Below are 121,896 nucleotides of genomic sequence, written 5' to 3' on the forward strand. Positions count from 1 at the left end.
TTTGGTGGTCTCCGGCATAAGCTGGCCTCTCCTCATCGCACAAGACTTGTAGCGAAGATATTCATGAACAGTCCTTCGAATTCTGCTTCTGAAACACCCAGGTCTTTTGCGATGGACCTCATTGACTTTTGGGGGCTCTCTTCAACGATATTCTGAACTTGATGAATAAATTCAGGTGTTCTAGTCGTGCCTGACCGTTGCTTGTGCTATTTACGTTTAGCAGCTTAATTACAATCACCATCATTTTCTTCTAACTCCTTGCGAACATTAAAAACAAAAGATCGGGCGACTTTAAAAAGTTGTTCGATTTGTAAATCGGTACGCTCTGCCTTTAATGCTACACTTACAGCATGTCTTTTCATTTCTTGTGTTTGTTTATTATCTATCATTTTTAACTATCTGCAAAAAACAAAAAAATTAATGTAACATAAAGAAATGATGGCATTACGCGATGTTCTCAAATAGCAAATGCACCTGTGTTGTTTTTCATCAACAGGACCACATAGATTTGCTGTTAAACTATTGGATGCAGCTAGTGATTGGAACTTAATTCAGTTTTATCTTTTATGCCCATTACAAAGTATTCTTTAGTACTTTTCAGTATGAGTTTTTGCTTGTAAAGCTCCATCTATTAGTTATTATTGAGTTCCAACAGTATTTTAGGAACCTCTCTTAACATGTATAGCAGCAGCATATGTCTCTAGGTGAACCCAGCCTCGCTGAAATGTGTATTATAAATATCCCCATTGTGAAAAAAGTAAATTTATATCATGAAAATATATACAGGGACTGGTCTTGCCAAACAAAGCATCATATCTTGGTACTGTGAGGAGGGAAAACTAAAATAAAAACGACGATCGATAGAAAAACATACACAAGATGATTCACCAACTCTTCACATAAATAAGTGATAAAGCGTTAGAAGAAAAGTTAAATACAACTGTGGAAAAACGTAAACACGAAGATGCGTAAATGATAAAGCGATAATAAGAAAAGCTAAAAACAACGATCGGAATAGACACATACAAGATGACTCGTCCACTCTTCACATAAATAAATGATAAAGCAAAAAGAATTAAGTTAAAAACAACAACTGAGAAAAGATGTAAACGTGGAGACTCGTAAACGATAAAGCGACAATTAGAAAAGTCAAAAACAACGATCAGAAAAGACGTATACACGATGATTCATCAATCTATCACGTAAGTAGACGATAAAACGGAAAGAAGAAAAGTTAAACACAACTGAGAAAAGACGTAAAGATGAAGACTCATCAACCTGCCATATAAATAAATGAAAAGATATCACAACAGGAAAACAAGCAAAAACTATAAAAGCTCAAAAAAGAGAGAATCTGACAGTTTTTGGGAGAAGAGAAAGAGTTTTTGAAGAAGAGATTTAAAAGAAGATTTTTATGAGAAAAGAGTTTTAAGAGATTTAAAGAGGATTTTAAAGAAGAAAAAGAATTTTGTGGTAAGAAGAGTATTTTGATGAATAAACAGTTTAATAAGCAGTTGAATAAAAGAAGAAAAGAAGATTTTAATATTGATTGTAGGAGAATAACCAGAAGATTTAATTAAAGAAGAGATATTTGTAATAAAAGAAGATATAAAAGAAAGAGGAGTAATTGAAATAAACAGTATTGAACACTGCAAGAAGCGTAAGAGAATATTATTTGTATTATATAAAAGTTATAAGAGTAAGAGTGCTACCATTACACTTTAGTAGAACATTTGTTGAGTTTTATTATACTATAGAATATACTAAGGACGGCAATTATAAGTTTAGTCCTTTTAGATGAAACCTTTCCCATTCCTAACCAAACTATCCCTAAACCTCGCCTCTTACCTAACCAAGCACTTCCAAGACCACTAACCTCGTTCCCAACCTCCATATACCTAATCCAAACAAACCTTAACCCAAACCTTCCCCTTACCTTCATCAGCTAAACTAAATAACAAACTAAACGTTAAACGTTAAACAAACATTAAAATAAAATTAAATAAATAAGCAGAAATATAAAAAAAAAACACCACCCTCACAGTGCCTACATGGCTTCGCATTTTTAAAACAAAACTAATAGCTTCATCTGTTGAAATAGTTACATTATTGTAACATGTAAATTGCAGGGGTGTATTTAAAACATTAATCAACTTGTATAAAATTTTGATGATAAGCACCCTTAGGGCTTTGTCCTGATAGGTCGTCCATATTAAATCTTGGGTAACTGTAATAAGGATAGTTTAGGTTCACATCATAAAATTAATAACAAAATCGGTTCACGTCATAAAGTATTTAAGGTCAATACATTGATGAGCGGTTAGTTGCAACATCTTTTTTTCATTTAATTCTTACTATCGCTGGATAAGTTTTATATCAACGATGGATTTATGTCACTAAAAGATCTTTATTATTAATTTAATTTTTATTTCTTTTATTATTAAACTGAAAAAATTTTTTTTTTTTGATTTTAGTGAAATATTGGCAAAAAATATTTTTGAGGAACTCGAAAAAATATCTAAGCTCCAAATCAAACAACTTTATATACTTTGGGCATTTATGAATGTTTGAATTTGATAACTTGTATAGCAACGGTTGTTGAGAGACATTTTTCTTGTATTACTTTAAATTAGTTTGCTGGAATTTAAACTAACTTGCTGCAAATGAATAACTTTGGTCTGATGGCTAGTATGACCAATTATAGAATAACTTTAGTATGATTGAACACTTCCCAAAAGATATTTTTTGCTTTTGATTTATAAAAGTAATACATTAAAGTTTAAGTATATTTATGCAATCAAAAAAGCAGTTGGGGCTTCGTTATTTCCCTTTTCAGAAAAGGTTACTGAATGAGAACGTCATAAATTTTCTCCTCGTACGAAAGATAGCTGCTGCAAATGGCAATTTGAAAAAGTGACAGGCAAATAAAACAAATACTTCAAAGCTCACACCACCTGCTGCTGTAAGGGATGAAATTTAATAAGGGAAGAAATAAGTCAAGATGCTTTACTTGATAAATGCTTAAATGGTTTGACTCAATATGCCAATATATAGCTATATCCTTTTTGGTCTCGTTCTCCAAAGAGAATTTATTGCAGTAGAATAATTTTACAAACTGGTGTAAGTTCTACCATTACCAACTTTAATAATGGATATAATGGATTGACAAAAGTTTTTAGTCATTTAAATATTCCATCAGGTTATATGTTTAATAAAGGATAAAGGCTTGGCAAAAAAAGTAATTATCTAAGTATTCTGAAATGTAAACAGATTATAAAGAAATTTAAATGTCGACGTAAGCATTTTTAAGGGATAAAAGCAAAGGTTTCGTTAATGTTAATAAACTACTTGAAGGTGGTTGTAGCTGCAAAACTGGATCTTTTTACTGCATTTGAGTAATATTTTACGTTATTTGCATTTTTTGAAAAACTGAAAAATTCCTTTTTTATGCTCATCGTTTCACAAAATTCTCAAGATGTCATCGACAAAGCGTTTTAATATTTTCCCAGAAGTTTTAGAATGAGTGTAACTACAACCTTAATCAGATATTTACATTTAGTAAAATCTATTTTTGGGAGGTAATCTTAGGTCATCTTTGAAGACCTAAAATGTGACTCTTATCATAAATGCTTTTTAACTGAACGCAGGATTAGTGTCCTACTTTGGTTCACATTGCTTTTTTTTTATTTTATTATTGTACCATGACAATTTCATTTAAAATTTCCTGAGTATTTTAGGAAACAGAACTGGTTGTTTTAAAATCTTTTTTGACCATTATCTCATTAATTCGGCGCATGCGCAATGAATTTGATAGTTTTTCTCGCTTTACTGTTAATTATTTTCAATCACTTGAAAAATTTTGTATTAGATACAATCGGTTAATGAAATTTTTAAATTTAATGGTAAAAAGTACCTTACATTGTGTTGCAACTTCCCCCGGTCTTCCTTACACATAATTATTTGCATAAATTATATTTCACATTCGGCATTTATAAATAGAAATACTTGTTGTTTACGATTAATATTTATAACTGGATGAAAAATCTTTTAACAAAATACACAATATACAAAAGAATTGAACAACTTTTACAAACAAAAAAAGTGAATTTAAAAAACCACTGCAAGATTACATTGATTTTTCTCTATGCCTGATGATAAAACGTTCGAAATCGTTGTTTTATACGAAAGTAAGATTATATATCTTCATCACTTCAATATTATATTTCGGTGCCGACCTATCGAGTAAGATAAAATTTTCACTGGATAAAATAAATCTGTAGATATGGAGAAAAATTGATGTATATTTGTTGCGTTTTTCTAATTACTTATTATTTCTTTATCATTTGTAGCTTACATGTTAAATAGATAAAACTCAAAAGATAAGAGTTTTTATTATCATAATTTAAAGTTTTTTTTAAGCAAAAATTTGATAGTCATAAGTTTACCGAAGAGTTGAAACAAGAAATCTTTTCAGCGCACCAATCAAGGAAATTCTAAACAAGCAAATCCTAAATACAAGAAGTAACACTGAATGATAAGATCAACTCCTTTTTGATCAAATCCAAAAATCTCAAGCATCTCATTTGTAAAATATAGGAGTCTGGAAAGAGCTTTGCTTCCAGAAGTATTGAATTTGTTGGTGATTTAAGTTGTGAAAAGCATTTAATTCATTGTACTTTGTCAAATTTTGTATTGCAGTACATTTTTTACGCATTAAAGACATATGTCTTTAATACAACTTAAGATAATTAGATAATATTAATTAAATACAAGTAAGATAATACAATTTAAGACAATTAATAACGCGTCTGAGTCTCCTTTAGCATATACTCGCGATTTTAGCGCACATGTGAGCGTTCGTGTATTAATATAACGATAATATATTCAAAATAGTATTTACAATGATTAAAGCCCCCTAACGCGCGCTCGAGTACGTACATGTGCATTGCGCGTACTTTGCATGTGAAAACAATTTTTGTTACAAAATTTAATTCCTTGAAAAAAATCTTCAAAAAATTCTTTAAAAGGGGTCAATCCTAAAGTACTTTACAGAACTGTGTTTGTAGGTTTCTGTACTGTTTTACAGAACATTCGTAAAAGTGGAAATTACGAAAATTGTAAATATGTAAATGCAGTGATGCTTTACAGAAGTTTTTTACAGACTTCATTTGGCTTGTAACTCTGTATTTACATAGCCGCCATTGAAAAAAGTAAAATCTGATGTGATGGTATCAGGGGCACCACAGACTTAAAAGTTAGGATAAGTTCCATATTAGCTAATGTTGCTGCAGTTTACCATTTCCACTTACACTCCTGAATTTGTGGATATAGGACACAGACATGAATAAAAAAAACTTAAGCAAACTTTTTAACGTTCATAATCTAAAACTCTTCAAATAAAATTGTTTCCATTTTAGTTTTATGCTTCATGGGATTAATTTAGGAAACTATTACAAATATTTTAACTTAATGGTAGGGGAGGGGCGGGTAGCCCTGGACACTTAAGAATAACAGAGATATTACTCATATGCAAACGGAAAATAAAGTTAAAAAAAAGATTTTAATGAAAGTAGAAACATTTATTGAAATAAATACAAATAAACAATGATAGGGTACTTAATAAAAGCACAAAACTTAAAATAAATTATAAGAAACTCAACATCTTTCAAAATTGGAGGGGAGCCCCGGAACAACCTTTATACATAACTTCAATTCTTTTTTTTTACCAATGGGCATATATTTCATTCATAACTTAAATTATATGTCACACAGACATTTTGTGTGCCTAATTTCTTAGGATTATGGGATTATTTTCAGATTAAGGGTTGTGGGATGATAAAAGTTATGAATATGCGAAACATTTTTGTAAAAATAGTTTTAAGTTTTCATAATGTAAAAAATTCGTAAATTTTCATTATGTGAAAAGTTGTCCGGAGGTACCCTCCAAACATGTATCCGGTACCACCCTGATCATACCTCATTTACAAATAACTGTTTAAGTAAAAATATTTAAAAAATAACGAAAATATTTTTTTTAAGAAACATTGTAAATTAAATTTGATCACAAATTGATAAAAAATTAATATATATAAATAAAACTAGATACAGCAATAAGTAAATCAAATATTATGATACGTCGTTCTTCTGATGGTACTAAAAAATAATTCGCACTCCCAACCGATTGCTTTGACGTATTAGAACAAATGTTTTCCATATGCCACAGTTTTATTAGACGTATGTTTTTGTGGTACTTAAGATTAAATAAATTCTTTAGTTTCAGCTATGTGTTAAGTGTCCGGGGTTACCCGCCGTCTTGCGCTACCCGCCTCTCACCTATGTAGATAACGTTGTTAACCGTTGTTTCGTACTTTTTTTGCTTTTGATTGTTCGAATTCATAACTGTGAGTATTTACTTTAAAAATTTACCCAAGTAGTTTTTTTTCACCCAACGCACAAAATACAGAAAATTGGTCTGTATTCTGAAATTACAGAGAGTATTTACATACTATTGGATTAAATTTGTACAGGTCTGGATTTACAGCGCTGTAAAATACAGTGTGTATTTACTATATCCTTGATATGTGACTGGCTGGGGGAAAAGGACTAAAAGTGCAGGATGTAGTTAAGAGTGTCATACATGTTTACTGTAGTCATTGGCGTTAATGTAAAAGAATTTACTGTGATATTCCTACAAATTCCTCAGATATTAAATTTACAAAAATTACAATTTGAACATGCATTTTTTGAAAAAACGGGTTTGAAAATGTAGAAAAATATAATCAGCCACAACTTCAAACGCAATAGATAGTTATAAGTTAAAATTTGCCTAAAAAATTGTGCAAAACATTTTTCAGAGTTCATACAAAGCAAAAACATCAAAGAATGAAAAAAGCTAGAACTTGATCTCAAGTTGTATTTTGCTGATTGTTTCGTTATTTAGTGACCGCACTTATGGTATCTTTTCTCTAAGCCGGTCACAGATGTTTATTTGATTGACGCAAGGTCTAAAGTTCTAAATATCTTATTAACTTTCATCTCGTTTTAACTGTCTTTTTTTGTTAACCCCCAGCTACACTATAATGTTTTTATCTCTCTTGTGGACAGTTCCGCTAAAGACACACGGCAATTAAAAAATGCATCTTTAAAACGGGGCGTTCACAGTGGTCACTATCCCGCCGGTTGTTAAACTTTATTAACCCTATGTAATGATGTAAATTTTGTGTGAGAGAGTTAAGTTTGAGCCTATTTAGTTAATAAAAGTAAAATTTAAAAAATTTTTTTTTTTTTAAGGATTTCTTATTGACATACATATTAGGTAATTGCAGGTAGGTAGGTAGAATCCATATTACCGGGCATACTTGCAAAAAAGTACTAGCCAAACAACTGTTTTTGCTTTTTCCCCTTTTTTTCAGACTGTCTGTCTGGTATTTATATATTCTCAATGTGGTTTTACTTATCTTCACAAACACAACCGAATGAATCTCACAGATCTAGTAGCTCATTGGCTCAAAAATCGCCTACTACTTCACAAGCTACAGATATTGATGTAGCAAGTCTTTTAAAAGAATGTAGTGGCAAATTAAAAGTAAAGGTTTTGCACGGTCGTAAATTAGTCAACAAGGAGACGCTTCAAACCAGTGATCCTTATTGTATGATAGAAATAGCTGGAAAGCAGCAGAAAACTAAACATTTCACCAATAGCTTAAATCCTGACTGGAACGAAGTATTTGTGTTTGATGTGCCATCTGGTTATGACACTCTTGCAATATCAATATGGGATAAAAATATGCTTAAAAAAGATGTTTTTATGGGACATGGATTTGTCTCCATAGATGATTGTAAGAAAAATCAAGAAACATTGAAGGTCAGTATTTTTATACATAAGTTTTGATAATTGTATGATATGCTTTTATGGTATACGCATCTTTTTAATTATGCTGTAGTTCCTTACTTCACTTGCGACATCAGAACACAAGTCCTTGAGTTTTAACTCATGAATTAAAATTTCAAACTTGTGTTACAATGTTGCATTACTTGCAATTTAAATATTTTAGGCGTTCAATTTTAATATCATGTTAAAAAGTGCTCATAGCACTTTATATTAGTTTTGGGTTTGGCAATTAATGTGATGTTATTAAGTTTTAGTTATTAACAAAAAAAATTAATTTTGAATTCGGAAAGTGTCTCTAAATTTAAAAAGTTTAAATTAAAATAAAAATTTTAAAAAGATGTAAGAATTCATTTAATTTTTAACTTTTAGTTCTTTAATAAATGAAGCAATAATATTTTAGTAAAACTTAACTAAGTATGATATTACCAGGGCTGTGGAGTCGGTAAGCTGCTGTTCCGACTCCAGCTCCTTGATTTTACCATGGACCAACTCCAACTCCCGACTCCGACTCCTTCATAAGTAACCAATTTGTAACAACAAATATACTGTAGTAAAATGTTAACATTGGCTATTTCATCATTATGATACAAATAATCCAACCACTTAGTGCTTTAAACAATATTTATTAGAAAACAATTTCTGAACAAACAACTTTTTTGAACTCTTGTTATGCAATAAACTCTTATGCAGTCGCTAATAACATTATGAATTTGTCAAAATCATTTTTGAAATATCGTCAGTCGGACAGAAAGAATTTGTTCTTCTTTAAGTTCATATTCATAAAGAATCTTTTCTACTAAGACCTGGAGAAATTCGCTGGTGTGATTAGCTTTGGTGTCTTTTACTGCCAATGTCTTGGTAACTGCTTCAGTTTTTTCAAAAAAGAATTAACCATTGATAGCAAAATAGTTCACTCTGTTAAGAAACACAAAGCATCCCTTGAGAGGTTCATAAAGTTCTTCTTTTTGTTTAACAGTTTCTTCAATCACTAATTTTCTTATACTCTCTCTCTCCAGAGAAACAAAGTTAATTGAATACTTACAGTCTTTCTGTTTGAGGAGCAACTCTTTGATGCTTGGTGGTGGCACGCCTATTTTCTACTAAAAATATGTAGCACAGTGCCAGACAATTTAAATTGGGAGTTGGGGGATCATGAAGTTATATAGTTTAAGGGAAGGTAGAGGAGAGTGCAAGGGAGGTGATTTATGATTCTCAGTGATAAGCAGCAAAATACCCTATTGCTTATCACTGTTTTAAAGGCCTAAAAATAACATGTCAAACTCCTTGTCCTCCAGTTGTTGCAAACTACAATTCCCATTGTGTCTGGATATCCTACAATATTCAGAGCATCCTGGGACTTGTAGTTTTGTAACAATTGGAGGGCTAGAGTTTGATACTTGTGCTTTAGACTGAAGAACATAAAATATTTCAATGAATAACATCTATAAAATTCTTATGAAAATTATGAAACTTTGAAAGATTTTTTTTTAACCGGAGTCGGAGTCGGTACAAATTTTCCGACTCCAACTCCAGCCAAAATGAGCTCCGACTCCACAGCCCTGGATGTTACTATAATTTTTTATTTAAGCATTTATTTTCTCATATCTAATGTAGGCTAATGACAAGATTTGTTATTTTCAGATTTAAGAAAAGTATTTAATATTTTTTTTTGTGAATCTGTAATTAATGTTTTTAGAGCTTTTTAGTGCATCTCAGGAATTATTTATCTTTTTTGCTATTTCTCTGTTGTTGATCCTGGAGTCATCTTTCACTTTATTGCTTACTGCTTTTTAATCTGTTTCAATGCATTTTAACTTTTAGATCATCTCATATTCTCTAAAAAAAACTTAAAATGTAACTGTTCATCACTGTCAATATTATGCAACTTGTTTTAGGAAATGATCAAAATAACATTAATCCAATAGTTATAAATAACAGTTGGTTTGAGAAGAAAATAAAACAGAAATCGCTTAAGGACTTTGTGCACCGATTTTCTTTTACAACATTTTCTGGTATGTTTTTTTACATGCACTTGATAAAATTAAAATGAATAACTAAATAAATAAAAATACAATAAATAAAAATAAAAAAAATAAAAATAAAATAAATTAAAATAAGATAAATAAAAATAAAATTAAAATAAAATGAATAAAAATAAAATAAAAACAAAATAAATAAAAATAAAATAAAAACAAAATAAATAAAAATAAAGTAAATAAAAATAAAATAAATAAAAATAAAATAGATAAAAATAAAAAAAATAAATTAACAAAAATTAAAAATAAAAAAAAAACTTAAATCAACTTATACTTAACTATGGTAAATCTTTTATGGTTTCTGTAAGAGTTCCTTATATTTTTTGATTTAGAAATATTCATTCTTTTAGTTAAGATATTTTAAGCAACAGTTGTGTTTATTTCAGAGAATTGATTTGCTTGGAGGTTGCAGTGGCACAGTAAGTCTTATTATTACTCCTGATTTTGAGACAAAAGGTTCTAAAATTGATCAAATAGGTAATGAAATACTTAAAGCCAGAGCTGATAGTAAAAAAAGTCAAGATGAAATCAACATTTTAAACAAACAAATCCAAAAAATATCTGCTGAAAACGATAAGTTCTTCACAAATAATAAGAAGTTAGAAGCTGAAAACAAGAGATTTGAAGAAAGCAATTTAAAACTAGAAGCATCTGTCAGCAAACTGGAAGTAGAAAATAAAAAATTTGAAGAGAATAACAAAAGGTTAGAGGGCACTGTCATGAAGCTGGAAGGTGAAAATAAAAAATTTGAAGATAATAATAAAAGGTTAGAGAGCTCTGTCATGACATTGGAAGTTGAAAATAGAAAGTTTGAAGAAAACAATAGAATGCTGGCTTTTTCAGTGAATAAACTGGAAAGTGAAAATAAAAATTTTGAAGAGAATAATAGAATGTTGGAGGCCTGGGTACAGAAGCTAGATACTGAAAACAAAAAGTTTGAAGAAAGTAACAGGAAGTTAGAGGCATCAGTGAATACCCTCAAAACTGAAAATAAGCAGTTTGAAGAAAATAATAAAAACTTGAAGAATCATGTGAGTCGAGTTGAAGAAAGCAACATTAAATTAGAAAGCATGATAACTTCACTTGAAGAAAATAAAAAGAGATTGGAATCTTCCGTGAAAAACCTTGAAGAAGAAACTAAAAAATTCAAGGAGAGCAATGAAAAATTGAAGGAGGAAAATCAACATTTTCGAGAAAATAATGAAAAGTTGATAACAGAAGTTCGTCAACTTAACGGAGAAATTAACCAATTGGAAGTGGAAAACAGTGAGTTCTCCAAAAGTAACAAATCTCTCACAGCTGAACTGACTATCTTGCAAAATGACATTAAAAAGATTTCTGGTTTGAATAAAGATTTTGAAGTCAGTAATAAGAAGTACTCAGACAATGTGAAGAAATTGGAATTAGATTTAAAAAAACTGGAAGAATTAAACAAAACAATTGCAGCCGCGAATAAAAAACTTGAGCAACAAGTTGGTCAGTTAACAGTAAGCATAACTTTTTTTTTTTTTTAAAGATATATCATTATTAGGTCATATTTGCATTTTCTAGGTCATTGATAGTAAAATGTCTATGTATAATACATATAGCAAATTTGTTTTGTATTTATTACAAATGTATTTTTTATTTTTATTTTTATTGTAATTTAATACCAAGGTAAATAAAAATATTTTAAATTTTAAAGATTTTTTTATCTCTAATAAAATATTTTTATTTACAATCTACTTTCATCTTCAGAATGACGTGAAGAAGATTTCAGAAGAAAGAGAAAAATTTTCAAAGAATAACGATGCGTTAAGTAAAAATTTATCACAGTTGTCAGATGAAAATCAGAAAATTTCTCAAAATAATAAAGACTTAATGTATGAAATTGGAACCTTAAAATCAGAAATGGATAAAGTTGTGATAGAAAACAAAAAATTTGCTGAAACTGTTGAAAAACTCAAGAAAGAGGTGAAAAGTTGAAATTGATAAAAATAATTTGATATTAAATTTAAATGTTTCATCTTTCATTTTATCAATCCATTGTCTTTGTTTGGTGTCTCAATGTCTTTGTTTGGTGTCTCAATTAGGCAGAAAATCTCAGTATTGAGAATAAAAAGTTTTTGGAGAACAATGAATCTCTCAAGCATCAAAATGATATTTACCAAGAAAAGATCAAAGATCTTTCATCGAATATTAGTGATCTCAAGGAACAAGCACAAAAGTTTAAAGAACTCTATCAAAAGTTGCTCCGTGAAAACGAAAAGTTAGCTAAAGTGAGAGATGATCTTCAAGAGCAGCTTGGTGTATGTGATTTTAACTTTTCTTGTTTTTTTTTAAATGGGTTTTTTTATGTGAGACTTGAAATCTTATGACATCATCTTAAATATGACATCATCTTAAATAGTTTAATGTTGTTAAATTCAATAAAGATTGTTGATAGAGTCAGTAAAAAACAAAAAAAAATTTTTCTAATGATTTTCACAGGCTGCTAGTGATTGGCACTAGCTAAATAAATAGATTTCAGTTTGTGTGGCTTCTTTTGTAGGGATTCCAAAAACTTCAAGAAATGATATTTTCTCAGTTGAATGAGAAAATGAAAGCGATGGATAGATCTTTACTTGAGAAAATTGCTCTAGATATTGAAATGTTGGATGGAAATCAAGGTATTTTATGCTTTATGTATTTGTAATTCTTGATAAAATGTTTTGGAATAATGTGCAAAAATGACCCTATTATTTTATTGAAAGGGTTATCACGAAATGAGTTTGAGCGATTTATGAACCGTGTTCCCACTCACTTGAAAGAAAAGTTTGTCAAAATAGCTCATGATTTCCAAAAGTTCGACAAGAATAAGGATAATGTTATTGAGTCTGATGAATTTGGTGCCATGCTTGACCAAGTCATGGAAGATGAAGGTATGAAGAAGAAATAGATGCATTCTGAAAATCTTCTTAATTTTGAAAATATTTATATTTAAAACTATTTATTGTATTTTAATTTCTTTTAATGGTTTTATAATTTAGTTTTGAACATGATTTTTCTATTTATATATTTATGTATATACACCCTGTTAAACAATCTTGACTATTTTGTGAAATAATTGTTAAACATCGTTTTTTACTTTTATTTTTTATACTTTCGTTATTACGCTAAATGTTCCTTGTATTCTTTTTTCGTGAGGTTACTGGTGTAGTTCGAAATTATTCAAGTTAGCAACTATTAAAAGCTTCTCATGGACTGGGACTGAGTGTTGTATGCGTTAAAAACTCAAACACTCGTTGTAGGCTTTCAAACATTTCTTTCATGCTTTTGTTATTCTTCTAATAAGTTACGATATGAAAACGGCTGAAGTCAATCCGCTGCTATCGGTCTTTCATAAGTGGAATAAACATTAAAGTCTGATTTTTTTTTTTTAGTCCCCTTCACTGGACACATTAAGCATGCTTTAAGAAGTATACTTTGCTTACTCGTTTTTTACACGGATGACATGTGATGAAGTGTTGGGTTTTTTGTTTTTGCTTTTTTTTCCGTAACCTTTAAGTGTTTTGACCAATAAGCGCAACATTTTTCAAAAAGTGTTGGGTTTCTGTTTGACTGCAATTTAGCAAGCTTCTAAAGAAGAAAAAAAATCTAGTTCAATGGAAATTTCCATTCATTTAAAATAAAGAAGACAGAACCATTTCTCATTTTAAAAAGCAGTTTGAAAATTACAAACCATACCGTAAGACGGGGAGGGGGGAGAAATTCTTCGTTTTTGAGTATCTCCAAGGTTATTAATCGTTATACATTCTCATTTTGCACTTCATGTTGTCAAGGTAACAATTTGACATATTAGGGAAAATAAATCTCTCATCATACCACCACATCAGGTTAGAAATGAAGTTCTGAGTAAAGATTACTTAGGATCCGATTCAATAGAGTGTGAATATAATAACGAATCATCCAATATCGTCGGCAGTTACCATGTTAATTAGGAAAAACAGTTGTGCAAAGTCAACCCATGTACGCTGTTTTTTTACAAAATATTATTTAAAAGCAAACAGAAAACCACCACATCTTTTTAAGAAACTAATTTTAAAAGCCAAGGTATTTGGCCAATAAAATTGTTCAATTACATACAAAAAAGATGCTTTCAATATCAAAGCGTGAATAGGTTTGACAGTTAAAAGACCTGTTTTCTTAGACATCTTTAATCGGCTGTTAAAATGATGTCTAAATCTTGAAATCAACATATTCTTATTTATCATCGACAAATTATTTATCAATCAAAAATAAACAAAAAATTATCAACAAAGATACCGTGAAAGCAGCACATGTTTCCGTAAGTAAATCTCTTCTGTGTAAACTTACCCTTATGTTACGGCAGTTTGTACGAACATTTTTCTCTCGTCCATAAAAACGGTCGATTTAACTTCATCGTGTATTTCAGCCGAAGGAAATTTGTTCGACAAAAGATTGTAAAATACGCATGTATTTTGGTCTTTTTTTACGTTTAAAAAATTACAAAATGTAATATTTAGATAATTTATCAATTATCTGATAGACGGTCTAAACAACAAACGTCACGAATCATTTTAACGAAATCGATCGTTCATTATCATAGTGCTATTATAAACTTTTAGAAAGAGTAACGACGAAAACAACCGCTAAGAATTTTTTTTCACTTGACAAGAAAAAAAAACAAGTTCTAGTTTCGCATAAAAGCGACATTTAACAAAATAAAATTTAAGTTTTTATCTTTGTTTTAGTTTGAGTACAAAAAAGAGTTTATTCTTGGGAATTAAATTCCACGCGTTTCTTACTTCATTATTTATTCTGTTTCTACGTTGAATTGAATTTTTTTTCTTTTTTTTTTTATTTGTAATAATTCATGTTTTATTAAAGCGATATTTTTTCTATCTGGATGGGGAGCCTTTCTTCTACTATGAAAGTTTATTTCTCTCCTATGGGAATGATTAGCTCTTCAATATGAATTATATCTTCTTCAATATGAATTACATCTTCTTCGATATGAGTTACTTCTTCTTCGATATGGTTTATTATTTCTTCGGTATGAATTATTTCTTCTTCGATGAGAATGACTACTTTTTCTATGTGAATTATTTCTTCTACTATATAAGTTATATCTTCTATGTGAATTATTTCTTCAATATAAACGATATCTTCCTCTATGCAGATTACATCTTCCTCTATGTAAAGAAATTCTTCTTCTGAGCCAATAGCTACATCTTTCTGAACATCTTTCTGGCAATCTCTTTTTATGTAAATGTTTTCTTTTTCGGCATGTGTTGCTTCATTAACTGCTTTTTCATTTTTCGGAAAAATTTCAACTTTAAATAAAGTTTTTGCGTTGTCTAAACCCCCGCTTGTTTCATGTGTAAAAATTATTTTTCCAATTTTTTCAAAGGATTCAAAGATTATCTCTTTTTTGACCGGTTCATCTTCGAAGTGAATCATTCATCGGAGACTTTGACGTATAGTGTGATGTAATTCAAGATTTATTAAAAATGGATTTTGACGACAAACCCAGGGTACTGTAGTGGTTACCGTTTTAACGAAAACGACTTTCATAAATAAAAAAAAACTCACGCAAAGAAAGATTACAATTATTCAGCGAGTTGTATCAAGAGCATCGATGGCAGCTACAGGTATTCATATGGACTATAACAACAACGTGTGTTCATAAAAACCAAACTCACAGAGTGCAACCGTTTAAAAACCAAAAATTGAATCATCAATAAGTAAAGAGTTTTTCTAAATATTTTGAAAACGACAGATATTGCAAACAATAAAACCACAGATAAAAATCCATTAATAATAACAATTATATGTGATCATATGGATATTGAATCAACCGTTGGTTTTTATAAAGAATTCAATAGCTTTAATGGGCTCGCATATTTTGAGCTTCGAAAACAACATAAAGCTTAGATACTTATGTAAAACAATAAAACGCTCCGTACTAAATCGATAGAATGATAATTAATTCAAAAGAATAAATCGATGAAATGTATTGAGTTTAAGCGACCAGTTAGAATTATCAAACTGATAGTTGAGAATCAATATCTTAATTGCAAAGCATGATAAAGGAAATGAAGTGGATGGTGGAAATAAGAAAGTTGGTTAAAATGCTAAAAAAAGAAAACATGAATAGTCAAGACAAAGCATTTTAAGTCTGTTCTTGAAATTTGAATATAAAATCATCGAGCTTGGTGCGGTGAATGAATTGTCTCTCTGATTATTGCTGTGGTTAATTCTGTGGTATAACAATATTAGCCATGGTAATCATCTTTTAAATTACGGAATATCTACTACGACAAAAAACGTAATCACTACTGTTTTACCCGCGGTTTTGCAGAGGTAAAACAACAATAAAACCGCGTTGGGATTTTTATTGGACAAGTAATCAAGCGCTAAAAAAAATTCAGTTTGATTTTTTATTTTAATTTTTTTTAACATTTTATAAATGCAAATTACAGAAGATGTAGAGACAGGTTTTTTTTTTCCCATCAATGCTCCCCAAACCACTTGCAACAATTTATAATCCTCATAACTATTTATTGTAATTTTATATTTTAAAAAACTTATTATCAGTATTTACGATTTAAAAAGATCAGTAATACACGTCAAAAATTGTTGATTTTATTCAGGAATGAGTAAAACTAGTAATCAAAGTTCAAATGCTTTTTTTTTTTTGTAAACAGAGATTTTTGCTTGATTTATTTCAGATTTATTGTAAATAAAAACTTTATGGGGAAGATATTGTATGTTTTTTATTTTTCTAATAAATTAAGAAATGTAGAGCTTCGCACCTGGCTTCTGGACTACTAATCCGTGTTTAATCTTCAATGTCAGATGAATAAATCAGAGGTTTAGCACTTTCTTCAAAAAAAATTCTTCATACTTGTTGAAGTTGTTTTTGCCCTAAAACTGGTCTCGATCACCAGTTTGGTGTTTTCATTCTCATTAAATTGACTCGATGTAAATAAATTTATTTTATGCCGTTTTTGAGAGTTTTATCCCTAACAATAAATGTAACTTGCATAATGTAGAATATTTTTTATCAATTTCTTTCCTATTTTCTCTATTTTACTGAATGCTGATTCACGTTCAGAAAATAACATGAAGTGTTTCGGCTTTAAGAGTCTCGCAGAAAATAACAAGAAGTGCTTCGTATTTTAGGCTTTAAGAGTCTCGTTGATGTTTTATCAATAATGACTCGTTGATAATAGTTCTTGGATAATGACTCGTTTATTGCTACTCATTAAAGTCTCGTTAATAATGCCTTTTTGATAAATCTCGTAAAAAAATATTTCAAAATGTCTTAGCTTTAATTTAAAAATTTGTCAAAGTTTTTTGTTTAGAATGATAATTTCAGTATTTTTAACTAAATCAATATCAATAAAATTTAAAGAAGACTATAAATATGTAAAACAGCCATCAAAATCTACTATGTAAACTTAAATGGGGATCACAAAGTGATTGTTTTTTTTTTTGTTTGGTTTACAAAGTGGATACTTATGTTTCAGTTGGGAAGCATGGTATGCATTCGTAAAGTAATTTACCGATTTCTGGGAAATCACAAAGACCCATGCAAGGATACCGTGGCAATAAAATATGAGCTACCATCTTTTAAACAGCATTTTTGTGTTTAAGACTTTTAATAAGATATAAACTATAATATAAAATATAATATAAAATATAATATAATATAAAATAAACTAAAATATAAAATATAATATAAAATATGATATAAAATAAAGTATAAAATGTAATATAAAATATTATATAAAATATATATTATCAATTATGTAGTAAAAAATGTCTACAATCTGATTTAAATCTTTTAGAATGTTTTTTTCAACAAAAATAAAAATGTAATTTGTAAAATTTATTGTATGATCAAGTATATTTAAATTATTAAAAGTTGAATTAATTTTATTCGAAGGTCAGGGTTAAGATTTGGTTTAGGGCAAAACCAAACCCAAAACTTAACAAACTCCGATAGACATTAAATCTAATTTATGCTAAGTTTAATGTATTATCTTTTTTCTTTATTATAAAGAATTAATCTGCAGATTTATTTAATTCTTATAAACTCTTTTGGTATAAATTTCTTGTTTGAATTAAGGTATAACTTTTATCTTTAAACTAAAGATACAACCTTCCAAATATCCAAATCTTCCAAATCTTCCACGAGATTTATTTACCACCATAGGCGTAGAGTTTTAGTTTTCCCGGATGGGGCATAAACTATTTTGTAGGAGTTGAAAATCTATAATAAGAAATAAAAAGTTTTTTCAATAGGCATAAAAATGTAATTTATTTTCTCAATTAAAATGTGTTCATGCGTATGGAGGCACGCATTATAAACTCATCGATCAAATGATCAAGATCAAGAGTGTAGACAATATCGCGATGGCAATTTAAAATTGCGAGATGATTCAATCGCTCCTGAGACATTGTAGAACGCAAATAAGTCTTTAGCCAACGAAGACAAGAAAAAGAGCGCTCACACGTACATGAGGTGACAGGCATACATAGTAAAATTTTTACCAGTTTCATAAACTCGGGAATCAGTGAAATTAATTGAGAAACGACACCATCACGGTCTACAAGCTTTTTCAAAACTGATTCAAAATTAGTTAGTTGAATATTCTTGAATTTTGCATGATCTATAAATATGTCGCGATGGAGTTGTAGCCTTCTATAATCTTCAAAGTCATCTTTGTAAAAAGCCTCAACGAGTCCAACTTCCAAGCACTGACCAATGAGAAATTTTTCTACATTTGCTAAATGCTAAGTGGTCTCAGTCGGTTTGAAACGGGTTGCAAGTCCCGTTATAACACAATCCAGAGATGCATAGAAAAGCTGGCGGTAATGGTCCTCTGGAGTCGTAGCAAAGTATGAAACTCCACTTCCAGTAAATTTTGATGTAATTTTACATTTCTGTGGCATCTCTGCTACAACGGCTGCATCCCATAAGACTTTGAAGAGAGTATCACTCAGGGCTTCTTTTAACACCTCCTTAAACGTGTTGATGGTATTTTTTGCTTTGCAAAAATTAAGCTGCATGCCAAAAATAATTTTCAATAAAGGTCTAACATTATAATTTGCTTAAAATGATATATTTAAAAAAAGACACTATGAAAAAAAACAATATTTACCTTGGAGTGCTGTATTAGCATCCTCGATTGACGTGAAGATCATGCGCAAAATTTCCAATTTTAAAAATGTTTTAAACTTACAAAAAGATTACAGATAACCCGCTGCTTCTGACTTATTTTTGGCTGAATTATCAAAATGATTTTCAAAATCCTCTAACCTGTTGATAATGGCGGAGTAGTTACTCGTAATAGATATAATGGACGGTTTTCTAAGGATCCATCAAGTGTGGCAAAATGGCCGCAGTGATGTTCCGCTTTCTACATCCTCTACATTTCGAAATTTATTGAAACATGCCAATCGTTTTTGAGATCCACGGGTAACTACGATGAATTATTACACTAAATTCATAATATTCCTGATCTCTGTTTGATTTTCAAAAGAATCTTGTGCTACCAAATTGAGATCATGAGCGCGGTAGTGCACATAAAAAGCCCGCCCTTCTTTCCCACTCATTAAAGTCTGCAATCCATAGATACTTCCAGACATGTTAGACGATCCGTCAAAACATTGGCCCCGACAATTTTGAATCAACAGGCTAAATCGACACAAAACGTCCATTAAACAGTTCTTGATGTTCTCGGTTTGCTAAAATCCCATTAAAAGCTCCTCAATTTTAAATTTTTCATTAACACGCCGATTGCAAATCGAAACTTGTTCTTTCGTGGACATATTCGTTGTTTCATCGGATCAAACTATAGAATTCTGATTCCCTTATACTTTCGCATAGCTTACGAAGCGTTGCATGAGCAAAGTCTTGTAGGATTTCGTTTTCAATATCAGGCGAGAGCCACTTTTGCTTTTCAGGACGATTCAACCATTTCTTCAGTTTCAGAAAATCGTCTGCTCGTAGTTTGAGTAGCATGCGAAAGTTTGAATTATTTTCAACCTTTCCACGAATGAAAAGGCCTTGCGTTCCCTAATACATTTAGAAGAAACATTTATTTATCTAGTAAATAAATTTAATGATTGATAGTTAATCTAAATTTTTCTTAAACGAAATTTAGGAATTACCAAATAAAGAAGTGTTGTAATATTTTTGATAAAGCCGTACGATTATCCATCATTTCTTTATTTTGGTGATGATTAAGCTGTTGGATAAATGTTGTTTCCAGTGTTGCTTAGGCGATCATACTAACAGACGCCCTACGGAGTTCAGATCGTTCGTGAGAACCAAAAGTTTGTGACGGTTTCTTCCAATTTTAAAATAAAAGCTTCGTACAAATCTTTTTCTCTTGAACTACGAGGTAAAGGCATTTTCATTTGGGTAGCTTTGATGCAGGTAGAACAAAAAACTTTTTCTTTCTCGCAGTCATGTAAAACCGATTTATGTTTTTCATTCCAGCTTTGTTTAAATTTTCTTCCCTTTTTTGATGGAAAAGATGACTGTCTTGAACAACAAGGTCTAGACTCCTCTGTAAAAGACGGCGACTCAACAACAACGGTTGAATCAGTTGTATCATCTGACTGAACAAATGATAAACTTTCATGAGTATTGTCTTGGAAGTTATTAGCATTTTGAGATTCAGAAAATAATGCAACTGTTTCAATTAAATTTTCTTTTTTTGAAAGGTATTCACTAATCTTCTTCATTCTACAACATCGTACAACTTATTACTTAAAAGTCAATGTACCATTGAACAATTAAAAAATTTCTTCAAAAACTTACCTTTTTTTAATTCAAATGATTTTTAATTCAAAACTTTTAAATAATTAATACAAATAATGCTGCCAAATTTATCAAAGAAAAAAAAATACTAAACGAATGTTTAACTTACGCAACTTTTTAGTTTATGTAGTTCCGTAAATTTGCTTTTTATTACGTTTTTACCGATCTCAAATGAGTCTCAAACTCATCAGAAGCGTGGAATTTCTGAAATTCGAAAAATAATATAAACTTTTGAAAATCACCATAGGTATTTGCGGAAATATTACAATCGTTTTAAATTGTTATATTTGTTAATGTTTAAGTATATAATGGTTTTTATTTTTTAAATATTTTTGAAAACTTGGTGAATTTCCCCGGGTGGGGCAAAGCCCCAGCGACAAATTTCCGGATGGGACTCGAGCCCCCAAGCCCCAGCGAGTTCTTCGCCTGCGTTTACCACCTAATGGAAACTTTCATGAAAAAACACAACAACATGGCGTATAACGGGAAAAGCATAGATAAAATTTTATATGATTGATGACTATGATAGAATTATTTGAATTAAATTACCAACTTTTTTTTGGAGCTGCATGATGAACCGGCATGACGTAAATTCATGTCGTAAATTAAGTTACAATTTGTTTCCGAGCAGAGTTTTATATGCTCAACTTAAAATACATATAGATAAATAAATATAAAAACTTCAAATAAATTAGCTTTCATTACTTCAAAAGCAGGTTAAGAAAAAAAAATCTCTTAATCATGACTTTCTTAACGGTTGAACAGAGTTGATTGTTATTTTAGACCAATGAAAATCAAGGGCAAGCAACTGTTACATATTAGTTGGTCTCTGCATCTGCAAACATTTATGATGAAAATTATCATAACTGGTGCTTTTCTGTTTAACAAGTATTGCACTGAAGACAATACTGGCTGAGCACAAGGACATAAATGATCCAAAAGTAACCGCCACCCGAGCTGCAAATCAAAAGAAAGTTGCGATTAGCGATAAAACATGCTGCAAACAGACTGAAAGTTTCCGCTCATATTATGATAAAAATATTTTTAATAATCAAATTAGTGATTGTTTCAGTTTTTTGATAATTGACGACATTTGGAAATTTTCAATATTTTTGAATAAATCCCAGAATAAAATACGTGCTGGAAAAAATATTATTTCTAGGAAAAATTAAAATTATAAAGATATAAAGAAATATTGCTAAACAAAAGCATTTTAAGCTATACAAAAACGTAAAAAAAGACCCTTGAATTCTTTTTCTAGAAAAATCATTTGTGCCACGGATGTTAGCTTGAACACTGAATTCACTGGCAACTGGAAAATAATTTGAGAAGGGTTTGAGGCATCTAAGACACAAAGCATCCTCTTTTTCATCTTTGCACCAGCCACCAAAGCCAGTCACTAATCTTCCTCTTTCGGCAGATGTGACCTATCTGGGAAAAGCCTCTGTGAGCAATTAACTGCTCACAGAGGCTTTTGATGTCTGCAGTGATCAACTTCAACCTCATTAAAAGATTGCTTAAGTTGTCAAAAACAATTCAACATTATGCTGATTAAAACTTGTGCAGTGGGCTAAACTTTTTATTTAAGGAGAACGAATAGAAATTTAGAACCTCAGACCTCTACTTCATCATAAACCTCAAATCTCTTCATCATAAACCTCAGAACCATTACAAGGGTAAGCTGGCAAAAAAATTCAGCTAAACTTGAAGAAATTATAGTTTTTAATTTTGGAAAAGTCCAGATGATGTGAGTGGGAGCTTAGATACGAAAGCTATTCATCATCTTGATTTTTCTTTCAACAAGAAAAAAGAGACAGAAAATAAAATAAAAGATAAAAGAGATACTGGCCTCTATAAAAGGTTATTAAAATGTTTCCCAAAGCAACAATACAACTCTTACCCTAAATGAGGTTTAAGTATTTATCCATCGAATCTCGCCATGTAAGTAAAACAAACTGGGGACGATCGGCGAGAGGAGGAAAACTTGATGGTAGGTTTTTCAAAAAACACCTGAGAAAGTCAATAAGAACTAGACGCCCTCTCCTGCCATCGGAGCTCAAGATGAGAGAAAAAAGGAAAAAAAAAAAATTGGAAAGTAAAAAATTATTTTATTTGAACGTTCTCTCAAAAACAAGTTTTATAAAACAGTTTTAGTGAATGTCGTTGCTGTATGAAGAAAAATCTCGTTAGATACTTCTTTTCAGGAGACTTAAGTTTGTTAAAAACATTTTTTTAGCAAAAGCTACGCTTCTAACGGGTTACTTACGCTACTGACAGTTCACCTTATTAAGAGGTTTCATTGAAGTTCTTAAGCTACGGAAAGTAAAAAGTGTAAACTGTTTTTATTTAGAAACATAGAAAAAACATCACGTTTTATTAGCGTTTTTTTAACCAAAAACTTATTTAGTTTTTCGAAGATTTGATAGCTCTTCGATTTCTTTCTTCAATTTCCCCGTTGTTGTTTAACTCGTTGCAACGTCGTTTGTAATAAAAAAAAAAAAATTCATTGCGTTTTTTTTTATCGTCGTGAAATTATTTATTCTTTTGTACGTTGTCTGGAAAGATGACAATGAATGGAATTTATAAACAACTAAGAAAATGAAAATGTTTTCCATGCAAATTTTTTACAATAAGAAAGAGAATTTTCCATTCTTTACCAATTTTAATTTATTTTTCATGGTAAATATTGTGATGTGGAAAGCCGTACTTGTTTGCAAAGAGAAACCTTTGACATGAAGCTTCGTCAGTTATTAAGAAAATAAATTTTTATTTTTAATTTTCCAGAAAAATAAATAAATACATTAATGCGAAGCTACTATTTTTAAAAATAAACTTCAGCTTCTCATTTGATAGACATTCTTGCTTTAGGTTGAAAAATAATCACTAAATGGGTTTGGTTTTTTTCAGGTGTTTTCTTCCAGATCAATCAGGTATATCAAAGTTTATTTTTTTTTTTTTTTTTTTTTTCTTTACATAATAAATGTTATTTAAACCATACATACCTACGAGTATATATGAACTTTGAAGATATAAATCTTCAAAATTCATAGATACCGTACAAAAGACATCTATAAATATACATAATTCTAATTAAGCAATGAATATCAAAGACCAAAAGTTATTTGGGTATTGGTACAAAATAACATGTTCTACAATAAAAAGTAGAAAAAATAAGGATGTTGCATGACGAACTGAAGCTTGATTTTAAAAGCTGAACTGAAATTTAAAACCTGTTTAATTTGCTTCGTTAAATAAAGTACACGTATATTTATATATATTTAGTAAGAAAAATCGTATATAAAACCCTTTTAGAATAAAATAAATGAAAAAGTTGGCTGTCAAACGAGATCTTTTTTCTCTTTCTTTGTTTGTTTTGTTAAGAACTCTAATATTGTGAAGATTAAAAATATTCAAATTATTTCATTGATACTGCTTTTATGCCATATATTTAAGCTAATTGTGGTGGGTTGCGAGCGTCAGAGTCAAGAAATAGACTTCAAACACCTAGTGTAGATAGAGATAATCAGAAGACCAACAGTTTACACCCTTTGAGGAAATCGTTCCGTAACTTATTTCGTGAGTAAAAACAACAACATTCAGTTTTCATCACCAACAGCAATTTTATTTCGAAAATTTGATTTTTTAAATTTTTTGAAAAAGTTAAACGAACTTATAACGCTAAAAACTCCATCCCTTCATTTTGACATCATAGACATTTACTTTTTTAGAAGCTTGTTTTCGGCGTTACGTACACGACAATCGGCTTCGAAAATTATCAACCATGAGTGCAATATCAAGTAAGAAAATCCTGTTTGAGATTTCGGGAATTTCCTTAAGCATGTGCGATTGCATTAAGTATTATTTTAGGTTTAGAAAACGTTGAAATCATTGAATTTCCTCCGCTCGGTTTGGAAGGTTTGTTGGAAGAGACTGATTTTACAAAAGAGGAACTACAAAGAATGTACCGGGGCTTTAAAACAGTAAGCCTGTTTCTTTTCTATGTTTGTTTGTGTTTGTATGTGCGTGCATGTGTGTGTGTGTGTGGTGGTGGTGTGGTGTGTATTTTCTCTTCAGTTTTAAAAGTAGTCCACTATTTTACATTTTTTTTTAGGAATGGTCATCAGGATTAATTGACCGTAATACCTTTATATCAATACAATATTTACTTTATCCAGACGGGGGTAAATATTTTTCAAATCAAGTTCAAAATTAATTCCTAACTCCTAAAAGTAATTTTTTAAACTACTTTAAAAAAATCACCGATAAAAAGAGATGTAAAAAAGAGTAGAGGTTTGAAAATCGTTTCGAAAAAAATCAAACGGTTACATTTGAAAAAAAGAATTTATCGCGTCATCGTGTAAAAACAAAAAAAATAACTTTGTAAACTTAAGAATGTTGAAAAACTACTGAGAGATAATAACATTTAATTAACGCGTAAAAATATTTTAATTGCTTTAAACCTAATTCCCTTTAGACCCAACAGTGTACGCAGAACGGCTCTTTACTTCGTTCGATAGATCAAATAGAGGAAAGCTCAACTTCGAGGTAATTAAAAGTTTTTTTTTCAGGATCCTTCAAACATTAAATATCAAAAAATTTTATTTGTATGTTACAGATTCGTCTTAATCTCTTCAAATTTATTAAAAATTTACCTTAGGATTTTGTGATTGGCTTATCAAGATGCTTACACGGAACATGTGCAGATAAATTGCGTTGGGCTTTTAGACTTTACGATTTAGACGGAAATGGGTTAATAGGAAGAGATGTAAGCATTATTAAAGTGCAAATTCCCTCCCCCAACCCTTTCTTCTTCCCTTGCCTAGAAAAAGAAATGTTGTACATGTTTCAAAAGTTTTGTTTCAGGAACTGTTTACGGTCGCGTCCGGAATTTACGCTTTACAAAAAAGTAAAAACAATAGCGATGCCGAAGTAAATTTTCACGTTGACGAATTATTCAAGGTAATTTGCAACCATTTGAGCTAATTATAATGCATTATAAGCAGTGTAACTAAAATACATTCTTTCACATTTTTATTTAGATTCTTGATGTGAATAAAGATGGGTTTATCAGTGAGGGGGAGTTTATTGACATCTCTTTAAAAGTAAGTAAAAGCAATCGTTTTTATCTTGAATCATCTGAAATTTTAATCCTTTGATTCAAATTTAAAAAAAAAAATTTTTTGTTATTGTACTATTACAGAACTCAAGTTTTTACTCGAATAATTCAAACAATAAATTTTTACTCGATAATTCAAACAATTGATTTTTACTCGAGTAATACAATAAATTTTTACTCGATAATTCAAACAATAAATTGATCCTTTTGGTTGTGAAACCTTTATGCTAAGGGTCTGCGTATCGTTTCATTTCCATACCGTTATCATTCCGATATGAAATCGGAAAAAAAAGATCATCGGAATGACGAGAGTTCGGTATATACCGAGATTTAAACTAACTACAATACCGGTTAAAATTTTTGTAACGATGTTACGTCGTAATCATTCCGATGACACTTTTTTTTTTCCGATACCATATTGATATGATAACGATATGGAAATGAAGCGATACGCAGACCCTTACTTTATGCTTAAACATCTTCAACAACACTGCGTCTTTTTAAAAAACAGGTTTTACCTAATGAAATCCCTTTATTTTTTTTTTTAATTTGCAGATTTTTTATTTTGTATAATATAAGTAATTTTTCTCATTTATATTTGTTCAGTGTCACAACATTAGTTTTTTTAACACTGCGTTTTCGAAGCACTTAAGCTGAAGGGTGTTGTGAAGTCTCCCTATTTACTTTGATGGATGATTTTTGTCAATTTGAAAATGCTAAATCAAAATCTGAAGACCAAATTGTTACATCACTTAACAGTTTTTCAAAAAGCCCTTCAAAGTTCAAAAAAAATGTTTTTTTGATGTTGTTTGTGGCACTGTTACATCAAACCAATGATACTTTTGGTTAAATCTTTAAACTACCTTTGTCACGTTACAAATCTTTTTTGTCACGTCACAAAACCTTTTTGTCACGTCACAAAACCTTTTTGAATCGAAATACGATATTTGGTTTTTTTATACAACGCATCGTTTTCTCAGAAGTATTTCAAGTTTGTTACGTGAGTTTTCAACTACAGCATTAGCAGATAAGCATTTGGATAATACCATGGATTAAAATCTTTTAAAAAAAAAAAATTGGTTTGGGTGTTTTGTGGAAGGGTGTGATGTGGAAGGGTGTGATGTGGAAGGGTGTGGAAGATTTTATGTGTAAAACTAATCATAACTTCTAAAAAAACTTAAAACTAATTCGGGCTTCAGCAAAAAAAACTGCGACAACAGCAAAATAGCAAAAATTGATGAAATTTTAAAGATTACTTTCCAGATACAAAAACTTTAGATGAAAGTATCTTATTTCAAAAATGAGCTACTTTCATCTTAAGGGTCTGTATCTGGAAAATAATCTTTAAAATGAATATGCAGTCTTAATTAAAAAAAAGAGAAATTAAATTAAAATTATTATTTCATGTTGCTTTTATATTTTCTTAGCCAAATTTTAAACTTAATTTTAAAGTTTTCACCTACTAAAACAGTGTACGGTATAAAAAATCAGATAAATGGATTCAGCATAGCCAAATTAATGAGTGAACTATAATTTTCAACTTTGCCGACCGAAGTGTAATCAATCTATAAATTTCCGGTGTCTTCCGGTGATTAATAAACCTGTTCGCTATTTCAAAGATTTTGCAAGCAGAAGCGTGTTTTATTGACTGTCATGCAGTCTACGTTTAATGCTAAAAATTATTTGAGCATAGGTGGGTGCATCGATGGGTGCAACCAAACGATGATTGAATTTTTTTAAATTTTTGATCTGTTACCTTAGGTCGCCGGTCTACCGCTCTCATGTTACCGCTTGTTTGATAAATGAGAGTTATTTTGATAAAACTTGTACAATTCATCTTTAAGGATATCGAGCTTTGCAATTGTAAAATGAAACAACCAAAAATTTGATTTTATTAAAATTTTCAACAACAACAAAAAATTAACAATATTTAAAAACTTTAAGTTGCAAAACTAAAAAACTTAATTTTTTTACTGACAAATTTTATTTGCGACTCTCGTAAAGGCGTAATTTACGCGCTTTAATCAGAAAAATGAATGTTTGTTATCCAGTACTTCTTGAGATGTAAGCATAAAATACTTTTATTTCAAAACGGTTTTCTTTTTTTTTTTAATGGTTCTCCTGGAAAGGATTGATTTTTAAATGTAAAATTTTGATAGACACCTGAACCTGTTATTTCTATTTTCTATTTCGTTCATGCACCATTTTGAGTATTGCAAGGTGATCAGATCAAAAAACTATAGACAATTTTTAAAAGTTAGTTTTTTAACTCTTACAGAGTTTTCTATTTACATTTTTGTATTTAAGTAAAACTTCATACTCATATTTAATATTTTTATGCGTTTTACAGTTCGAATTTATAAAGAATAATTCATTATGAAAATAATAATTTTGACAGTTTCTGTTACAAACTGGAAGAACGATAGTAAGATTAAGACTTTGATGCCTCCTGTCAACCGATCTGGTATCTATAAAATCTTAAAATGTCACAGAGAAACTGCTCATCCAAAGGCAAGAACCCCCCCCCCCTCCCCTGAATCAAAAACAACCAGCTTATCAAGAACGCTCGAGAAAAAATTAAGAGAAAAAAAAGAGAAGTAATTGGCTTCAGCAGCAAATATCAGGTACAATACAAACCATGCTACAAAATGATCTAAGACTTACAGCATTCAAAAGAGCAGAGCTCAACTACTGTCACAAACCACCAAAGCAAAACGGTTGAGTAAAAGTTGAACAAAAGTTGAGTAGAGGAAGCTTCTTTGGATAAGTTTAAGTATGGCATGCAACCTCCCTTGCTGTGGACAGATGAGAAATTATTTTCAGTGCAAACAATACACCATAATCAGAACAATCGGATTTACGCACAACGAATAGAAGACATCTCAACGAATGAGCAAATAGCTTATCAGCTCCTAAAACCAGCATCTGTAATGGTTCGGGCAGATGTAACCTCAACAGGTGAAAAAAACACCGCTTATCTTTATCGAAGAGGGTTTAAAAATATATCAACATGTTTTACTTGAAACTGAATCAATAGGAAGTCTAAAGAGACTAGTATCACTCTCCAATGACCGACCTAGTCACACCAATGACCGACCGAGTTACACCAACCACCGACCGAGTCATCAAATACCGAGCCTCATCTTATACCACAAATGTAGTTCAAAATTGGTGCAACGACAATATGGCAGGATTCTGGTGAAAGGATTTATGGCCTTCCTTTTCACCAGATTTAAATCCAACGGAGTATTTGGAAAGTAATGCATGTTCATCCTCTCACCAAAGTGTAACATCGCTTAAAGCTTATTTAGGGGATTGCTGAGACAAAATTTCACGAGAAACCATCCGTGCTTCATTTGATCAGGTTTCTGAGAGATTATGGTGAGTGGTAAAAGCTAAAGGAGGTTACATCGAAAAATAATTTTCTTATAAAATAAATTTCTATAGCTATGTACTTTATGTGTGCAAAAAATTAAATCATGTTTCTTTATTTTTGCGAAGCTGTTTGAATAAAAATTTGTCTACACTTGGTCTGATCTGTAAATTCAATTAAGTGAAGAAAAAAAAAATTTTCTTTGGCGATAAAAAAAAATAAACTTTTTTTTTTTAGAAACAAAATAACAAAAAACAGTATAAAAACAATTAGATCACCATCGTATAACATATCTACTGGCGTCGTTTAGAATGAATCGCTGATCGCAGTACTGAGTGAACCTTTTCATTCGACGCATCTCAAAACAGCATATATGACAAGTCAGCACAGCGAAGATCTAAATGAACACATGAGCAGGCTGAGGGTAGGACCAAACTATAACGAGAGGCATCTTATGCGACAAAGAAAGTTTTCTTCAGAAACGACATCGTCGCAACTTTCGGCATCGACAATTTTGTAAATGCTCCCAATCATTTTCGTTCACATTTGTTTTTTGGTACAACTTCTATCGAAGAAGTAAAAATGATTTAAGTGCATCAAAATTTATGTGTAAAAGGGTAAGTCTGGTAAAAACGAATTCAGCGATTTTTGATAATCAATTATTTCAACTAATCTCTTCGGTTACCGTTCGTTTTGTATTTGACAAAATATCACAAGGGCAATTGAGATTGTACAAACCGAAGAGCTGACAAGCGATCTGAACTCTGAGATCGAGTAAACACACTTCTTAACAACCTAAAAATAATTTAGGTAAAATATAAGCGCTATTTTTAACATTTTGTTCTGCTACAAATTTTAGGTGTATCTAAGTAAGGTTGCTTATTCAAAAGATTTTATACATTTTTACAAGGTTTTCCTCTCTTTTCTTCGAAAGCAACTCAACATTTTAGTTGTTAAAAAAAAAAAGAAACAAAAATTGAGATAAAATTCACCACCGCCGGTTTGTTTTCGACGGGTCCGTTTTGCAGGCAAAAAAAATCTTTCTCAAATATTAGGTTGGATAAAATGTATGATTTAATTTAAGAAAAATTATAGAATACCTTTTTTTCGTCGCATTTTCTTCTAACTCACTAGACTTAAGTGCAGCGTTTTTTATAATAGATTCATCTATTCCAGCCAATCTGGCCACATTTAAACCATAACTTCTATTCGCTTCGCCTTTAATTAGCTTGTAGAGAAGTACGATCGCGTTTGATTCCTGTTCGCTGTCCATGAAAGTCATGTGATATAAGTTCAAACAATCAGGATATTTATACTTAAGTTCAGAGAGCGTAGGATAGTGTGTGACAAATAACAAAAAAGATTGAATTTCCTCAATAAAGTATTTGAGTGTTGCGTACGCAATGGCCGTTCCATCGTGTGTGCTTGTTCCTTAAATGCAAGATTTAATATATTTATGTCATCGTCATCGTCATTTTTACATCGTCACCGTTATCGTCATCATAAGTAGAGCATCCCGCCATCGGAAATTGCGTAAATTCCGATGTGAGAAATAGTTTAAAAAGGTGACTCCGATGTGACTCCGATGTGATGCGATGGTGAGGAATGATATCACACCGGAGGTGCGATGTAGTCCGAGGCCGATGGGGAGAATTTCACGCACTCTCCGATATATTTCGAGATTTACGCATTATCGTACGATATTTTCGCGTAATTTTACAATAAATCGTATTTAAAGTGTAAACTCGTAATATTGTGGTATTTCCGATGTATTTATCTATAATTACGAAGTTTTCTCAAAATTACAGCAAAATTTTGCAAGCCACCACTAACCATCGGAAAATATCGGAAAATAAAAAATTTAAATCACCTCGGAGTCACCTTTATAAACTATTTCTCATATCGGAATTTACGCATTTACGCAATTTCCGATGGCAGGATGCTCAAATCATAAGCTTTTTCGTTCTAATTTTGCTCGAAAAAGTTTTATTTTAAAGAAACTTAATTTCTTGCAATTTTTCTGCTAAAAATTTTTTGTCATTCGGCATAATACTTTAAGCAAACAATTTTTCAATATTTTTAACCAAATTTTTCCATTTAATTTGATATTGAAAAATGGTGGAAAGTGTTGCTCATAAAAACCATAGAACATCGATTGAAACAAAACATAATCAGAAGGAACAATCTCTGGAGAATACGGCGAAGGGGCTAAGACACGCTTGTCAATATTTCTTTAATCGGTATAGTAACACGTGGTCAGGCGTTATTGTGCTGGAAAATTACTTTGCCGTGTCTTTTGCCGAAGTGTTTGTCGTCGCCAGTCATCATGCTAAAGCCCCTTTCTTTGCTGTCTTTAGGACATTACGTCATATGGTGCTTTTCAACATCTTTTGAATTCATCTCACGAGGGAAAATTGAAACCATTTCCGTTGCATTTAAACGAACAATAACTCCCGATATGTTATTAACACATTTTAATATATTTTTATGCTTTATTATATAGCTCTAATAAATTATATTTTTCTTACCTCTTCCTAATTCATCAAATATTACAAGTGAGTTGTGGGTAGCATTTTTCATAATGTAACTTGCTTCTTCAAGTTCAACCATAAAGGTACTTTTACCTCCTGCTATTTTATCGCTTGCTCCCATTCTGCAATATATACCATCCAAGATAGATAAGCGTGCAGATGTTGCAGGAACAAAACAACCAATTTGAGCCATTATGCAACATAAAGCAACTTGCTTGACATAAGAACTTTTCCCACCCATGTTTGGTCCAAATATGAGCATGAGTTTTTCTTTTTCATGCAGACATGTATCATTTGATACAAACTGATTGGTTAGAAATGTTTCAATGATTGGGTGTCGCCCATCTTTTATCATTATTGTACTTTCAGTGAACTCTGGTCTCACATAACCCACACCATTAGCTACAATTGCCAAAGAAATTAAACAGTCTAACGTAGATAACAGGAAAACAACATTTCGACATTCGTTGTAAATACCTTTGAACTGTAGGAGTAGATCATCCCATGCTTCATTTGCAGCAATCGATAGTGTCTCACGTAGACAAAGAAGTTTTTGAAAATTTTCTTCTATGAAAGGTGTTCGAATCCTTGAAAACTGTTTTGTGGCAGACACTTTAATCCAGTCTTCAGGTATATTGTTAGCATCGGCATTTCGAACTTCAATCACATACTCAACTCCTGATATTGTTTTGTATTCAAGCATTCTATTACCCAAAACACGCTTGACATCAGTTGACAAGTGTAAAGCAAGTACATTCTCAATGTTTTTAATTTCTTGTACACATTTGTGTAGACGAGGATAGTTTATTGTATTTGTAAAGACTCCCACTTTAGTCCCGTTTATAATTTCATGTTTGTTAAGTTTTTTCAAGAATTCAGAAATTTTTTTGCCAAGAAGATCTGGCACTTTACTACATATATCCAAAATTAATTCCGATTTAAAGTTTGACGTAAACTCTTCTTTAAAATTCACAAACAATATTCGAGTGTTCTCCAAATTTTCACAAATATTCAAGAACTGCTTTGGTGCACATCTTTGGTTGTAAATTAGAGATAAACCTTTTTCAAGATCTACACTCATGTGAAGTGTTTTACAAATATCATGTATACATTTCAAATGCAAAGCATTTTTGAGTTCATTTACTGCCTCAAGGCGTTTGTTAATTTCTTTGACATCTGTTAAAGGTTCACGTAACCAATTTTTTAACAATCTATTCCCAAAAGCTGATTTTGTGTGATCGATTACAGAGAACAAAGAACCATCAATTTTATTATTCCAGTTATTTTTAAACAGTTCTAAATTTTGAATGCATGTACAATCAAGCTTCATAGAAGACTTATTTGAATAAAAAGATCTGTAACCAGTTGAAAAAGCTAAAATTTTCTCCAACTGAAACTGAGATAAGTAGGTATACATTAAGCAAACACAATCTTTTAGAGAAGGATCAACTTTTAAACTATCAAAGAACACATTTAAAGAGTCAGAATTGTTGTAACATAACCTCTCTATTCTTAGAATGGTCTTGTCTGCTTTATAGCTATTTATTATCTCTTCAGCAGCCTTTTTTAAGCCACATGTTTGAGTCACAACTTCACATGGTTTTAAAACATGGAAGATTGAATTAAGACTATTAGTGTCCATGTTCATATTATATATAAGATCACATGTAGCTGGATTCACCAATAGCGCACTGAAAAAGCCTCTATCCTCACTTATACTGCAAATAAAATCTCCAGTATCTTTTTTTGTCATAATATTGCCTTCTAAAGGAAAAACGAAGTATACATAAACGCTCTATACACAACAAATTTTGAGATTTTAACTTATAAAAAATCTGTTGATCACCTTGAACGTTGAAAAATGTTGCTTTTGTATAGACGTGTGTAAGTTGTCTACTAAAAGGTGCATTCTTATTATTACCCATAGCTTTTAATGCTGAGGTCTCAGTTTGCGTAACTACACCAACTTTGTGTCCACTCTCCAACAATCTAGAATAAAAAATCCAAAAGTTGCTAAAGTTATGAAGTATTTTTAAGATGATTTATTTAGCTGTTTGTTTTCTCACTTGTTCATTAATCCAATTACTTATACCAGTTGATTTAAAATCTAATATTTTTATTTCACGGCTAAAGTTAGATATAATAAACTTGAACCTTTTCAATAAAAATGTATTACCTACTCATATGAATGTGAAGTCGGTGAACAGGGATACTTGCTGTCAAGAAATTATGGTCAATATTTTTACATATGTTAAGCTCTTCTGCTGCTATCTGAAAGGAGCAAAACTCTCCTTATAAACCATAAAAATGATTAACTTCATTTAAGAGTAGAATAATCAAATAATAATTAAAAAAAAAAAATACTTCTGCATCCTTTCCAAAAAATCTGTACTTATATCCACACTCCACAAAAAGTAGTAAATCTGGATGGTCTGCTTTAATTTTCAAAACTTGAGCTTCTAGAGGTGTGTAGATTATACGAGAAAGCTGCTGAAAGTTAGTGAAATCATCATAATTATGGTTTGAGTTTGTTGGTGTTGCAAGACATGGTAATTTTTTATCACTATCTAAACTCTCTGATACTTTACTATTTCCATAGAGTTTCGAGTCTACCATAGTGTTTGTATAAGTTGCATTTCCAGATTCAGCATGAAAGATTTGCAATTTTTGAACACATTTTTTTACAGCTATTCCAACTGTGTTAGGTTTTTTGAAATCTTTTTTACTGCTTGTCTGCCCTTTTGAAGGTTCATCAGAGTCATCGAAAGATTTATCAAGAGTATTAATGTCATCTACTCCAATAACTGCCTATTAAATCAATAATAAGATGCAAACAAAAACTTCAATGATAATACTCATGTGATCAAGAAAAAGGTGTCAGTGCAGTATGGACGGCATAAAGGTTTATTAATGCAATAATTATCATATATCAATTATCAATAATAATCATTTATCAGCTATCAATAATGATTTTTTGCCTCAATCGATAAATGTTCATAGATGAAAGCTGCAAATCGTTATCTACCATGTAAGCAACAATACTGATGGGTTGCAAAGAATGTTAGGATACAAGCATCAAAAACGTCAGATCAAAAAAGTGAAATAAACATATTGAATTGAGATAACTGAGCTAAACCTAGATAGCTATTTAGCATTTGAGCTAACTGTGATAGTTATTAGTTTTTTGAAATGAAATATGCACCTCATATATTTAGTAAAAAAAATATTTTCTGACATTCTCTGTTCAACATTTTTGTTTAATTCAACGCTGGATAAAAACATCAAAAAATTCTTAAATGTTTATGAGAGGAGATAAACATTATATTATGAGGCGTTGAGGGAAATGAGGGAAAAGCAAATGTATGGCTGTATGGTGGTATGTAAATTTAATTTGTATGAAAATTTGGAAATCTCATTACTGTTTAAAATAAATTTATGTTGCAAAAGATACAACGTTAAATCAGATTTATATATGAGAATAAAATTAGAATACCAACAAAAGTTATAAGCAATTCTGGGCCAGCAGAGCTTCAGTAAAAAGCATACTGTGTGAGTTATGTCAGTATTAATATAACAAGAAGTTAATGTAAAGGAAGGTATGGTTGGATTCAGAGGGTATTGTGCACTATCTCAGAGGGTAATTTAACAGAATACCAGGTTTATCAGGATTATTCAAAAATGTTAATGTTCCGAATAAAAAGTAATAGTTAATAAATCTGCTGTCTTTGTGATACCATTTTTAGAAATAAAAATTTAATTTGGATGAAGAACAAACACTATTAATTTGAAAACAAATCATATTGTAACTGAACATATAGTTTTGCATTTTATGCCTGGCAATCAACACCAAAGCAAAAATAAATTTTAATCTATTTTTTTTTAGTTTGTATGCTAACTGGTTAAACCTTATAAAAAATAAATTGTTATGTAATTATCTAAATCTATCTTAAAGTTTCCACACTATCTAATCTTACTCTGATATCACAAAAAAACTTACAATTTTTCTTTTTTTCAAGTTTTCTGCTTTGAAAAACTTTGAAATTTGATGGCTGACAACTTTTCTTTTTTTATTCATCTGAAAGAAAAACGAACAAACTTAATGAATCATCTATAAATACTAAAAAAATTCACTGAAACATCTATAAGTATGCTTTTCAAATGCATTTGGTTTAACAGGTGTTAATGGGAATTAAAGTCAGCGGACAGTCTTTTTAAAAAATGTAGCAATTAAAAATCACACTTAAAATTATCAATCAACAAGTCTTTCAAGCATATATGACTTTTGAGTTTCAGCTAAAGAAATATATATTTTAGTGTCAAGACTTGCATTAGTATTTTCAATCAATATTTATAAACTTTTTCATACTTTTACTCTTTTAGTTAACTATTGATTACTAACTTTAGTAACTATTGGTTACTAAAGCGCTTCTCTTCAGAGAAAATTTTTTTGACTTAAAAAAAAAAAAATAAAAACAGCAACAAAAACAGATTTTTAAACTCAAAGCTAAGAAAAAGAAATTCAATTGAATTTATTTTGTAACATAACTACAAGTTTCACTTACTATAAAGGAGGATAATTTGTTACATAAATGGTATATAATTTGTTATATAAATTTGGTTTATAAAAAATATATATAGTTACTATCAATGGTTAACACATACGCCACATATTGAAAACATGGGAAGTTTCAAATTGTTTTTTTCAAATTCACACCATTAAAAAAAAACAAAAAACAAGAAACAAAATCATAGAAAAGATTCTTTTCATTCTTTCAACAGAATTCACTTTTTTTTTTTTTTTGAAATAAGAACAATTTTTTTGATTACCAACTTTATTTCGGGATAACTTTATATGGATTTAGGATTCCCTGAAAAAAAAAAAAAAAAAAAAATGTAGATATTTAAAAAAAAAACCTTTTCCAAGGAAACTTTTAATTACTTTTGAATCTGTTAAATTTAAAAAAATTACTTTGGGATCCATTAAATTTTTCAAATTGCGCATCAAAGTGATAGCTTCATTTGATCGTGAATAATGCATATGTTTAGGCTTTTTGAACCCAATTCCATGCTCTGCACTGATGCTTCCTTTGTGTAAAGCTGTAATGTAGTAATATACCATAAAGGGCTAAGGAATATTTCACATCATTTGTATTAATTTTTGGATTTAGTTTATCAAAATAATTTTTGTCAGAATTATAAAATTATATATTAAAACTAATAACTAACCTGTATATTCAAAAATGATTGGTTCAATTTTTGACAGTAACTCTTTATCATATGTAGGTGCCACAACATTCAAATGGAGATTTCCTATATATGCAAAACATACTATAAGTAATAAATAGAAGCATATAATAGAAATATACATACATAAAACACAAACCATATAAAGTATAGATAAAACCTATAGCATATGAAAAAAATATGTTCTGCATTTAATTTGTTTGCCCAAAAACTAGTTTGATTGCCAGTTTAATTTTGTGTAAATTTTATTCATAAATTTTTAGTAAGTGTTTTGAAATAATAAAATAAAAAAACCCATGAAATCATCTCACCATCTCCAAAATGACCATAGCCTACAATTCTGTTTGTGCGATCTTGAAACTTTTCTTTCAGAATATTTACTATGTCATACATATACTTTACTGGAAGAGATATATCATACTGAAAGAAAAGTGAAAATACAAAAATTTCTGTTTCAGACAGATATTTAGAGCCAAAAAAAAGTAAATAATTTAGAATACTTTAAAGCAACCATCCCCATCATGCAGCAAAGCTGTGGCAATATTCTCCCGAATTGTCCAAATTTCTTTAATCTAAAGTGATTTGTTAAAATGATAAAAGACAGTTAGATGTAACTTGTCATTATAAAAAACAACAGTTTTCACCTTTGAAGGTTCAGTAGCTAATGTTCCATCCATAGCAATATTTTCTTCCATGATATGCTCCAAGAACGCACTTAATTTCTAATTTAATAAAAGAATTTACAAGTATATTATGTTGAATGTGAAATTATAGGAATATACAAGTATATTATGTTGAATGTGAAATTATATGAATATACAAGTATATGAAGTTGGTATATTGAATATACCAACTTAAAGGTTATTTTTCCTTTTCTCCAGCCAAATGCAAGACAGACGACCTGATCTAGATCATCTTTCATGCATTTTTATCTAGATCTGTTTTTAAGATTACTAAAAAAAGGATAAAAACACCAACCTCTGTATCATGTTCAACATTTGAACCTGAGGTTTCCACAAGGACATAGAAAGGGTGCTCTGATATTGGAGTCCTGAATTTAAGATTTTCATGAACAGCCTGTGCACATGATTGGTCAAAAAACTCAAAAGCTAAAATAGATTTTAAGAATTTTATTTTCATTTCTAAAATGTTTGACCACAGCTTTTCTTGAATTGTCACAAATAGTACAAATTTCTCACAATCACCTGAAAGTATTTCTCCCAACATTGACTTAGCATTAAGATAAACTTTTTGAATATCTTCAAAGGAATTAATACCCAGCAAGGCAAGGTTAACAGACTTGAAAATAAAAACCAACTTGTTTTACTATATCAAAAACAATTTAACAACAACTCACAAAATCAAAAAAATACAGCAGAATGTAAAATTCTTAACCATAAACTTTATACCTTAGGTCTGGGCGGACAGGCAAATGAGACACCAGTAACCAACCCTAGTGTACCCTCTGATCCGATAAACAACTGCTTAAGGTCATACCCTGAGTGTAAAAGTAATACCAGTAAGATGTATGAAAAATTAAGACCAAGTAATATTTAAACACTTCATAATGAAAAAAAAAATTTTGATGAATTAGCATAGAGAAGAATACGTAGGAAATAGAAAAGAGTATATAGGAAATATACTATCTGTTTGGGAGAATCATATCATTAAGGTTCCAAAAAAAATTTTTTTTCTTTGTTAATTTTCAATTTTAATTTTCTCAAATTTTGCCAGCAGATAAGAAGAAGGTTGCCACTAATCCAATCTTTTTCTTCTTCCTCTTTCTTAGAAAAAACTTTTTTGCATCAGTCAAATTTTTACAAAAAGTAAACATGAAATTTTAATCTAAAATGAGAGTTATGTAAAAGAAACTGAGAAATTTGAGTTTTGAGCCAGAGATTTGAGATACCAGTGTTATCACTAGAAACAATGTTATACAAAATGTTTTACCAGTGTTATCACTAGAAACAATGAGATACAAGTGTTATCACAAGAAACAAGTGTTATCATATATATATATATACATATATGATAATAAATGTATATATATATGAACATATACATAATGTTTTACCAGTGTTATCTTTTTTGAGAGTAGATAAACAATCAAGAATTGTTCCATCAGCCAGCACCTAAGTATTTTGAAAAAGAAAATGTCTAAAATCATATTCCTGATTTGCTTGTATTTAAAGAAAGGTTTTGGAAAAAAATTATATACAGCTTCAACTCCTAGGACAGTTGAATGAAGTGAACCATATCTTAAAAATCGAAGACCCCCAGCATTTGTTGATACATTGCCGCCAACATGGCAGCTAAAAGGAAAAAAAAAAGGAAAAAAAAAATTACAAAGAAATTTTATAATATGAATGTTACTAAATATATGTTATCTCTTATGAATTTTTTTTTGTTTAGAGGGCTACATAACACACACCTCTGGAAACAATCTTTTAATAAATGACCTGAGGCTACAACTGAGATCATACTTGTGTAACATAAACACATATATTTATTACAATTGTTAGAAAAATTTTTACAGAATATTACATTCAAGAACATTACCCCATCACTACAAGTGTTAAAGAATTTTTTTGTTTCATGATTTTTAGAGTTCACTTTAAAGTATTAAAGCTCTTATGCATGTATGTATGAATATATATATATATATATATACATATACATATGCATATATACATATATATACATATATATATGTGTGTATATATATACATATATACATATGTATATATACATATATATGTGTGTGTGTATATATATATATATATATATATATATATATATATATATATATATATATATATATATATATATATATAGACACACACACACACTTAACAGCAAAATTAATGCACCACTTACAAATTCCGACTTATTTTAAAAAATATTATGCATTTCTCAGATTTATTAATTACATGATAATGTTTGTTACACCTTTTTTAGGTTTTATTCTGTTTCCCTTATCTAATTTTGAAATTATAGCAACTTCTCATAAGTAACATGTTTTACCTCACTTCTAAAAGAAAAACCTCACTTCTAAAAGAAAAGTATGTATTGGTTTTAAATTGTTTTAACAGTAGAAAAGATAACTGTCATTTGAGTAACATATCTGTTTGCAATGCAGCATTCTAGACGAAATTTAAGTCATGATGAATGTGTTGTAATTGTTACTTTGTCCAATGAAGGATTAACAAATCGCCAACTTGGTAGAAGATTTGGAGTGTCTCATATAAAAGTCTAGCATGACCAATGATCATGCTAGATGAATTGGCCAAGACAGACTACAAGGTACCAATGCCTTGGAGGACCGATCTCTATTGCTTCGAACACTGAGAGAATGGTTCAATACTGTACGAAGTCTCCAAATACAACTGCTGAGGTTCATGGAACTGCTGTTAGTCAAGATACCATAAGAAGAAGACTTCATGCTTTAAATTTATGACCACAGGCAGCAGCTACTAGTCCCAGATTATCTGTAAATCACTGAAGAAACATACTGACTTTGGCAAGGAGGCATATGAATTGGGAAATATATGATTGGGGACAGGTCTTATTAACAGATTCAAGGTTTTGTCATGTATGTTCTGATTGCTGCTCAAGAGTGTACAGAAGACCAAGTGAAAGATATTTCGCTTGTAACATTCGAGAAACCAGTTTATATAGAGGCGGCTCATTGATGGTATGGGGCGGAATATATTTAACAGCTCACGCAGAACTTTTTATTATTGATGGTGGATGTCTGACTTCTCAACGATACCTAGCAGATATTTTAGAACCTTTTGTGGTACGTTTTGTACTGTACATTGGAGATGGGTTCCTTCTTATGCAGGATAATTCTAGACCACATACTGCACATAGTTACTGAATACTGGAGTGGCCAGCTTGCAGTCCAGATATGAACCCAATAGAGTAACTTTGGCAATGGGACACTGTTTTAGAAGCCAATATTCACCACCTAACAACCTATATGAGCTGCAATAAAGTCTTATCTGCGTGTGGGAAGATATCCCTCAAGAAATATTAGATCTCTAATTGAAAGTATGTCACAGTGCTAACAGGCTGTAATAACATCAAGAGGTGGTAACACAAGTTATTGATAAGTCAAAAATGTTTCAATTTAAGCCATATTAGTGTGCATAACAATAATAATCATTTTACTTTATTTTGTTAAACAAACATTATTTTTGGTTTTTCTTTTGTAGTTCTAAGAGCATCAATAATATATGCCTCTATTACATGTTCAGCATAGAAGTGAATACTTTTCTCATTGATTGAGCAGAACAGAGCAACAATTTAAAATGTAACAGTCAAACCAAAGTCCTCAACTTAAGTTATATATCGAGTTTTAAATTTAAAAAATTCAGAGATTTGAACTTTGACTTCTTTCTTTTGCCTTAACAGTCATAGTTAAGAATGTACCACTTGATGATAATTTCAGACCATCACATATCTAATAATTTCTATTACTGTTGCAATCTGGTTGTTAACTTTAGAATTTAACAAAAATCATCATCATCATCATCATCATCATCATCATCATCATCATCATCATCATCATCATCATCATCATCATCATCATCATCATCATCATCATCATCATCATCATCATCATCATCATCATCATCATCATCATCATCATCATCATCATCATCATCATCATCATCATCATCATCATCATCATCATCATCATCATCATCATCATCATCATCATCATCATCATCATCATCATCATCATCATCATCATCATCATCATCATCATCATCATCATCATCATCATCATCATCATCATCATCATCATCATCATCATCATCATCATCATCATCATCATCATCATCATCATCATCATCATCATCATCATCATCATCATCATCATCATCATCATCATCATCATCATCATCATCATCATCATCATCATCATCATCATCATCATCATCATCATCATCATCATCATCATCATCATCATCATCATCATCATCATCATCATCATCATCATCATCATCATCATCATCATCATCATCATCATCATCATCATCATCATCATCATCATCATCATCATCATCATCATCATCATCATCATCATCATCATCATCATCATCATCATCATCATCATCATCATCATCATCATCATCATCATCATCATCATCATCATCATCATCATCATCATCATCATCATCATCATCATCATCATCATCATCATCATCATCATCATCATCATCATCATCATCATCATCATCATCATCATCATCATCATCATCATCATCATCATCATCATCATCATCATCATCATCATCATCATCATCATCATCATCATCATCATCATCATCATCATCATCATCATCATCATCATCATCATCATCATCATCATCATCATCATCATCATCATCATCATCATCATCATCATCATCATCATCATCATCATCATCATCATCATCATCATCATCATCATCATCATCATCATCATCATCATCATCATCATCATCATCATCATCATCATCATCATCATCATCATCATCATCATCATCATCATCATCATCATCATCATCATCATCATCATCATCATCATCATCATCATCATCATCATCATCATCATCATCATCATCATCATCATCATCATCATCATCATCATCATCATCATCATCATCATCATCATCAATATATACATATACATATACATACATACATATATATATATATATACATATATACATATATATATATATATATATATATATATATATATATATATACATACATATATATATATATATATATATATATATATATATATACATACATATATATATATATATATATATATATATATATATATATATATATATATATATATATATATATATATATATATATATATATATATAAGCTCATGAATTTCATATCTCAAGATAATTTTATAGTCAATACTAAGTGTTATTGCTTGAACTAATAAAATGATGCCTTTAAACATTTGGGTGAAGTGTAAAAGCAATTAACTGCTTTCAAATGATGAAAACAGTTTAATTTGTCTTTTAAGAGCTTTTAGCTTTTTTTCTTAATCATTTTTTTTCAATTCATAATTAAAAAAATTGTTAGCAAAAGTAGTAGCTTAAAAGAAAAAATTACCTCCCTTTTGCACCAAGATCTAAAGGAATCATCAATCCATGTTCATATAAGCAGTTATCAAGGTGTTCAAGGACTACTCCAGACTGACAGACAACAGTACCTTGATAGCAAAGGAGAAAGTTCCTCAATATTGACAAACACAAAAATATTGACAAATAAAAATTTTCTTTAGTTGTAAAATAAATTATTAGTTTGAAGAAAATGAAATTGTAAAATAATGTATTAGTTTCTGCAGCTACATTTGAGGTGGCAAAAATATTATGAAAATAAAAACCATTCCAATTATTATATGTAAACCATATACAACCACATTTTATAAAACCATATTGAAGTTTCAACTTTTAACATACTATAAAGAATAAAATAAGCAAATAGTATTTTATGTAAATTCATTTTCAAAAAACAACCTGAAACTGCATCAATACTCTTAATTTGATTCATGAGAGAAAAAGACAAAATAATTTCATCAAATACAGGAACACTTCCACCTAAAAAATGGTAATGACATTTTAAATTCTCAAAAACTATTTATTTTCTTTGAGATTTTAAAAGTTAAAAAAAAAGATTTAAAATTAAGAAAAAATGTTCTGGGAAAATAACTTCCACAACTTTTGCTACCATTTTAAATGTTTAAATTAAACAAAAAAAAAAGGTTTCTTTTATTTACCAACGAGCCCTGTGTTTCCACCCTGGGGACACAACGCAAGCCTAAAAATGATTTTTACAGAGGTAAAAATGAAGAAAAGCAAAGATATTAAAACAGACTTTCAATAAGCCTTTTTTTTTTTTTTTTTTTTGACTAACAACCACTTTTCTAGTCTTCCGTCTGACAACACATTAACGTCATGAATATATCTTGATTTATCTTTCAACTATATATACAGTCTTCCATCTGACACTTTTAAGCCATTAACTTTATTAAAAATTCTTGATTTACAATACAACCAAAATAGCTTGCACACTGCTGTTAATTAGTTCAAAAATTTTAAAAAACTAAAAAGTTAAGCTTTTTATTACATAAAAAAAATATTTCACTTTAGAGCACTCATTTGTAAAGGGTGAGGATTGGTACATTGAAATCAGGAAGCATGGGTGCAGATTTTTTAATATCTGTTAATTTGTCAAACTTTTAAAATGTCAAATGGAATAATAGATATTTGATTACTAATTAAAATCAAGAAAATATAATAAATTTAATGACTGGAATAAGTTAAATGGAAGTCTGGATTTTTTTTGGAATGACAATTGATGAACTGACAATGAAGTTATTAAAAAAATATTTTAAAAAATAGTAAAACAGAATTATTTTATATCAAAGGACTTTGGTTAACCCTTTCATGCGCTGGGTTGTTTTATAACAACAAATTAAACTAAGCTTCCCCAATTCAAATGGTACATTCTAACTGATTGAAAACAATATTTTTTTAAAAATGAGAGTTGAAAAAGGCTGTAGAAAAAGTCTGCTTTAACATTTCATAGTATCGCTGTCATTTTGTAAATGGTTTTTTATGGGTTATGTTAGTTATGGAAAAATAATTGGTGCATGAAAGGGTTAAAACTCAGGGGGATTTAGTAGAAAAAAAACCTTAACAGAATTCTTTATTTTTAAGTAATTTTGATTTTCCTTTTTTTTTTTTTTAATAATTTGTTTTTGTTAATTTTTTAATGGAATTTAAAAATTCAGAGTCAGAAATTGACTTGATACTAACTTTATGATAAAAATCAAATAAATAGAAAAAAGAAAAAATAAATAGAAAAATAAATAGAAAAAAGATTAAAAAAAAAAAATCTTAAAACTTTTAAAAGCAATATCATAAGAGTTGACCAAGAAATACTTACATATGCTCATTGCAGTATTTAACAATATGAGAGACTTCCGCCGTAGTTTTTGGTTTCAGTAAAACTTTACTCATTCCTCTGAAAAATATTAAATATTAAAATAAGTTTAGCTGATGATGCACATTTTACTTTATAATCTTGAAAATCTGATAAAACTGATGAAAAAATGTAACAAAATATAAAGATAAATATATATTTTATGTCTTTTAAATAACTCATCATTGTTTTTATTTTTTTCAATTAATTTTTTAAGTATTAAAGCTGAATTGTAGGATAGTATAGTAATGTCAATTGAAAAGGTTTTTTTACATTAAAGTTATATTTGCAATTAATTTAGGAATTCGGTTGTAAATCTTACAACTATATGAAAAAATTATTGATTTAAAAAATTAGATTACAAAAAAAAGTGGCCAGCTTTATATTCAGTGGTCACACTGCAGCAGATCTTTTTAAAGATTAAAATAAAAGTATTAAAAACTTTAACATTATAAAAAAGAAAATTCTTTAAAAAAACAGATGAAAGGCAACCCACCTAACTAGTTTTAGCCAATCAGTATTGTATATCTCTAACTCATTTTCATCTGTGATTACTCTACCAGGTAATAAATTTTTGAAAAAGGAGACATCTGCTTCAGACACCTGAGATAAAATAAACAATGTAAATAATCAAACTTTAAAGCCAGACAAACATAGTAACTGTCATGGTGATTGATCGCCACTGTCATGGTGGGCAGCAACAATAAATAAGTGTCATGGTGGGCCACAACAATAAATCCTACGCATAAACATGGCAGTAAATGAGTATTTTTATTTGAAAGTGAAAGTAGACAACTAACAGATCTTTAATGCGCTAACTTAATTTTTAAAGTATTTGATACTAAAGATCTCTATTCTAATATGTTAAATACATATTAATGTAAATGATAAAAATTATAAAGTATTAAATAATAAATTCTTTTGATTAAATTTATCAGATTTTCTTCATATTACATAATTTACTTAGCATTTTATTCTTAATCAATAGCATTATTTAAGGTTTGTAATATTTAAAGGGTCAAAGTGCCGCCACAAAAATAAATTTCTAATAAAAAACTTTAATGTTATACCAGACACTCCATAGCATTTTTTTTTTTTTTTTTTTTTTTTTTTGCCATTACATTTTTCATGGTTTATAACATTTGATGATCGCTATTACATGAAGTTTTGGCTTATGATAAAGGATGACATTTAATGGGTCAGTATTTTTAATGAGTTAGTCAGTATTTTGTCATTCTTAATTTTCAGTATTTTATTGTAATGGTCAGTTTTTTAATTAAATGGTCAGTATTATATATTAGCTGTCAGTTATTTAGTTATCAGTTTTTTAATTAAATGGTCAGTAAGTTAACCAAGTGGTCAGTTATTTGATTAAAATGATGTGTATTTTAGATTAAGTGATCTGCATTTTAAATAAATTGATCTGTATTTTAAATTAAAATATAATGATCTATAGCTTAAGTAAAATGATCTGTAATTTAAATGAAATACTATAAACTTTGACCAAAATAATTAAGTAATATTTACAAATAAGACCGCCATTTCTATCTGTGCACTGAACAAAAGAAAGTTTAAAAAAATGGAAAAAATTTGTTCCAGAATAGAAGTCCTATAGTGAAAAAGAAAATAAGACAATAGAGGACCATCATTGAAATCAAGGAAACAGAAATGAAAACATGAGTGGATAAGACATAAAACATACCCAAACAAAAAAAAAAATGCAAATCCAGGTAAACTATTTTTAGGTCTCAGACATATAGGTCCCTAACAGCTAGGTCAACAAACTTTTAGGTCTGAGAGCCATTTAGGTCTGCATTTATTTAGATCCATTGCACATTTTTTTGGAGAGAAAGAAGAGAGAGAGAGGAGGAGGAGATGTTTGCTCTCCTCTAACTATCTCTTTTTCTTTCTCTTTTCTTCTCTCTCTCTCTCTCTTTCCCTCCTCTTTTTATTCATTTCTTCCCAAATTTTTTTCAGCAGAAGATCAATGGAGTTATCATTAATCCAATTATACTAGCAATGAAAAAAAAATCATATTATAGATGTAAAACCATTCAAAGACACAAAGAGCAATGTGATGCTGCAGTGACGCAATGTAATCATTTACAGAACTGAAAATGGCCATGAACATGATAGTAACAACATGTCTAAAGAATCCATCCCAGTTTTTTTAAAAACTGGAATCAACAACTTGTGTGACTTGCTTATGAAACAAATAAGAATTTTAAAAACCCTTGTAGATAATGGCAAATCCAAATCCAAACAAAATAACTATAAAACTATGCAACTGTCTACAAAAAGAAAAAATGTTGCAGTACATCCATTTCTTTTGGTGAATTAGAACAATTGTGCATAGAAATGGTGCGTCAGAATGTTAATAAAAAGGCTGAGGCTTTGGTTAACAGACACCATCAAGATGAAATTATTGAGGATATAGAAACATTGTAAAAAAGTCAGAATAAACAGATTTTTAAAAGAGCTTCAAGGTTGTTTTTGAAAAAATGGAAAACAGCAGAACCAGAATTTTCAGGGTACTTTGAAGCAGAATGGTTGAATTTTCATCAAACTTGGTATGAAGGCTTTAGACATTTCACACCAAGTACTAATAATGCTCTTGAATCATATAACAGAGTGGTGATCCATTCTCAAGATATAAAGAGAATGCGTTAAAGATGGTTGCAAGATGGTCAAATGAATGTTCAACAAACATGAAAAAATACAGCCATGGTACATAGAAACATGCTCTAAGACCTTGCAACACATCCCCAGAAATTTTTTTTTTTGGTTATCATTAGAAAACATTTCCTCATTCAAAAAATGTAAACGACAACTTTTTTTAGTGGGGGCCTGGCAAGAAATCACATATTTTAGGGGAGTGCCCAGGAGTTTTATTATTCAAGATAGGTAACTAAGAAGCATGGAGCATACTCAAATTTCTAGTTTTTTGTTACTGGTGTTGAATGAGGATGGCTTGCAAAAAATTAGGGTAATTGGAGCTCAACCAACCCCGACCTGACCCCTAACTGCCCCCTTCCTAGAACTACGTCTCATTTAGTTGTAAAAAACTTTTTTTTGTTCTATCATAAACTAGATCAAAATTCATTGACAGATTTCAAATTTCTTCAAAAAATCTCTTTTTGTTTAAGATTTATAACCATGCAAAGCTTAAAATTACCTCCAATTTTACCCCCTGAAATAACTTTAAATGGTCTAACTTTTAAACAAAAAAAAATTTTTTTGATGTAGTTTAAAATCTGTTAATGAATTTTGATCTAGTTTAATATAAAACAAGCAAAAAATTGAAAAGGGTTTTTAGGAATCATAACCTAGGGGAGGAGTATCAGGGGTCGAGTAGAATTTGCTACAATTATTTACTACAGTAAAAAAAAATTTCTGGTCTTTATGGTTAGATTATGATTGATATTTTACATTTCAAAATCATACTAAACGTTTGTTCATAGGAGGTTTAATATTTTACTTTTTACAAACTACATCCCTGCAAATAGAGAGTTACTTTAAAAGTGCTTGTTGTTGTAAGCAACAACCATGTTTTTTAGCGCCTCTATATAATTTGGGCTGTGCTCTCCAACTTTTCTCATTTGCCAAAATTGATTAAAATCCTGATGAATGGATTCAAGAGCTTGTTTGGTCCAGTAACCTAAGCCTATAGAATATAAGAAGTACAAAAGAGATGAAAGTTTATTTAATAAATATTTGTCATAATTTATACAAGTTTTACTGTTGAAATAGAGTATTTAATTACTAAGATTATAAATTATTTTTTATCAAGTTTAAAAGTTATTTATTATACCGAAGACTCCACCTTTCATGTCGATGAATTCGATAATATGTTGCTCAACTATGTGTACCTTCAAAGGAATTGTAGCCCTTAGATTTCTATGCAATACCGACAAGGGTACTTTGGTGTTGCAGTTTGTTTTCCAACCAATTGAAGCAAAACCTTTAAATCTTCAGATACTGTGTAATCTAAGGATGAAATGTTCAACTTATCCAAAATTAACCGCAAATTATGGTATTTTTCTTTCAATAAAGGCAAAATGGGCAATATAATAGTTTTATGGACACTTGAATCTTTAAAAACTTTGCACACATATCTATCACACTTGCTCAGTTTCTATGGAATTTTATTATTTTTTAACTCTGGTTTTAGGGTTACTGAGGATGTAGCTTTAGAGAATCCCTGCCCTCCATTTACACCTAATTTGATATCAACATCATTTGGTTCTTGACTTCTGTGATGAAGTACCATTGCTAATAATTTTCAAATATACCTGCAGAAAGACTAATTTTGACAAATTAGTCTTTCTGCAGGTTTATTTGAAACATATTCAGTGCTTTGATAAACAAGTTTTGCCAACACACATTCAACCATAGGGGCCAATATTTTTTCCATTTTTGATTTGCGCCCATTCTCACAAATAAAAAATTCACATTATCTCCCTCTGATAACTCTGGTATTCAGGTCTAAATTTTATAGCATATGTATAGCAATTATAATAACTAAAATGATGTAACTAAATTTTAACTAAAGTAAATTAAGCATCAATATAGTTATAATTACCTTCATAATACAGCTGCATAGTGAAGTAAGGATCAGTCCCTGCAAGCTTTTTTCTACATTTTGAGCAAAGCATGGTAGGAAGGTCAGGGTTATCTGCTGAATAATCTTTCCAGAATATAGTTTTGATAAGGTTTGAGTTGTCATTTTTCTTTTTATTTAGATTTTAATAAGTTGTTTCAGCATAATTTATTGGTCTTAAATCCTTGCCTTTCCTGAAGCAGCAAATGCAAAATTTTTAAACAAAATTTGAAAAAAAAAAAACATTTTTTCTTTTGCATGTTTAGGCATTTTAAATGAATGCATCAAATGAAAACTTCTGATATGGATTGATAATATTGACATGATATATTGGTCATATCAATCAAATTTCAATATAATGACCACAAACATGCTTTCAGTTCATATGTCAACATGTGTGAGGAGTTATTATGCAACAATTAGCAACAGCTAGCTTTTACTAATTGTTAATAGTTAAAGGTTGCTTTGCTTTGTTTTTATTTCGATAAAAAAGTAAATAGAAAGTAATGAAAATTACATATCTGTCTGTAAATTTCAATGTTAAACAAACATTTTAAAATGCTTTAAAAAAAATTGATAGATCTATCACAAACATTATTGAAAATCTAAATACAGGGGCATGGGCATGATTTTGTGGTGTTCAAATGATCCCCCGTAGGGTATGGTTCCAAAAAACCCTTTTCAATTTTTTGCTTGTTTTATATTAAACTAGATCAAAATTCATTAACAGATTTTAAACTACATCAAAAAAATTTTTTTTTGTTTAAAAGTTAGACCATTTAAAGTTATTTCAGGGGGTAAAATTGGAGGTAATTTTAAGCTTTGCATGGTTATAAATCTTAAACAAAAAGAGATTTTTTGAAGAAATTTGAAATCTGTCAATGAATTTTGATCTAGTTTATGATAGAACAAAAAAAAGTTTTTTACAACTAAATGAGACGTAGTTCTAGGAAGGGGGCAGTTAGGGGTCAGGTCGGGGTTGGTTGAGCTCCAATTACCCTAATTTTTTGCAAGCCATCCTCATTCAACACCAGTAACAAAAAACTAGAAATTTGAGTATGCTCCATGCTTCTTAGTTACCTATCTTGAATAATAAAACTCCTGGGCACTCCCCTAAAATATGTGATTTCTTGCCAGGCCCCCACTAAAAAAAGTTGTCGTTTACATTTTTTGAATGAGGAAATGTTTTCTAATGATAACCAAAAAAAAAAATTTCTGGGGATGTTTTGCAAGGTCTTAGAGCATGTTTCTATGCACTGTGCAGCCAAGAACCAAGAATTATGATAAATTTGTGGACAAAAGGTTATCAGTGCGCTAAGACCAACAAACCAATTTCATTCAAGCAAATAGGTGAATCAACTGAATACTATTTACCTGCAAATGATGAAATAAGAACTACTCAGACAGAAATAGATTACATCAAACAAATGAAATGGAAGACTTTTGATCGATTCAAACAAAAAGCTTGTAAGGTCTGAACCTTATCTATGATCAACAATGAAGAAAATCAATCACATAGTGTATATAATTGTCCAAATATTTTTAAGAAATTCATGTGCAAACAATTCAAACCAATTATTGTAAACCCCACTGGCAGTAAAGGATATTCCTATTGGTAAAAAAAAATTTGGGAGACCAAAGAAAGCTACTAAAGCATTGCTAAAAGACTGATCACATCACTTCGAATTTGCTATCATTTTCATATTGTTAAATATTTGGAAATCAATTATTTTTGATTTTTTATCAATTGTCTGAGATTTTTCATGAGGTTGCAGCTGGCAACATCTAATTCTAGTTTTAGTTGCAGCAAAGTTAATACCAATACTACCTCATTTCTTGACAGGAATAGCTTTGTTTCTAGATATTGGTGATCAGATAGGTTTTAAAAGTTCTACTCTTGACTCAGCACTAGCATTAAAAGGGAGCTTTGAGTTTTATTGTGCTTAAAAATTGTTGATAGGAGGGAGAAATATCACCTTCTCCAAGCACCCAACCCAAGGGCTCATTTTTGGGGCATGATCAATACTAACCATAGTCATATTTGGCTTTACAAAAAAATTGAAGCAGAGCTATCATAGAAAAAGTAACATAGAGTGAGGCAAAATGTTTTTTTTTTGCGAATTTGTAAATATTAACATTGAGTTGGACCACCTTTAGCTTTTATGACTTCTTCAAGTTGACATGGCATCAATTCAACTAATTTCTTTGTCATATCTGAGTCGATATCAGCCCAAGCTTTTTGGAGCATGATCTTTAGCTCTTCTTTTCTTTTAAGACATCATGTGCCATATTTTTTATCCAGAATAGCCCAGAGATGTTTAATTGGATTGAGATCTGGAGTTTGCACTGGCCATTCAAGTAACTCAATTTGCTTTTGGGTAAAAAACTCTTTTGCTTTCATTGACGTATGTTTAGGATCATTGTCTTGTTGGAAGATAAAATGTGTTTCTAATTGCAGTTTTTTAGTTGAAACCAGAAGATTTTTATTGAGAATGTTAACAAAAACCTCAGATTCCATAATTCCATCAATAAACTTTAGCTTTCCTATTCCGTTCCAAGCCATTAATCCCCATACCATAACATTGCCTCCACTAAATTTTACTATGCTTCGAATACAACTGAGTGTGAATGCTTCACCTTTTTTTCTCCATACTTTTTGAGCTCCATCGGACTTCACAAGATTAAATTTTGACTCATCCATCCACAAAACATTCCTTTAGAATGATACCGCATATTTACCGCATATTAGGAATGGTTTCTTGGGTGGAACTCTTACTTTGAATCCACTTTCTTTCAATCAATTTCAAATAGTACATGAGCTCACTTGTAACCCAAAATCTTTCTCAAGAAAGGTTGAAAATTTTGGTGCTGATAAAAAGCAGTTTTTTTGCACCATCTTGACAATTTATCAATCTATTCTTGATGTTGTTTTACGCTAAACTCCAAATCTTGGCTGATTTTACACATATCCAAACATATTATACTTTTTAAACAGATCGCTGATGGTTCCTAATGCCATTCCAGTCGTTTTATTTATTGACCTAAATGTTTTATCTTGCTTGAACAAGTCAATAACCAAATTGTGCTGAGCTTGGGACCATTCCTTGATTTTAACTCCCATACTTGATGATGTCAATGGTAAATCAAATGAATTTAAAAAAATATCAGTCAATTATTAAAAATTACTCATTATAAAAAAACAATATTTCTAAAACTATTGATTTAAAAACTTTTTTAATAATCAATTTCAAAACTTCATTTACAAAACAACATGTTCGGATAATCGTTAAATTTTAGCAACGCAAGTTAATTACCTTTGATTAATTTTTTGCAACATAAAATCGTGATTAAATTTGCTTTTAGAATAATTATAAAAGTATTTATCAAAAACATATGTTTTTCTGAAAAAAACCTGACAAAGTTTATTATTCACAATAAAATGTTTTGTTTGGATACTTATTTCTATTGCTCTATTGTTATGAAATTCAAACTTATTTAGTTGATTCAAAGATGATATTTAAATAACAATAAGTAATAGTAAGAGAGATTAACAATATCGTGTTTACTGACCTTGGAGAGATCATCTCTTCTAGTAACATCATAGTTTTTCCATGTGTAATCAACTGACAGTAAGCGTTGTAATAATTTGGATTTAAATGAAGTAATCTTGCACTTTTTAAGACTCAACATCTATGATTTTACTTAAATTCCACTTGCAATAAAAAGTAAAGGTAAAAAATTCTTAGAGAATTAATCTAAAGCTAAGTATTTACCAGTAATATTTCGGAACTATTTACTTATTTATATTAGTCTAGTTTACCACACCGATTTATAATTGAAATCAATGATCAGCACATACATAACATTACCTTCGTAGTACCTTTAAAACGAGTTGTTTTGTCACGTGTGTTTACATTTAGTTTAGTTCGCAAGGTTCATTTTTAAAACTGTCTCACCAGCGTCCGTCGGGAAAAAAAGAAAAAAGTGTTTTTGTATGTGAGTAGGGGGAGGGGGGGGGAGGGTGAAGGAAGGAGGTAAAATATTTAAAATATTAAGAGAAATGAAAAAAATTAGTAGCAAATAGTAAAAGACAAAACAAATAAATTTATTTTCAAAGACTAATATCTATAAATGAGATCCTTTTCGGAAGTCTCTTTAACAAACTTAAAAGCTCATCTACTATCAGGGTCGGACTGGCTTGAAAAAATGGCCCGGGAAATTTGGTCATGGCGGCCCACTTCATTGTATGTTGCATATATTTAATATATATATATATATATATATATATATATATATATATATATATATAGGGGCGCTGAGAGCCTTCACGCCGCCCATGACAGCGACTATGATTAACGTCCTTATTTTTCTAAATTTACCTATTTTATATTATATAAAACACTGCTGTAAGTTGGAGTCTAGAAATAGTAGACATAATCGCTATTCAATATTGACTAGTATAGCAACTTTTTCATCGTTTGACTAGTCGATGCCAAGACATCAATTATTGCATCGTTACTAATTCTCGAAAGAAGGTCTTTTTCACAAGATATCAGCATGAAGACTGTAAACTTGACAGGCTCATCAAATTTCTTAATCTGTTCAAAATATATTTCAATTTCAAAAATGACCTTTCACAAACAACTTGTGATGAGGATAATGTCAGCACAAATTTGTAAGCCAGAAACAAATTTGAATACGCAAGACTATACAAGTTAAACTTCAAATGACAAAGTAACAACAAACAATACATTTTTTGCAAGATTTGCATTTATTTCTGTGGCTGTCACTGTTTTCCACTTCTGGGATTGTAAAGACAGTTTCAGGTTCTTCGGATTAATATTGTTGCATGTTGTCCGAGACAGAGTCAGATACTTCCGTGTCAAATATCAAACTACATTCATCTTCAAGAGTTATTTCGAAACTTTCCCATTTTCCTTGCAAAGTCCGATAATTCCGTTTGAAGCTGATCTTTTGTTACACTAGCATCAAACTTTCTGAGCAACCCACTCAGATGCTGTAATGCTGACAAAGTTTTTACGTGCTTAACGTTTTTTAAACTTGCAGTGGTAGCACACTTGCTAACGCTTGTACTAACACCGCCTAAAGATAAAGCGCGCATGCTTAAATTCACTATTAATATAATACTATTTTCGATAAGCTCAAGATGGCCGCCAAAATTTATATAACTAGCGGGCAGATGGCCTTTAATTAGATGTAATTAGAGGCCAAAAAAAAAGTTATTAAATTTTTAGTTAAATTTTAATTTACATTTTATTTGGAAAATAAAATGTACCCTAACTAAAAATATAATATAATTTTTTATGCCAACTGGTCCACCGGGAATCTCCCGGTATCCCGGCGGCCCAGTCCAAGCCTGTCTACAATCTTTGTTTACATTTTTAGTTCATTTCAATTTTTTTCAAATTCTTCGGACGATTTTTTTTTTGTTTATTGTTTTCTTTTGTTTCATCTTTTTTAAACTTTTAATTAAAAATGTGATTAAGATACTGGTCCATTGATTTTGCCGATGAGACGAGCTTGAAAGTTTATGGTTTTTAAATATTGAGAGAACGCCATTGTCATTCTTACTGTATTTTCACCAGTCATTTTCCTGAACTATTTTATAAGTACTCAATTGTACTGTGAGGAAGATTCTAGAGAAATTCCAACATTGGTTGAATTAAAACTATTAAATACTAAACTTTTGCATTCGTAATAATTGCAATCCTTTCGATTTGCTGCATGAGAGGATGCTTATGAGGGTATTGCAGAAAGTTTTGCACAAACTATTCTGCTACGCTGTTATTGCGTCATTCATAATTTTCCTAGGAATTTGAGCCTGAATTGAACTTCTTAACCTCTGCTGGTCTAAAAAACTGCAGATATTTATATTACCAAAAAAGCTGCAAAGTTTGTACTAAAAACTGACGACAGTATTGTGTGCTCAGTTACGAAATGCATATGACAGAATCAGAATTTGAAATTATTTTTTTTTTAGGTACTATCTTAAAATGAAAGCATTTTCATTCCGAAAGTGGAAGTTTACTTGCAGTTTGTCATCACACAACTCGTCAGAAAAATTTTCATGTTGTTTTGAAAATCTCCTGTCAAAAATGATGTTCTTTAAGAAGAAATAAAGAAATAGCACAGAAAAGAGGTTTCACAAACCTCGCAAGCAGAACAAGATAAAAAATGTTTACTATTGATGATTTTTTTTAACAGTAATAAGATTTGGTTTCTTTCACCTGAAGCTCTTCGCTGACTAAATGCAACTCTTGTTACTATGGAATAAACTTTAAAGTTTCCTGTGAACAAATTGAATTAAAGAGTTTTTACAATCCAATTAAGGGTGTGATTTTGTACCTATTTAAAGATATTTATATATGTTAAAGCTTTTTAAATCTGCTGATAAATTTAATATAGCATTCTAAAAAAGCCTTATATATATATATTTTATTTGATTTTACTGTCTAATCTAGAATATTTGTCCAACATTTAAGTTCCATTCATAAAAAGACTGTTAAACAATGAGTTGTTATAGCAAAACTAAATCAAAGAAAACAACTGTGAAAGTATTTGACAATATTATAATCTTATAATCATATGACTTGTGGTGCATGTTTCCTCGTTTTTTATCATAAAGTTAATCACAATGCTGACCTTAAGTGTTAATAAGTAATTAATTCGACAAGTATTTAATTAGTTCATTGATTAGAGAACCTGGTAATTCAAATTAATCAGAGTTTTTCCCTAATTCTAATTAAAAATGTCATTGGAAATATACAATCAGGTATGAAATTAAGAAAAGGAAATAATTAAATCCTAATTTAAAGTTTAAATTATAAAAGTTCAAAAAAGTAAACTTTAACCTTACTTTTGGTTTTTATAGTTTTAATTTTACTTTTCTGGTTTATAAAGGTGGTTTATAAAGGTGGTTTATAAAGCTATTTATAACGTTTTAAAAAGTGATGGATTATAAAGTTACTACAAGTTATTAGTATAAAACTGATTTTCAATATTTATATAATAATAATTATTATATTAATATTTTACTAATGTTGTATTATTATCACAGGGGTTGGGCAAAATAATAGAAACACCAGCTTAAAAAAAGCAAATACTTCAAATGTCTATAAAATCTTCAAAATTTAGAACTTTTTGTGGCTATTAGTTAATTATTCATGCACTTTATCGTGTGGTTCCGGAGAAAGGGAAAGCTTTCAGAAAAGGACCTTTGGACACTAATACGTATTATGAACTGCAGCTCCTAAAATTGCAGCAGAACTCAAAGACCATATTAAAAATCCAGCGTCTACCAAAACTGTGTGCCGTGAGCTACATTAAGCCGGTATTCGTGGAAGGGCTGCCATAAAAAAACTTTTGCTTTCAAGAACGGTCGTTGCAAAGCGTCTGGAGTGGCGAAGAAAGCTTCAAAGCTGATCATCGGAGCAAAGAAAGATTTTCATTTTCTCTGATGAATTTTTAATCTTTAAAATGTGCTCTATTAAAAAAATGAAAATTTATTTTACATATCTTGCATATGATTGATATACATTTTAAATATGGCTGATATATATCTTATTCTAAACTGTTTAAAGCAATTTGTGAGATATATGTTAAATATAAAAGAAATAATATGTAGTATGTAGGTTTTATATGAAAGATAGAGTGTAAATACTAAAGAGTTCATCAAACTCTGTTATGAGCATTCCATCTAAGATTCAATTTCCCTACCAACCTACCTCTGCTATCCCTGCTAAGCATAATATTTGTTCTAGTATAACATTGTACCCAGGGTTAATCACATTGTACCCAGGGTTGTTAAAAAACAAAATCTTTTTCTTCTTCATTGATTTTTTGTTTTAAGATGCTCTCAATAAATATATAAAATTAATATTTAGAGTAAAAAGATATACTATTGAGCAAATTAAAATAATGTTTATGTAAATTAAACAGCACAGCGCCTGTAAATTTATTGAAGTGTGTATTGATGATATGTCTACCATCTTATGATTCAGGTGCGTTTTTGTTTTTTAAGATCACTTTCAGGTTTTTTGTATGTTCATGTTGGTATTGATGATGTTTGGCAAAAAAATAAATTGCAGAACATTAGTTGCATTGGCACATATTTTATAAGTAGTTTTTTTTTTAATTTAAAGTGTTTCCTTTATTTTTTCTACAAAATTTTAATTCCACTGTTGATTTTTCACAATCTATGGAACACGTGGAAAGTAAGAATGTTTTTAACACTAGAAAAGAAAAAATATCTTCCTTAAAATTTTTAGACAAAACAAAGCAAACGGAATAATTTTGTAAGCAAAACAAATAACAGTTTAAACAGGAAGCAAGTGATAATTAATTTTTTTTTTTTTATGTAAAATAATTTTTTGCAGTTCCAAAAACATTTCTTTCACATTTTCAAGCATTAAAAAAAAATTTATCGCCATCTTTTTTAGCGGTAAATCGGTGAAACAATTTCACGGAAATACCGATGAAAAATTGGTAAAAGCTCAACCATAGTTCAAAACAATTGATCATTTTTAATGTTTCACAAAATTTGTTGTAAAATGTCTACTAAAACCGAAGTTAATACTGATTTTAGTGGTGAGAGTTCGTGTTTTTTTTCTGTGTTAATATTCACCAGGAATTCTTTCGAGAATTTTTTAAAATAAATGAAAAGGACATGGTTGTGCATTCTTGCGAAAAATAGTTAAACAAAATTAAATAAGGAACTAAAAAAATGTTTTTCACATAATTTTTTGTCACCATTTTTTGCTTCTCTTGAAAATTTACATTATAAAAAAATGTTACCATTACACATTAAGCAAACTCATTTACTGATTACCTTTAAAAAATGGTTTATTATCTTGAAAAGTTGTGAATTGTCAGAGATATCGTGATTGATCGTGAAAATCGAGAGTACTCGTGATTAATCGTGAAATTGAGAAAATCACGAAACTTTCGACCTAAGTATTACAGGATATATCGAGATTGTTAACGATCATGAAATTCAAGATTAAACATAAAAAATCGTGGATGAATTAAATCACGTCGCATCACTTTACCAGTTTTCACAACCTTCGTGACACCCTTATGTATTATTCTTATGTATTAGTATATACCCTTATATATTAGTGTATGTGTGTATATATATATATATATATATATATATATATATATATATATATATATATATATATATATATATATATATATATATATATATATATATATATATATAAAAACACACACACACACACACACACACATATATATATACACACACAAACCTTAACAACCTTTATAAATTTTATTTTTTTTCATTGAAACTTTCATAAAATAGTAATATCTCTGCATATACCAGCTGTAACAGGAGTTTAGTTTAAACTTTATTTATGGGGTCTTGGCTCTTCATGTTTTTACTAGTCACTCATTTGTTGGAGCCAACATTCCCTTGTCCAGCACAAGAAGTAAGAAGATGCAATTCATATGTGCAACTCAGTATTTGTTTATATTTTTAGCCTACAATAATAAACATCACGGAATAAAGTGCTTATTTCGAAGAATATCCCTGGAAATCAATTACAAACCTTATCTAATGCAATAAAATCACTAATATGGATGTGGCTCGAGTTTAATTACCTGCAAAGAAAATATCTTCTTAAATTCTTTTTAAATGTCACAATTTTTAAGTGTTTTTACCTAATATTTTGATTAGTTTACAATTTTATCACTATAATTGTCTTGTAGTGAAATTAGAACTCTGTTTAATACAAACCCGCAATAAAACCGTTTGTCAGGTTTGGAACAAAACAACGATCGAATAAGATACGGAGAGTTTTTTCATATGTAAAAATATGAATATAAATATAATGCGAAATATATCGGTTTTCTTGATATGGAAGCCACTGATATTTTAGTGTTTAAAATGCAGTATGCATAATTTAATGAAATTCTTCTTTTGCATACTTTTTTAATAAACGGTGTCACGTTAAATTAGTAGACAAGCGAGCTATCTACGCATGCGTCATATTACGGTTACTTCTTTAATGTGAAACGGAACACATTAAAATTCCTTATTTGGGCAGTTTTAATTGAAACAGACAAAGTGTGTTCGAGCCTATGATTTCTGTACAAAAACGACGAAAAAACCAGTAAAGTCGTTGAGTTCGGCGCCGAAAAAAAAGTTACTTTAACAAAAGCCAATTACTTTAACAAAGGCCAATCTAATTAAAAATAAAAATTTCTATAAAAACAAATAAATACATGATAATGAAAGTTAGATATAAATTTGAAATAAAAATTATTTAGAAATTTGTAAAGTTTCAATCACTGAATCCTGTGCGAAACCAAAGTTAAAACACGTTATAAAATCAAAACATGTTTTTGAAATGGAGGTTTTAAAATGTACATTTATTAATAAAAACATTTATGTAACTAGGGAGAAAAAATAAAGTACCCTTTTTTTATTCTCCCCGTGAGTTGTAGGACTAACCGCAATATTAAAAAAAAAAAAAAGAAAATTATTTACAAATTAACAGTATTGTGTTGAGATGCTTTTAAATATTGGCAGAGACTTTTTAAAATTTATTTCAGCTAATAAAATTTCAATCCTCAATATATGCCGATTTGTTTTTTTTTCTTTTTTTTCAAAATATTTCGAAAATAACTTCAAAATATTTCAAACCTTAAAAATATTTCGTAAATATTTTTTTAAATATCTAAAAGCTTCAGGGAAAACCCCCAAGAGAACTCATTCTGTATAATAAATATTTGGACCGAGGAATTTATTCATAAAAATCAATTTATTCAGACTTTATGTTATCTAATTTACACGCCATCAAAGTTATACTTTTAAAAATTAAAGATTTCAGTAAAGCCGTCATTCAATTTGATAAAATTTTTCGCAACAGCATCAAACGTAAAAACAGAACGAAGGGGAAGAACAAAGAGTAAGAACCAATATAACCTTTATATACGCCGACAGTTGTTCGAAACCATATGAAAAATAACTTTAAAACAATTTGTTTTATTAATAAAAATTATAAGTTTATTTAAACAATTTTTTTTAGTTTCAAAAAATTTAACTCTGTATTTTAGGAACATTACGAGTATATTTTTTATATCGTTCACTAACATATTAAGTGAATAGAATAAACTATTTCGAGTAAAAAAAACTTGAATTCAGAAATCTGCCAGGAAATAAAAAAACACAACATCAAATCAAAATAAAGGACGTTGAACTTTCGATATTCGCAGCGCTTAGAAAAATATTTTCAGTGACAAATAAAAATCTTAACCATGATTTCAACGAATTTTATAAGAGATATTTTTTTCTATTTTTCTTTTGTTTTTATTCGTTTATTATTTTATACCCGTAGAGAGACTTAATTAAGCGGCTTAAGAGTTTTATCTCGGATTATGGAAGTTGGGAGAAAATTATTAATTTTAATAAGCAGTGATCACTTTTCAAGGTTTTAGATTATTTTAAAGTAATTTTTCAAAATACGAATTACTTTAAACAAGATTACTACATTAAAAACTAATGTGAAATTTTTTAGGTTTTCAAAAAATTTCAGAAAAAAAATCATAGCAAAAAATAACTTTCTTCCAACGATTGAAATGATAGAAATGATACAATTTTAAGATAAGAAAAAAAATTTTTTTAATTTTTTTTTTTGTTTTAAAGCCAAAGATATGGTATTATTGAGCCAGGACGTAATTCTAACACCATTTTCTTTATAACCACCATTTTTTTACAACAGCGCATGATGCTGTTGAAGTTTGATTTATCCGTCATGTTGAAGAATTATTAGTAATGATTACGTCTTTAGAAATTTTCCTATTTCTTTATAGAATTACAACTTGAAAAATTAAAAAGAAAAAAAGCGGACGAAATTAATTTTTAATGTCCAGAATCAGTTTCGGATGTCTTACGTCATTTCTACTCAAATTTTAGGAACATTACAAAAAGAATAAATACTTAAGAAAAGTACTGGATCTAGCTTGAATCTAAAGTAACTTAAAAAAACAATAAAAACAAATTGTTCACTGTTTAAAACCACATACAACTTTTTGTTAAATTTTAAGATTTCATTTTATTGTCATTTCTACTCAAATTTTAGGAACATTACAAAAAGAATAAATACTTAAAAAAAAAGTATTGGATCTAGCTTGAATTTAAAGTAACTTAAAAATAATAAAGACAAATTGTTCGTTGTTTAAAACCACATAACGGCTCATTGTTAAATTTTAGGATTTCATTTTATTGTTAAATATCTGTTGCTTTTTTTTTTTTTTTTTTTTTTTGCTTTTTGTTTTTGTTGTTATTCTTGTTATTCTTCTTATTTGGAAAGTTAATGTCGCATCGATCTGCATTTCTCACGTAGGTTTTTTACGAAAAACAAAAAGGTAACGTAAAGAAAATGAAAATCCTTTGAAAAAATTTTTGTGATTCCTCTAAATCTTTATTAAAAATAGTTTACATACATGATTTTTTTAACATACATCTTACGACTGTATAAATGGCGAGAGATTGGTGAGGGAGAAAAATAGACAAGCATGTGGGGAGAAATGCTTAACTATTTGTTTACGCAACTAATAAAACAAAAATATTGTATCAAAACAAGTCAAACAAATAAAAAATAAGCAAAACCAATTTATATTTAATGTTTTACTGAATATAATTAATTGAGTGTAAACTGTTTTAATATTTTATATTTTGTTGAATATAACTTGCTTTTTAGACGCTTCAATGTGAATTAAAGTTTTCTGGTGTCGAAATTTGCACGTGTGAAGCTTCACGATTGCTCTAAAAGCATCCTGAAAATGCTTAGAAAAACATCTAAAGAAGTAATGCATGCATTTAAGCAACTACAAAACATTTTGGTCAAGACGTTTATAGGGTTGGTTCATTCCTCCCACCTGTCCATTTCTCCCCACTCTCCCCAGATAATTTCATGCTCGGCTGATCAGTTTAAAGACAGTTGTTAGATTTTCAGAAAAGGTGAAGCATTTACAACTTATGAAAGCTGTAAACGCATTAGATATGTTAAATGCTCAACACTCGGCCTTTTTAAAATTGATCGTTACTGTCGCCAAAGTTTCTCAGGAGGTAGATTCATTTTGCACATACAATTTCAGGTATCCTAAACTATTTTCTTTCTCTGTGTCACTATTTTTGTTAAAAATTCTTACTTCTAGTTTTCTATTTTTCTAATTTCCATTTTGCGTAAGTAAATGCCTCAATTAAACACAAATGCAACAATAGAACAAAAGTGAGTTTCAATAAAGCGAAGAAGCAACAGCATGGTTCCATTTTTTTTTTTTTTTTTTTTTTTTTTTTTTTATTATGAGAAAATACGCAGAAAACATGCCTTTGGTCTGCACATTTTTTAGAAATCATGCATTCTTATAAAGCTATCATGAGAAAAGATAGCTGTTTAAAGGAACAACCCACCAATTTGCGGATAGTAATCTGATGATTGGAGACGTAACCAATTTTTAAGCGATTTTTTTTTAATCAAATGGTTTTAATCAAATGGTTTTTTTGTTTGAGTAATTAGTTTGAACTACCTTAGAGTAGGCTGGTCTACTGACCAATAATTTTCTAAGATTAACTTTATCTCGCCGAAAATGCTATGAGATAAGTGAGCGTAAGAAATGTAATTGTCAGAAGATTTGCACGCTTTTATCAGATGGAGTAGTTAAATAGATTAACATAGAAATTTATTGAACGAAGAAGTTTTTGTAAAACATAATTATGGCCATCGAACACGATTATCGATAATTATTTATGCCTGCTTGACATTAACCCTTTTCATTTTGATTGCTTCTTTAAAAGATGGTTAAGAATGTATAATAGAAGTACTAATGTAAATAACAGCCGTTATAATTGCGATTTATTTCCAGCCGCTGACTAGCGTAATGTAAACGAAAGTAAACAAGCGCTAAACAAAAGATTCTATAAATACACTTATATAAACTCATACAAACCGGTACATTGCATGCAAGTTGTTGTCGTTAAATAGTTTTGTGAGAAAAATTGCTCTAAAGGAATAATAGTTAAGCTACTTGGATTGAGTGCAACCTAATAAAAATACCCAAAAAATTTAAAGCAAAAAAGACATATATAGTGGCTTAAAGAGATAAAGTGCACTATTTTTATTAACATGATTACAATTCCCTATGGAGAGCAATATCGACTTATAGAACATGTGGTCGTTGTATTTTTTCCTTTAAAACGGGCGACTTATCCATAAAAATGCAAACAACTTTATAACTAAAAACCGAAGCAAAAAATATATATTGCACAACACACTATAACAAATGATGAAAGATATTTTTATTATTTTTTGAATTGAATTGATCTCCCAAAATGACTCTTCAATATGTTAATATTAATCTCTAGACTCCCCGTCCAGTTATGACTTTGTCTATTTGGTGAAAAATTATAAAAACGTGCATCTGATGTATATAACAATAACAATAACCGTAATAAAGGTTTCTTAAACTGGCATTTATGCGACGCTACAGGTAGGGGGTACCGCATTAAAGCCGTAAGACAAAAGAAGAAGAATATTTATTTCCTATTTTGTGATTAGCTCTAAGTATACTATTATAATTTAAGACTTACTTCATTTTATTAGAATACAAAACTGATCCAAGAAAACAAATATCGCATATTTGTGTTTCTTGTTAACTTATTGTGCCACTTTCTACTAAACGAGAGGACATTACAGTGTATTTATATTATGATCAAAAGCTAAATAAACAAAAACAAAAAGCCCCGTACTTATAAGTAAAAATAAAAGAAAAAAAGTAATAATTACATATCAAAATAAAAGTTCATTCAAATTATGTAGCGTTCACGAGATGCTTTAATTACCAACAGTTGTACTTAAGACTATTAACTTAATTAATAAAATCTATTGAGTTACTTCAAACGGATGGGTAAAAAAATTATCTTCTAAAGAGACTTATCAAATTAGAACACAATTAAATTTCGAATAGTCCATTCATTAAGAGAAAAGTTATTATTTTTTAAATTCAATCAACTGTTTCATTGAAAGTTGATACAGTGCTCTGTTTTGTATTGTCAAATTAATTTACTAACGTGAAACTAAATAAAAAACAAATAATATTTATAAACAATATCTTTTGTGATTTCATTGTCATACACAAAACTTGCTAATAGATACAATGCCACGCTACACGTGCGTCTTAAAATGGGTGAATAAACTTCGATATCTTAGCAAGTGGCACATTCTCAAATAAGTGGATCGAAGCACGTGGTTGATCAAAAAGATAAAACTTCATGTAAGTTTTCTTCACACAAATAGTACAGAATTTTTAAAAAAGCGTCCATTCATATTAGTTTAATTTTTTTTCTTCCAATCATAGTAATGATTTTCTGATACAATGTAAAATTCAAAAGTACTATTTGTTATCCGTCAACTTGCTCACCTGCAAATCAGTGAGCGGTCATTAAGGAGCAGGAACTAAATATTTATCTAAGCCTTATTTGTGATAAAGTTTATCCGACAAAAAAAATTGACATCAAAGTCAACCATGTTCTTGTAGAAATATATTATAATAGAGGGGAAATTCAAATAGCTTGATTTTTAAAAAAATCCGTTAAATTATTCCAGCTAAAGCAAGCTTAAAACAATAGCAATAATCCAAGTATCACAATTCTCGCCCAGAACGTATATTACTCTAATCTCAAACAATGACATTGATTAAAGCTATTACGAAGTGTTTTTTTTGACTTTTTTGAGACATCAAGTAAAATGCTGCCAAATAAAACTTTCGAGACTAAGAAAAAACCAACGTGATTAAACATGTGGGAAAACCGTTTTAAACGGCTAAGCGATTCAGCTTCTGCAGAGTTATGCACAATAGCTTTGCAGGCATCTCAGCATGCGAGGGAAATGTCGTTGATCGCACGGACTTAAAAATGATTTCGTCTTGTATTTGAACAGATGTATTTTAGAGAAAAAAAACCATGGATAACTTAAAGAAGTAACAAATAGGTAAACTCGTAAAAATAATTTAAAAAAATTAAAGTTTGAGAAAACAAAAGAATAAGAAACCTCACAGATAATTTATAAACTGCCAAAAAAAGTGACTTCAATAACTTCCAATAACGGAATAAACTATATAAAATATGAACTTTTATAGTGCGAACCACTAGGTATATTGCACAAAAAATTTGAGTGTATATAAACAAGTTTTAGACACTCAAAAATAAGCGATTTACAAGAAAAAAAAACAAAACAAAACAAAAAAAAAAAAAAAAAACAATTTTCTTTTCTCCAAACAAAACTTGTTTCTCCCAGAAAGAGACTCTTCAAAGTTAAAAATCACACACAAAAGTTTTCAATAGAATTAGTCCGGATAAATGACAATAAATAAACCTATTTTGACATATGAAATAATTTATAAAGAAAAAGTTGTTTAACAGTTAAAAAAAATCGTGCATAAACTTGCCAGGGCGAGTTACGATTAAAATCTTAAGTTGACAATAGGACAAGTAAATATTTTTATATTGTTTATAATTGGTTTCACAAAAAATGCGCTTGTGAGATGTTGAAAAAAAATAAAGAGAAACGGCTTCAGTGAACTATTTCGTTAATAAAATCCTCATACAGATGCGACTTTTAGCAACATTTCAAAACTTATCCTCAAAACAACTGTAATCAAACGACCCTATGCAACAAACTCACATACTGAAAAAAAAAAAAAAAAAAAAATACACACACACAAAACAGTTTTATTCGCAAAGCCTCTTTCTAAATTTCTTTAAAACAAGAAAAGAGAAAATAAATATAATTCTTAATTCAATACGATTTAGTTTTATTACTTAAACTTACATAAACTAAAAAAGGTTGTTTTCCAAACTCTACATAAATACAATATTTTATATTTCCAACAAATTTCTCTACCTACTTACAATTTTTCTGAATAGCAAAAATATAATTTAGATAGTTGTTATAATACACTATTTAGACTGCTACTACTAGACGAAGTCGAGTTTCGGTCATCGGCGCTGCCGTAACCTGTCTCATCGTCATTTTCAACATCTATAAGTTCCTCTTCGATTGAAGATATAGAAGTTTCAGGGCTTAATATAATAGAGTCAGAAGGAATATCGAAGCTGTTTAGAAGAGCAGCTAATTTTTTACGTAAATGTTGTTGCTCGAGACATAAAGTGCGTTTTATAGATTGTGATTCACGATCGTGGTTTTCTAAGACCTAAAAGGCAATAGAAAAATTGAACTTTCCACGGCCAAGTTACACGAGAAACGTGTTCAAAGATCTTGGGTTTTCCCCTTTGAAATGCTCGAAATTGCATAACAATACAGAGCAATCAAGCGAAAAAATACTCGTGATTGGTTTTAAAAACATAAACAAATATGGAGAATAAAAACCCCGGTGATATTCGAAAGCCGAAAAAATAATGAAGGAAAGAGAAAAAGTCATAGAAACAAAAGACTATAATCAATTAATTGAAATTATAATTTAAAAAAAAAAAAAAAAAAAAAAATAAAAAAATAAAAATAATAATAATAATGGTAATAATAATAAAGATTAGAACTTTAACTTTAAATCATTGTGATAAAATTAAAATAAATTTAAATTTACCTTTATATATTGTTTAGCGCTCTGCAAGAGACTTAAAGTTGTAACTTTAGAAGTATCAGGTGAGTTTGGGACTAAATCTCGCAACGAAACCAAACAATCGCGTAAATGTGCTCGCCTATAATTACACAAACTATAAGATAAAAGTCAACATAAAGACAAAAAAAAAATGTTCAAGGCGGATATGTAATAATTAAATTCAACAAAAATAACAAATACGAACCTATTTTTCTCTAGTTGGTTATGAGTAGCTCTAGAAATAAAAAAAACATTCCTTTAAAACAAAGACAAACAGCTACTATGCTAGAAAATGTGCCTACTAAGTTTTTTTTAAAAAAAAAAAATGAAACACAAAGAAAAATTTTGTCACGTCTTACCTATATGTTTGTGATCTTTTGGCGAATTTTCTATCTTTCCTAAGGCCTATTGTAAATTTGCCTAGAGATAAGAGCGCATGTAAATACATAGAAGGTTAATTAGTAAAACATAAAATTAGGAATAGCCATACTAAAACAATAAAACTATTACCACTTTTTTATATTAAAGCCACTTAAAAACATTAAAACACAAAAACAAAATGTGAGACTAATTTCACACTAAAATAACTTGAAAAATATGCGGAAAATTCTTACCTGCATTTTCTCTTTGTTCAACAACTTTAGCAGCTTCTAGAAGCGTTTCTAAACTCATATTTTTTAAAAGAGAATATGAATTATTTTCTGATCAACCAGAAATTACTACACCACTCAGTTTTCGCTTTGTGTTAATTCCGAGTTCTGATAAAAAAAAAGTTGCTGCTTGAAAACTCCAAAACAACAGTCACGTGCACCTGTCGTCATCACAAATACTTGATTGTGATTGGTTTGTGAAGATTAGCGACCAATCAAAATAATTCGAGTTAAAAAAATGAAAAATGCTCACATGGGCGCCAATAACACGTGGGCATAACTTACAAATAATTTATTGTTGGCATCGTCTTGCTGGGAGGCGAAAAATGATGTACTCGAGCATAAAAAGTCTCAAATAATTTGCCTATTCCCGTAAAAAACAAAATATTTTAACTCGAACGACCTTCCAACTTAAATTAAAAGTCACGTTGCTTCGTTATGTTGGGTGTTCCCATTGCTCTAACAGCTGCTAAAAAATATGTTAAAGATAAAAGCTTAGTTTTTCTTTTGTTTTTATTTTATTTTGTAAACGTATTGAACGTTAAGATTTTACTTATAAAACAGTTCAGATATTATGACTAATAATTCTTTAGAAAAAAAGTGTATATTTTATAACGAAAATGAAAAGAAAATACTTATAATTTCAGCATTCATAATTTATTAAAAGCTTGCATTTCTTAAAACATAAATACATATTAAACATTTACGAAAGAATCGCACATGGTAAAAAGTAGCCATGCAGCACGGAATATTCTTTTGAAAAAATTTCTCAACTCTTATTTCGACACGGAATTTAACATGAACAAACAGGAAACTTAAGAAATGCTTGTCACCCAAAATTTGTTATAATTTTAGTTAGGAGATCGATTTAAGACAGTTTATTAGGTATTTATGAAACGCAACGATTCAATATAATAGTTTGCGTTTATTACACTTGAACAAAATCACCGTCAACTTAAATAAGAGCAGAACGAGTTTCAAGTTTACAATAAACTTGTGGAAAGAACTATCACCGGCTTTCTATGATTTTTTTTGTTTTTTATAAATTAGAAACGTCATCAAAAGAAAGCGCCCTTCTTATTTTTGAAAAGTTATTTTCTGTTCTGACGAGTTTTTTTTTACCTCGCGTGCTCTTATAGCGCACCTTAAAGAAAAGAGAGTCACGACAGTTAAAGAATTAACGGAAAATAATAAAGATTTACAAAGAACACACACGCGCTTTCAATGTAGCAACTTCACTCAACGTAGAAACAACTAAGTATCAACGGTTTTAATCATTTCAACGTTAAGTAAATCCAATCAAGCGAAGTATAGAGAAATCCTTTTGCAAAAGCCAAACAGCCGAAGTATAGAGAAGTCCTTTTTAAAAACTTCAGCTTTTGAAACTTTAGTCGTATAAAATATGCATAAAAGAGAATTGATTCCCGACACCTCAATATAAATGGCTATTCAAATCACTGTTCGTTTATTATAGAAAACCAATTTAGCACAAAAATGAATACTTTACAACGCGTATATGATCTATCTATAAATGCTAACTTAGATAATAATTATCCGGAAATGCTTCAACATATTGCGCACCAGGCCTGCCCATTCTGCCGAAGAAACTATCGTAAAACGCAGCCCAAAAGTTGACTTTTAGAAAACGCCCCAGGTTTTAACTGAGTTGTGAGAACAAATCAGAAATTCCTATTTTCAGAGCATGATTGTCACTTAGCTTACTTGACTAAAACAGCTCTACGTAAACATACACACAAAAAAAAAAAAATGTCAATTCGAAGAATGCTGATTATGTTGGTAATTTATCAACATATATAGAGAACAAGCGGAAAGAACTTTATTATAAAAAACAGTTTGTTATGGTTGTTTTATTTCTAGTAAAGGAAACTTTTAGACGAGATTATCAATATAATATAAAGACATATTAACCGACTATTAAGCACTGAAATATAGAGAGCGCATTATTTTTATTCTATTATCTAAATTGATTGAAGTTATGTAATTGTACAGGACGTTTAGAAACCATGTTATTGAAATAATAATAATGTCAATGCTTTAAGATCGTTTGTAAAATTGTTTAAGACGAATGTCACGTTCACTGCGATTTATTCTTAAACGTCTTCATGAGCAACACAATAATTTAAGTAAAACGTAAGTCATAATTATTAAAAAAAAAAAAAACGGTTTCGTTTCAAATTCGCATAGTGAATAATACTTCCGATAGAAGAATATTTTTCAATACGTCATTAAAGATTTTGTACATTTATAAAGAGTGTCGGAAGTATGAGCTAATCCTTAAAATAGGTTATAACAACATAAATGCGTGTTTCCACCCCAGATCCGCCTATTTGTCAAGAAAAAAAAAATTAAAATAAAATAAAATAGGAAAAACGCACAACTGCGTGGAAACGAAACAAGAATGCGTTTTCGTGAAATCTGCAGTCACATAGGAAATCTTAAAAGCATAAAAGATATGAAAAAAAGAATCAGGAAGAAAGTATTACATCAAAACGTTTTTATAAAGAAATCGTTAAATTTACCGATAAAAAGAAACGTAGATAAAAAGAAAGCGCGAAAAACTTGAAATAAAAAATTCGAAAGTTTTTTATAAATTAACACTTTAATGTCAAGTATACATAAAAGCGGAATACAGTAACAAGAATAAGAGGTCTCGTGCATTTTATTCGTATGAAAATTACTTACATTTACATAACTGATGCCACATGTAAATGTATGCTAAGTTCTTCTAAGGTTGCAAAGAAAGTCGGAAATATATCCTACAAACCAACCAATCACATTTGTCAAATTTCTTTCCCTTTTCCTTCTATCAAAAAAAATGTTTAACATGTTGACGGAGTAAAGTTCCTCTTCCGTGACCTTTTACACGAGAAAGAAATTTGTAAGAAATGCTGTCTCGTTTAACTTAGTTAAAAACTTCATTTTTGTGCCCCTTTAATGGAGCCTGGTATTTCAACACTAGTGTTACGAGGGGGTAGCTATAGCTCAGTGGAAAGTTTTTTAGCTGAGCATAGTCGACGTTACTTTTCACATCACCAAAATTGAACGAATTTTCTCTTTCGCAATTGAAACCATCGTAAATAGAGCAATTAAAATGATTTAAAACTCTCTCCAAATCACTTTTAATGTGCTCTACCGCGACTACAGGTTCCATAGAAAAGCTGTCTGATGCGTTTGATTGAGGCAGTGGAGAACACGCCATGGCTAAAAATCAGTTAAAAAAAAACAAACAAACAACATTTTGTTGAGTTACACAAACGTATATTCGCATTACGTTTTATTTCAAAGAAACTTTGAACTCGAAAAAAAAGATTAAAAAAGAAAAAGAAGAGAGAGATAACTCACGTAAACGTCATTTGAAAATATTTGAAAATAGGTTTTTGTTTTCCTCGCTTCTATTCAAGAAAGTACAAAAAAAAAGTTTAATTGTTTTTCACGCTTCAGATCCGTCCTTACAAGATGCTTCCAAAACGTCGTAATTACGCGCTGGCGAAGACAACCTTAAGTTACGAACCGGTACATAATAACGATTACTATTAGTTCTAACGACACTGGTAGACATAACCGCGTTACATACGTGGCAATAATTGAACCGTGACATTGTTTTGATAACGCGGCATGCTGTATAAAATAGTTCCTAAAGCGTTTTGAATTTGCGATATTTTTCATATTACGTTCAGAGATCTCATTCGAAAAGATTACTTAATCGCCTTTAAACTAGAATCGCAAAGATTCTAGTTTGAAGACAATTAAGTAATCTTTTCGAACGAGATTCAAAAATTCTTTCTAATTCTTGACGAAATGAGGGGCGCTAAGTTGGAGGGTTCAATGTCATATGGCTTTCTAAATGATACTCTTTTAACCTTTTAACCCGGAATAGTGGAGGAGTAGCATTATTAGCACAAGCATTAAAAATTTGATTAAGGATTTGATATAGGGAGTAGTGAATTTGTTTTTCTTATTATTCCTTTCTTCGTAATGTTACTTCAATTTACAGTCGATGTTACACAAGCTTTCATTTTTTGTGTTTCAGCGACATGAAATACTCGTCGAGTAGAATCTGCAGGTCTTCTTTGAGTGTTATTTGCTGATCGTGTGTGAATGTTTTTTCATCACACTAAGGACTAGTAATATAGTATGGACGCTACAAACATGTAAAATCAAGACGACTATGTTTTTCACTAGAGTTCTATGCTTCTCTCACTTTCTCAGCTTTATATACATTTTCCAAATTCATTGTGCACAATGAATTTTGTACAATGAATATGACGCACGCACAATAATGCAACTTTTTACGCTAATTACAACAACTGGATACAACGCCTAATATCGTTTTTATTTATAACGTAATATATTTCTATAATAGACTTCACACGCCTGTAAATATTTTCTCGAAGAACCAAATAGGCAAGCTTTTTTTAGAAACGGGAGAGCGCTGTAATTGTTTAATTGAAGACGTTTATTCACATTTGGAGCGAAAAGGTTTAAGTGATTGAAGAGAAAAGGATGAGCGTTTTGAGTTTCTGATTATTTAACTGTTTAGTAATAATTTTAATGACGTTAAATTATTTGTCAGAAAATATTGAGTAAACTTTAAAAGTTTTTATTTTAATTTGTTAATCAATAGATAAATTTTACAATTGAAATGGAAAGAATTGTTTATAACGTTACCCCCCGTTCAAAAAACTTTGATTTCTGATGTGAAGATATCCAGAATAGAAAACCTACAAGTAATCCAATCTCCATCGCTACATTCAATTTCTTCAAGAACTCCTACGAATGCCGTTGCTTTAATGATGATGCAAATATCGTTATTTAAAAAAGATCGTAGAAAGGGTTTTTTAGTGGGATCACTGGGATCGCCAAACTACTGAAAACGTTCAAAGAAATTTGATTGATTTCTTAACGACCTCTTTGATTTAATTCGCACTGCATTAGTTGAAAACAAGTTAACAAATCCTAAGAAACATTTTTACATTGAAAAGTGCAAAAAAAAAAGATTGGATTCTAAATCAGTGAAGCAAATTAGGAGAGTCTACTAAAGAAAAGCTTAAAATGCAAACATTTGAAATGCAACTTTAACTAACTTTAGATTCCTGTTAAATACTTCGCCTGGTACACAAAAAGATTAAAATCTAAAGATATCAGACGACCAAGGTGGTAGTGGACTACCACACCATAGCTAAAAACAGGAAACAAAAAATGAACATTTTACAAATTCAGAACACCAAGGAATTTATAAATCAAAGTAGTTTAGAAAACCAAAAGTACAAAATAAAAGTTTTTTTTACGAATTTATTAACAAAGTAATAAATCAACAAATAAAGTAATAAGTTAAGAATTTTTTTAAGAAAAAATCGTCGTTTGATTGCAGAAAAAAAAACTTTCCTGTTTTTGAGCACTTAAAAGTTTCAAACAAAAAATATGCATTCAAAGGTTAACTCTGTTGCTCATCTCTACTGTATTCATCATCATCTATTCAATCATTACAATATTCATCATCATCTATTCAATCATTACAATATTCATCATCATCTATTCAATCATTACAATATTCATCATCATCTATTCAATCATTACAATATTCATCATCATCTATTCAATCATTACAATATTCATCATCATCTATTCAATCATTACAATATTCATCATCATCTATTCAATCATTACAATATTCATCATCATCATCATCATCATCATCATCATCATCATCATCATCATCATCATCATCATCATCATCATCATCATCATCATCATCATCATCATCATTATCATCATCATTAGAATATTGGGACTTGGACTCTTATATTTGTTAAGAATGTACTACATGATGATATTTTAACCAGCAGAAAAAAAATGGTAAAACGTAACATGAAAATCCTTCTCCAAAAAATTCTGTTTGAAAAAAGTTTATTACATGCAGCAAAATGTAAAAAGAAAAAAAAAAAAAAAGTATGGACCTACACCTGCGACATTCAACAGCCTAATATAGCATTCAGATAGTGTATTCATGTCGGGTGGTGACAAAAAAATATGACTGAGTTTAAAAGGGCATAACTCCTCTATTTTAAAAGATTTCTTTCAAATTAAAAAAAATATTATGTAGAGAATTTTTCAACATTTAAAAATATTTGTTTATTCATTTTCTATAACTCCATTTCTACGAATCGATTATCGGTTCAAACTTTTACCGATCCCATAAGACTTTGTATGGCAATAAAAGTCGGACTTATCCAAAACAACATTTTATTCTATTGCAAAGTTGATCAATATTTTCTGCTTGCCAGTTGTTCTTGTATACTTCTCCTTTCAATTCAGACCAAAAGTTTTCAATAGACCTGCTTTCAGGTTTCACGTTGAGAGGGTTTTCTTCCTTTTCAACAAAAAATTGACGTTATTTTGTCTGAAATACTGCTCTACAACTTTTTTGCATAATGTTGATGTTGCTAGGTCAGGGATGCGTAATGTGACGTTGCTAGGTCAGGGCAGAATATGTAATTGTCATCTAGATGGATTGCTTTGATGAAATGAAAGCTCTTTTTATGATGGATTCATTCAAGTATAATTCTTGCTCGATTGGTTGCTTACAAGGTACAAAAAAAAAAAGGATTTAGAAATTTAGCTGAGATACAAATAATCCAGATGAACACTTTTTCAATTACTTTACACTTGGTGGTAAAGAAATGTTGCTATAGTTACTAGAGTAGAAATTTTGGCTTTCATTAACAGTGCTGTGCTTTAAAGTGAAATAAGATTCGTCATCAATTATCCAATCGTGATTTCTGCATTTTTCGAATAGGCGACTGCATCTCGTTCTTATTTTGGGTTTTTTGTGACTCCATTCTTAATGGAATCATTGCATTTTTACATTTAAGGTATTGTGTATTTTGAGTCCTCCAGCCGATGCCTTGCAGACTTGCCCGAACCTCTCCAGGGAAGACCCAGAAGCACGTCGACCCTGAGTTTGCCTCCCCTTTGAGAAACGGGCGGAAAAAAAAGAAAAGTATCAGTTTAATACAAGCACGCCGGCCAAGCCAGCTCGCTACACTTGATCTTAGCCATTAGGCCGAGAAGACATTTTTACATTTAATATGTGTTTTTCCAATGTTTTGCAGATAAAAGACTGATTGCACAAGAACTTTCTAGTTGCTTGCCTTTGCGAGACACCATACTTGTGGTCAAACGTAGTTTTCAGCTTAGTAATGTTCTTTTTCGTCATTTTTTTAGCAACCCGACTATTTCCTTTAACTCGTTAAGTTCCAATTCCATTTTCTGCGCGTTCAATTACACGATATATGATTGCTCTTGGTATTTTTTTTTGCATAAAAATGACAGTAAGTGAAGTATTTACCATGTTGTTTATTGTCCTTCTAAAAACCATCCACACGCTACTTACTGGCCGTGTAAAAACCGTCCACACGTTCACGGAGAAGCTCTTGCTTAGATTTGTTTATTTTCATTTTAAATTTTGATTGCTTTTTGTTTTTTTTTTAAACTAGAATAAATTTGCAATCAAATACACACAATATATCTATGCAACTAATAGAATTGGTAATTTAAATTGAACAGTCTCATTTTTTTGTCATCACCCGTTAGATGTGAGGTCTCTTGTGATTAAAACTTGAAAGATTAAGCTATTCTTTCTTGATAAACATTTCTTTCTTGACAAGAAAATAAAATTAATCTCTCAAACTCACTTGTTTCAAACTCACTGTTATTGGTTCAAATCCACCAATGGTAAGTTTATAGTACCTAAACGTTTATTTGAAGTTCTTGATGATTCACGTCCCTCGTTAATAAACAACTTGTATTTTTACTTCTTTTCAAGAATAGAGAACCTTATTGACTGATAATTTGCCTCGTTATTCGTTATGAAGAGCAGCATATTTTTTCTTACTTTAATATTAAAAAATATTTTTCTTTCTTTCTATTCAAATTCCGAAGTTTTATTTGTTCAATAATCCTCCGGTCTGTAAATTGACCATCAGTAGAGGAATGTGGTTGTTTTTTTTTCTATTCTTATATTTTCCAACCTACCAACTTTAGTTTCTGAAATGCTGTCTACCAGGTCTAGTGATTTGCTTCGATTCATTATGCGAGAATTGTATTCTAGTGTGTTTTTAACTTGCATTACAAAAAACGTCATGCTTTGGAACTAATGCAGTCTTGGCATTTTAACAGAAACCAAAGTTTAGATTGTAAATAGTCTAAACTTAATATTTTATGATCAACAATCTACATCGTTTATAATAATTATCGTTTATAATTTTGTGATAAAAACTTTTCACTACTAAATTAGGTTTACTTTATGCCTATGGCATTTAAAAAAAGTTGTATAAATATGTGTCTATCAATTCAACTTAAATATTCAAATTTAATGGTTCAACAATCAAACTTTATTGATAATATTCTATACTAACACCATTATAATAATTAAATTTATATATTAATACTGTATATATTATAAGTATTAAATTAATTTAAATATTATAAACATAATTATAAATATTATATAGGTAGATTTATATAGGTAAATATTATATACTAATAAATATCAATATCCACAAAAAAATATTTTTACTAGTTTTTAGTTTTTACTATTCACAAACAATAAATGGGAATTAAAAAATTATAAACATAAAATTATTATAATGGTATTATACCATTATAATAATTTTTATCACCAATAAATTGTACCAACAATATACCAATCTATGACCGCTATTATCACTTAACTAACATAACACTACAAGTAATAACAGCCATATATATTTCTGTGTTATAGAAAAAAAACACGGTCAAGTTGGTGGATAAGAATTTCATCGGTAATTACAACTATTAAATGGAAAGTTATTCAATCTACGGAGTAATATCAATTATTAAATTAGCTTTGAATGTGTAAAAACAACAAGCATTGATGGAAATTTTTTTTACAGATTTAAAGAAATTCAAAATACAAGAACAAGAAGAAGAAAAAGAGGAGAGAAAACGAATGAGAAAAAAACAAACAACAACAACATTTTTATCACGTAGAGACTTTAAAGTGTGTTTAAAAAAAAAAAATTGTTGCTGAATTATCCGAACTTTCAACAGTAAATCCAAGAAAAATTTAAATCATAAATGTTTGGCTATACCATCAGCATATTGAAACTGGTCAGAATTCTCATAATCATACATGTCCAGGGCAATATCGCAGCTTTCTCGTACAACCCTTTCATCATCTTGCAAATATTTGTTTAATATTTCAAAACATTGTGGAGTTGCTATAGCACCTAGAGCCTCTGCACACTCATGACGTACCATTCCCTCTTCTTGTTTGTTTTCAAGAGTTTCTTTTAAAGAAACTATAGATGTTGGGTGAGCCATCTGACCAAGAACAAAAGCAATTTCATGTCGAAACAAAGCACTTTTGCACTTCAAACCCTTGCAAAGTGCCAACACTTCTGGCTCACCACCTTTGTCTCTCAGTGAAAACATAGCGCTATATCTTTCAAACAATTTCTTTTTTTCATCTAGTAAAATATTTGCCAATTCACATGTAGATTTTTCTTTCATAGGAGGAGCAGGATCAATGGAGTGGTATGGATTTGAAGGTTCATTCTGGTTCTTTTGGCACCAATTAATCCTATCTATTGCAATATCGCAGGTTTCAGCTATTTCAACAATTGAATGATGCCTAAAGTTTTCAAGTAATGGCAACGATGAACTTGAGCCAATAGCACCTAATGCCTCTGCTGCCTCATGACGAACAATAGTTTCCTGGGAATCATCGCTCAGTACTTCAGTAAGAATAGGAACAGCAAGTGCATTCTGCATTTGGCCCAAGCAATATGCTAGTTCATGCTTAAACAAAGCTGATGAATCCTTAAAAGATTTTGCAATTTCATTTATAGCGTCTTCGTTGTTAATGTTTTTAAGTGTAAATAAACTTCTAAAACGATCTTTTAAAGGTTTATTTACATCACGAAGAGACTCTCCAATCTTGAGTAGAGTGGAATGATCTACTTCCAATGATGGCATGATTTTTCACCAACTTTTTTTTTCTTTATCTTAAGAATTATCTAAAAAAGTAAGGAATAACTTTTAAGAATAAAAAAAAATCGAAATTAAAGCTGAATCCAAATGAAACAAAATAAAAATAAAGTTTGCCAAATTTCTTATTTTTTTCCATTTGGATAGAAATTAACATTTCACTACATTGGTCAATTGACAAATTGACCAATCTAAAAATTTTTTATAAAAATATATTTAGAAATATATATTTAGTTTTTCAAAATTTAAATAAGTAAAAAAAAATTTAACAAAGATTTTTCTTTCTCTAAAACACAGCTATTTATCAATTTACAGCACATTTATTTACTTAACAACAAGAAAAAGAACAAACTCTCTTTTGCTGCTTTTAATTTAATAAAAATAAAAACATTTTCAAAAAATGAAAGGGACTGGAAAATGAAATGTACTTAGAATTACATCATCATAGTAATGTGATAAAGAATAAAAGAAATAATAAGATATAAAAGACATACAGATGTAGCTTTTTCTAGAAAATTTGTATCTTTACAATATTTATGCTAACTATATTATTTAAAACAATTTATAACTTTTTATTATTTAAAACAAATAATAGAATAAAAAAATGTAAAGAAAAATATTTTGAAATAAACAATTAGGTAAAAAAAAAAAAAAAAATGCAACTTAAAGTTAAATTTTATTAGTCTAAAAAAATTTTTTTCCTTACAATTTTTTTAGTCTAAAACTATCTTCTTTACAATTTACTTTATCTGCCACTTCAAAGACTTTAATGTTTAATCTGAAGACAAAAAAGTAGCTTTTCTAATTCCTTTTCCATATTTATTGGTAAATGGTTTTGCAGCTAGAGTTTCATCTACTCAGATTCCTGCTCATTTATTCTTCAGAAAAAGTAGATTTAATTGCCAGCATGATCATTAAGCTCACCATTCACAACATTTGAATTGAGGTAATTAACAGCTAGAAAGTATTCAAATACATTTTGAAACATGTGCAAGTATGTAAGCAGCCTTTCAAACATTTATTAATATACAAAATACAAACATATATAATTACTAATAAAACTTTAACAAGAGGTACATAAGTAAGTTACATAGGCTCTTATCACACTTTATCATTCCTTATATTAAATTTATCACACTTTATCATTCCTTATATTAAATTTATCACACTTTATCATTCCTTATATTAAATTTAGAATAAATTTACTTGTACGCAATAGCAAAAATTTCTTGAAGTATTCCATAATCTCCACCGTTTACTCTTCACATCCACATATGTGTGTGAGTGTTTATTTAAACAATCAAAAAATATAATTGTCTGTGTTGAATTTGTACAAATCTCAATCACGACTTGAGTATATCTCAGAATGTATTTTAAAAGAATATTCCTATTTTCAACTACTAAGTCACTATTTTTATGCAATATATACAAATCAAAGTTTAAATTTTTAAAAAGTTTTTAACCAAATTTTTTTATTTTTCATCTTTAATTTAGAATTACACAAGTACACAAGTAAATACTTGTGCAATAGTCACCCTGCATAAATAAAATTTTGTCATAAATCTAATTTTTTTTACCACTATGACTTTCTGGAAACCACATGCCTGTAGAATCATAATAACCAATTGTTGGAGGCCTTTGAAGTATAGCACGTGGGGAAAATTCTCCACTACTATGATTATTTATTTTGTCATTATCACCTCTACCAATAGTACTGTGCAAAGAAACAATATTTGACTCTGGTGCAATAGGTAAGCCATTATTTTGCATAGAAACATTAAACTCAATGTTTTTACTATCCATTTTTAATATAGAAAGTTTATTTTCAATAACAACATCAGTATTTTGCCCACTATTGTGCTCTTGAAAGTCTTCTTTTGGCAAATAAATAATGTCGGATGATTTTTTATCTAAAGGCTGTTCAGATCTTTCTTCATATTGCAAAGTTTCTTGAGAAACATTTTCACACCAAGGCTGAAAAAAAAAATTTTAGTCTCAACTTTAAAAATAAAGAGAAAAACATCAACTCAAAGGTAAACAATAAAACTTAAGTAAACTAAAATGTTTAAAATTAAATTTTGATTTTGATTAATTTAAAACAAAAAACCTCCTCCATCTTTAACGAAAAAAGGAAAAGTGTGTTAAAAGAAACTCATAAAATTCCTGTCAATTAGAGCCAATAAATTAAAATAATTTTCAAAGAATTATGCAACTTACAAAAATATCTTTTGTGAAAGGTATGGTTGTTCGTTTTTTCAAACATAACTGATAATGTTTAATAATAGCCTTAGCTTCCATCAAGCTTATATTTGAATAGCAGTTCATATTCCGATGACGTTGATCAATCATTGGAATGCATGAAAGACTGAGGTAGCTAACATTGAATTTCTCTGTTGGCGAATTTTGACTCAAATTATAATTTTGATTGACATCTACTTTTGCAATACCAATATAAAAGTCTTTCACAGGTTGATCTTGAGCTGTAAATTCTCTCAATATGACATAGACAGAAGTATTTTTGGGAACTTGTCGAAAAATGTCTTTTTTTAACTCAAGTTTTTTTGTTTTGAGTGATGAAAATACACGTTTTTTAGATACAGCACATATGAAAAATTTAATGGTAGCTTGTGATTTCAATAGCTTTGAAATATTCATTAACTCAATTTCTTGCCATGAGTCATGGCGAGGAGTTGTAGAATTGTATAAAAGGTTTTGCAATGGTGGAAGTTTTGAAAGATGAGAGCGTTGTTTAAGTTTATCAGGAGAACTCAAATTTGTCTGGTCAGTTTTAACAAAGTATTCAAGTTTTTCTTCTGAATTTATGGAACTTTTATCAGTTGCTTCAAAATCTGTTTCATTTGAGAAACCAGGTAGCAAATCAAGACTTACTGATTTTGAATTTGTAACTTTTTTTTCATTTAGGTTTGATAGACTGTTAAATTTCTGAATACTACCATCAAATAAGCTTGATTTGGACACACTACAGATTCGATCAAATTTCATTTGTGGTTTACTTTCTTCTGTTTTTTCAGATTCTGAAGAAATACAATTTATCAACACAACTGGAGCAATTGATGAATTTAAAGCAAGAGGAGTTTGATGTTGATCATCATTTTTTACATTTTTAGGTAAAAGATCTTCAGGTGATTTCTTCTAAAGTTAAAGAAGCAATTTTTTAAAAATAACACATATTACAAAACATTTCTAAAAATTAATGTATCTTTCAAAAAAATTTAATTATTTTTTCCAATTAATTCCATTTTTTTTTCTTCTTTAATTTGAATATGAAACAATTACTACCATGCTTATGGTAAGTAAAAATAATCAGTTGGTCTGTATGATTTTAAAAATAAGAAAATATATAATAAAGCAAAAATGTAAAAATAAAATTTATATAAATCTTTGAACCATTTTGAATGGTAATGTTTTTTTGAAAACATTTTAAACTGACAATAATGTAATAAAACTTAAACAGTTAACCATTAAAACTTCTTTACCATGCTCTTTCACTAAAACAGTACAACAATAGACAATTTAAACAGTAAACCAATAAAAAAGCTTCACCTGAACTTCTTTACCATGCTCAATTACTAAAATAATAAAATAATTGACAAATTAGTAAAAAAAAATTAATAAAAATTAGAAAATTTAACATTTTAACTAAAAAAACACACTATGGAACCTTTTTTCATAACTTCATGATTAATCAGCTTGTTGCCAGGGATAGTTCGTAACTCAACATGGTTTTTTTTTTGGTTATAGGGAGAATCAGGTATTTGTTGTGTAGCTGAGCCTTTTATTTCAATCTTAAATACGTGATTATTTGTCAAGTCAGAAAAAATTCGCCGCCCCTTTGGAAAAAAAGATTTAACTCTGACATATATAAAAATTATATTGTAAAAAAAGAGAAAAGTAATATGACAGAGAACCAATGCTCAAATGCATTTGTCTGAAAAATTCCCTAAATATTAGCATTCCAATTACATAAGACATGTAAAATAAGAAAATTAGTCTCCAGTTCTCCAATCTCTAATTCAAAACAAAGACAAAAATGCTTTGTATAGTTAATAGAGTGGCTTTCAAAAATGTAAGGTCATTTTTTAGTAATTACTTAAATTATTTCCAAAAATTTTCTAAAAATTTTTTATTTAGAATAATTTTATAACCAAAATAAAAAAAATAAAAAATCTTATTTTGGTACCAAAATCAATAAAAAAAAAAAAAGAATAAGCTCAAAAAACTATAATAGAAAAAATGCGTCAAAAATATAAGGTCAGTTAACTTAAACTTAATAACTCTTTAACTATATGAAAATCTTGTAAATTACAATTAAATTTGAACAAAAAATCAATTTCTAACCAGTATTTCAAGAAAGATTTCAGTTGGTAAATTCTTGGCACAGCAGAATCAGAAAAATGGGCAACAAATCAGTATAACAAGAAGTCAAATGGCAAATAGTATACCCAAATATATCCATCCAAAGATAATACAAAAAGTCAATGAGAAATAGCAACAATATGTGGTGTTTCACTATGCTGTGTCCGAACAACACTGAAAAATGTTGGCAGGCCATCAAAACTAAATTCTAAGAATCAAAGCTTCTTGTATCATAGGGTAAGGGAAAGTCCTAAAATTAGCTACTGAGAACTGTAAGCAGAGTTTAGTAATAAGACTGGTTACATTAGTATTAGCTACAGTACAGTTAGGTGTCTTAATTAAAAAGGTATTGACTGTTATGTTGCTGCCAGAAATGCGCTTTTTAGGTTGACAAATAGGATTAAAAGATTTAATTGGTAGAAGGAAAGACTTCACTGGTCAGAAGAAGATTGGTCTAAGGTCATTTTTAACAATGAATCAAATTTTGAGGGGTTAAACATAAATCAAGATTTAGCTTCAGAGAAATATAAGGAAAGATTTTATGTACCAAGAGTAAAAGGCAGTGGCAGCTTGATAGGTATATAGGTGAATTTCTCATAAGGGGATAGGATTTCAAAATATTTATACAGGGAGAATAAACCAGTATACTTACAAAAAGACTTTGGAAGTTAAGCTTTAACCTACTGCGAGGTTATTATTACTAATTTAATTATATTCTTAATGTTATTTATATTTGTAAATTCTCCCTAAATAAATATTTTGAAATCCTTTATGAGTAATTTTTTGGAAGGCGTAAAAAATTGGATTCTCCAACAGGACGGTGAAATGGCACATACTAGCAACTTGATGAAAAAGTGGTTTTAAAGGCAATATATTACTCTTCTGCTCTGGCTAGCACAATCACGAGACCTGAACCCCATCTAAAATATTTGGTCATGTATGGACTAGAAATTATTAAGAATGAATGTAGAAAGCTTTGTGCAGTTCAAATTTGTGCTGGAAAAAATTTGGAACAAAATTCCAAAAGAATAGTGTATGCATCTGATTGAATCTATGCAAAAACATATTTGAGTGGTCATGCAAAATACTGAATTAAAGCATAATTTTTTTTGACATTTTTTTAATTATAGTTTTTTGATCTGATTCTCTTTTTTGATTGATTCTGGTACCAAAAGTAATACTTTAAAAAATTTTTAAAAATCTATTTTGGGTATACAATGTATTCCAAATAAAAGTGTAAAAAAATCTCTTCTTTCTTTTATCTTTTTAAAAATCATTGAAATAATTTAAGTAATCGCTAAAAAATCTTAGTGACCTTTTAAAAGCCACTGTATATTAAGTGATAAATTTGACAGTGGTAATAAAAACTTTATCAAAAGAACCATTCAGGTTATAAAAAAGAGCCCAATAAAAACAGCATTTTACCTCACAAGGTATTTTTATATCTTCATTGAAAAGAGTACAGCATAAACTCTGAAAAATATTTTTAATAATGTAATGCAACAAGTTTGTTAAATAAAAAAATTTAACAGAGTATTTTATTAATGTAATGTATCAAAACACATTTTTTTTTTTTTACCTGATATTGATAAATTTGTTGATTTTGGAATTCTTTAGGTAAGAGAAAAAACTGTGTTTCAGCACTAACATCCAGAGCACAACCAAAATCAAGGTATCTCACTGAATACTGGAACATAATGATAAATTGTTAAATACTTTTATAGTTTTATAAGAAAAAAGAGAAATATAAAAATAAAGTTTTAAAATAATTTTGTGTATCACCTTTTTCTCTTTAGTGTTTATCACAATTCCTCTTACGTACATGTTATAGGTGGGGGAGAAATGAAAAATGGGATAATTTAAAGGCACACGATGAAGAACCTCTACAGTTAAGTCTTTAACATGCCACCTGCAAAATTAAAATCAATAACATAAACACTAAACAAGATAAACTAGCACTTCCTACTTATCTACTTTCACATAAATTTATTAGCACCAACAACCATTAAAAGCCATAACTTAGTTTTTATATTTACCATAACTTATTACTAATATCATTTAGCAACTTTTCATTGTAAGTAAAATCCTCAAGTAAACGACACCAAAATGTTCCATTCTCACTGAGATATGTTGACACAGAGACCAATTGACTGGTTGCTTTTGCTTGTTCACCTTTAAAAAGATAATAAACCTTAATTTGAGACCATAAACAGACAAAAAAAATATTAAAACAAAACCATGAAGAGTTTAATGGTTACAAAATAATTAACTGTGTTATTGTTATGTTGTTATTTAAATTTGCAAGAGTTCTTTAACATTTTAGGAAAAATTTTTTATTTGATTGTTATATATATATATATATATTAGATTGTTATATATATATATATATATTCTATTGATATACCCTCTATCATAAATGTTACAAACACTTTTATATATTATACTCTAATTAACTCTCTGTGACACAAAACTCATCTTAGTGTGAGTTGAAGTGTGTGGTCTTTGTGAACTGGAGTAGAGTTTTGAAGTGTGTGGTCTTTGTGAACTGGACTGCCTATTGAGCAGCATAAACCTGATCATTTAATAACTTTTCATTATATGTTTCAAATGCAATTATTAAAATTTTCTTCAATATTGAAAAATTTTCCATCAGAAAACAATAACTTTACAATGGATGTTGTTTGCATACCAAGTAATCAACTATCTAGCTCTGGTCTTCCTGATGCCTGTTAGATTAGTGGGATTAGGTATATATCAGTGAGGATCAAAATATATTTATATACAGTATTTGAAGTTAAAAAATATTTTTTAACTACCACCCAGCCTTTGTTTGAAATACACAACCACAAAGAGAATCAGATCTTGTATTTACTGAGACATAGATTAATTAAAGTCCAAATTTCATATGTATGTATGTATGTATGTATGTATGTATGTATGTATGTATGTATGTATGTATGTATGTATGTATGTATGTATGTATGTATGTATGTATGTATGTATGTATGTATGTATGTATGTATGTATGTATGTATGTATGTATGTATGTATGTCTGTGTGCGTGTGTGTGTGTGTCTGTCTGTCTGTCTGTCTGTATACATGTAAGTAGGGGAAACTGGGACATAATGAGGTACTTAAAGTCATCAAAAAAACTGACAAAAATAATGTAACTTGAAAAAACTTTTTTTTAAGTGACAAAATACAATACAAACTATCTGACCAAGGAAGAAACAAATAGCGTTAAATAAAAAAATATTAAACATTTAACATTTCTTGAAAAAAACAACAACAAAAAATCAAATGACAAAAGTGGAATCAAGCTTAGTATTTAATGAGTGGTAGGCTCAATTGTGAACAACTTTGATATAAAAGATTATTAAATTTCATAAATTTCAATACTAGTTCTACTTCAAAGCCCATTAATGAAATTATAACATATTTTGGAAAGTGTTCAGATTGCTATTATAAGCAGATACTTGGGTGTTAGTAGCCAGTGGATGACTGGTAAACACAGACAGAAAATTGGTAGAAGCACAAAGGTGGTTGGTAATAGTCACAAGTATCAGTAGCAGGGGTTGTTTCACTGAATATAATGTCAGTAGTTCCTGCTGCTAGAAAGTCTGCTTTGGAAAAAACATTTCCATTAACTGGCCATATGCTTGCTTTTTGAAAGCCATTTATTGCATTTGTCAATGTGGCAGCTTCCATGTAGGCTGAGCCAAAAAGTGCAGCTATTTGAAACTGACTAATCACATACCCAGGATTAGTTCTCAACCATTTTCTGTTATTGTAGTCATAGTAATTGCTAAGTGGGTTCATAAAAGCCAAATCCAAAGGCTGCATCTAATGTGTGCAGTGAGGAAGCAGACAGGAATTACACCATTCAAATAGTTAACCTGTTTACCATAATCTACATTATTATCCTATTAAAAGATATAAAAGAAAAATGTATTTACACACACAAATATATATATGGATGATATATGGTATATGGAGTACAAATGTGTTCAGCATATTATTTTTTATTTCTGTGAAAATTTCATATATAACACATTCTCTACCCTACTATACCCCATTGGTGGCATATTGCTAAAAACAGTACCTTACATTGTTATTGTTTCTCCATTATATATATATATATATATATATATATATATATATATATATATATATATATATATATATATATATATATATATATATATATATATATATATATATATATATATATATATATATATACACACACACACAACAACTATGTATGGTACCTAAAGTTTCATGCCTTATGGCTATCATCAGCCATGAAATATACATATACATGCATACATACACATACCATAGAAAAAATACTTACATCGACAGAAAAAGTTTTTTTGAATTTATCTATTTATGAATGCAAATGTATAAATTCATCTATTTATGCATCTAATGATTTTAAAACCCATATTTGAGCTCCTAAAGTTCTTCCAAATTATGTTAAAATTTCATTAATGGACTTTGAAGTAGAACTAGTATTGAAACTTATGAAATTTAATATTCTTTTATATAAAGGTTGTTCACAATTGAGCCTACCACTCATTAAATACTAAACTTGATTCAACTTTTGTCATTATGCTATGATTATAGTAAATGACCGGATTTAAATATCTATATTTATTATACATACCTATCACTTGTGGGATTGGAGAAATACATTTTGTAGATTTAAGACTTTCCAGAAAATAATTATTAGAACAAACATCTGCAAACACGCTACATGCCACTTTTACCTAGGTAATAAAAAATAGAATCAATATTGGAATTGCAGCAAATAAATGAGGTTTTAAATTGAGATTCTTCAGTCTAATTAATGGAAAACTTCAGTCTAATTATTTATACTTAAATTTTTAAAATCTATTTTGATACAGATTTGCACAAAAAAATTATTCATTATAATAAAAAATGGAACTTACTTTTAGTGGAAAAATGACTTGAATTAGAACAATAGGTAGCAATAATTTTGTAAACTAATACATTATAAGTGCAAAGATCAAGGTGGTTGGAAATGGAAATAGTTCAACTACTGTTAATATTTTTTTTTAGATTTAAAAATAAAACTACAGAAAAAAATCACAAAATGGATTATCCTTGTTTTTTTAAAAAAGTTTTTGATTTAATTTTTTTTTTTTAATGTGGATTTAAAGTGCTTTATAATCAGTAGAACTTTAAATTCATAATTAAAGTAGCAGAAAAATTACTATTCAGTTTAATGAAGTTGAACACCAAACAGGTTACAAATAAAATTACAGCAAGAGTGATAAAAATGTGATAAAACTTATGATTCATTATTAAATCTTTTTGCTATGGAACATTTGATTCGCTTACCAATAATTTATATAATAATTATATAATATATAATAATTTGTAAGAATATACCAGTAAAAGTATAATTCAAAAAATTTCCGAAAAACATGATATACAAAAAGCATAACTTATTCTATCACTTCATGTAAACTTATTTGCATTTAATTTGGAATTAGAACGTGAATGTCTAAACTAAGGGAGTATATTTAATATAAAAAGAGGACTAAAGTATTTGATAGTTTACCTGATTTAGAGGCATTAAATGATGAAACAAAAACATCACTGATATATGTAACTGTTGTTTAAAAAAAAAAAGTTCCTTTAGAAAGAGTTGTTCATTTGTAATTTCAAAACTTTGGGACTTATGCAGATTCATTAGAGGTAGACTTAAAGTTTCTTCTGACCACGCATGAGGCCAATGATGATTTGTTGGTTTTATTATGTTTAATAACATAAATGAACATGTTTATGTATGATGAAATTCGAAAGAGAAAATCACAAAGGTTAGATCCTACTGACAAATAAATAATTGAAGGATTTATGATTGGATGATAGATGAACTTTAAATTTAGATTTTTTTATTGCTGAACTTATGAACATTATGTCTGAGAATATAAAAATGACAACCAAAACAAAATATTTCATTTCTTCAGACGGATGTACCAAGCATTTTTAACCAGGAGTCAACTATCAGGAGTGAATTACCTTTTTTTTTCCATGACTACACTTACTCATGATTACAAAATTTACAATAACAAATAAACATTTGTTTTACAACAAATTCTTCTTTACTATTAAATAAAAAACATTTTATTCTTTTGAAATTATGCATCACATTTTACAAAAATTACCTTCATTACAGCTTGTAACAGCTGTTCAACTGATTCCGTTGCTTCCAAAGAACTTTTATGAAGATGCTGTAACAAATAAAAAAAGAATTCAATTTTTTAAGTTTAAATCAAGGTGTTTAAATTACCTAAATCAATTCTGTATTTTTCTCCTTAATCAACAGAAGTTATATAATAGCAACCAAAGTGAAATTAAGTCTCTAATGTTGTTTTTAACTGAATCAGTTTTACTACAATTAAAGACATTAAAATTTATGTAAAATAAAAACATACACCTGCTTCCAAGTAATTTTCAATATAGTTACACAACTTCTTATATTGCTCAAGTTTCAGTAATGATTTTACCTAGTTGACATGGATATTATGTATTTTCTTTAATGAAAAGATCGGAGCTTATTACATTAAGTTACCAGGTCTTGGAAACCCTTATCATTCTAAAAAATTTGCAGATTTCTCTGAGAAATTAGTTATGCAAATCTATAAAATATCAGAATGATATAAGTTATATTTTTAAAAGATGGGTTTGTAAGAATGACAGAAAGTTTCTTTACTTAAGTATCATTCAAGTGATTTTGACTTGAATGCAGTATAGGTATTTTTAGCAGCAGGCTGAGTTAATGACACTCCAATAAGTGCTTAAGCCAGTTAACAAAGAGCATTTACTGTCCAAAAGCATTTAAACAAGTAAGATGTTGATTTTGACAGCTTTAAATAGACAGTTGGACCGTTGTTGGGTTGGTAACCCAATTGTCAAAGACAATATCTTACTCGTATAAATGTTGGACCAATTCTTTTAAAATATCAAATGATCAGAAGAAACAAATAAATAAATTTTATTTACAAAGATGTTTTTTAACTTATGTTGTTTGCTAATGTTCTAATAAAATGAATTTCTGTTAGCATTTTGCAAAATCACATCAGAAGATATTTTGAACATAGTTTTACCAAGAGAAAATTCAAACTTTCATTTGATTAATGACATTTTAAATTGTGTCTTGTTTTGCCTGGCACAACCCTGTCAAGATTCTATAAAGATTATTTACAAACTAAAGTCTAACCAGGAAGTAAACTTTATTATCATGTAATGTAACTTACAAGAAAATCTTAAAAATTTGGGCATTTCTAATTACATTCAAGAAAGAAATCTAAAAATGTTTCAGCTACATAACTTAAATTCTGCTATAAATTACAAAGATTTCAATTTTGAAATACTGACCGGTACCTCAGATATCTTTAACATAGAATCCATGATGACTATCAAAGTATACTTCTAATGATTTTTTCAGCAAAATCCAGCAAAATATCTACACAATTTATACATATCAAAATATATACACTTAAAATTAAAAGTGCATTTGAAAGAAACAGAAACGTTTCTATATTTTAAAAGAGAAAATAGAAAAAATAAAAATGAATTAATGTAAAATAGTCTTTATTTACAAGATTCAAAGTTTATATTTATTTTACTAGATTAATTGAAATAGAAATATTTAACTTTTGATAGGAAGCAAGCAACCTAGTTGGTGATGTGGCATGCATTTCAGTGTTATTTAATTTGAATAATGAAACTAAAGATTACTGTTTCCAGATTAATTAATAAAACGAACGTTTAATCACTAAAAAAACCTCTCAATCTCTTATCTTAGTGAGTATCAAAGAAATGCAATTTCAAAATACCAAATTATTTCATTTGAAAAATTGAAGACACGTGCTTCAGTTTAGGTGGCAATCATTTCCCTTAAAATCAGACATAAATACAACTTCGAAATACAGCTATTCGGCAAATTCGTACACTTTACAGACTAGAGAAATATCAAAATAAAGTCCGTTATCTTTAAAGTATTAATAACAACTAACAATTCTTAATGAATTGGACCTGCGGCATGGGCCTCGCAGCATAGTTTAGGGAGAGCGTAACTATCATTGATCAGTAACGTAAGAAAAATACTAAACCAATACAGTTTAAAGGAAAGACATCACGGGTATAATTCATGGGATAGCGTAATGACCCGATTGTTTCTTCTCTATAGGCCACGGTTAGCGTGGATCACGATAATGCCAACCTAGCTGACCCAAGAACGCTACTTATATGGGGTGATAGCGTACACATCAAGGTACCCTGTGATCAAAATCATTTTATTTTGTCCGCGGAAAATAACTATATTTGAATGTTCAAATTGAGTGAAGTTTTGACTTCATAGTGCGCCAATAAAAACACCTGTAGAATGAGAACCACTCTACATAATTTGATAAAACTTGGTGCAACTGTTGCCTACAACCACACCAAACTTTGGATAAAAATTCAGTCGGATTGGTTCACGGGTTACAGACTTATGGCAGCTTTAGTTTAAAGTTTGTTAGTTTTTTACTACTTATACCTCAAAACGTTACCGATAATTGTGATATTCGGTCACTATTTTCAAAATTATGGTTACATGAGTGTTCTACTATGTAATACCAACAACTTTTATTACAGTTGTTTAATTGCTACATGTACCGTTTTTATTTTATAGACCAAAATATTGGTAACATATTTTTATTGACTCTTGAAATCTTCTTAAAAAGATTTACTTTCAAAATTAAGTGATAAAATAACTATTAAAACACTTTTTTTTATATTATATTTACATTAAATAGCATATGATTAAAATTTAAGAAATGTTTTTTGATTTTCTCCACAAAAATTTATTAATAAATAGCTCAATATACTCTTTTAGTGCAAATACTATTTAAAATGTAAAATCAAAATTCATAATTTTTAAATGAACAGCATTTAAGGATAAAGTTGGTTAAAATGTTCATTACAAACCGCAAGCTAAGATTTTCTGCTCCATAGCTCTAATAACTCAAATCATGCGAGCAGCTCTCTAATGATGATTACTGTTTAGATCAGTTATGTAGCACAACAATTTTTCTTTGTACTCTGTATGATTATTGTTTCACTTATATCTTGACCAATGTTGATAAATATCTTGATGAGCAGTTTCAACAGTTTTTTCACTATAGGGCCCCAGGGGGAATCCTTTATGGCTGATGAAATCCTTGATGTGTTAGAAGACAGTGTGAGTTTTAGGTGTTACGCTTGCACCAGTTATCGTAAACACCTTTTGAAATTTTCAATTCTTTCAGCGAAGTCCGGCTGTAGGATGAATCAAAAGCAAGCTTTGACAACTATATTGAAAATTTTAAATGCTTCAATTACGTGAAAGATATTGGTAACCAAGTTTGTATCAGCAAGTTGCTGCAGCACATCAACATTTTTAAGAAGCTTTCTGCATTCGTTTCCGTCGAACTGCCCCCCATGATATGGGCTAAGTTGATTGTAGAGAGAACCTGGTCACCTAACAGCTTCTATCCAAGCAGTTTTAAGGATCTTGAAAAGATGATTGATAACTCCTAAGAGGAGATGCAATTCCAATGGTGGGATGATTTCCAAAATTAGATAATTGTCAGGTCCGCTGATGATTGACTTTCGAATGACATTGCCGAACAGCTTTGCATTAGCAACATCCCCGCCAGATTGCTGAAAAGACTCGAGGCTAGATTTGATAGAGCACAGTGTTCGCAAATTTCCTGATTCGGCAAGACACTTGGGTTTGACGTCACATCATGTGCAAGGGTGCATACGTGAATGGGTTTGAAGACCACAAACTGTATTTGCAACTTTCATATCACAAGCTGAAATTAGTTTAAACCCATTTTCATTAATTAGGGACCAGATTTGTTCAATATCGGAATGAGTTTCTGGCAAATCTTGTGATACCGTAACAAAAATTTGCCTCTTGACTCCAGTGTCCATCCTTTGAGTGAGAGGCTGTTTTTGTGGCGGTGAGCTGGTTTCATCCCTGAACGCAGTATCGACAATGCTTAGACAAAACTTGAGAAAACCTTTGCCACCATCAATTTCGAGCTTAACAAAATAGCCATCATAAGCTTTGTGAGATTGAATAACATGATACACAAGACTTGATAAATCATTGCAGTGAGCAACAACCCGAATTTTACCAGAATCTCCTTTCCTTCGGTGATTTTTAAGTCACTGCAGGTGAAGAAATCACTGAAGTGTTGCCCTGCTCTTAGGAAATTCTTGTAAAAATTTGGCTCAACCATCTTACTGCTTGATGTTTGGTTTATAGTTTTGACCAGTTCTTTTAATAAGTTTTTTGACAGGCCCGTATTTAATTGTACATTTACAAGAGCTGGAGCGGTCAATTTTGGAGTGCTTGATGGTGACAGGGCACTACTTCGACCTGAAACCAAAACCTGCATATTTTATGTTTATAATAAACTTTGTTTAGAAAGTTTGGTAAAACTTTTAAATTATTCGTTTTTAAAGAGATTAAAAACTTGTCAAAAATATATTTCCTGAAATCTATCTAGTCTCATTTCTTAATCGTCAAGACTTTCTTTCAATATATGCATATAAAAATTATTTAAGTATAAATATTTATCGGAGGTTATTGTAAGTGGAGGCCTGCATAAATGGTTTATCAAGTCGAATAGTTCCTTCCGGGGATAATTCTTTATTAGAAATAACTCGAGATGCAATTTGTTCGGCTGCTTTAGCATCATTTGCTGCTAAAGATTGAAGGTTTTCCCAGTATTTTTTTTGAGAGAGTCACTGATATTGATCTTGGTCTTGTACAGTTGGCATATTCGATCTGGTTGGAAAACAGTAAGCTGTCTTAAACATATTTTCAGACAGAGCAAGTAGACAAACTTTCGATTTTCATCATAAATCTTTTCTTGATTTGGCATTGTGTTAACTCACTAAATCTAACTTTACTAAATCAAACTCTGCCTTTTACAAAATTTAACCTAAATTGATATTGGATAACAATCCACTTAACAAACCTACAATTATTAACATATTTATAATTATTTAAATTAATGATACTTGTTAACAATTATTAATGACACTTATTAACAATTACAATTTTTAACATATAACTATTTAAATCAATGACACTTGTCACACTTAATCACAGATTAGAAGAGATCTGGTTTGATTAGACTGTCCTACGAACGATTTTAACCGCTCTTCAAAGAACTATTCTGTCCTTCATAACATTTCTCTCTTCAAAAATCATTACACTTTTAGAAAAACTTTTGAAGAAAACTTTTGATAGGTTTTCTCTTTTTTGTGCCTCTGCAACTTTTTTTCTAAAAGTTTTACAAATTTTGTTTCAAAACAACCCAAATCTGTAAAGATTGATTTTCCTCAGATTGGCCCTCCGAACATTTTAGCGGTCAGTTATCTTAGTTATCTAAACTTTTTAAGTCAATTAACTTAGTCAATATAACAAATATTTGGTTTTTTTTCACAGTTTTTCTGTTTTAACAGAAATAAATATTTTTTATTTATGTAGGTATCCTCAGAAAAACTTTTCAATTATTTTTTAGCATTTTTATGCAATTTGGCAGTAGTTAACACCTTAGGAAATGCTGAGATTTTCACGCGATGCATAAGCCAAGTCAAACCACGCTTTAAATAGCAAACCAATACCTTGGTCTATAAAATAAAAACGGTACATGTAGCAATTAAACAATTGTAATAAAAGTTGTTGGTATTACATAGTAGAACACTCATGTAACCACAATTTTGAAAATAGTGACCGAATATCACAATTATCGGTAACGTTTTGAGGTATAAGTAGTAAAAAACTAACAAACTTTAAACTAAAGCTGCCATAAGTCTGTAACCCGTGAACCAATCCGACTGAATTTTTATCCAAAGTTTGGTGTGGTTGTAGGCAACAGTTGCACCAAGTTTTATCAAATTATGTAGAGTGGTTCTCATTCTACAGGTGTTTTTATTGGCGCACTATGAAGTCAAAACTTCACTCAATTTGAACATTCAAATATAGTTATTTTCCGCGGACAAAATAAAATGATTTTGATCACAGGGTACCTTGATGTGTACGCTATCACCCCATATAAGTAGCGTTCTTGGGTCAGCTAGGTTGGCATTATCGTGATCCACGCTAACCGTGAGGCATAAGGTTTCAGAGTGAGTACTTTGGTAGTGACTAATTAAAACGCTTTTCTTCATCAAAAGTAGATTTACGATGAATCAACTTTTAACTAGTCCCTTTACTAATCCCGAGTCCCTTACCTAGTTCCGAGTCCATTAAGTAATCCCAAATCATTTAATGCAAGACTTTCTATCTTTTTCACCCTTAATGTGATTTGTCGATAGTGAATCAACGTCACAAAAGTATAATACGAAAAATGACGTCACTACTTCAAAAGACTGCTCATCAAATAAGCGTTCACTTTTATTTTTGATACAGCTCGTAATTCCTTTTTAAAACAAATTTTTAGTGGGACGACATTGTCTAGTTGAGGTAGAGATAATTAAGACAATGTCTATTATAACAATAGCAGAAATGTGCTTCAATTTTGTAAAAAGAAGGTGGCTTTTCATCCTCTTGTTTAAATTGATACAAATTAATAAATTGACACAACTCATCCATATAAAAGGCAAGAGTGGTGTCTCCAAAGGCAGGCATATTGCTTCCTCTCCCTTTTTCTAGCAGAAAAGAGATTGGATGTTCCGAACAACACCGATTATACCGTTTGGGGATTTAGTTGCAATAAATGATTGTTTCGAGAGTTCCTTTTACTTTATTGAGGGGCCATCTTGGGTGAATTAAACCTAATAAAGTTCTCTTTTCTGTTTTAGTTCCTCACAATCCTGGAAAATGTTTAAACAAGTTTAGCAAAATTATTTCGGTTTTAATTATTTGAAGAGTTTTGAAAGGTCACCAAACTTAAACCAATTTAAGGTGCGTTTTGTTTAGCCCCAAGTAAGATGTTCTTTTCACCCCCCCCCCCCCCCTATCAAAGCATAAAATTTTCCTTAGACCTTCTCCAAAAAGAATGCTTTAAGGATTTCATAATGTAATGATGTAATGATTTATTTAAATGGTAATAAGTCTTTATTTTATAGATGAAAGATAACAAAATCATAACTGAAACATTCATCGAATAACCGAATTCACGATATATCCCAATTGACCGATTCGATTCGAAAATCCGCTTCGATTCAGAGTGGGTTAGATTTTAAATCCACGTTGCTATTTTATTGTTCTGTTAATAACATAGGTCGAAAAAAAAGCTATTTCATTAGTTTTGACACTTTATGGCAACAGATTTTTTTCCTTTTTAATAATTTTTTTGTTTTCTTAAAACTTATGTAGTTTACAAGTGTTTACCAAGGTTCTGAAAGAAGATTTGAAAACTCATATGGAATTACTAAAGTTTAAAAAAAAAAAAAACAAACAAAAAAAACAAATAAAAAATGAGTCAAAATGATGTTTAAAACGAACTCTGTTGAGCAAAATGATAAACCTCTCGAAATCTCGAGCTTTTTATAGATTTATATAAAAAAAATGAAACTAAAAGAGATTGAAGATAATATCATTTCCTCGTAAATATTCGGTTGGGTAAAAACTTTTTGCTTGTAACTCTTACGTTAATAAACTTTTATTATGTCTAGATTGATGCTCTAGAATTAGTCTGCCATCACGTAATTTGTCCCAACGACCTTGGTAAAGATATTCAAATGAAATTTTATACTTATAAAAGATGATGAAACGCTTGCAGCATTCTAACAACTAAAGCAGCGTATGGATTTTTGTTTCCTAGAAAAATTTTTACAACTGTCACAAGCAACATCCAAGCCTGCTGCTTCTCTTTGTTAACCTTTATTCTAACAAAACACTTTTCTTTTGAAAAATAGCGAACTTGCGGCCCATCAAAAACTCCTGCCATTTTTTTTTTCTGTTTTGTGATAAAACTCTTGAAACTATATACCGAAACAAAGCTAAATGAAAGCTTTGTTACCTAAGTCTTTAACAAATTGTTTCATTCTGTATCATTTCGTGTAGTTTCGCGGTCTGCCATCTTGAAATTAAATCTTTCATTTTGCGTCAATTTCTTAACGGTTCCACATGCAGAAGAGATTGCATGCAGAAGAGATTACATAGAAACTTCGAAAAAACTTGTTAAATTTTTCTTAAAAAACTTAAAATCAACTACTTTTTTTTGTTTTGTTTTCTGAATTATTGAATTTTTGTATGATCAAAACTCCCATCCCAACCCCACAAATTCTTCGCTGATTTTTATACCTCTCTTTCGCTATACCTTTTGCCGCTAATCTAATTTCATAGCAACCGTCTTTTATCATACGAATATCGATCTTAAGGTTTCATAATTTTACAATTAGTAACTTTTATGAATTTTGCCTGGTTTTTTAATTTCTAGTAGTAAAGAGTATTTGGTAAAGTTTTGTCAGCTGCTGTACGCTATTCTTCGAAATAAGTGATTTTTATAACACAAACGAACTCGATGTTGTTATAATAAATATCAGGTAGTCAACAACTTGATGGTATCGTTTACCTGATTTTTTGTGTTTGACTAAGTTGTAAACGATCACTCAAAACAGAAAACAATGGTCACGTGGGCTGTAAAAAAAAGAGAAATGCTCTGTTGTTTGCCAGATTTTTTTTCTTTCCGTATGAAAAGTTGGAAAGTTGGAATGTAAATGTTCAATTGCAACCAATTGTGAGGGCGGGGTTTTTTGTATTTTTTTTTTTTTGTGTGTGAGAGCGGGGATTTTTCAAATTCATTTTTCTGTGAGGACGGGGTTTTGTTATTTTTCTACTGTATAGTGTTGGTTCTATATGTGTGATGGCGCGGGAATAGAGTGTAATGGTAGCGTGACGCAGATAGTGTACAAAAGCCATGTGAGTGTGAGAGTAGCGCAGATATAGAATGTGATACGGTGAGGTAGGGCTGTCACTGATGTGATAGGAGCGTGGTACGAGCATGTAACTTTTCAAAAACTTTTAGCAATCATAATAATAATAATGATAGTAATAATAAATAATAATAATAATAATAGTAATAATAATAATAATAATAATAATAATAATAATAATAATAATAATAATAATAATAATAATAATAATAATAATAATAATAATAATAATAATAATAATAATAATGATAATAATAATAATAAGAATAAAAATGATAATAATAATAATAATAATAATAATAATAATAATAACAATAATAATAATAATAATAATAATAATAATAATAATAATAATAATAATAATAATAATAATAATAATAATAATAATAATAATAATAATGATAATAATAATAATAATAATAATAATAATAATAATAATAATAATAATAATAATAATAATAATAATAATAAAAATAAAAATAATAATAACTCTTATCATAAAATTCTCTAAAAGTTCTTTTCTTATTAGATTCTCTCATAAGAAGAATTTCTCAAAATCTCTCAAAAATCCAAAAACTAAAAACTTTTTTAAAAACACTTTCTTAATACATTCTCAAAAACTCTCTCTAAAGAACCTCTCTAAAAAAAACTCAAAAACTCCCCCAAAAAAACTCTCAAGATTTTCTTAACCGTTCCTTTTCCATCTGTCCGCAGACTTAGTTGAACATGTAAGTCGACCTGGTTATTTGGTTGTCTCGCTCTTTTCTAAATCGAATGTTACATGTTTGAGTTGAGTAAAAACCTAAAGATGATATTTATAATTTTCTCACTTTCCCTCCTCACACAATTTCCGTTTTTAATTAAAGCTTTTGACATACAGCGATATCTTAAATTTTTCATTGACTGTGCCACAGAACCCTTTGGTTTTACCCCCTCTTACTTTTCAAATTCCTCATCAGAGTTCTTCTCAACGTCAAATTTATCTTTCAAATTCATAATCAAATTTCTGGTTTCACAAGAAATTATACTTAGATAAGATCTTTTAAAAATTCAAATAAGCAATAATTTTAAATTACTTTGACATTTTTTCTTTTACATATCGAAAACTTAAAAAAAAACAAAGCACATTTAAACAAAACTATAAATACATTTAACTTTTCCTAACCTACTGTGCCAACAACGTAAATACATTCAACTTTTCCTGATCTACTCATATTAAAAGAATTACTATCAAATTGTATACATTTATATCCGTTAGGTGATTATCAAAGTGTTTGGTACTTTTTACGAATCTAAAATTTTCTATTTTTGGCCAGCTAATTATTTAATTCCTCCCACTTTAACGGACCTTTTTAATTTTTGCACTGGTCCAGTTTTTTTTAGTGCAGATTGTGATTGTTTTATAAACTGAAAATTTATAGAAACATATTTTTGACTAATAAAGGTGACTAATAAAGTTGAAAATACTCATTTTGAACAAAATAATAAGTGTAAAGATTTAATTGCAAACATTTCTGCATAATTAAATTGTTTTTTGGATTAAGTAAAAAAAATCTTAAAATTTCTATGATTTCATGACCAACACTACTCTCAGCTGTTACCATTGATGTGTTACTAAGGATATTTTTTTATCATTTCTCAGAAATAAAAATCCAGAGAAAGAACAAATATATACAACTTTTTTTTCTTCTTCTCAGGAATCATAGTGACGTCAAAAATGGCACCGAAATGTCGTTTAACAAGACACTTAGTTATCTTAACGTAACGGTAGAGCAGTTTTAAAAGTTGCATTTCATTTATTCCTAATGACACAGACGAGTTTTTTACAAATCTGTAACGAAATTTGGAAGTCCGTATAATACTGTATTAAATCGTTCACAACTTCGCACGGGGTTTTCTGCAGGTCCTTTTTCAACATCGTTTTCGATCTTCTTACAGCTGTGAAGAGAACGCAACAACTCTCCGACAGTGACGCTGCTACTCAGTAGGCCTAAATCGATAAAAGTATAGGTGAATAAGAATATCTAGGACATATCTTGACGTAGAGCGCATTTCTACCGCATAAAACAGTTACCTCCGACAATTGTTTTCAACCTCTTGTGATTCATGGCCAGACTGGTTGTCCTTTGATTTAAAATAACAGTAGCTGCGCCACAAAGAGACAGGATAGCTGATGTATTCACGTGGCTTTCAACCGTTAAATCATCAGATAAACTAAAAAAAAAGATATCTTGAAAGTTGAAATTTTATTTGTCGGCAAAACAACCTTTCAGCAGCGCCAACGGAGTATAAAGCTTAGCTCACTGTTTCTCTGCATCGGTTTGCTGTCTCAAACCATTACTTTTAGCTTGAGCCAAATCAAACAACATCACAACATGAGAACTTGTAAGATTTAGAGGCGCAACAAGGCTAGGTGGAACCAACGAAAAAAATCTCCCAAATCCGTGAAAGATGAAAGAAGCATCGAGAAGCATTTGCATTTCTTTAACATCTTCTGAACCTTTTATTCCCACCCAATGGCTAATCTTTTGCTTTTGCTCTAAAAGTAATTTCTTCCAAATAATAATTCCAGGTGGTCAAGAATTACTGAGAAAAACAACTTTACTACTGAACAATTATTAAAAAGAAGGGAACGAAATGTTAATCTATATAAATATTATTTGTTGATAATTTAACAGTTCATTTTTTATACGAGCAACTAAATTATTGACAAATTTTATATTCAAAAACCTTTGATCATTTGATTAATTGGATCCATCACTCCGACCTCCGCATCAACAAATGGATTAATTAAATCTGTGAAACTTTAAGTCAAATAAATTAACAGAACACAGTCACCGTTGGATTACAACATCAAAAAGTCACGTTTTATTCAAAACGTTGATTAAAAAAACTACACAGTTTGAAAATATGGATACCTAATACTAAATAACTATCTTTAACCCTTTATTGTCTTAACCCTATTGTTTAACCCTTTATTTATTGTCCATGGGATCCATATGGATACCGTCATTTTATATCAAAACTTTACATCACTTTATATCAAAGAAAAAAAGAAGAAAGAAAAAATTAAAGAATAACTCTAGAAAGCACTGTGAAAACTTTCTTCTACCGTAAAACAAAAAATTCTTTACTTTTTTTCAATGGAAACTTTATTCAAACATAATTTTTTGATTCAATACGATAAAACTTTTTTGCTTTTGTAATCAACAAGAGCTAAAGAACTTGATTTGAATAGTCTGGGTGCAAAAGATCTCTTTTGTATTTTCTAAATGTAGCTTAAAATTTGAATGAAGAACTTTTGTTTTGAACCCTGTTTTTTTTTTCATCTTGATGAATTGAGGTTCGTGATAAAATACTGCATGTAATTCTGGTGTGACAGAAATGGAGAGACTGATATAATTTGCTTTGAAATTCAAAATCTTTTCTTCAAAATCAAGATGTTTGAGTGAGCTGCTGAAGTTTGTCTGAGCCTTTCAGAAGCCTTATGAAATCATTTCCATAGAAATGTTTATCATCGTAAGACTGAATAGGAATATGCAGCGCAGCTGGCCAACCATTGATTACTGAGGTTTTTTTAAAAAAAGTTTATCATCCCCAGAAAAAAACAATTTCATAGGTGAAATAGCTTCAAGCACAAGTTTATGGTTGGGAAATTATGGTTGGAGCACAGATAAATGAACAACATTTTTTTGACTTTCTCATGTAAATGAATGAAGTAAATGTGTTGTTTGCTAATGGCACCAAAAGTTCTTGGTTTTCATCAGTTAAGGAAGTTGGAATCAACATTACATAAGTAACATAAATGTTTGCACCAGCAACATGTTGATGTTTACTGCTATGCGATTGAATACCACATAAAATGTTAGCCAAGTTCAAGCTGTTGAAGATTATTAAAGAGTCATTGAAATATTTCTCTTGAACATTTATAAAATCAAAATTGGCTTTGGCATTATGGTGTGTTTCTGGAATGTCTTGAGCAAGTGCTACAAAAAATTGTTGATTGACACTGGTCGTTTTTGATGATACTAATTTGGCAGTCTTCTGATCAGGACTGTGAGCCATTTTGTCCAGTAAAGCAAAATTTTTTTAACAAATCTCATAAATAACAAAAGCTGTTAAAAACTTTCATCAGAAAAAAATTTTTGACTGATAGAAATGCAAAAAAATATTTCTCATGGCCAAAATACTGAAAAAAAGTAAAAATCTTCAAACTGATAAAAATCACATGGATGTTAAGCAAATATTTCAAAATTTGCTTGCTACAAACTTCTATTACCATGTAGTATCACCCCTCAAAAAGAATTTTTTCAGGATATTTTCTTAATACTAGGTATTCCTATTTTCAAACTGTAACGAATGTTTACAAGATAATCATAAGTATTGGGGGCACTTTAAAAAAAATGAACAATTTTTTGTTAAGAAGAAAAGAACATAAGTATCTAAGAGAAATAACAAAATCAATAACTCCACACATCAAAACTAGCCAATGCATTAAAATATTTTATCATATGCATTGAAATGTGTAACCTGTCATTAAAGAAACATAATTAGAAAAGATACATTTAAGAACGGTAAGATCCAGCAAAATCGCTTCTTTTTCTATCTTAAAACAATTTCCAGTGGTCTAAATCAAAGATAATAACTTTTAAAAACAAAATAACAAGTACTAGATGTCTGTAAAAATTTTCAACAAAATAATACTAACATAAATATAACAAGAACTGTAATGACTAAATACTTAGTAACCAAATTAATCCAATTAAAACCATCAATGATCATTAGATTTTTAAAAAATTTAAATGCAGAAGAAATATTACAAGAGGAGGAACAATTATAGTTTTTTATAGGAATAATTAACAATTTTAGACATCATTTTGAAAGACATTTAAAGCATTTGTAAACAAAAAATTAAAAGTTTTCATTCAATTTAACAGTTCAAGTAAAAAGTTGTTCTTTTGTTTAGTAAAGTTTTCTTTTTTTTGTTTTGTTGAAATTCAAAATAAAAAAATCAACAGCCCAAGGCTAATTAACTTAAACTTTTTAACAGTTCAGGGCAGAAACGTGAAAGCGAACCCAATCCAGACTCAAGTGTACAAAAACGCATGTCAAATAGAGAAAAAAACAAGGAAGAATAAAAGAAAGAGAGAATGAAGTGATTGCTTATTGCTACAAGATTTACTTACCTTTTGATCATTGACCTTTTGATCATTGATCTTAACTGGTGATTTTTTGGTTTTGATTTTTGTATCTTGAGTTGACTTCACAACATCTGGTTTAATTTTTTTTTCATCCTCTACAAAATACAAACATGCGCTATTTATACTAAGATTAATTAGTAACTTTTTTTTCCAAAAATACAAGCAGTATGCTTAAAAGTTTCATAAATTAGAATTTAAAGTTGCGTACTTGTGACACGCGGATTTAATCTGTGGTAAAACATTTGAAGTGAAAAATCTCTTGTGACAGATTTAATGTTTTGGTTGTTAAACACACTGATCCCTTCCAAAGGAAATTCCAATAAATCATTATCAGCTAAGATAACAATTACTACATCCTTTTCTTTACATAAGTACTCTTCTAAGCGTGATAAGATATCACCTAAGTATGCTTCTATAACAGCAATGAGATTCTCAAATAAGACTTGCTGTTGTTCTTCAAGTAAAAGTCTTGTATTAGCAACCTCTTCTGAAAGCTATTTAAAATTAAATTACTCTTAGAATAGGTGAAAAACAAATTGGTTTTATGAAACAGGAAACATTTGCTAACACACATGAAATCTTACATTTGCAGAAACACTGGGAGCAACTGATGCCTCTTCTTTAGAGTACTTTCTCATGAACTCTTTATTAAAAGCTAAAAATTCAGCATGCATCTCAACCATACTGTTAAGCACCTCATAACTTGTTTCAGCTCGAGATAAAAAGCCAGGAAATGATTCTTAACAAACATACAAAGAAAAAGAAGCAATTAGCAAAACAAGAAACATTTTGTTGTTTGTAATTTTAAAGTTAAAATTTTAGATTACAACCTGCTAAACTGTCTTTTCTCTTTACTGTTACACCAGCTTCTTTAAAAACACCACCATAGAGGTGCTTGTGGTCTAGGGAGTGTTGAAGAATAAAATACGTAATTTTAAAAGGTATTTCTTTGAAAAGCTGAAAATGGTTCTTTACAATTGAAAGTCGATGCCACCACTAAAAAGAAATACATAGACAAGGGAGAAAAAAAAGAGAATGAAAGTCTAAAATATTAAAGGTGATCATCATGATTTTCTAGATTGATTAATAAACTCAGTGCTACCAGATACTTGTTGTATTGATGAACAACTCAGTGTATCCTGACACAAGTAACAAATTTATAACAAAAACTGTTTTAACAACAGACAATATCTCATAATAACAAGTCATTTACATAAAATACAAACCTCGTGTCTATCTAGGTTGTTTAGGTTGATTTCATTTATAAAATCAAGTGCCCAGTCATCAGTATTTTTTTGATGAGTCTCATGAAGATTGAATGATAAAGCACTTGATGAGCGTGTTGCATCAGCAAAAAAATATTTTAAAACTTTCCTCATGCGGAGAGAGAAACAGGAACTCTAAATATGCAATATAAACATTTATCATCCTTTAAAACATTTCTCTTTAACAATTACAAAAACTTTAGCTGCAACTAATGTGTTATTACATTTAGATTATCACATGCTTTGATCAACACTTTCTTGAGGTTTTTTCCTCAAAAGCACTTCATGCATAACAATCCATTGTACTGAGACTCAAACTAGACACAGACCATTCACAGGATGTTCAGATATTTGTTAAAAAAATTAAAACTTCCAGTGCAAGTAATTTTGACCATACCTGTATATATATATATATATATATATATATATATATATATATATATATATATATATATATATATGTATGTATATATAAATATATTTATTTATATATACACATATATAAACACACCATAATGCCAAAGCCAATTTTGATTTTATAAATGTTCAAGAGAAATATTTCAATGACTCTTTAATAATCTTCAACAGCTTGAACTTGGCTAACATTTTATGTGGTATTCAATCGCATAGCAGTAAACATCAACATGTTGCTGGTGCAAACATTTATGTTACTTATGTAATGTTGATTCCAACTTCCTTAACTGATGAAAACCAAGAACTTTTGGTGCCATTAGCAAACAACACATTTACTTCATTCATTTACATGAGAAAGTCAAAAAAATGTTGTTCATTTATCTGTGCTCCAACCATAATTTCCCAACCATAAACTTGTGCTTGAAGCTATTTCACCTATGAAATTGTTTTTTTCTGGGGATGATAAACTTTTTTTAAAAAAACCTCAGTAATCAATGGTTGGCCAGCTGCGCTGCATATTCCTATTCAGTCTTACGATGATAAACATTTCTATGGAAATGATTTCATAAGGCTTCTGAAAGGCTCAGACAAACTTCAGCAGCTCACTCAAACATCTTGATTTTGAAGAAAAGATTTTGAATTTCAAAGCAAATTATATCAGTCTCTCCATTTCTGTCACACCAGAATTACATGCAGTATTTTATCACGAACCTCAATTCATCAAGATGAAAAAAAAAACAGGGTTCAAAACAAAAGTTCTTCATTCAAATTTTAAGCTACATTTAGAAAATACAAAAGAGATCTTTTGCACCCAGACTATTCAAATCAAGTTCTTTAGCTCTTGTTGATTACAAAAGCAAAAAAGTTTTATCGTATTGAATCAAAAAATTATGTTTGAATAAAGTTTCCATTGAAAAAAAGTAAAGAATTTTTTGTTTTACGGTAGAAGAAAGTTTTCACAGTGCTTTCTAGAGTTATTCTTTAATTTTTTCTTTCTTCTTTTTTTCTTTGATATAAAGTGATGTAAAGTTTTGATATAAAATGACGGTATCCATATGGATCCGTGAACAATAAATAAAGGGTTAAACAATAGGGTCAAGACAATAAAGGGTTAAAGATAATTATTTAGTATTAGGTATCCATATTTTCAAACTGTGTAGTTTTTTTAATCAACGTTTTGAATAAAACGTGACTTTTTGATGTTGTAATCCAACGGTGACTGTGTTCTGTTAACTTATTTGACTTAAAGTTTCACAGATGTAATTAATCCATTTGTTGATGCGGAGGTCGGAGTGATGGATACAATTAATCAAATGATCATTGTACTGAGACTCACAGGATGTTCAGATATTTGTTAAAAAAATTAAAACTTCCAGTGCAAGTAATTTTGACATTACCTGTATAAATATATATATATATATATATATATATATATATATATATATATATATATATATATATATATATATATAAAAATATATTTTACATAATTTGAAGGTTGGTATTACATGAGAGCATATATTATATTTTAAACATACCAAATAATATGCTTTCAGTGCATTTAAAATTTAACTTTTTACTCAATAATGGTTACCAGTATAATTGGCTGAAAAATTATTTGTTGAAAAAGCAAGCAGCAGTGTCTGAAATTAAGTTTTTATGAACTGCCTGTCAAAATTTATTTTGTTATTTTTTAAGAAAATACACCAAGATTTAAAACATTCAAAAGGAACATAAAAGTTGAAGGGAAAAAAAATTGAGAGAAAATTCTGCAGAAATGGTTAATTAAACCTAGTTAATGGAAAATATGTAAAAACTCAATTATAGATGTTATTTTCTACCTTTTTATATAAAAGGAAGCCATTCTGCTGGTGTATCAAAAAATAAATAAACTCTTTAAATAATTTTTCAACTGAAATTTAACATTCAGTTAAATTTGCTGTTTTTGTTTCATGAAATTTCAAGATGTGCACCTGGAGTCAGGAAGAAATCTATTCTGTTTTAAAATTTTAGTTCTTTCTGCTGTTTTTAAAATAATATAAAAAAGTAAAGGAAATAGTCAAAATACAAAATTTAGTAAGGTTTTTCTGCACAGGTAAAAAAAAAAATACTTATTGGCAATTAAATATTTAAAAAAATCTTAATCTTTTTGGTTATCTGTAAACTTTTTTTCCAGTAAAAATTTTTCAACTACCTGATACAAAGCCAACAGTTGAAGGGCTGCACATGAATCTCGGTATCCAATACTTTCTAATAAATGAAATGATGCTTTGTTAACAATTTCAATATAACCTCTCTCTAAACTATGATGAATAGCGCCCATCATGTATTCCATACTTTGTGATGTTATTGAAATATGAAAAGTAGGAGAATATATATTTCTTTGTTTTTCCTAAAACAACAAATGCTTCTAAATTGTAAACTTGTGTAAAAAATAAATGAAAATAAAATGACAACATATCCAAGATCTTTTTTAGTGAAATAGCCTGTATAATACTTGAGTGGACAAATTTATTGCCATCAAGACGCATGAAAATTAAAACTTATGATTGATACACTTAAACTAGAAATTATAAAAAATTTACCTCTTCTAATTCAAAGCTAGAAAAAGAATCTGCATTTTTCACTTTTGAAACATAGGTCAGTAATTTTCCCAGTTCTAAAAGAGCTTTCACATACTGATAAGATACATTTTGGCAAGACACCAATAAAGAATGAGAAAGATTTACAGAAATAGCTGTAATTTCTTGAACAGCATCATGCCATGATTGTTCAAATCGTGAAAGTTCTGGTTCCAAAGCCACATAGTTGTCAATCAACTATTAAACAATTGTTTAACAAATAAACAAATCAGAAAAAAAAGACAAAAAAAAAGACACTTTTGAAATTGCTATATAAATGTTAATACAAACAAAATGGGAGAATTTTCAAACTTTCAAATAACTTTAAGAGTGAACCTTATCAATAGCAGACTTTTTTTCCTCAACCAAACGCTTTTGTGCACTTTCTTTGGAAGCCAATAAAAGTATCAACTGCATAATTGATGTAAATAGCAAATATGCAGAAAAAAGATCATGATGAATTGTTAGGCTGCTTGAAGTTTCAAAACTGGTTACTTTTAGAGTGTTCTTTATATCTTCAATAACACATTTTGCTTGAAGAAAAGTTTCTAAAAGTTCTTCTTTCTTCATTTCTTTTTTAGATTCTATAATTGTTTGAGAAAGCTTTATCAGCAACAGTTGCAACTTTAAACTCTCTTTTTTGTGACCTAGTTGATTAAAAACGGTATAAGACTCTTCATATTTAAGGCGAGCTTGGATAAGAAGATCTATTTTTTGCTGATTTTTACAATCTACAGATTCTTGATACAAAATATCACCTAGCTTTTGTGTTAAACGAGCTCTCATATAATCAAAGTGTTCACACTTTCCACTTTTTAATATTTCATCTTCTTTATCTCTGATCATCTTTTCAGCATTTTGCAAGATGACCTTAGCTCTTGTCACACTTTCTTCACTTAAAATACGCATCCCATCAAATTTGAGTATCAAATCAACAAGTAGTAAAACTCTTTTTAACCATGCATCACTAGGTGAACAGCCTTGATTGCTCAATAAGTTCATGGCTCTAATCAACTCCCCTTGATAATAAAATATTAATGCATAATAATAATCAATTAATGTATTTGCTTCAACATATTCAATAGCAGTAGCAAAAAATTGAGCTTCATGCAGGAAAAATAATGCTTTTGAAAACCGTTGTAATTGAACAAAATGTTCAGCAATCTTGATGTAATAATCCACCTTAAAAATTATAACTTCTGGTAACTTTAAATACTGTTTAAAAGCTTTGTTTATTGAAGCTGGTAACTTTTCATTTTGATTCCACAAATTCAGTTCATCTCGACCTCTGTAAAGAGTTTTTTTTACATTATTGAAATATATTGAAAAGAGTTTACAAAAGAATGAAAAAAATGAAAACTACAAATGTGATAAAAAAAGCACAAATACCTTTTTCTTTCTATTCCTTTAAAACTTTAAAACTATGACTTATAAACCACAAGTCTTTTTTTTAACTTTAAAGTAAGAACTTACTTAACTTGATTACTTTCTGACATTAGATCTGTATTTAAAGCAGCACTAAAATGAAAGTTGCAAGCTGCAGTCATTTCTAATGTGTTATACAATACACAACACTTCAAATGAACCAAAGTTGATAAGATTTGATTTTGTAAAATCTCTTCTGCTATGTAAGTCATTAAAAGTAAAACGTAGGATGAGAGATGAGATAAACAAACAAGCTCAAGATAATCCACCAACTTCTCCAAATACAAAAAGAATTGCATAGGGTTCTCAACTGAATCCTTACTGATAAACAAACCTTCACAATCAGCCTTATAAAATTGTATATGGCTTTCAGGCAACTTATAAATGCTTATCTCATCAATAGTCATGGAAAATAACTCAGCGTCAACATCGATCTCATGGAAGAGTTTCTTTTGTTCTTCACTTAACTTTTCACCTGGTAGAAAACCATTCTTTATCGATTTTTCAACATTTGAATAAGATATCTAAATGTAAATTCCTAATAGCACCATTCCATTTTACTCAGAAAACATGGCTACTTTAACCTAAATATGATAAATAATAAATAAAAGCAATACATACAAACGATAAAATGATAAGCTAGAAAATGTTTTATATAATACCATTTGTGCCATTACACTAATACCTTCCAAATGAGATTCACTAAAAATAAAGCTCCATAAATACATTCTTTAAACATGTTTTTTTTAGGAGTGCTTATCTCTGCAATCATTATCAGTAGAAGGATGAAGATGGTCATTTCTTTAACATTAATCTTTTGCTTCTGAAAATCTATTTGGGTTGACAAGTCTTTAGAAGATGTCACCACATTTTTAACATCTATTGGGATAGAAAAACCATCAGAAGATGTTGACACATTTTTAGATAGCAAAAGACTTATGGCATGAGTAAGACATTCTATTGCTGTTTCAACAGGGTAACTGTTTGAAAATAAGTAGCCTGCTAACTCCATTAATTTATTAACTTTTTTATAAACATTTCTATTTGATAAAACACACACAGAGTTCCTGTAAGCAGAAATTCTATCCAATTTGTTAACAGAGCTTTGGGCAACCTTTAGCCAAACATTTGACAAAAAATCTTCACTTGGTTTTTGAAACCTTGCTATATCAGTTTCAAATGACTTGTTAAGTCGAGCTAGCACACCTATTTTATGCTTAAGTATAAGGGTCAAATGTTGCGACAATTGTATTACTTTTAATGCTTCATCAATTGCCTTAAGACATTCCTCAAACTGCTCCTATAGTTATAAGAAAACCATTTACAAGAATACAAAAAACTCAGCAGATCCTTATTTTCAAAAAAAAAAATAAAAAAATTACAATGGCTTTTTACAATATGCCTAATTTTTTAAAGTGAGAAACTTTTCAAATAAGTTTTAACTTTTATAATAAAAATCTTTTCATTAAAAAAAACAACTGAAAAAATGACAGAAATTCAAAATGATGTACCTGTTCAAAATAAGTCTGAAGTAAAATATCATATAATGCAGCTATGAGCTTTGACTCCTCTTCATTTAATTTCATATCACAATCATCACCTACACCTTCTTTGATATTCCTTTTTTCTTCATTTTTCTATAAAAAAAAGTTTTTCTAAAGTAATCTAACTAAAAAGCAGCATTAATTGTTATGAAAATAAAGTTTTGAATACCAAAACCTATAAACGAGACTTTTAACCAATTTATTTTATAACCAATTTAGACAATTATAACAACTGTAGACAATTATAACAATTGTCTAAGGTGGTTATAACTTTATAACCAATTTAGACAAACCAATTTCCAATTTTGTTAATTTTATGCTTTTTAAGCTCCATATACAACTACATAACATAATACTTTTATTAATTACCATTGTATTTGCAATAAATACAATACAATCCAATACATCTTTTAAACTTTTTTGGATCATAAATCTTTTTGTTGTTGAAGAAAGGAAAGGCTGAATAATATTCCAATAATGCTTTGTTGCATTCATAGCTAAGTTCATACATCTGGCATCTTTAGCATACCTATACAAGAGATATCCAACCTTTTTATCAACATTTTTTTTACTCATAATACTTAAAAACCCAAGTTACGCAGAGCAAATTTTCATCTAATCAATATTCATTCAACTGCCTATCTAAATGTCATTTAATTAAGTTTTGCTTCTTACCATTGGTAGATTATGTAAATTAATGGTCTACAAACTTTATAAAATTATTTGAACCATTAAAAAAACTGCAAATCTTATAAAATTATTTGAATCATGTTTCTTACACACAAGCATCAACAAAAGATTGAAGTGCAGAATGTTGAGTTTGAACCCATCTATTCATCTTGGAAGTATGATAACACTGGCCTTTAATTATGCATGCATAGTGTAGTAGTTGGTGTTTTTTAGAATAACTAAACACAGTTAAAAAAAAAAAAAGTAATATTAAATTATTTTTTAAATATTTAAATTTTAACTTTTTATATATATATATATATATATATATATATATATATATATATATATATATATATATATATATATATATATATATAAAGTATAAAATTATAAAATTTAACAATTTATGAACTATGTTATTTATCTACATTACAATATGTAATTTAAAAGAATTATTTAAAGTAATTTTTAAAAGACTTATCAATTTTTACCAATTTTTTAAAAACCATCTAATTTTTTAATATTTAAAAATATCTAAAAGCAATAATTTTCAGTGCATATGTATCAGGTAACTACCATATGAGCTTCCTATTTTTTGGTTTTGGATCAGTGAATTCTAAGTTGAGTGCATGATTACAACACTCAATAGCTATTTCAATGTTGCTGCAGTTGAATGAATGAAGAGCAAGTTTGACCCAAACTTCAAGTAGGACAAGAGAATCATCCCACTTCACGCTTTTTACACCATCAATTACCTATGATGTAAATGTAGATGTGTTTTTAGTAATTTTTATAAAATCTTTAAAAAATCTACTTAAAGAAATATATAACACATAAGAAAACAACAACTACGATTCTAATTATTCCAAATTGTTAAATCTTAACAAAGTATTTTGCCTCTTGGACAGAAATAACAGGTGAGTAGTCTGCAACTTTATTTGTGTGAAGTATCAAGGCTTCCAGGTGACATATTGCAACTTCTGCACCTTTATCATTTTCAAAGTTTAAGTAATTTTTTGGTTGATTCATCAGGCCTTTACACAACACCCATGATTTTAGAAGAGAAGCACGGACTGATAGAGGTACAGGCTGTTGGCTGGTAAGTTGTAACATATATTCTAAGATGGCATTTGCTTCTTTTAACTCTAGCATATCATCTTTTACAACCATTGAACCTATCATTAGTTAGAATAATCAAGTAATAAAAAAGTTATCATCCTAAAAATACATTATTAGCCTTTTACTATACTTATTACTATTAACTTACACTTTATCATTGTTATTATTGTTATTGTTATTATTACTTTAGTGTTAATATCCTCCTCCTCCTCCTCCTCCTCCTCCTTCTCCTCCTCCTCCTCCTCCTCCTCCTTCTCCTCCTCCTCCTCCTCCTCCTCCTCCTCCTCCTCCTCCTCCTCCTCCTCCTCCTCCTCATCATCATCATCATCATCATCATCATCATCATCATCATCATCATCATCATCATCATCATCTATCATTTTTTTATTTGTGAACAGCCACTTCAAAAATGAGAACAAGAATTACTTTTTGGGGTTATTTTAATGGTAAAGAAAAACCTTTTCTTAAATATAGAAGCAATTATTTTATAATATGAAATTTTGATTGTTTTTGAAGGAGCTTAATAACGTTCTTATGAGATTCAAGTACTCATCTCAACAAGTCTTATCTCAACAAGTCTTATCTCAACAAGTCTTATCTCAACAAGTCTTATCTCAACAAGTCTTATCTCAATAAGTCTTATCTCAACAAGTCTTATCTCAACAACTCTTATCTCAACAAGTCTTATTTTAGCTCAACATTTGATCCATAGAAACTTGAAGTTAGTGTTTTAAACAAAATAGTCTAAATTGGGTTGAACAGAAAGGTAGTTTTGCTTAAATACCTGACTTCTTCACTTTGCTAGGAGATTTCCTTTTTGCATCTTTTGCTTTTTTATTGTTAACGACCAACTTTTCTTCCAAGCTTTCCTCTAAATTATTTGCTGAAGATTTGTAGGACTGGATAAGACCTTGCACTAATACATTACTCAAATCGCATAAAAATATTATTTGCCTTGAATATCTGACAGCTTGTAAAGAAAAAAACAAAGGTTTTAAATATTTTGTCACCAATGAAAATTTTCCTGACGATATAAGATGGCTTGTGTAGTTCCAAATATAAATTGAAGCATTGCATACAATCCAACCTTCATTGAGCTGAACACCAATGTATGCAGCAAGTTGAAAATGTTGTATTGAGTTTTCTGAAACTTCCATTAGCCATTTGCAATAAGCAGACCATTCAAGATCTGCTTCAGATTTATTTCTTATTGGCTCAACACATTTTTTAATTTTTTCAACAGACCCAGTTTTAGTGTTAAGAGGTCCAAGTGGTACTTGTAGAAGTTCTGCTCCTTCAGATTTAATCAATTGAACAAGACACTGCAAATGAAAGAATACTGAATAAACTTATGCAATTTTTCCGATTTTAGTTTAAAAAGCTTAATAGGTAATTTACTACAGAAATAATTGGTCGTTTGTAAAATAGCAACATTTTAAAAACAAGAGTAGTATAAAAACAAGATTAGAATAAAAACAAAAATAGATATTTTGTAGTTAAAACCTCTTTACACACTAACAAAACATTTGCTTCTATCTAATGAAAAGAATTTAAAACTTACTTCAGCATAGATGAAATGCACTTCTGCAACAAGACGCTTTAAATCTTTGGTAGTTGTTTTTACATCAACAGTATCTTGTTCTTTTTCTTCATCAGAAACTTTCAAACTGTCATTCAAATTTTTATCATTGTAAAGAAAACAAAAAATGCAAGATGCACGAGCAATATCCCATAATCCTTGTTTGCGTGCAATTTTAGCTAAATCAGACCATAGGTATATCCTGAAAAATATTTTGAAAAATGTTAAAAAATTATTTAGAAGTAAATACAGTTTCACATTAATTTTATAACAAAATACTCATACAAATCCGTAAGAAATCAGTATTTCATTATAATATCAGTATCAGTTTTTTTTAAAGGGAAGCCTAAAAGTACAAAAAAATATTTTAGCTTTTTCTTATTTAATTTTTTTTTTTAATCTGTATTAGAAAATACTACCTCTTTTTAGTATTTGACCCTGGTGACAATCTTTGAAGATGACCATCAACAGCCATTACGGCTTTCTTATACTTCTCAATTTTTTCTGATAAAAATTTAGAGCTATCCTTTTCTGTAGCAGAACCAATCAAAGCTTTTTCACCTTCAATAACCAAGTTGAAAGCATCAGGAGACAAAAGAGAACCAGCTTTTTTAAGATAAGCATGCATTCTTGTTGGGTCTTTGATATTGATAGAAGAAGCCTGCAGATATAAAAAGAATTTTAGTTGGTTAAGAATCTTAAGCCTTTTCATTACATTAAAAAGTTGTTTTAAACTAAAAACCTTTTCAATAATTGAAGCTGCCTGATCTTCTGAGTTACCAGGCTGTTCATATAACATCATAGAAACATCCAATCTTTGTTTAAAATGATCAATTCGACTTTTGTAAATTCCATCAACATCAAGTGTAGAGGCCTAAAAATAAAATTTTTAAAACTAATAATAGGTGTTAATACTTATTAATAATATTTATTAATTTTTTTCGCTACCAATTACTTAATACAATTGAAATTTTCTTTTTTTATTTAAAATCAGAGAAAAAATAACATTTAAATTGGTTATAACTGAAATAAATTTAAAAAAAATTTTTGTAAATAAACAAACAATATTTATTGCAATTAATCTAAGTATATTTTACCAAAAAAAAACTTAACTAAACAAGGCTCACCTTTATAAGATGGGACTTTGCAGCAGCTTGCTGCAATTTATCAGATTCACATTTTGCCAATTCAAAATGCATTTGGCTTCTCATCAAAACTAAAAGACTAAAAAATGAAAAAAGTTACTTAGGTTTCACTTAGATATTAATAAATATTTTAAAAAATAAAAAACATTTGTTTAAGAGAACCAAAACAAAAATATAAACAAAACTAAAATATAAACAAAACTCATAAAAAACATAAAAATCACCAAAGCTTACAATAAAAGTGGAATAAAAACAAATCAACAAAGAAAAATTTAAAGTTTACACGGATATTTAAAAGAAAAAATTTTTCTACAAAGATTTTTGAAAACTAAAAGTTTTTTTTATATTAAAGCATAAAAAATTCTACAAAAATATCAAAAATTTATAATTTCTGTAATAGTAGTAATGATAACTTTGGTGTTATGCAGTTTCTATCAAAACTGTTAAAAATTGCAAAAAATTACAAAAAAAAAAGCTTAGAACTATAAAATTAAAATTAAGATCTAAAAAGCTATAACATTTTTTTTTAATCCTTTGGGTTCTTCTCCATGGTAACATAGTTAATTTAAAAACATGAATTTTAAATAAAATGTTTCCATGGAGACATACAGTGGATTGTGTATTATATTCTGCAAATGATCTCGCACTTTGTAGAATGCAATAACAGAAGCTTAGGAAACTATGCAGAAAAATTAAACTTAATTAATCAATAGTGCACTTATCATTTTAGTTTAATTATATTTATATCATGGACATTTTTCCTTAACAATTTGTTAATAATGCTCATCTGTATATATTAAAACCTTTTTTTGGATTTTTTTAACTCAAAAAAAAACTAAGTATTTAGTTCAGATTTGTCTAACAACATAAATAATGTCTAATAACGTAAAGGACCACATTTATTAAGAAAAATTAGGAGTAGGGAGAGGTTCAACCTTACGGTCCCAGGTATAGCAACATCAATAATGATAAATAGCTGAAAAAATATACATATCACCTATCAATTTCTTCCAACTTCTGAGATGCCATTTTTAGTGGCTTATAGACATAATGACGCAGGTTATTTTGCAATAAAGGCAAACATGCATTCCACAAAGTTACACAACCAACCTAATTTTTAAGTATTAAAGAAACACAACTTCATATTCATGATAAAAGTAATAACAGTAATAAAAACATAAGCACTGCTTTTAAAAAAATTTTGAAAATTATTTAAAAAGTATATCGAAAAAACCTAAAGAAATTTTTTTTTAATAGCTCACCTGGACCAAACTCTCCTGGCTCATTTGAGATGCAGATGTTATATCATCTTGCAACTCTTCAATTGCATCAAGACGAAGCTAAAAATATTTAATAGAAAAAAAATTACAAAGCTCAAATAAGAAATATATAATCTCTATTAGTAGTTTAAGCAGTCATTTTTAATTTTCAGGTAGTAAAACTTTATATAACAAATTTATATTTACTATTTAAGACATAGCAATAGACATTCCAATAAAATCATCAAACTTTTAAAGATTTTAAACTCTGATGACCTTAGAGTTTATTTTTTACTAGTGTTCAGCTTGTGTTTGCGCAATTCACCAAAAAATTATATTTTATGTGTGCAGCAAAAACTCAAAAATCTTACAAGGAATGAAAGCTCAAAAATTCTTAAAAGAAACTAATACTTACAGTCTAGAAAATAAGCAATACCAAACTGGCAATACCTTGTAGCCCACAGAAAATTCAAAAGTGAGTTTAATTTATTTTAAGTTCAGTCTAAATATTCCTAAAGATGTTTGATCAGATTAAGAGCTGGACTTTAGAGTCACAAATATCCTTTGATTGAAATTTTTTTTTATCAGATTTTGGATTGTGTTTTGGGTCATTATATTGCTAATAAACAATCCTTAAGTATGCAGGCATCACTTCGCATATCCATCGCCACAGTTAATTTTGTGCTTTTTGTGCTTTCTTGAATTGCCTACTGAGATCTTTGTATGATCATGTCTTCTTTCTAGTTCACAAGGTTCTCTCTAGTTCACAAGGTTCTCTCTAGTTCACAAGGTTCTCTCTAGTTCACAAGGTGCTCTCTAGTTCACAAGGTTCTCTCTAGTTCACAAGGTGCTCTCTAGTTCACAAGATTCTCTCTAGTAACCCAAGGTTGTGATGTACTTTTCTTGATTGATACACATTTCCCTCTTTACATTGATTAATAACACAGCATTAAGCTGCTAATAAATTTAACAATAGTTTATTAGTGGCTTAATCTGTGATAATGTCTTGAATAACTTGAATAATTGTTGTTGTACAAGATCCCTTTTACTTTTCCCATTTTGCAGTTTTGCAAATCTTGTTTTTAAATTATTGAAATAAGGTATTCAAATAAGGGTGTAAAAATTGCTTTAATAATACCAAAAAAAAACAAAAAAAAAAAACAACAAAAATTTAAGAATTTTGAAGTATTGCAATAAAAATAAAGCAAGTAATGAGTACAATAGATATGTAGTTTTCTCGCAGCAAACACAATGTTGCAATTCTACATTTTCTCTTCTCCTAAAAAACTCTGCCTCCACATAAGTTTCGCGCTCAATTTATAATTGACAAAATACCTCTAATACATTCATAAAAAAAAAAACTCAAAATTTATTTACAATATTTCAAGGAAACTACGCCAACATCTGCTTGACGTAATTTCTTCAGCGCAACTCAATTATAGATATGTATAAAATACAATATAAATAACCTGTATAGTATATATGATATGTATATATAAATATGTAAATATAATTAGCACTAAAGAAGGATTAAAATAAAATATATAAAAATTAGATTGATTTCAAACAATACATTTGCAAATTTATAAATCAAAGAGCTAATCAAAAGCAGATGATCGCATCTTTTTGACACTGTATTCACACACCTAACATCATGTGTAGCAGTTTTATTTACCTTGATGTTGGACTTGGTGTAAACATCTCCCTTAATGTTTAGAAATTTAAGTTCCTTTTTCAAAATTTGAAGTTCAACTTGAAGGGGGGATCCCTAAAATTCATTAGCAAAAGATATTATTTTTTGTTTATTATTATATAATTATAAATTTATATTGAAATAAAAACATGTATAATAAAATAATGAAATTACTAGAAAAAAACAAAATTAGAGAAAGAATATCCATACAACAGAAGCAAGCCTTGAAAGCTCTTTGATACATTTTTCACCTATCTCTTGATGATTCATTGCAATACAAAGTCTTGTTAGGTCTACAAGAAGTCCAATCCTATGGAATTGAAATAACTTTTGAGTTCTTTTTTTATAAGTAAATTCTTATTCAAAATTTATTCTTGTCATCTTTAAACAATTAAACTTACAAGCAACATATTGTCAACAACAAAAAAACTATTCATACAACGAAAAAGGATAAATTCAGAATAGGAAAAACCTTTGAGGTCTTGTCAGACCATGAGTTGATCTCAAACTCAAAGATTCCCTCTGATTACCATTCTTGTATTCAAGATTGCTTGTTATGCAATCAAACAGATTCATAATCTCTGCGTTTTCAAAAACCAAATTCGAATTTCTAAATCAGAGCAATTAAAAAAATCAATAAAATAATAACGATTATGACAATACATTAAAATAATAATAATAATGACAAACTGAAAAAACTATTTAGAAATATAAAAGAAGAATGCTTCTACTTTTTTAAGCATAATAATTTCCAGTAAATCTTCAGTTCTTCTGAGTCATTTACAACTTCAGAAATCTTTGCATGATCATTCACTTTGCTTTCATACTGAAGAAAAAAACAACAAAAATTAAATAAAGTTTTAAATAAATTCTTCCTTAAAAAAATACAAAGAAAATATACAAAGAGCATGTTTTAAAACCAAAAGTAAATGTTTATATATATATATATATAAACATTTATAATATTTTTAAAGTAAAGAGTTGTTATACATCAAATTAAGAATTAAATAAAGTTTATACAATAAGTACCAGTATATCAAGGATAACTTTTGCATAAGTTAATGAATGCTGTTTTGTAAACTCCATTGCTGACAAACCTACAGAAAGTACCTCCTTTGCTCCAGTCTCTGTGAGGCATTCTAGTAAAAAACTAAAACACAAGTTTCTTAAATAAACTGCTGTCTAATCTGATGATGAAAAGATCATTCAAAATCTGGTTTTACAACCACAATAAAAATCAATTCAGAATAATTCTTACATTAAAAGTTCAGCTCTCCATTCAAATTCTGTATCCTTCACCTCTTCTAAAGAAGATATAATGAGCTGCAAACTATTGGTAAGTAGATGTCGATAACCTTTTTTCATGAATGGCCGAGAAAATGACCAAAAAAGAACAGAAGCATTATAGACCAAGTAGTTGAGACTAATTAAAAAAAGTAAAAAACTCAAATAAATATTTTCTTGTTTTAAATACATTTATAAGTCTGACTATTTCTGTACCTGTCATGGCAATTAGATAAGTCTGGTTAAAGTCATTTGCTTAATCATTAAATTAGTTACCCTATTTAATCATCTCACACTCAGTTGTTAATGCTGTATGTATGTATATATATATATATATATATATATATATATATATATATATATATATATATATATATATATATATATATATATATATATATATATATATGTATGTATATATATATAATGACAAAGTTAGCTGAAAGTCATCATAATCATTTTCAAAATCAGCTGTTTAAATTTCTGTATTTCTTGTCTCAAAATTGAATACAGTATTACAAAAAGCATAAAGATTTGTATTTACAAATATATTGACATATATTTTAGTGATGAAACATAAATTAATGGTCAACTAAAATATATGTCAACATGAAAAGAACTAAATATATGTCAATATGAAAAGACCATAAGCTAGTATGTTATCTAACATTCACTAATGCAGCTTAAAAAACAGCAAACTAAATGATACTGAATTTTGTGCATATAATTTTGTGTAAATATATAATTTTGTATTTTTGTATAAATGTAAGAAATCTATAGATAAATTATGATTAATATATGATAAAATTTTGTTAAATTTTATTGATTTTGTGTAAACTTTATAATTATATCTTTAAGGTGGCAATATAAAGGTAGCAGATTGAGGCCTAAGGCTAGGTTATACTGAACTTTACATTTTGAAATCAAACAAAGCTCACAATAGGCCTAAATTCTCCACACTTCACAAAACTAGTACAGCATAATGTTAAATGTGAAAGTTTTTTTAGATATTGGTATATAAAAACTTAAAAATCTTAACAATAATATCAGAATATGGGCTTACAGGTTACACTTCATTTACAACAAATATAAAACCTGTTTGTATTTAGTTAATCTTTATCAAGTAGAGTATGGAATTATATTAATCAAGAAATATATAAATTGCAATGCATTTCATTATCAATTTAATACTGTAATGATATTTAAATAAAAGATTAATTGATTCTTAAACTAGTTTTATTAATTTTAAAATTAACAAGAATCTGATTGAAAACCCAAAAAGTTGGGTTTTAAGGTTCCAACTTAGGTTGTGACAAAAGGTAATTATAAAATAACATATAAGAAAAAAGATGAATTCTCTGTAAATTACCTCTTATGCATTTTTGCAAATTGAATTGCTCTCAAAAGATAACCCACTGAAAGCTCAAAATTCTTCTAAAAGAGATATGCATGTGCATGTGCTTGTGTTTGTGTTTATATACATACATATATATATGTATATATGTATGTGTATATTTATGTGTATATATATACATATATATATATATATATATATATATATATATATATATATATATATATATATATATATATATATATATATATATATAGAGAGAGAGAGAGAGAGAGAGAGAGAGAGAGAGAGAGAGAGAGACATACACAGACACACACATATATACACATATAACTCTGTATGTATAAAATTTTTATAAAGAATAGTGGAGTATTGACATATACCTCATCTTTAGAAGTAGTAGGGACAAATAGATGTGCTTGACAAATGCAGGCTCTGCAAAAGTACTCATCTTTTGATGGAGTGCTTATAAAATACTCTTTGATGCACCATTCCGTAATCTGTAACTTTTCAAACTGTGTAAAAATTAGGAATCCAAAACTTTAGTTCGATTAAAAAGTTATTTCTACATACAAGAACGCAAAAATGATAATATCTAAAAACTTACTTTAATTGCTGTTTCAGCACACTTTATAAGCAAATTTGATGGCAATATATTTCCAATGTTCTTTGATGTTGTTGTCAGCTTTTCATAAGCATCAATAAGAATACTTTCATTATTGTTTTCAACAGCTTCAGTTAAAAGTTTATCCACAATTGAAAGCATTTTTTTTTTGGATGCTTAACTACTTATTTGTGACATTTCAAAAGATCTATTCAACATATGTATATAAAATGTATAAAAATAAGAATTCTCTGAAAGCATTTTAATTTAAGAGTAGAATATACTTATTAGTTTGATAAGTCTTTTTGTACCACACGTTCCTGTGTTAAGAAACAATTAACTTAAAATATCGTAACAAAAAATGGCATCAATAGATTTAATTTTTAAAGAAAGCTACCTCAAGCCAAAAATTCTATTTTACCGTTTTAAATATTAAAATAATTCTTAAAACATATCAACGAGATAATACAAAGGTATAAATTTTAGGCAATTTCATTTCGAAGTGTTCATTTAAGAAAATGCGTTGCAGTTTGACTTTTTTACTAAATGCAACCATTTTTATTTAGTAAACAATTTTGATTACCAAGGGGTTCGCGGGCGATCTTTACATGTAGGGTGCTATTTTGATTACCAAGGGGTTCGCGGGCGGTCTTTACATGTAGGGTGCTATTTTGATTACCAAGGGGTTCGCGGGCGGTCTTTACATGTAGGGTGCTATTTCCAAATATACCTAAACGCCAGCTTATTTGCTGTTTTTTTCAAACATTATCAAAATAATTTATTTACTGTTACATGAGCTAAAAAAGTAGACTCTGAACTGTTAATTTTTATAGAATACGTAAATCCTATAAGTGGAGGAAGGGTACAAGCTGATAGGTTGTCAAGCAGAAATCCTGCAACTTCTTAGTATAGATTTTCAGAAAATATAGATTCAAATAATAGCCTAAAAGAAAACCATTAGTTAGTGAAAGAATGCGCTGCTAATTTATGACCTTAAGTTAATCCTATAAAATGTTGGTGAAAATAGAAAGGTTTCGGAACATTTTAGCAAATCCCAATTTTGATATCTTGAAGCAATTTAAGATATCAAGATTTGGATTTGCTTAAATTTGTTTACTTCCGAATGCAACAACTTTTTTTAATTTAAAAGGAAAAACACGAAATTTTGAAAAATTGTATTTTTAGGTTATAAAATATCGTTTTTTGGTTATAAAATATATTTCCTGTTATATAGTCCCCCGACTTTTACAAATAAAAAAAAAAACAAAAAAACGGCACAAACTCTTACTCTAGCTTTTACAACAATAATTTTTAGACTGTCTACTACCCGTTTATTTATGATTGTATTTTGGTGACAAATTCCTGAAAAAAAAAGTAGTTACTGTTAAAGTAAATCGA

At 29.2% G+C, this 121,896-nt stretch overlaps 9 protein-coding genes and 1 long non-coding RNA gene across 31 annotated transcripts; 3 read left to right on the forward strand and 7 right to left on the reverse strand.

The window, feature by feature from the left end:
* The first annotated feature begins 7,121 nt into the window (after positions 1-7,121).
* LOC145186503 (uncharacterized) lies at positions 7,122-13,066 on the forward strand. Of its 3 annotated transcripts, XM_090094878.1 has the most exons (8): positions 7,195-7,325; positions 7,413-7,864; positions 9,787-9,903; positions 10,314-11,414; positions 11,665-11,880; positions 12,000-12,215; positions 12,458-12,575; positions 12,660-13,066. In XM_090094878.1, exons 4-8 carry the CDS (start codon positions 10,647-10,649, stop codon positions 12,842-12,844), a joined length of 1,503 nt encoding a protein of 500 aa, XP_089951004.1. In that variant the 5' UTR covers positions 7,195-7,325; positions 7,413-7,864; positions 9,787-9,903; positions 10,314-10,646; the 3' UTR covers positions 12,845-13,066. The 3 variants fall into 3 exon arrangements, with proteins under 3 accessions (XP_079918749.2, XP_089951003.1, XP_089951004.1); XM_090094877.1 differs by lacking the exon at positions 9,787-9,903 and having other exon boundaries at positions 7,185-7,325; XM_080062623.2 differs by lacking the exon at positions 9,787-9,903 and having other exon boundaries at positions 7,122-7,864.
* A 4,876-nt stretch (positions 13,067-17,942) lies between these two features.
* LOC149884445 (uncharacterized) lies at positions 17,943-21,489 on the reverse strand. 3 transcript variants are annotated; one of them, XR_016455222.1, is made up of 5 exons: positions 21,300-21,460; positions 20,856-20,950; positions 20,092-20,544; positions 19,080-19,996; positions 17,943-18,187 (listed from the first exon to the last, which is right to left on the reverse strand). XR_016455222.1 is itself a non-coding variant. In XM_090096683.1 (5 exons), the coding sequence occupies exon 3, from the start codon at positions 20,668-20,670 to the stop codon at positions 20,233-20,235; it is 438 nt and encodes a 145-aa protein (XP_089952809.1). In that variant the 5' UTR covers position 20,671; positions 20,856-20,950; positions 21,300-21,460; the 3' UTR covers positions 17,943-18,187; positions 19,080-19,996; positions 20,092-20,232. The 3 variants fall into 3 exon arrangements, 2 of the variants coding, with proteins under 2 accessions (XP_089952809.1, XP_089952808.1); XM_090096683.1 differs by having other exon boundaries at positions 20,092-20,671; XM_090096682.1 differs by having other exon boundaries at positions 20,092-20,950; positions 21,300-21,489.
* A 1,948-nt stretch (positions 21,490-23,437) lies between these two features.
* Positions 23,438-30,340, forward strand: LOC145186604 (neuronal calcium sensor 1-like). Of its 2 annotated transcripts, XM_090095482.1 has the most exons (11): positions 23,438-23,488; positions 23,615-23,676; positions 24,200-24,322; positions 24,475-24,543; positions 24,614-24,726; positions 24,858-24,927; positions 25,221-25,291; positions 25,404-25,511; positions 25,610-25,705; positions 25,786-25,848; positions 29,546-29,755. In XM_090095482.1, the coding sequence occupies exons 2-11, from the start codon at positions 23,634-23,636 to the stop codon at positions 29,753-29,755; spliced, it is 966 nt and encodes a 321-aa protein (XP_089951608.1). In that variant the 5' UTR covers positions 23,438-23,488; positions 23,615-23,633. The 2 variants fall into 2 exon arrangements, with proteins under 2 accessions (XP_089951608.1, XP_089951609.1); XM_090095483.1 differs by having other exon boundaries at positions 23,452-23,676; positions 29,473-30,340.
* Positions 29,432-35,841, reverse strand: LOC145186603 (DNA mismatch repair protein Msh3-like). Of its 3 annotated transcripts, none has more exons than XM_090095476.1 (7): positions 35,764-35,841; positions 34,131-34,574; positions 33,943-34,037; positions 33,613-33,755; positions 31,764-33,530; positions 30,336-30,666; positions 29,432-30,030 (listed from the first exon to the last, which is right to left on the reverse strand). In XM_090095476.1, exons 1-7 carry the CDS (start codon positions 35,839-35,841, stop codon positions 29,946-29,948), a joined length of 2,943 nt encoding a protein of 980 aa, XP_089951602.1. In that variant the 3' UTR covers positions 29,432-29,945. The 3 variants fall into 3 exon arrangements, with proteins under 3 accessions (XP_089951602.1, XP_089951603.1, XP_089951604.1); XM_090095477.1 differs by having other exon boundaries at positions 33,943-34,057; XM_090095478.1 differs by lacking the exons at positions 34,131-34,574; positions 35,764-35,841 and having other exon boundaries at positions 33,947-34,037.
* LOC145186849 (D-2-hydroxyglutarate dehydrogenase, mitochondrial-like) lies at positions 35,766-53,574 on the reverse strand. Of its 2 annotated transcripts, XM_090095480.1 has the most exons (18): positions 53,191-53,538; positions 45,517-45,623; positions 44,985-45,062; positions 43,813-43,853; positions 43,553-43,633; positions 43,146-43,245; positions 39,229-39,322; positions 39,085-39,142; positions 38,420-38,508; positions 38,216-38,309; positions 37,989-38,119; positions 37,655-37,732; positions 37,511-37,582; positions 37,322-37,430; positions 36,993-37,076; positions 36,736-36,863; positions 36,594-36,634; positions 35,766-35,841 (listed from the first exon to the last, which is right to left on the reverse strand). In XM_090095480.1, exons 1-17 carry the CDS (start codon positions 53,308-53,310, stop codon positions 36,599-36,601), a joined length of 1,500 nt encoding a protein of 499 aa, XP_089951606.1. In that variant the 5' UTR covers positions 53,311-53,538; the 3' UTR covers positions 35,766-35,841; positions 36,594-36,598. The 2 variants fall into 2 exon arrangements, with proteins under 2 accessions (XP_089951606.1, XP_089951605.1); XM_090095479.1 differs by lacking the exon at positions 35,766-35,841 and having other exon boundaries at positions 36,272-36,634; positions 53,191-53,574.
* Positions 53,575-60,437: 6,863 nt separating this feature from the next.
* Positions 60,438-72,551, forward strand: LOC149884446 (uncharacterized). Of its 3 annotated transcripts, none has more exons than XR_016454986.1 (3): positions 60,438-60,575; positions 62,370-62,766; positions 72,375-72,551. It is a non-coding gene; the product is annotated as an uncharacterized LOC149884446 (long non-coding RNA). The 3 variants fall into 3 exon arrangements; XR_016454985.1 differs by lacking the exon at positions 72,375-72,551 and adding an exon at positions 64,820-65,928; XR_016454984.1 differs by lacking the exon at positions 72,375-72,551 and having other exon boundaries at positions 62,370-62,825.
* LOC145186724 (max dimerization protein 1-like) lies at positions 65,593-68,428 on the reverse strand. The gene is made up of 5 exons (XM_080062949.2): positions 67,899-68,428; positions 67,644-67,704; positions 67,490-67,519; positions 67,270-67,384; positions 65,593-66,879 (listed from the first exon to the last, which is right to left on the reverse strand). Exons 1-5 carry the CDS (start codon positions 67,954-67,956, stop codon positions 66,616-66,618), a joined length of 528 nt encoding a protein of 175 aa, XP_079919075.1. The 5' UTR covers positions 67,957-68,428; the 3' UTR covers positions 65,593-66,615.
* A 4,154-nt stretch (positions 72,552-76,705) lies between the features above and the next one.
* Positions 76,706-77,972, reverse strand: LOC149884447 (deoxyhypusine hydroxylase-like). The gene has a single exon (XM_090095905.1). It carries the CDS (start codon positions 77,970-77,972, stop codon positions 77,067-77,069), a length of 906 nt encoding a protein of 301 aa, XP_089952031.1. The 3' UTR covers positions 76,706-77,066.
* Positions 77,973-78,647: 675 nt separating this feature from the next.
* On the reverse strand, positions 78,648-90,359 carry LOC149884448 (uncharacterized). Of its 8 annotated transcripts, none has more exons than XM_090095901.1 (13): positions 90,233-90,359; positions 89,778-89,859; positions 88,559-88,624; positions 87,031-87,133; positions 84,398-84,533; positions 84,144-84,270; positions 83,941-84,048; positions 83,787-83,834; positions 81,667-81,835; positions 81,549-81,574; positions 80,202-81,137; positions 79,562-79,958; positions 78,648-78,941 (listed from the first exon to the last, which is right to left on the reverse strand). In XM_090095901.1, the coding sequence occupies exons 2-13, from the start codon at positions 89,802-89,804 to the stop codon at positions 78,880-78,882; spliced, it is 2,205 nt and encodes a 734-aa protein (XP_089952027.1). In that variant the 5' UTR covers positions 89,805-89,859; positions 90,233-90,359; the 3' UTR covers positions 78,648-78,879. The 8 variants fall into 8 exon arrangements, with proteins under 8 accessions (XP_089952027.1, XP_089952022.1, XP_089952028.1 ...); XM_090095896.1 differs by having other exon boundaries at positions 89,772-89,859; positions 90,233-90,351; XM_090095902.1 differs by having other exon boundaries at positions 90,051-90,295.
* Positions 90,360-99,095: 8,736 nt separating this feature from the next.
* Positions 99,096-121,079, reverse strand: LOC145186589 (cilia- and flagella-associated protein 46-like). 5 transcript variants are annotated; one of them, XM_090095020.1, is made up of 36 exons: positions 120,502-121,079; positions 120,278-120,409; positions 119,910-119,974; positions 118,515-118,679; positions 118,286-118,406; positions 117,988-118,082; positions 117,729-117,866; positions 117,467-117,566; positions 117,239-117,331; positions 115,567-115,644; positions 115,302-115,414; positions 114,287-114,383; positions 113,902-114,033; positions 113,579-113,820; positions 113,142-113,361; positions 112,365-112,902; positions 111,359-111,636; positions 111,038-111,216; positions 110,569-110,697; positions 110,159-110,318; positions 109,757-109,882; positions 108,931-109,545; positions 108,294-108,769; positions 107,157-108,108; positions 106,785-107,018; positions 106,394-106,591; positions 103,747-103,920; positions 103,351-103,516; positions 103,105-103,259; positions 102,729-103,014; positions 102,521-102,615; positions 101,883-101,946; positions 100,050-100,115; positions 99,624-99,858; positions 99,394-99,533; positions 99,096-99,309 (listed from the first exon to the last, which is right to left on the reverse strand). In XM_090095020.1, exons 1-36 carry the CDS (start codon positions 120,658-120,660, stop codon positions 99,143-99,145), a joined length of 7,383 nt encoding a protein of 2,460 aa, XP_089951146.1. In that variant the 5' UTR covers positions 120,661-121,079; the 3' UTR covers positions 99,096-99,142. The 5 variants fall into 5 exon arrangements, with proteins under 5 accessions (XP_089951146.1, XP_089951145.1, XP_089951147.1 ...); XM_090095019.1 differs by having other exon boundaries at positions 102,506-102,615; XM_090095021.1 differs by lacking the exons at positions 120,278-120,409; positions 120,502-121,079 and having other exon boundaries at positions 102,506-102,615; positions 118,515-118,560; positions 119,910-119,973.
* Between the last annotated feature and the right edge of the window lie 817 nt (positions 121,080-121,896).

This window comes from Hydra viridissima, unplaced genomic scaffold (genome assembly GCF_058129835.1).
Source record: "Hydra viridissima isolate aposymbiotic clone 2 unplaced genomic scaffold, HvirCarnegie_v1 scaffold_8, whole genome shotgun sequence".
Lineage (NCBI taxonomy): Eukaryota > Metazoa > Cnidaria > Hydrozoa > Anthoathecata > Hydridae > Hydra > Hydra viridissima.

What these genes read in the sequence shown, in the direction of transcription:
- LOC145186503 (XM_080062623.2), top strand. Translation starts at nt 7,442, where the DNA reads ATGTGGTTTTACTTATCTTCACAAACACAACCGAATGAATCTCACAGA. An exon ending in AAAATCAAGAAACATTGAAG is followed by an intron (nt 7,865 to 10,313) that starts GTCAGTATTTTT and finishes TGTTTATTTCAG; the next exon opens with AGAATTGATTTGCTTGGAGG. An exon ending in ATCTTCAAGAGCAGCTTGGT is followed by an intron (nt 12,216 to 12,457) that starts GTATGTGATTTT and finishes CTTCTTTTGTAG; the next exon opens with GGATTCCAAAAACTTCAAGA.
- LOC149884445 (XM_090096682.1), bottom strand. Translation starts at nt 20,670, where the DNA reads ATGAAGAAGATTAGTGAATACCTTTCAAAAAAAGAAAATTTAATTGAA.
- LOC145186604 (XM_090095482.1), top strand. Translation starts at nt 23,634, where the DNA reads ATGGGTTTGGTTTTTTTCAGGTGTTTTCTTCCAGATCAATCAG. An exon ending in TGTACCGGGGCTTTAAAACA is followed by an intron (nt 24,727 to 24,857) that starts GTAAGCCTGTTT and finishes ATTTTTTTTTAG; the next exon opens with GAATGGTCATCAGGATTAAT. An exon ending in ACGTTGACGAATTATTCAAG is followed by an intron (nt 25,706 to 25,785) that starts GTAATTTGCAAC and finishes ATTTTTATTTAG; the next exon opens with ATTCTTGATGTGAATAAAGA.
- LOC145186603 (XM_090095476.1), bottom strand. Translation starts at nt 35,841, where the DNA reads ATGAATAAAAAAAGAAAAGTTGTCAGCCATCAAATTTCAAAGTTTTTC. An exon ending in ACTTGAAAAAAAGAAAAATT is followed by an intron (nt 34,575 to 35,763) that starts GTAAGTTTTTTT and finishes TTGATTTAATAG; the next exon opens with GCAGTTATTGGAGTAGATGA. An exon ending in AACATTTTTCAACGTTCAAG is followed by an intron (nt 33,531 to 33,612) that starts GTGATCAACAGA and finishes TTTTTCCTTTAG; the next exon opens with AAGGCAATATTATGACAAAA.
- LOC145186849 (XM_090095480.1), bottom strand. Translation starts at nt 53,310, where the DNA reads ATGTTGAGTCTTAAAAAGTGCAAGATTACTTCATTTAAATCCAAATTA. An exon ending in GAAGAGATGATCTCTCCAAG is followed by an intron (nt 45,624 to 53,190) that starts GTCAGTAAACAC and finishes ATTTTATCTCAG; the next exon opens with GTGTCTGAAGCAGATGTCTC. An exon ending in ATGTTGAACATGATACAGAG is followed by an intron (nt 37,733 to 37,988) that starts GTTGGTGTTTTT and finishes TTATTAAATTAG; the next exon opens with AAATTAAGTGCGTTCTTGGA.
- LOC145186724 (XM_080062949.2), bottom strand. Translation starts at nt 67,956, where the DNA reads ATGAGTTTAGAAACGCTTCTAGAAGCTGCTAAAGTTGTTGAACAAAGA. An exon ending in TGAACAAAGAGAAAATGCAG is followed by an intron (nt 67,705 to 67,898) that starts GTAAGAATTTTC and finishes TCTTATCTCTAG; the next exon opens with GCAAATTTACAATAGGCCTT. An exon ending in AAAAGATCACAAACATATAG is followed by an intron (nt 67,520 to 67,643) that starts GTAAGACGTGAC and finishes TTTTATTTCTAG; the next exon opens with AGCTACTCATAACCAACTAG.
- LOC149884447 (XM_090095905.1), bottom strand. Translation starts at nt 77,972, where the DNA reads ATGCCATCATTGGAAGTAGATCATTCCACTCTACTCAAGATTGGAGAG.
- LOC149884448 (XM_090095896.1), bottom strand. Translation starts at nt 89,804, where the DNA reads ATGGATTCTATGTTAAAGATATCTGAGGTACCG. An exon ending in TAAAGATATCTGAGGTACCG is followed by an intron (nt 88,625 to 89,771) that starts GTCAGTATTTCA and finishes TATTTGTTACAG; the next exon opens with CATCTTCATAAAAGTTCTTT. An exon ending in TAAACACTAAAGAGAAAAAG is followed by an intron (nt 84,049 to 84,143) that starts GTGATACACAAA and finishes ATTATGTTCCAG; the next exon opens with TATTCAGTGAGATACCTTGA.
- LOC145186589 (XM_090095019.1), bottom strand. Translation starts at nt 120,660, where the DNA reads ATGCTTTCAATTGTGGATAAACTTTTAACTGAAGCTGTTGAAAACAAT. An exon ending in CTGTTATTTCTGTCCAAGAG is followed by an intron (nt 111,217 to 111,358) that starts GCAAAATACTTT and finishes TTTACATCATAG; the next exon opens with GTAATTGATGGTGTAAAAAG. An exon ending in AAAAATAGGAAGCTCATATG is followed by an intron (nt 110,698 to 111,037) that starts GTAGTTACCTGA and finishes AACTGTGTTTAG; the next exon opens with TTATTCTAAAAAACACCAAC.